A 121,896-nucleotide genomic window follows, 5' to 3' on the forward strand; every position below is an offset into this window, starting at 1 on the left:
TGCCATTCAAAAGTCTTGCCAACTCTCATTATTTTTTCCTTGACCCATGGAATTTCTAGGATTTTGTTTAACTTCCAAATATTTGGGGAATATCCAGACACCTTTAATTCCACTCTTTTAAATGTACTGAGATTTATGATCTAGCATATGATCCGTTTTGGTGAATGCCCCATGTGTGCATGAAAATAATGTACTGCTTGCAGTTGTGGGATTAGATGTCAATTAGGTCAAGTTGGTTGATAGTGTTGTCCAAGTTTTCCATATCCTTACTGATTTTCTAAGTATCTTGTGTTGAAATGTCCCACTATAATAATGGATTTGTCTACTTCTCTTTTCAGTTCTATTTTTGCCTTGTGTATTTTGAAGCTTTCTTAATATGTGCATATGCATTTAAGATAGTGTCTTAGTTGGCTCTGACCAATGTAACAGATACTATAGACTGGGGTGGCTTATGCAACAGAAATTTATTCTGGAGGTTGGAAAGTCTAGGATCAAGGTCCAACAGGGTTTGGTTTCTGGTGAAGTCTCTCTCCTTAAGTTGTTGATGGCTGCCTTCTTACTGTGTTCTCATATAGTCTTGCCTCTGTGCACATGAAGAGAGGGAGTGAGAGAGCTGTGGTGTCTCTCTCTTCTTATAAGGTCCTATTAGATTAGGGCCCCACCTTTATGGCCTCATTTAAACTAATTGCCTTTTTAAAAAAAGTTTATTTATTTATTTTGAGAGAGAGGAAGAGAGAGCACAAGCACACACCCGCACACAAGTTGGGGGCAGAGAGAGAGGGAGAGAGAGAATTCCAAGGACCTGAGCTGAAATCAAGGGTCAGACTCTTAACCGACTGAACCACTCAGGCATCCCAACACTTAATTGCCTTTTAAAGATCCTATGTCCAGAGGCGCCTGGGTGGCTCAGTTGGTTAAGCGTCAGACTTTGGCTCAGGTCACAATCTCATGGCTCATGATTTTAAGCCCCGCATCAGGCTTTCTGCTGTCAGCTCAGAGCCTGCTTTGGATCCTTTCTCTCCCTCTCTCTCTGTCCCTCCCCCACCATCACCCCCCCCCCCAAATAAATAAACATTCAAAAAAATAAATGCTTAAGAAAAGAAAGATCCTATGTCCAGATACAGCCACGCTGAGGGGCCTAGGAGTTCAACATCTGAATTTTGGGGAGATACTGTTGAGTGCTCCTGTGCTTGCTTTGGTAGCACATGTAACATGAAATAGTTCTCCTTACTTCTAGTAAGATTCCTCTATCTGAAGTCTACTTTAGCTGGTGTTAATGAATCAATTCATATTATGTATAATTAGTGTTTGCATGATACATATTTTCCCACCCTTTTACTGTTTATCTTTCTGGGGTTTATATTAAAAGTGCACCTTTGATAGATAACATATTATGTGGGTGTTTTTTAAAATTCAGTACAGTATTGTCTTTTAATTTAGTTCATTATTTTTTTAATGTTTATTTATTTTTGAGAGAGGAGAGAGAGAGAGACAGAGACAGACAGAGGCAAGCAGGGGAGGGGCAGAGAGAGAGGGAGACACAGAATCTGAAGTCTGATGCTTAACCAACTGAGCTCCCCAGGTGCCCTAGTTCATTAGCTTTGTTTTAAACTTTTTTTTTATATTTATTTATTTTTGAGAGACAGAGAGAGAGAGAGAGAGCATGAGCAGAGGATGGGCAAAGAAGGAGGGAGACACAGAATCTGAAGCAGGCTCCAGGCTCTGAGCTGTCAGCACAGAGCCAGATGCAGGCCTTGAACCCACGAACGGTGAGATCATGACCTGAGACAAAGTTGGATGCTCAACTGACTGGGCCACCCAGGTGCTCCCTTAGTTCATTAATTTTTAAAAATCATTGTATGGTTGGCTTAAAATTTGCCATCTTGCTATTTATCTTCTTTTTGTCCATTTGTTCATTTTTTTCTTTTCTTGTTTTTTTTTTGAATTCTGTATTTAAGAAAAAAATTTTTTAATTTTTGAAAAAGAGTGACAAAGCATGAGTGGGGAGGAGCAGAGAGAGAGGGAGACACAGAATTTGAAGCATGCGCCAGGCTCTGAGCTGTCAGCACAGAGCCTGATGTGGGTCTTGAACTCACAAACCTCGAGATCATGACCTGAGCCAAAGTGAGACGCTTAACTGACTGAACCACCCAGGCACCCCACTAATTCTACTTTTTTAAGTGAGAAGCATTCCATTGTACAGATGCTTACCCATTCATGTACTGAAAGACACTTGGTTGTTTCCAGTTTTTGGTAACTGTGAAAAAACCTGCTACAGACGTTTGTGTACAGGTATAAACATAAGTTTTTCTTTTCTGGAGAAAATACCTACAAGTGGGATTGCTGGATCATATGGTAAATGTAAAGATTAAATTTATATAAATATGCTAGACTGTTTTTCACAGTGGATGACCCATTTTACATTCCCACTAGTGTTCCTGTTGCTCTGCATCTTCACCAATACTTGGTATTGCCCAGTTTTTAAACTTGGACTGTTGGTGTCTTAATGTTGAGTTTTGAGGGTTCTTTATATATTCTGGATATATGTCAGATACGTCATTTACAATATCTTCTACCATTAGGTAGCTTGTCTTTTCACTCTCTGAATAATGCCTTTTAGTACTCCAGGGCATATCCTCTAAGACATCCAGTCTAGAAGAAACTGGGGCAACTCAAGACTTTCTGTACAGGCTGAGCCTGGAGGTGGCAATCTCTTGAAAATGGACCATGGGGAAATTGTCTTGAAGCTGACTGAGAATAATGAGACCTTATTTTTATTTAGGTTGTATATTCATCTAGGGTGACTCGGGGAAGTCATCTCAAGCCACTGTTTGGCTCAGCCACTGAGTAAGGTAAATGGAAAAAATGGCACACAAATTGGAGAACAACTTGTGAGCTTACAATTAAGTTCTAAATTGAATAGATTTAATGATTGAGATACCTGATGCAGAAAGGACTGAGGAGAGTTCAGAAAGGACAATTTTTAAGTGCCTTATATAGAGTAAAAGTTTTAAATTTTGGTGAACTCCAATTTCTAGATATTTTATGTGTTATGGTTTGGTGTCAAGTCTAAGAACTTTCTGCCAAAACAGGTCATGAAGATGTTCTACTACGTTTACACCTAAAAAGCTTATAACACTATTGTTTACATTTAGATTCATGATCAATGTTGGAATAAAAAAAAATTTTTAATGGGGTTCCTGAATGGCACAGTCAGTTTAACATCTGACTCTTGATTTTGGCCCATGTCATGATCCAAGGGTCATGGGATCAAGCTCCATGTCAGGCTTCACTCTCAGCATGGATCCTGCTTAAGATTCTCTCTCTTTCTCTCTCTCTCTGCCTCTGCCCATCTCCCCCACCTGTGCATGTTCTCTCTTTCTTTCCAAAATAAAAAATAAAATTCATAAAAAAATTATATTATGTAAGGGTTAGGTTCTGGTTTATTTTTGTGTATACAAATGTCCGATTGTTACATCACCATTTGTTGAAACAAATTTTTTTTTCCACTGCATTGCCTTGGCACACTTGTCAAAAAAATATTTGGAAGAAAATTTGATAAAATCACAAAAATGTGGAAACAAAACACTCCTAAATAACCAAACAGTCAAAAAAGAAATCACAAAGAATATCAGAAAATACATTGAGGTCAATCAAATTAAAGAAAATTATGCCCAAACTTATTGATGCAATGAAATCAGAGTTTAGAAGGAAATTTGTAGCTATAAATACCTACATTTAAGAAGAAAGATCTCAAGTTATAAAACCTGAACTTCCACCTTAAGAAAATAGGAAAAGTAGAGAAAACTAAACACAAATCAAGCAGAGGAAAGAAGTAATAAAGACTAGAGCTGAAATAAATGAAATAGAGAATAGAAAAACAATACAGAAAACCACAAGTTGATTCTTCGAACAAAATCAACACACTTTTAGATAAGCTGACCAAAAAAAAAAAAAAAAAAGAGGGTTCCAATGACTAAGTCAAAAATGAAAGGAGACTTTATTATCATATGGAAATAGAAAGGATTATAAGGAAATATTATGAACAATTGCAAGCCAACAAGTTAAATACTGTAGACTAAATAGAAAAGTTACTAGAAAGACACCAACTATTGAACCTGGTGCCATAAGAAAATAGGAAATCTGGGTAGACTTGCCCATAACATGTGGGGAGATTGAACTGGTAATCAAAAAAACCTCCCACAAAGAAAGGCCCAGGACCTGGTGGTTTCACTAGTGAACTCTACCAAACATTTAAAGAAAATTAATAGCAATCTTTTACAAAGTTGTCCAAGAAATAGAAGAGAAACACTTTACAACTCATTCTATGAGGCCAAGATTACTCTGTTTCCAAAATCAAAGATATCACAAGAAATATAGACCAGTATCCCTTATGAATATAGATCCAAAAATTCTTAACAAAATACTAATGAACCCAAAGTAGAAACATGTAAAAATATTTGTACCATGACAAAATTGGATTTATCCCAGGGATGCAAGGTTGGTCCAACATATAAAAAGCAACTAGTATATATAGATATATATCTATATATATATATACATATATATATAGATATATGTATATAGATATATGTATATATATAGATATATATCTATATATATATGTATATATATCTATATATATACATAGATATATAGATATATAGTGTACTATATTAATAGAATAAAAGACAAAACCCACATGATCTCAATAGTTACAGAAATAGCATTTGATGAAATCTAATACCTTTTCATGATTAAAAAAAACACACTCAACAAACTAGGAACATAAGGAAATTTCCTCCACTGATAAAGAACATCTATTAAAAACCCTCAGCTAACATCATACTTAATGATGAAAGACTGGATGCCTTCTTCCTAAGATGAGGAACAAAACAAGGCTGTAGACTCTGACCATTTGTTTTCAACATTATAATCTGGGTTCTAGCCAGGGAAAGTAAGCAGGAAAAAGAAAAAAAAGACATCCAGATTGAAAAGAAAAAGTAAAACTGTCTCTATTTGCACATGATCCTTTATATATAAAATCATGAGGAATCCACTAAAAAACTATTACAGCTAATAATGAGTTCAGCAAGTTTGTAAGATACAAGATCAATATACAAAATCAATTGCATTCCTGTACACTACACAAAAGAAAGTTAATAGAACAATTCAACTTATGAGTATATCAAAAATACTTAGGAATAAATTTAATGATAGAAGTGCAATATTTCTTCACTGAAAACTACAAAACACCATTGAAAGAAATTAAAGAAGACCCAAATAAGTGGAGAAATATCACATACTCATTGATTGGAAGACTTAACATTGTTAAGATGGCAATACTCTCCAGATTGATCTGCAGATTCATCACAATCATTATCAAAATCCCAGCTAGTTTTCTGCAAAAAATGATGAGCTGGTCCTAAAATTCACAGGGAAATATAAGAGACCCAAAATAGATAAAACAACCTTGATAAAGAAGAACAAAGTTGATGGAATTTCAGAGCTTATTATAAAGCTAGTAACCAACACTATACGGGCCTGGAATAGTGATGGTCACATAGATTAATTAAATGAACTGATAGTCCAGAAATAAGCCTATACATTAATGGGCAATTCATTTTCAACAAGGATTTCAAGACAACTTAGTGGGGAAATAATTTTTTCAGTAAATGTGCTGAGACAGCTGGATATTCACATGGATAAGAATGAATTTGTACCCCTATCTCATACCATTTACAAAAATTAACTAAAAATGTATCAAAGATCTAAACGTCAGAGCTAAAATTATCAAACTCTTGGAGGAAAACAAAGATGTAAATTTCTATCACCTTGGATTAGACAATGGTTTCTTAGATATGACAACACCTAAATCACTAGTGACAAAATAAAAACTAGATAAATTGGACTTTATCAAAATAAAAAAAAAAACTTTTGTATTTCATAGGACACTATCACAAAGTGAAAAGACAGCCTACAGAACTGGAAAAAAATTTGCGCATCATATATCTGATAAGTGTCAACTAGCCAGATTATGCATATCATATATTCTTACAGCCCAACAACAAAAAGCAACCCAATTAATTAGGGGCACATGGATGGCTCAGTCAGTTAAGTGTCTGACTCTTGATTTTGGCACAGGTCATGATCTCACGGTCATGAGACTGAGTCCTGCATTGGGCTCTGTGGAGCCTCCTTGGGATTCCCTCTCCCTCTCTCTTTGCCCCTTCTCTGCTTGTGCTTTCTCTCTCTCTCAAAATAAATAAACATTTAAAAAAAGACACCCAGTTAATTAAACTCTGGGCAAAGTATTTGAACAGACATTTTCCCAAATATGCCAATATATGAAGTATATGCAAATTATTAATAGAAATGAGAAAAAATACGCAACATCATTAGCCATCAGGGATATGTAAATCAAGACCACAGTGAGATGCCACTTCATACCCACTAGGGTGATTATAATCCCAAATATCCAGACAAATAAGAATAGTGGCAAAGATGTTGAGATATTAGAGCATTCATACACTGCTAATGAGTGGTATATGGTGTAGCTGTTTTAGAGAACTGTCTGGCAGTTTCTTAAACAGTTAAACATAGAGTTATCATATAATCCAGCAATTCCATTCATAAGTATAGTCCCAAGAAAAATGAAAACATATATCCACACAAAAACTTGTACACTAATGTTTTTGGCAGCATTATTCAAATAGCCAAAGTAGAAATAACCCAAATGTCCACCAGCTGATGAATGGATACACAAAATGTGGTATATCTACACAATGGATGAAGTATTGATATATGTGACAACATGGATGAATCTCAAAAAAAAGTTAGCTAAGTGAAAGAAACAAATTTCAAAAGAGTTTAATCTATGTATTATGTAGTATGTTTCCATTTATATGAAATGTCCAGAGTAGACATATCCATAGAGACAGAAATTTGTGGTTTCCAGGGACTGATGAACGAGGGAATGGGGAGTCACTGCTAATGTGTACAGGTTTTTTTTAGGGATGATGAAAATGTTCTGGAACAAAATATTGATGATTTTTTCACAACCTTTTTAATACACTAAAAACAAATGACACTTTAAAATGGAGGATTTTGGGGCGCCTGGGTGGCTCAGTTGATTGGGCGTCCAACTTCGGCTCAGGTCATGATCTCGCAGTCTGTGAGTTCGAGCCCCGCGTCGGGCTCTGTGCTGACAGCTTGGAGCTTGGAGCCTGGAGCCTGCTTCAGATCCTGTGTCTCCCTCACTCTCTGACCCTCCCCCGTTCATGCTCTGTCTCTCTCTGTCTCAATAAATAAATAAATAAATAAATAAATAAATAAATAAATGTTAAAAAATAAAACAAAAATAAAATGGAGGATTTTATGACATGTGAATTATATCTCAATTTTTAAAATTGAGAAATAATTTAGAAAATCAATTGGCCAAGTTTATGTAGGTTTATTTCTGGACTCCCCAACCTATTCTGTTGATCTATGTGCTTATCCTTTCACCAATAAAATACTATCTTGACTGCAATATCTATATAGTAAGTCTCAAAACTGAGTAGTGCACATCCCTGAACTTTATTCTTCTTTTAAAAAATTCTTTTGGGTATTCTAGTTTCTTTTCCTTTCTATATAAATTTTAGAATTAGCTTTTGTATATATGCAAAAATAAAGACTTGCTGGGATTTGGAATGGTATTGAATCTATAGCACAATTCCAGGAAAATTGACATATAAACTATATCATTGAGCTTTGCAATTCATGAGCATGGCATATCTTTATATATCTATATATAGATATGTTTTATTTCTTTCATTAATATTTTATATTTTTCAGCATATAGATATGAATATGTTTTGTTATATTTATAGTACATATTTCATTTATGAAGCTACAATCTATGTTTTTAAAAATTTTGGTTCATTGCTACTATATAAAAAAAATACAATTGATTTTTAAAAAAATTTTTTTAACGTTCTTTTATTTTTGAAACAGAGAGAGAGAGCATGAACAGAGGAGGGTCAGAGAAAGAGGGAGGCACAGAATCTGAAACAGGCTCCAGGCTCTGAGGTGTCAGCATAGAGCCCAACGCGGGGCTTGAACTCACAGACTGAGAGATCATGACCTGAGCCGAACTCGGACGCCCAACCGACTGAGCCACCCAGGCACCCCATACAATTGATTTTTACATGTTGGTCACTTATCCTGAAACCCTGAAAGCTAATTTATTAGTTCCAGGATCTCTTTTGCATATTCATTAGAATTTTGTCCAATGACAAACATGCTGCCTGTGGATAAGGACAGTTTTATGAGAAATAAAATCTGTATGCTTTTATTTCTTTTTCTTGCCTGATTGCACTGCCTACAATGTTGAATAGGAGTGGTAAAAGCAGATATCTTTGCCTTGTTCGTGATCTTAGGAGGATGCATTCAGTCTTTTATCATTAAATATGATGTTAGTTGTAGGTTTTTAATAAATGTCCTTTATAAAATTAAGGAAATTATCTTCTATTGCTAGTTTATGGAAAGTTTCTTTAAATCATAAATGGTTGTTAGAAATTTTATAACATTTCTGCATCAATTGATATGATCATATAATTTTTCTTCTTTAGTATGTTAGTATGGTAAGTTATATTGATTGATTTTCAGATATTGAACCAGATTTATACTCCTGGGATAAACCCTCTGAGGCCTGAGGTAATTTAAAAAATATACTTCTAGATTCTATTTGTCAATATTTTCTTGAGATTATTGGTAGTTTCCTTTTTCTGCACTATTGTTTGGTTTTAGTATCAAAGTAATATTAGCTTTATAAGTTGAGTTAAGAAGTTTTTCCTTCTATTATATTTTTCTTTTGGCAAGAGATTATATAACATTTGTTGTTATTTCTCCTGTAAATGTTTAGTAGAATTTACCAGTGAAATTCAAAATTTTATTTTAGATCTGAAAATTTCTTTTCCAAAAAAAAATTTTTTAATGCAAATTCAATTTCTTCAAATGACTTAGAACTATTCAGATTGTCTGTTTCTTCTTGGGTGGGTTTTGATAGTTTGTAGCTTTCAAAGAGTTGGTTCATTTCATCTAAATTATCAAATTTATGTGCATAGATCTGTTCATAGAATTCTCTTATCCTTTTAATGTCTGTGGAGAGTATAGTGTAGTGATATCCCCTCTTTAAATAATGATATAGGTTATTTGTACTCCCTCTCTCTCTCTCTTTCTCTGTGTGTGTGTGTGTGTGTGTGTGTGTGTGTGTGTGTGTTAGAGAGAAAGACAGAGATAGAGGGGGAGAGAGAGAGAGAGAGAGAGAGAGAGAGAGAGAGAGAGAGAGAGAGAGTTTGGCTAGAGGCTAATTAATTTTATTGACCTGTTTAAAGAATCATCTTTCTGTATTGATTTTCTCTATTATTTTTCTGTTTTCAGTTTCACTGATTTCCCTTTATTTCTTTCTTACTTTTCATATATTTTGTTCTGCTTTGTCACTTTATGAAGGTAGAAACTCAGATTTTTTTATGTGATTTTTTTGTCTTTTCTAATAAAAGCATAAGTGCTAAACGATTTCCTCTAGCCAGTGCTTTAGGTTTATCCTCCGAATTTGGAAATACTGTATTTTCAATTTCTTTTTTCCTGTTTTTAAGTAGGCTTCACACCCAGCATGGAGCCCCATGTGCAGTTTGAACTCATAACCCCAAGATCAAGACCTGAGCTGAGATCAAGTGTCAAACACCTAACCGACTGAGCCACCCAGGTGCCCCTCAGTTTCTTTAAAAAATATTTTTCTAATTTCCCTTGAGACATTTTTTGTCACATAGAGTATTTAGAAGTGTTAATTTTTAAGTGTTTGTTGATTTTCTAGTTACCTTTTTGTTGTTGATTTGCAGTTTAACTCTACTGTGGTCGAGACTATGCTTTGAATTATTTAAATTCTTTTAAATTTGTTAAGGTTGTTTTATGACACAAGACATGATCTATTTTGGTGAATGTTCCAAGTGCACTTAAAAAAAAACAATTTTTGCTCTGATATTGTTGGATGGAGTACTCTATAAATGTCATTTAGATCCTTTTGGTAAATAGTGGTGTTCAATTCTTTTAAATACTTACAGATTTTCTGTCCTACTTGTTTTATTAATTATTGAGAGAGGAGTGTTGAGGTCTCAAATTATAATTGTGTGTGTCCATTTTTTCTTTTAGTTTTATTATTTTTTGGTTCTTTATTCAAAGCTCTCTTGTTAGATGCATACATAGTTAAACCTAATATTTTCTTGGTGAAATGACCTTTTATCATTGCTATGAGGTCTACTTTTTCTGGTATTTATTTATCTGCTCCAATTGTATTATTAGTGTTTCCATGGTATATCACTTTGCATCCTTTTACTTTTATCTTATTATAGCATCATATTTAAAGAAGGTTTCTTATTGGCAGCATATAATTGGTTCTTGTGTTTTTTATTCCATTTTGATAATCTCTTTTAATTTGTGCATTTAGACCATTTACATTTAATGGAATATTTGATAAGCTTGTATTAAGGCCTACTAATTCATTATTTATTTTGTTTGTTCCCTTTGTTTTTCATTTTGGCGTTTCTCTTTTTCTTCTTTCATTTGGATTATTTGAATATGTTTTAGTATTTAATATTTCATTTTAATTTTTGAGTTTTTTACTCTACCTCTTTGAACTTTTTTTAAGTGGTTGCACTATATATTACAATACACATATTTAACTTTTCAAAATCTACATAGAATTAATATTTTATCACTTTGAGTGAAATTTTAAAGTCTTGCTATCATATAGTCTCTTTATCCTTCTCTCTTAATGCTGTAATTGTCATATGTATTACATCTGCATACATTACAAATCCCATCGACAGTGTTAGATTTTGTATGTTCAGTGGCCATGCATATTTTAAAGAATTTAAGGAAATCAAAATAGACTGTTATATTTACTCAGATATTTGTTGCTTCTGTGTTTTTCCTTATTTTCTGATCTTTCAAGTTTCCCCTAGCATCATTTTCCTCTCATCTAAAAAATTTCTTCAGATTTTTTTTCTTTTTTTTTTAGAGGTCTCCTGTTAATAAATTTTCTTAGTTTTCCTTTACCTTACAATGTTTTTACTTAACTTTCATTATTGAAGGATATTTTCACTGGATATGGAATCCTAGGTAAACAGTATTTTTTTTCTTTCTTTCGGTACTATAAAAATGTTGTACCACATCCTTCTATTCTCTATGGTTTCTATTGAGAAATCCACCGTCATTCAATTTCTTGTGCCCCTATTTAAGATGTCATTTTTCTCTGGATGTGTTAGAGATTTTTTCTTTGTCTATTTTTAGCACTTGGATTATGATGTTTTAGTCATGGATTTGTTTGAGTTCATCTGCTTGGAGTTCACTGAGATTCTTGAATCTGTATGTTTATATATCTTATACCAAATTTGGGGAATTTTCAGCCAGTATTTTTTCAAATATTATTTCAGTACCACTGTCTTTATCTTCTTCTGAAACTCTACTGATACAAGAGTTAGATCTTTTGGTATTATCCCACAGAATCCTGATGCTCTGTTTATTAATTTTTCCTGTTGTTCAGATTAGATTATTTCTACTGCTCTGTCTTTACGTTTACTGACTCCTTCCTCTGTTCTTCATTCTGATATTGAGCTCATTCACTGAATTTTTAATTTCACTTATTTCAGCTTTCAGTTCTAAAATTTTCACTTGGTTATTGTTTATATTTTCTATTTCTTTGCTGAAATTTCCTATCTTCCCTTTTATCTCAAGGGAATTTCTCCTTACTTACTGAAGCATGATTATAATAACTGCTTCAAGTCTTTGATAATTCCAACATCTTTGTCATTCAGGGTTGATGTGTTTTGGTTGTCTTTTTCATTGCAGGTTGAGATTTTTCTGGTTCTTCAATACAAAGTAGTCTGTGTTATGTCCCGGACATTTGAATATCATGTTATATGACTCTGTGTCTTGTTTAAATACTAAAGATAAGGTTGATATTTTTGTTTTAGCAGACCATTGACCTGGTTAGATTCAGGCTGCAAGTTCTGACCCACCTTCTGTTGATTGTGGTTCCAAAGCCAACTCAGTGTCCAAAGTTTGCAATGCTATTTGGATTTACTCTGCCTATATATCCTTCAGATCATCCGGTGTAGGATCTGGGTGGTGGTCTAGCTTTTAGCTCAGTTCTCAAAGCCTGTTTAGGGACAGATCCACGCATATGCAGCTCAGAGGTAAACCATGAATTCATACATAACTCTTTGGGATTGCTCTCTTGAGCTCCTTCTTCCTCATTCTCTACAGACCCCTAAGGCCTCCCTTGCTCATCTGGTGGCCAGAAAGCCAGGGTTTAGTTTCCCATTCTGTTGCACACTTCTGTGACTGCAACAGCACCCAAGACCGATCTATGGGAGGGCACAGAGAAAGAAGACACAGTAAGACTTTGTCCCGCACTCTTTGGCACCACAGCTCTCCTGGTCAGAGAGAAGGTTTCACCTCCATAAGAGCTTTAGGCAACCTCCCTACAGCCACTGTCATTGTTGTCACTACTGCCACCATTACTGCATGGAGCTGGGGAAAGAGAAAACAGAAAGATGACCAGGGTATTGTCCTCAGTCTCTGACAGCAGTCCCCTTTCCTGCTCTTTAGACTAGGAAGACAGGGTTTCTCTTGGAGCTGTTTTTGTCTCCACCCACTGTGCCTTTCCAAGTTTTGGGGTGCCTTTGAGTTGAGGCTGGGCAATAATGGAAGAAAAATAAATAGGCAGCCTACTACCAATTTGCTTGGCACCTCAAATTCTGGCTTCATTCTCCTGTCTGACTCCATTTACTTTTCAGAGTCCCCAGATAACTGTTCCATGCATTCTGTCCAGGAATCCTAATTTCATTCAGTGGAGAGACATGGTGAAATCTAAGTGTTCCATCTACCCCAGATCAGGAAACTCCACCCAGTGAATTTTTCATTTCAGAGATCATATTTTTTTTAGCTCTAGAGTTTCCATTTGCTTCTATATTTTTATGATTTCAGTGTCTCCTTTCATTATGTTTTCATTTTTCTTTAAGTTCTTGAATATGTTTATGAGCTTTTTAAAAATTACTGACTTCTAATTCTCTCATCTCTGTTATTTCTTGGTCTGTTACTATTAAATCATTTTTCTTTCGGTTATGGGTTATATTTCACCACCTTTTTGCATGACTAATAATTTTTATTTAATGCTGGACTTGAGATTATCATATTGTTGAATGTCCTGGATTTTGTTGTCTTGCTTTACGATGTGTTACATTTTGTTCTGACAAGCATTTAATTCCTTTGGGTCCCAACTTGAACCTTTCAAGGTTTGTTTTTAAACTTTGCTAAGCCTTTACCCAGGGTCTTTTCAGCTGTATTCTTGAGATGGGGCCTGTCTGGGGTTTCTATGGAATTAATTTGGTGGTCAGTGAGGACCCCCCACCCCCACCCTGGCTGGTCAGAACTGAAGCCCCTCCCAACCCCATGTGAGCTCTGGCAACTGCAATACCTACATGGTAACCTGAACTTGTTCTCTGCCCAGTCCCATCTCACCTTGTGCAGGTCATATTAGTGTTCATCCAAAGATTCAAAGGGACCTTATATACAGATTTCTGGACCCCTTTTCTGCCTGGATCTTTCCTATCAAGTTCTCTACCCCCACAACGTCTGGCTTCTTCAGCCTCCCCAAACCCCAATTTTGTCTCTTCAGCTTAATGAGACTGCTATTCTTTGCTAGGGTCCTCTCTCTGTCCTAGGGTCCAGTAAATGCCTGAAGGCAGGAAGCCAGGTAGATTACAGGGCTCTTGTCATTTGTTTAGCTTCTGCCGGATCACATTGCTACACTGCCTGTTGTCCAATATCTGCAGTCATTTCATGTTTTCCCCCTGGTTTTCAATGTGTTTACAGCAGGAAGACTCCTCAGCTGCCAGTTGCTCTATCATATCAGGAAGTGAAAGTCTGCTTATTTCCATTGGAATTATTGAATTATCTGACTGCTTTGACATCATGTAGACAAAGCTCTAGTCAGTTTTTTTCAAATGTTACCTGAGAAAGGAGACAGTCTCTGAAACTTGACTATAGTAATTTTTATGCAGTTGGATTGCATTTTAAGACAGATTTCTGGCCTATCCATGTGAAATGACTTCATGAATGAAGATCCAGTGAAGATTTTGATTAGCAGAAAGCTGCCATATCCTAAGAAACTGCTCTCTAATAGTATTTGCAAAGGAGATTAAAAACAAACTTGTATTTCTTATTATTATTATAAAAGTAATGCTCATCATTGAAAATTTAGAATATAATGGAAAGTAAAAAAAATCACTCATAATGCCTATCATTTAGCAACTGTCCTCATTCCTATTGTAGTAAATAAGCACATTCACTCTATTATCTATATATCCACACAAATAATTTTAAATTTTTTTTTTCAACGTTTTTTATTTATTTTTGGGACAGAGAGAGACACAGCATGAGCGGGGGAGGGGCAGAGAGAGAGGGAGACACAGAATCGGAAACAGGCTCCAGGCTCCGAGCCATCAGCCCAGAGCCTGACGCGGGGCTCGAACTCACGGACTCACGGACCGCAAGATCGTGACCTGGCTGAAGTCGGACGCTTAACCGACTGCGCCACCCAGGCGCCCCTCCACACAAATAATTTTATACGAAAACTGACTCCTAGGGGCACCTGGGTGTCTCAGTCGGTTAAATGTCTGACCTTGGCTCAGGTCATTACCTCACAGCTCATGAGTTCGAGCCCTGCGTCTGGCCCTGTGCTGACAGCTCAGAGCCTGGAGCCTGCTTCAGATTCTGTGTCTCCCTCTCTCTCTGCCCCTCCCCTGCTCTCACTCTGTCTCTCTCTCAAAAATAAATAAGCATTAAAAATTTTTAAAAAAGAGAGAGAGAATTGACTCCTAATGTAGGACTTGTGCAAACATTATTTTTGAGGTTCCCCAGTAGGATGGACTTGATGGAAGAATTTGGGAGAAGCTTGTCAACAGTGCAGATCTGCGAGCAAGCTGTCTGCTGCATTGATCTCAGCGGGCTGTCTCTGCATCTGGGTGGTGGCTGCATGTATGTAAAGAGAGGGGGATGGATTGACTGGGAAGTCACCGAGGATGGAGGTCGACAGGAATGGCTGGGGAGTGTCTGTTGTCTCCCCTGGGCATGTGGTGAGGCACAGAGAGAATCCATAATCATGTCAGCCCCATCCCCATCCCCTAGGAGGCAGGATGGCAGACAGGGACATTAGGGACCATCTGTCCCATTAGTCCACAGAATCCTCTGGATTCAGTCATTCATAATAAATTTATACTCCTTTCACTTTTAAAATAATAATGTGAAGCAAGCTAACATAAAAGACACAAATTCAAAGCAACTATATTGCTCAGATAATTTTTTAAAGGCACACGATAAAAGGACAGAATAGTTGTACTAAGAAACTTTAGACAAAGGCTAGTTGCTATGAATAGGTTTGATTATTTAAATTTGACTTTCGGGGTAGCCAGAGTAGAGGGAAAATAAAGTGTATTGCAAAGCTCTTGCTTTCTAACACAGTCCCATGACTCCTTATCAGAAGCCCTGGGGGGAGGATGTTTTTCTGAATTCAGATCATTTGAATTTTAGCCCATTAGTAATGTGTATATACTATACATTAAGTAATACTTTAACAAGATCCAGGGCTATAACCCATTACCAACCATATTCATTTTTTTTGTGATGAAATATATAGACACCCTAAGACTTTAATTATTCTTATATCTGACCTGGTCAGGTTTTGCCACCAGATCAGGTTGCCACTAACTTATGGAAAAAGTCTTGGTTTTCAGAAATATTTAGATTTCTGGAACTGTGCATAAGAGACTGCAGGCCTGTAATAGAAGCTGTTAATTAATCTCAAGAGAGGGAGAAATGTTTTCCTAGTTCAGAAATCTAATACCACATGGACCTTAAGGATATTACACAACAAAACAGGCAGGTTCACCCATGGAAGTTTTATAAGAAATACTTTGTTTTAACCAACTCTTTTGAACACTATTGGATGCATCTGGTTTGTAGCCAACAGGTGGGGGCAGGGGTAGGGGAGGGCAGGGCCTGGCACCTGGTAAGAGATGACCCCCACCCTTCAGAGACACATTGTAGGGTGCTGAGTATAACAGGGTGGGCTGACCCTGGGAGGGCCCAGGGAGATTTTTCAGGGGGCGGGAGGTGCACTTGGTTGAGTGGCAGAGACATAGGCTCAAGCAGGATGGAGCAGCCAGAGCAGACCAGCTCATGGCAGGAAGTGCAGGGAGAGGCAAGGACAGCAGCAAGTGCCATAAGCCAGGCATAGCCCTCCTTAAGGTGTGGCTTCACCCTCAGCTTGTAAGAGATGTAGATGGTAAAGTCCAGCAGACTGGGATAGACCATTTCTTTCCATGAGTCTATTTTATCTGAGAGAGAAAACCTTGCCCAGGGACTCCCAGCAGACTTTTGCTCACGTCTCATTGGGAGAATAAGTCACCAGCCCCTGGCAGGGGGATGCGGCTAGAATGGCTGGCTGTAACCCAGCAGGACTGATCCCTGAGTCTGTGGAGAGAGGAAGAGGACCTGAATCAAAATGGACTTCAAATAGCAGGGAAAGGGGGAATGTTGAGGGTTCAGTGACCCATTGTGCCCTCCAGGGATAGGGAGAAGGGAGTGGTGGGGACAAAGAGGGAAAGTCACTTGTCAAACCTGGTGAGGGTGGGGGTGGGGAGTGGAAGGGCACGGGGTGATGACCACCAAGAGAAGTTAATACGCCTTGAACAAGGAGAGTGCAGGGGTGGGAGCCAAGTCCCGAGGTTCCTCTTTGCTGGAGCTGTTCTGTCAGCATGCAGAGCCTCAGGTAAGGAGCAGAGCCTGACCTCTGTGTTAGCATAAGTGGAAGCCGTACCTCCAGCTCCGGCAGCAATGCCAATGGAGGAGACAGATCTGAGAGCTAGAAGGCCAAGGTGCCCTTCATGCCTGCAGGGCAGAGCATAAGGGATTCTACCTGCTCTACATCCTAATGTGGGAAAGTGATAGGTCAAGCCAGATACATTGCTGTTGACATCCTTTCTATCTGTTCGCCTTGATACACACACACACACATCTTCACAACCACAGGCCAGGCTCAAATGTAGCATCCTAGACTCCCTTGTAAGCCCAAGGAAGCAGCGCCGGCCCTGGCCCCACCTGTTTCCTTTGCTCCCACTCCCTGCCCAGCACATCCCTCCCTTCACTGGAAACCCTGGGCCCACAGGTGTGTGCACCTATGGAAAAGAGACCCTGGGGAAGCCCATGAAAGCCCAGAAGCAAGTGGGGGGATTTGGCAGGGAACTTCCAGGTTCCCGGTGCCTGCTATACGACCTAGAAGGGACACAGGCTCTGAGTGAGAATGTTCTCTGGGCCTACAGACCCCTGGCCTGTGGGGAGGGGCACAGCTGAAGGAAGGTTCTGGAACAGAGCTCCTCTTGTGGGCTCTGAGCGTGGCAGTGGCCTCCGTACAGTGTAGGACAAAGAGATGTAGGGAGGGGAAGGAGGACTCTAGAGAGTGATCTTGGGGTCTGGTCAGGGCCAGGAGGAGGATGGTAGCCCCTTCACCAAGATGGAACTTTTTAGGGAAACAGCTGTGGGTGCATGATTTCCATATTCTTTTGGGGTCTTCATATGTATTTTATTTATTTATTTTTTTAATGTTTATTTCGAGAAAGACAGAGTGAGCAGGGGAGAGGCAGACAGAGAGGGAGACACAGAATTCAAAGCATGCTCCAGAATTCGAAGCAGCTCAGAGCTTTCAGCACAGAGCCTGACGTGGGGCTTGAACTCACAAATGGTGACATCATGACCTGAGCTGAAGTCAGACGCTTAACCAACTGAGCCACCCAGGTGCCCCCCTATGTATTTTTTAAATAGTGTAGTATTCCATTTTGTAGAACACGGCTCGCTACACCCACCATATCCCCATTAGTCCAGAGTTTGGGAAGGAGAGGAACACAATGGTGGGCATACACACACTGGGTCCAGGGAAAAGCTTCTGCTTTCTTTGGGTATTTTTTGTTGTTTGGTTTTTAGTTTGTGAGAGTCTTGAACAGATTTGCGGGCTCAGAGAAGGAGTCCATGGACATAGGCAGAGCATTCTTGCTCTTTTATGTGTCAAAGCCACACTCCTGGGTGTCACCTCTGGGTGGCTGGAGTCCTGGGTTCAGGGGCTCCCTTTCCTCCCTGCAGCTGAGTATGGCCTAGGCTAGAGGCCCTGTGTCACAACCACCTCTGGACTGAAGGAAAGGGGAGTGTATGGGAGCCCCAGCTGGGGACAGGCCCTGAGCCTGGCTTTTGCCCCACTGTGCACTCTTGGCTAGGTGACCCCACAGCCCCTCTCTGTGCCTTAGGGCCAAGGCTCTGAGAACGCTGGACTCAGAGGCCCTCTCAGGGAGAAGGAGCCAGTGTCATAGACAGAAGGATGAGGCTGGGGTAAACTTAGGGCCTAGGTGCCCAGCAGACCCCAGAAGGAGCCCAGTTCATGCAGAGCACCCTGGACAAGAAGCCTTCTCTTGTTTTACAACTCTGTGTTTTCTCCTGTTTCCATGGTCCCCCAAACCCTGCCTGGCTAGGCTCCAGCTGGGGTCAGATGTGAGGATGCAGAGTCCTGATCAGAAGGAAGGCGATGGGGCACACCCGTCCGGCCCAACGCCCACCCTCTGCAGTCACGTGCTTGCCCGCCAGGCGAGGCCCACAAAGCAGCTTTGTGCGGCAGCTGGCTCGGAATATTCCCCGCGTGTATGGGGCAGCCCTGGCTGGCCGGCAGTGCCAGCCATGGAGGCCAGAGATGCCTGGGAGAGAGGATGCACCCTGCCCAGCCTCTCCAGGAAACAACTGGGCTGACACTTCTTTTTTTTTTTTAATTTTTTTTTAAATGTTTATTTATTTCTGAGACAGAGAGAGACAGAGCATGAGTGAGGGAGGGGCAGAGAGAGAGGGAGGGAGACACAGAATCAGAAGTAGGCTCCAGGCTCTGAGCTGTCAGCACAGAGCCCGATGCGGGGCTCGAACTCACAAACCATGAGATCACGACCTGAGCCAAAGTTGGATACTTAACCGACTGAGCCACCCAGGCTGGGCTGATGCTTCTGATGACACCTGGGACCCTGGGGGCTGTGTGTGGGAAAGAGGCAACAGGCAACAAGAGCCTGGCCATCAGTCCCCCAACCGGCCTCTAGGGCCACCTGGCATAACTAGGCCTCTCAGGGGGACCAACTCAGCCTGCCTCTGGGGCCCCCAACAGAGTCTCAGATAAAATGAGAAAACAAGGGCAGCTTGGTCAATTTTTATAAAGCTGAATGTATCTGGGTTTTGTTTTTATTTTGCTTGCTTGTTTGTTTGTTTACTTATTTATTTATTTTGAGAGAGACAGTGCGAGCAGGGGAGGGGCAGAGAGAGAGGGAGAATCTCAAGCAGGCTGTGCTGTCAGCGCAGAGCCTGATGCAGGGCTTGAACCCATGAACTGTGAGGTCATGACCTATGCCGAAATCAAGAGTCGGATGCTTAACAAACTGAGCCACCCAGGAGCCCCTGAATCTGGTTTTTTAATATTTTTTTTTCAGATGTGAAGTCATCCTTTTTGAATGAAACGATTATAATACAAAGAGGTTGTCTTGTGAAAACACCCTTAACTGACAAAATAAAATGTTGCCAAGCCTATTTTCATCCCCTTTCAAAAAAAGTTTTGTTTCACGAAGCCCCCAAATGCTGACATTACAGTGCTGGCTGAGGCTGGCTGGAGCCTTGTTAAAGAGCAGGTGGTGAGCAGTCAGGAGCCTGTGGGTGGCCCTTGGGTGCGGGATTCTCCAGAGTTTCCAGAAGCTGGCACTGGGGTAGGGAGTGGGTTCCTCCACCCAGGGCCTTGTCCCGTCTGGACCAGGTAGAGTATTGACTATTGGGGTTCCTCACTTATGACTGATTTGCCGAACGAGGTATAGATGAAGTGTGTGCCCAGTGAGGAGGGTGAATGTCCTGCCTCTTGCCTCCACCCTCATGTACAGCCTGCTCCCCTCCAGTCTGTGTGAGGCAGAGTGTGGGAGCCAGGCCAGAGTCGGGAGCCAGGATGTGCTTCAACCCAGAACAGGAAGACCCCTCCTCAGTTCTTACCTTGGAGGACGAGGTGGTGCTGGGGGACTCTTCATAGCTGCCTGAGTATGCTCTTCAAGTAGAGTATTGGGAGGAAGGGGAATGCTTCTCACCTGAGCAACCCAGCCTGCTCTGAGACAGGCAGAGTCCCCTCAGCCAGAAGGCCCGAACTGTCCCCTGCCTGGTGGGGGTGGCTGCTCTGTGTGGACAGGAGGGGACAGCCCATATGCCACAGCTGTCCAGCTGCAGAATTCTTCTAGGACCCTGCAGCCAGACACCCTGCAGTCACATGGGTACACAGGGACTTGAATGACCTCCAGACCCACCAGGAGATTCTGTCAGGCCCGAGGTTGGACCCCACCAGATTAGGCCGTTTGGAGGGAACGTCCAGAGAACGGGGTTCTCCCTAGAAAGGCCTAGCAGGAACATTGCTTTTCATTTACTGAAGTGTTTAAGAAACAAATGCAGGGGGGTGTCTGTTTTCGTTCTTCTTTTCGAATGATGTAGCAATATGTCAAATTTAAGAAAAACTATTCTCAGATAAGTTTGTTTCCTCTTTGAGTTGGATTTGCACTAAGCTTTTTAAAAAAAATGCTAAAAGGCCTTTTCAAATGCTAAAAGGGCTTGATTCTCCCAAGATTTTAACTCATTTCAGTTCTGCAGATAAACGGGTGAGAGTAGTTGCTGAGATGGACTTACCCAGAGCATCACAGAAAGGCCCCCAGCTCTGAGGGCCCCTGACCAGCCTCTCACCAGGCTCCATAGGAACACACAGTGGCTACCTCCTTAATCAGGGAAAGGTAGGTGAAGAACAGCTTCTAGGCTTGGAAATCATTCCCTCCGTCCCCACTGCCCAGTCTGGGTCTTTCTGTGTGCTTGATTGTGGGGAAGGAGGGACTGTGGGGCAGAGGCAGTGGGCAGGCCCTCCCCAGATGCTGTGAGCTCTGTGCTGGGACCGTTGGGCCCAGCTCGGTGCCCGAGAAATTCACAGCTTAGTGGGAAGCCTGGTGGGCAAATGAATGAAAACAGCCAAAATTACTGCAGAGGTTGCTGGGAAAGTCGGGGGGAGGGGCAGAGAGAGCACCCAGGAAAGAAAACAGATGTTCAGGGGGTGTTTCATCTATGCAGACCAGGGAACAGGGTGTGTGAGGGCTGGAAGAAATGGTTCATTGTGCAAAGTGCAATGTGCAGTCTTACTGGAGGGTCACTCCATGCTCCCCAGCTGAGCCCTGAGTCCACCTCACCAGGAATGAGCTTCTGCAGAGCAGGACTCCCTGACTCTTCCCCGGAAACGGGAAGTTAGGGTGCCAGGAGTGGCCACTCACATACCTGGAGGCCAAAGGAAGGGGTGTGGCCAACAGTTCAGAAGTGGCCAGAGGAGGCACAGGTCAACCTTGTTCATCTTTATCTGTGCAGTGGAGACCGCTAGGGGAGAAAAACAAAGCCATGCACAAAACGCTCAAGGTGCAGAGATTCCTAGGCTAGTAGAGTCACTAGATGTTCTCTGGGAGTGTGAGGCAGCCAGGCCACCTGCCAGGAGGGGGTGGGTAGGGGGGGCCATGGAAGGACAGGCTCTTGACCTGCCTCAGGGTGGCTGGGCCGTGTGCCTCCTCAGCCTCGTTTTGGGTTGGTGTTGCTGCTCGGTTCCTGGCCCAGAGGTGAGGTGCAATGTACTTGTTTGTGAGCCTTGTTGCTGTGGGGTCCCAGGGCTTTCTGTGTCAGACACTAGGGAGAGGCCTCTGGTACCTTACTCCCTCTACGACACCCACTGCCAAGGCAAAAAGCAGAAGGCCTGAGCGCCATTTGCCCTAGGACTAGGGGTGTGACAGAAGCTGAGGGTAGTGGGATGACACCAAAAAATGGAGGAAATTCTCTGAGACTAGCTGGACATGCTGAGCTCTAAGCATCTAGCTGAGCAGGGGGTCTGAGTCTCCCCTTGAATCTCAGACAAGGCCACTGAGGCCAAGAGAGGTGGCATGCTTATCCCTAAGCTTCAAAGTGACAGGGGGCATTTAGGATGAAAGAAAAGTAATCCCTCAACAGAATTAGACTCTAAAATAGAGTCTAAAAAAATAGAGTCTAATACCTGAATGACAGATGCTTAATGTCTTACAATATTTCTGTCATTAAGGCCAGGACAGATATTCTTGGTTTGTTCAAGACCATGGTGGATGTGTTTTGGAGCTGCTGTACAGCATAAAGAGCCCATATTCCAGGTGGCTGGGTGGCTCAGTCAGCTAAGCATCTGACTTCGGCTCAGGTCATGATCTCACAGTTCATGAGTTCAAGCCCCACATAGGGCTTTGAGCTGACAGTGCAAAGCCTGCTTGGGATTCTCTCTCTCTCCCTCTCTCTGCCCCTCCCCCACTTGTGCTCTCTCTCTCTCTCTCTCTCTCTCTCTCTCAAAATAAATAAACTTAAAAAGAAAGAGAGAGAGAGAGAGAGAGAGAGAGAGAGAGAGACCATACCCCAAACACAACTGTGGGCAGCACTGGCCCCCTAAGCTGAACCCACAGGAATCACTGTGCCGAGGGCTGGGTTATGCCAGTGTCCCAGAACCCTGCACCTTGCTCAGGCAGGCCCACCTGGCTAGAAGAGGGGCTTCAGAGAATAGGCAGGTGACCTCGGGCTCCTGCAGATCCTTGCCACTCAAAACTGTTCTGCCCAACCCTGAAATCCCTTGGCAGGAGACAAAACTATTCCCGCAGTGATTGGTGATTATGTGCTAGCACAGGTGTCTGTGAAAGACATGGAGATACCAATTCACACCATGGGGGTAGAGGATATCAGGCTTTTCCCCAAACCCATGTCCCCCAAACAACCAAGAGCTAATAAGATCCAAGAGAGGGCATCCTGCCAAGCCGCCATTTTACCTGGAATGTCACATGGGTTTTCTATGCTATTCATAATACTCCTGTGTTTAACTGTTTTTTATTTATTTAAACAAACTTATTAAATGTTTATTCAGTTTTTGAGAGAGAGAGAGAGAGAGAGAGCAAGCAGGGGAGGGGCAGAGAAAGAGGGAAACACAGAATCAGAAGCAGGCCCCAGGCTGTTAGCATGGAGCCCAACACGGGGCTCAAACCCACCAACAGTGAGATCATGACCTGAGCTGAAGTCAGATGCTTAACTGACTGAGCCACCCAGGTGCCCCTGTTTTAGTTATTTCTTAAAGGTTCTTTCAAAGTAGTCACTGTTGCATACTCAGTGTGGCTCACGGCCCCTGCCCTCCTGCTCCTAGTTTGACCACCTATGCCCAGCCCCTCCTAATTCCGGTCCCTGGCACTTGTGTGAGTGCAGCGAGGTGGAGAAGGTGGGGTTTGAAGGGAAGTGGGGACAAGTACAGAGGCCCTCACAGACCTGATGAGTAAGTTGTGAGGTTTGGTGATAGTGGTGGGGAAGGGGGCACAGGAAGGGAGACCACTGCCTGGAGCCAGCTGGCATGGAGGGAGGAAGGAAGTGCCCTCAGAAGCCCTTCCAGGCCCCTCCTCTCCATGCGGCCCCCACCATCCTTGCCTGCTCCTGCCTCCTGTATTGATTTACAGGCCAGTCTAAACAGGGAAAAAGGTGCCTTGTGCATCCTGGACAAGGGGCAGAGGAGGGGCTGCCTGCTGGGCCGAGGTTGCCACACGCAGAGGTCAGAGATCATCTGCTGCCCTTCCCAGCAGGGTCAGGTCTGAAGGTGCTGAGCATAGCCCACCCAGCACAGCTATTGATGTCCCTCAAGAGGTTGGCCTCATGCCATGGGGCAAGGCCAGTGGTCTGGGCGGTGCCTTCCTAAGGAGACAGGAGAAAGGGAATGACTTTGCAGTTTCAAAGTTGGAAGAGCTGGGGGCTGGAGGGGGGCAGGAGCAAGGGGCTTGGAAGGCAGGAGACCCACACCTGTGTTCCTGCAGAGGGCCCCCTGGGCAGCCTCCTGCCCAAAGGAAATGCAATCTGCCTTCTTCCCCTTCTATAGTCATTATTTATTTATCTGGAAGATACTCTGGTGGCAGAAATTCAGGGCTGCACACAGCCGACTCTAATGAGGGCAATAGGGAACAGAAAAGGGACAAAGCTGTCCCTCTGGGCCTCCGTGGGAGGCTAACAGGCTTTGAGTCAGTAGAGCCCTGTGCCTTGCTCTAAAGCATGTTCCACTCCCAGCCTTTTACTCAGCCTCTCCTCCCCGGCACAGAGGTGCACATGTGTCACAGGTCAGATCCTCATTTTACAGATGGGGAGACTGAGGCCCCGGGGAGTCACGCTGCCTGGCCACGGAACACACCTGGGGTTACCAAGGTATTGCCCTGAGGCAGCCCTGCAGGGGGCCTGTAGCTTTCTCTGGAGCGCTGGGGGCTGCCTGCCTCCTGAAAATTACAACTGCCGGTTGTTGCTATGGTGACCGGTTGTGTTATTCCATCACTGCTGGGCTGCGTGCACCACCTCGCTCCTAGACGGTCTGGTCCGTTTCTGCACAGTGAATGTCTGCCTCCAGGTGTGTGTAGAACAGCCACCAACCTGGCCCTGCACACCCCTCTTCCAGGCACACACACCCTCCTTCCCTGGGCCCAGCGCAGTCACATTCAGCCCCACTCCTTTCCTAAGGTGCTGGGCAGGGTGCTGGCTTACCCCACCCAGCTCCTGTGCAGTCCATTCCCCTGTGTCGGTACAAGAGAACACCCTCATTCTTGTTTCAGCTGGAGATTTCCAAGCCCAGAAGCTGCTCTTCACTTACATTTCCCTGATTAGGGAAGTAGGCCCCTGTAAGAGGCTGAGCATAGGGGGTGAGGGGGGGCCCTCAGAGCTGGGGGGAGCTTTCTGTGCTGTCCTGGGCAAGTCCCTCTCAGACAGACCATAATCCACTGAACCAACCCCCACAAATGGACACTTGGGCTGTTTCTAATCTCTGGCTGCTACACATCTTTGAAGAATAACCTTGAACATACGTCATTTTGCACATGTGAGAGTGTTTGCAGACTAAATTCCTAGAAGTAACATTATTGTGGAATGAGTGTATGTGTTTCTGAGCTTGGTAAATATTGCCAAATTGCTGTCCATCGTTGTTACCCATTGCATGCCTGTTATGTGCCCGGCAAAGACTCAACATTGTATCTGGATTAGCTCATCCATCTTTCCACAGCCCTGTGATAGAGGTCATTCCTCTCTTTGTTTTACAGATGAGGAAACTGAGGCTCAGAGAAATTTGGAAATTTGCCAAATCACTGTAGTGTGTGTCTTTTGGGCAGGCTCTGTGCAAGCTCTGTGTGCCAGTGAGCCCGCGGATGGGCCTTCCTCACACCTGCCAGTCTTCCCCTGGAGCCAGGTACCCCACCTTGGAGCCTGGGCGCATATAGTCCCTCTACCCTAGACACTGCCCCTAGCCTGGCCAGCTCAGCCTGAGCGACGCCTGATCAGAGGGGCCTCTCCCAGCTGCCTGGTCTCATTCTTCCCGGCTGGATGCACAATTTGAGGTAATGTCCTTCTGCCTTTGCTTCTTTTCTCTGGTCCTGTCACCTCCTGGCTGGACTGAGAGTCCCCAAGAGAGCCCCGTCCTGGCCCTGCGTGGTGCGGGGGGTGCTCACGAAGCCTGGCAGGGAGGACAGCAAGGAGGAGGAGGAGGGCAAGTTCTGGGACTAGGAACACACGGGTGGGGTGCTGGAGACCTACCTTCATCTGCATCACAAAACAGTTAGCTGTGCGGAGGGGAGAGATTGCTGGGAACCTCCTCCTTCATTTGCATAACAAAAGCAATTGCCCACAGCCTCCCTGCAGCCTCTCTAGTCTGCTTTGTTGAGAGCTCTGGGCTGCACTGGGCAAGCCTCAGGAATTGTTCCCCAGTACAGGTCGTTCCCTGGGCTCCACTGCCACCCTGGCTCACAAAAGCCGCATTGTGGGGCTAGCAGCAGCTGCCGGCATCTGTGCAGCCGCCCAGGGGCCTTGAGGCTCCTCAGTGCAAATGCTGCCCTTGCCACGGACCCGGCCACTGCTATGGTCAGACCAGAGGCCTGGGGCCTCTCGGAACACTGAGGAGGGAGAGACCTGATGAAATGAGGTCTCCAGGTCACCTGGTGACTAACGGTGACCCCAGACGTGAAGGAGGGAAGGTAACTGCCATGCCACGTGCACCTGCCACAGGGTGGGTGCCCTACCCACACTGAAATATTACATTGTTCAGCTCCACTCATACCAGGTGTTTTTTGCACTGTTCAGATGGGGAAGCTGACTCAGAGAGGTTCACTAGGCAGCCCAGCATCACACAGCTGAGCTGAGGTTCGAAGGACTCATCCCCTCAAGGTTTGTTCTTCTTGGCTATCCCAGAGGCTTCTCCCACCCCTCACTTTTTTCCTCTCCCCCCACCCCCCCCCCCCCGCTTTTTTTAAATTTGAGAGAGAGAGAGCGTGAGTGAGGAGAGGGGCAGAGGGAGAGACAGAATCTTAAGCAGGCTCCACACAGCACAGAGCCCGATGTGGGGCTCAATCCCCCAACCCTGGGATCGTTACCTGAGCTGAAATCAAGAGTCAGATGCTCAACTGACTGAGCCACCCAGGAGCCCCATTCCCTTTCCCTTTCTGAGCATCTCAACTTTCTTTCTCCCTCCTATGCCTCCTCTGTGTCCCTGCGTGGCATTCAGCTGTCTGGGCCAGCACACTGACTCTTGCCTGTGTCAGGAGCTCCTGCGGTACGTGACCATCTGCCCTTGCCAAGCTTGACAGGACCCCTGGCATCAGAGGCGTCACCTGCCTCCTAGAGCACTGTCTCCCAGCTGGGTGGAGCTTCCCCACCCCTGAGCACACCTTGCTGATCTTGGGTTGCCTCTACTATCACACCCGAATTCCCTTTTGTCCCCGAGAGACCTGCAAATTCCCGTAAACCCACCCAGGCTTGCACATACATCAGCCTCCCTGGATGCCTCTTCATGCTCTTGCCAAGCTTTGCTGCCTTCTCTCTGCACAGAGTCCTACATCCTAGCCATGAGTTCCTTCTGCATATTGGTACCCTGGGTACTTAGCCTAGAAGCCACACCTCAGTGCCTACAATCAGGCAACACTTGTGGACCTAAATTAACTTTATGACTGTATTCCACATGAGAACCCTGCAGCTTCTCTGGCTTTCAGGAGAGATGTTTAACTCTCTGTGTGTCTCCAGTTTAACCTGAAGGGGCCAGGGTTATGCTGGCCACAGATGCAAATGCACCCACACACCCACAGGGAGTGACTGGTGAGGCCTTGACAGGATATGAGCAGCATAGATCAACCACAGGGTAAACCTACAGGACAGTAAGAGCACATGAGGGGCCAGGCACCCCCCTAAAGTCCCAATGGGGTGGGCAGGGCAGTGCCTTAAACCAGGAAACAACTGTGTAGAAAGGGCTTCCCTCAAAGCCATGGTGGGCTTTAAGGTAATCCTGTGCAGGACCACTCATCTTAGGAGGAGAAGATAGAACTGTGCTGCACAGCTGGAGGAAGAAGGACCCGAGGATGTGCTCCCTTTAGATGCAGGGGATCCCCTGTCCCACCTGTGAGGAGGCTCTGTGTGGTTACAGCTGCCTCTAGCAAGCCCATGGAGAACTTACAAATTTCATGCCCTTGCTGCCCGCTGACAAAGAAGCCAGCAGCCATCATCAGGAAATCCCTGCGGTACCTGAGGCAGGCTGAAGGTAGGGAATTAGGAAGAGTGCATCCTCTACCCCACCCACCAGGAACATAAACACCCACTCATCAGAGCATGCTCTTTTGTTAGGTAGCCAGTCAAACCTTACAGGGCACTGCAAATTTGAATGAGTTCCCCCAGACTGTCCCAAGTTGACAAACACTCTGAGTCAGAAAGCAGGATCTGTAATGAGATGCCAGGAGTGACCAATGCTGGGCATCCTCAGGACCTGTCCAATGCCACCTCCCACCATAAGAACGGGGAAGTCAGAGACGTGCTTCCTCAGTCTCCCCTGTTGCTGACATGGCCACGTAAAGTGAAGAAGTCTTCTGGGAAAGTTGCGGCATAGAGCATATACAAGTCATGTGCTCCCAACACCCTCCCCACCGTCCCCCAGCTTCTAGCCCTAACTGCAGACTGGAGCTGTGGCTGATGTCTGTAGAACAGAACACAAGGAGTCTGGAGGGTCAGGGGGAAGGAGCTGGGTCCTTGTCAGTGCCCTTGAGCCCCTTCCCGCAGCCCTGGGAAGGCCTACTTCCTGACATCTTATTGCAGGAGACCTCCATTTGTTTAAGTGATCGTTGACTGGGTTCTGTTACTTGCAGCCCATCGCATTTCTAACTTATCAGCTGAGCTGGGAATCTGAACAGGGCTCTAACCTAGACCCTGGATGTGGCCTTAGTGTGGCCCACTATGCCTGTCAGAGCTCGTTCTCCCATTGCAATGGGATCATGATTCCAGCATCACAGGGTTTCTCTGTCAGCTCTGACTGCTGTAACAAAATACCACAGGCTAGGTGGCTCCAACAATAGACATTTATCTGTCACAGTTCTGGAGGCTGGAAGTTTGAGATCAAGGAGTTGACATCTGGTGAGAATTTTCTTCTTGGCTTATAGATGGCCACCTTCTTGCTGTGTCCTCACATGGTAGTGAGAGTCAAAAAGAACTCTCTCCAATGTCTTCCTCTTCTTTTAAGGACATTAATCCAATTGTAGTCCCTCCCCAGGACTTGTCCCCTACCCTCCTCCTCAAGTCTTCCCACCATAGGCCCCCAACCAAGGCCCTGAGGGCTCTGCTTACTGCCTCCTTGAAGAGAAGCCACACCTGGTTCCAGAAAACCCAATACAGCCTCCTTCAAGAAGGGAAGAGCTCCATTTCCTCTCATAAAAGCAGCCCAGAGGTAAGTAGCAGGGTGGGTATGGGTGTTCCTCAGCCCTTGTGGCAGCTTCTAAAGCTGCAGCAAGGCTCTGGGTCATGGGCAGTGGGTGCTGGGAGAACAGAAGGCAGCAAGGGTTCACCTCTCCCTGTATGAAGGCTGCTTGGATGTGGTATTTCTCTCCATGGGTCCCAAAGATCCCATTGGTCCAAATGTCATCATAAGGCATGCCTAGCTCCAGGGGAGGCTGGGAAAGCCAGAGATTTTAGGGTTTTTTCCCTCAGCATCAGAGGCTCTTGGGGGACAGATCTAGGGTGTAGTAAGGCTCTGAGTGGGGGTCACTTTCAACACATCCCTCTGGGAAGTGGCCTTGGATGCAATCTTAGGAGTGAATTCTTGAACCACAGAAATTCCTTCCCTGATGGGCCCAGCACCACATTGCTTGTGGCTCTGTAGAAGGTGAATATCTCACCTTGGCACTTGGGAAATTATAGCTTATCTTTAAAAAGAAAATATATATCTATATCTCTTTCTCAAAAAGAACTTTGGTTTCCTGAAAAGAAGGAAGGGGGATTGAGCCGTGGCATTTCAGGCCTCTCTGATGTCCTATGAACTGCAATAGAATCAGATACTTTCCAACTTTAGCAATGAAGGGCCTCAGGCACACTTTCTGTGGCAGGTTGCATTTCCTAAAGAATGCCACAATAATATCTCCTACCCCACATGCTCTTCTAGAACCCTCCTACTTCCCCATCAGGAAATGGAGTCCATGTCTCCTCCTCTTGAATCTGGGTTGGCCTTTGTGACTACCGCAACCCAGACTATGGTGGGAAGAGTTGCTGTGTGACGTCTGGATGCCTGGTCATAGAAATGCCATGACTTACACTTCCATCTTTGGGACACGTGCTCTTGGAAACCAGCCCACAACACTGTAAGGAAGCCCAAGCAGCCTATAGAGAGGCCTGCTTGCAGAGGAATCAAGGCCCCAATCCCACAGCCCAGGCTGAGCCCCTGGTGGACAACCAGGACTAACTTGCCAGCCATGTGAGTGAGCCATCTTGGAAGTGGGTTCTCCTTCTGCAGTTGAGGCGCCCCCCTGACCCTGCAAGGAGCAGCGATGAGCCAAGTCTTGCCCAAATTGCAGAAGTATGAACAAAGTGAACTACAATTGCTATTGTAGCCCCTACATTTTGGGTGTTTTTTATGGAGCGATAGCATCTTCTATTTCAAATGAGTTTCCACAAAGGGATAGTGTGGTAGAGACGTGCCTCTAGGACTCCTGACTATGGTTCTTGTGCTCCAGGATGGCTGAGCAGGAGATACATGTTCTGGCTGGCCAGAGTGGGAAGAACTGAAATACCACCAGGAAATGGGTTCTCAGAGATCAGAGGAGCTGTATGTGATGCAGGTGACCTGGTTTGTTAAATGACCTGGGGTTCCTGCCTGGACAGACCTAGACCTTTCACATGATGGCGGACTCAGAGCGCCCCTCATGTTGCCTCTCTCTCACCCACAATGGAGCACAGCCCTTCTCTGCTCATCCAAGCCCTCTGCTCTAGGCAGACATCAGCACAATGTTACCTATCCCCAGAGGCCACAGGAAACTGGATCAAGAGTGGGACCAATCCCCAAAGTTCCCCATCCTTAGGTAGCCTATGACTGAGTCTGACAGGAGAAGCAGTGTCCAAATGGATTGTTGTGATTATCTGGATCAATCAGTTCCTTCAGCAACTTAACTTACAGACAACCAGAAAACCAGCCCATTTGCAAAAGAACATCATGTAGGAAGAGGGCTCAGAAATACAATGATGAGTCCTATGCAAGCCAGGTTTGAAGAAAAAACAATGATAAATTTATCAGTTAGGATCTGTGTTCATCCGTTAGTAAACCTGGTATAAATATCGAGAACTGCTAGTTTCCCTCCCTATAAAAGAAGTTCAGTGTTAGACAATTCAAGTCAGTTATGGGAGGTTCCATGATGTCACTAAGGACTCAAGCACCATTCAGTTTTTTCTTTGATTTTTTGCATATGCCTTCCAGTCATATGCAGTTGCTGCATATTCACAAAATAGCTGCTGCAGCATTAGCCATCACATTTGCACCCCAAGCAGTCAACAAGAGGAAGAGGCATAGGGCAAATGCCAGCTGTTTCTTAAAGAGCTTTTGGCAAGCCTCACCCAACAACTTCTGCTTACATCTCACTAATCTCCATTTGCTTCAGGGGAGGCTTGGAAATGTAATCTTTTAGCCAGGTATCTTGCTGCTTAGCATAAAATTATAGGATGAGGGGATAATGGACACTGAATAATGGGTAGGTATGGTGCTTTTCAAATATGTCTCCAAATTTTTGGACATTTCTCCTTTCCGAAGGTACAGCTTAATCTCTACTCCCCTCCCCCTCTGAATCTGGGCCATACTTAGCAAGTCTCAGAAGAGCCAATGATTAGGATGTAGCAGAAGTGATACTATGTGACTTCTGAGGCTATGTCAGAAAAAGGATAGCTGTCACTTGGCTCTCTCTCTAAATCTCTTGCTCTAGGTCAGGGAGCAGGGAAGCCAGCTGCTATGTGGTAAGGACACTCCAGCAACTCCATGGAAAAGACCAAGTGGGAAGGAACGGAGGCTTCCCACTAACAACTGTTACCAACCTGCCAGCCATGTGAGCGAACCACCATGAAGCAGATTCTCAAGTCCCAATCAGGCCTTTGTATGACTGCAGTCCCAGCCAATGTCATGACTGCAATCTCATGAGAGAGACCCCAAACCAGAACTCCCCAGTTTAGCCATTCCCAAATCCACAGACACTGTGAGTCATAGTAAATGCCTAGTGTTCTTTTGAGCCACTAAGTTTGGGGATATCTTGTTATGCAGCAATAGCTGATCGACACAGTAAATAATTAGCAAGAGCTGTCAAAACGAGTAAATAGAGAAAACTGGTCTGTACATGGAAGAGATAGCAGAAAAGAGAAAAGAAAGTGTTCTTTTCCTGGAGAAAACAGCAATAATCAGCTTTTCAGTGTTTTTCAGATTAAATAATGTTACAATAAGGAAGCTGTGGAAATGTGGAATTTTGGAGAATGTGTCAGAGGGACAGGCCCAGGATGTCCATGGTCCCCAGTCCTTTTGAGGACAGGGCTGGGCTGCAAGGACCCCCAAATGTGTCATGTGCAGCATGGAGGTGAGCATCCAGAACAGCCTTCACCCATTGTGTCAGAGAAGGCTCTGAGAAGGCAGAGAGCTTGCGGCTTGGGGTCCCTGACAGCACCTACTGGGCTGCCATGAACACCAGGGAAGTCTCAGGTGAGTTCCCCAGTCAAACACAGAATGTCCCCTTGATTAGCTGACCCACAGAGACCAGTCCTCAGACCTAAGGCTCCCATCAATGGTCCCCCCAGGATTGAGAGAGATCATTCTTTGAGCACTAGGCCAGTCATCTCTTGGTTTAAAGAAACCATGTTTGTTCTCGTTTCCACTGTCGTGTGACAAACAACCCTCAACACAATGCCCTACAGCAAGAACCATTGCTTTTGTGGATTAAGAATTTTGACGGGTCCTGGAAGGGATGGTTTGCTTCTGCTTCACTGATGTTTGGGACCTCAGCTAGGAGGTCTGGAAGGCTTGGAGGACCTGAGGGTCTGCTGCCCAGATGCTTCTTCACTGACATGCCTGGAACTGTGGTGGGGATCACCCTCCAGGTCAGGGCAGTTGGATTTCTCATATGGAAGCTCAGAGCTCCAAGAGGGAGCATATGAAAGTTCCCCCCAAGAGAGCCAGGTGGAAGTTGGCTGCCTTTTACACATAGCTTCCCTTTCACTGTTCCCCATGCGTTAAAGCAGTCAAGAACTGCCTGGATCTAATGGGAGAAGTGTAAAAAACTTTGAGGCCATTAAAAAAAAAAACTGCAACAATACTGCAGCAATATTTAAAACTGTCTTGTGATATTGCAACAATTCTGCTTCCCCCTTTAGCTTGCCAGCATCCTGGAGGCTCAGGGCATCCCTGGTTCCTCCTGGCTAGCTCTGCAGGCCTCCCCGCAAAGGGCAGCGGCAGCTCCCGCACCATCTGGACCTCTGTGTCACCAGCACATGGTGGGGTTGCTGTGGGTGGAAGCATGTGTGCACCTCCTGAATGGGTCTGCAAAAAATGGGCTGCTCACCTGCCTCTCCCGCTCTTGGCCAGCCTGGGGGTCTGGACTGCAGAGTGAGAGTCAAGCTTTCTTAGTCCCAGAGTTACTGCTTCATAATGACACCTAGGTGGATAAAGGTCATCGGGGGCCGGGGGGGGGGGGGCTTTAAGGAGACAACAGAATGTGGCCGAAGAATTCCCCCATTCACTGGGCACCTGTTTTCCTAAGGCACCTGAGGCACTGGTCACAGAGGGCAGGTGGAGTGGAGCATTGTGCAGTAAGTGACCCCAGGGCTGGCTCAGGGCTGGGGCCTCCTTATCCACTTGGAGAGGAGCCCTCAGAAGGCCTCCCTCATGGTCACTTACCAGACCCAAGGCTGACCACAAAGAGGGTCCCTAGTCAGCAATTTCCAGAAACTCCTTCTGGACTTCCGGGAAATGATTTCTGGTCAGAGATGGCAGTCTCTTGGCTGCTCTCAAGTTACATGTAATGAGATTAAAACTAATTCAGTTTCAACTTCTCCTTTCCTTTTCCTTGGGAGTGGAAAACATTTTTTCCCCCTGGAATATCAATAGCTTTGGTTTTACAGACATCAGCTTTACCTGTGAAAGAAGTTTCATACCACATATCAGATTCGGAAGCTCCAGTTCAAAAAGGCTTGCATAGAAAGAACCAACTCATACTACATTTTGAAAATATTTTAAGTCAACTAGTTTAACTACAAAACCAGGTATAATCACTACTGACTCTCTTGATATACTATCCTACTTAGGAAACCCAAAGCCTAGAAACCAACTGAACATATGGCAGGTGTGGATGATGGACGGATGGATGTTCCCCACCCTCCCCACCCCCGCAAAGATGACAACAGACCCCGTGTGCCCATACTGTAGAGCTCCCCTGACTGTGAGTCATGTGGGCATGACCCAGCAGACTGTTTCCAGCCCTGCTTTCTGTGATTTTATGATGCCTAAGTAGTATCATCTGGGGCACTAGCATAAAAGAACACTGCTTCGTTTGTATACTATCTGCTATCCTCACCATCCTTCCCTTCTTCACTAAATCCTACATGCAAACAGCCAAGAATTAAAGACGGTCTTATCCTATATTGTCCATTGTAAATCCTCCCAATCCCATTAATGGAAATACTCATTAGACAGGATTTCCATCAGAGTCCAGAATGGACCAGCCTTGCTCTGATTTAATTGATTTGATAAATCCCCACATTAATTAGGCCAGGGGGTGGGGGCACCAATGTGAGGCGAAAGAAGTCCGGGCTGGGCTCTGCATCTTGCTGTGTGTGACCTGGGGGAAGTCTCTCAAGCTGACTAAGGCTCAGATTTCTAACCTGTGAAATAGGAAGGAATGGCACCCTCCTTGTAGCATTTTCATATGTGTCAATGGATCAGGGGAGCTCTGAAGTGTTCTCAAAGGTTGGGGCTTGGCAGGAATCTCAGAGTTAAGTCAAGAGAATGAAATGCAGCATTTGACCCTGAGCACCTACCCAGGGAGAGGATCACAAATTATGAACAGCAGACAACCAAGGGGTGAGACTGGGAAGGGGCACACAGAACAGGCAATTATCATGGCAACCAGAGAGCCTCCCCGATTATCAGGAAGGAAGGCGGGATCCCATGTCAGTTGCTGTGTTTAGGAGTGGGAGCCATCTGCTCCAGCAAGCCTGGAAGGGACCATCCATCATTTTAACATGCTTTCCTCCTACATTTGTTGCAGACACTGTAAATATCTCTTCGGTCTTTCGAGGGCTGGTCTCAGAAGCATTTCTGGTTTTAATCTTTCACCATGTAAGCGTGCACCAGATGTGAAGTCAGCTTTCATCATTTAGGACCTGATGAATTATTTTGTACTCCAGGACCACTGGGAGATGGCACATGAAAACGGTTTTCTACCCCACCCCCATGTCATACAACAGAGAATGGCTTGTTTTCCTTTTCATGCATCACGCCATCAGTGACTGTGATGAGAGTTTCAGTCAGAAGTTTCTGATCCACCCATCCAACTCTGAAATGGTCAGACTTGAGGACTGCAAAACCTCAGGGTCAAAGTCCTCCTTGGCGCAAGCAATTCTTTATGATAGCGTGATTAAGTCAGGAGACAGGGACAGGTGGGAGCCTACGAGTGGCCCCTGGGCTGGATGAAGAGAACATTGTTTGCCTTCTGTGAGTGGGGGGTGCCAAACATCAGGACATCATGAGATGGTCCTAGATAAACCCCAGCCACCCTCAGCCCAGCTCAAGGCCAGGGCCCTGAGTAGATGCAGGACTTAGAGGCTGTGGCTGCCCCAGGAAGAAGGAGTAGGAGGACGATGCCCAGACCGGGCACCCCACGGCCTGACTGCCACCAAGAAGCCAACCCTAGAGAATAACACAGTAGCACAATGCACAACCCTTGCTTTGCCTGGGACCAAGCCCCCTTCTTTGTACACCTTGTTTTCTTGTTTTTCTTCCATCCCTTGCTCTCACGTCCACTTTTATATTAGCTAGGATGAGCGAAGCTCCACTAACAGGTGGGCCCTGAATTGTTGTGGCTGAAATACAGTGGCCATCCAGGAGAGCACTTAAGGCCCGATTTCTGGGTCCCAGTCTCTTCTATTTGGGGGCTCCATCATCCCCAAGAGCTTTGTTGTCATAATCATCCAGTTGGCAGCAGGGGAAAGAGAACAGGCAGGACAGAAACCCACTCTCTTAAAAGTCCCAGTGCAGAAGCAACCCCACAGCCCTCCACTCACATTCCCAGACGGAGAACTCGGTTACCTGGCCGACTGCACAGTTGTGTGGGAAACGTGGTCAGTCACTGGTATAGAAATTGGGGATGGATCTTGTTGGTGTCTTAGTCTGTTTGATGTCTTGTGAGAACACACTTCCTGGTACACGGATAGGAACTTCACAAAGCACTGTGTCTTCACAACACAGAAGGGACAAAGGAGCTCTCTGGGGTCTCTTCTGTAAGGGTGCTGATCCCATTCACGGGGGCTCCACCTTCATGACCTAACCACCTCCCAAAGCTCCGCCTGCTAATACCTTCCTATGGGTGGGGATGGGGGGTAGATTTCAACATATGAATTTGGCAGGGTGGGACACAAGCATTCGGTCTGTAGCAGCTGGGTGCTGGTAGTCTCTGATAAATCTTTTAATTGTGATTATTCTTTACATCAAAGTTAAACATGAGGCTACCTTAAAGGTGCAGGGTTTGTTATGAAACACAGCAGTCTTTAACTTCCCTTCCTTCCTTTATTCCCCCTCCCCAGAGGCAATCCCTCTTTCCTCTCTTCCCTGATTATTTCTGTAACTCAGACAGGGTGTGTATGAGTTTTCTATGGTGTAACAAATTACCACAGGCTTAGCAGCTTTAAACATCCATGTATGATCTGGCAGTTCTGTAGGTCGGAAGTCCAGGGCTGGTGCAGCTGGGTTTTCTGCTCAGGTTCTCATGAGGCTAAAATCACAGTATCACCCAGGCCATATTCTCCTCTGGAGCCCAGGGCTCTCTTCCAAGCTCACATGATTGTGGTTGAAGTCTGTTCTTTATGGTCATAGGGCTGAGGTCCCCAGTTCCAGTTGGCTGTCATCTGGAGGCCACTCTCAGCCACCCAGGTTCCTTGCCACACAACCTTTCCTCCATCTTCAAAGCCAGCAACACAAAATATTCCCCACCTCAAATCCCTCTCATGCTTTCTATCTCTCTGACCTCCCATCTCTGACCCCTAGACCCAGATGAAAGGGGTCATGAGACTGGGTCAGGCCCACCAGATAACCTTCCCATCTTAAAGTCAGCTGATTTGGGTCACATCTGTAGAATGCCTTCACAGAAACACCTGCATCAGTGTTTGACTACATGGGAGGAGGTATGTGTAGACCAGGGGCTGGAATGTTGGGGCCATCTTGGAACTCTATCTACCACAGCATGATCACATTGCTACCTCTTGGGCTTTTAGTTTGGGTTGCTGTTGGTTATCTCCCCATATGTAGATGTGGACTTAGCTTCCTTTCATCTTGCCTCCTCTGCCCACATGTACTCCTCAAAAGGCCCCACTACAGTAATATAGAATAGTTCATTAGATCAATGCTCCATGTTTGTTACTCTTATTATGAAAATGCCCCCTGTAACTGAGCCAAGTGGTCAACTACAATGGACTTTCATTTTGTTTTCTTTGGAGCTCTGACTTGTCTTCTTTTCTGTTCATTTAATTTTCTATCTACTTACCATTAAGTCAATCCCAAACTCTTTGCCAGTTTTCTCAATAGCCTCAGAAGTCACATTTTGTAGAAGTCACAGGTTTTGTGGAAACTGTTAATGCTTCACTGAATAGCTCAGCTCCTTGCCTTCTGCGGACATGATGGGTCTGCACCTGGCTCCCTGTGGGTAGCACAGTCCATATGACTGTTATGAACAGAAGGGACTGTCAGTGTTCCAGAGAATGGCTGCCCCACTGATCTGGATGCTGGGTTGAGGGTGATCACCCACCAGAGTAGTTCCCCAGCCAACCTTTGATGTATTGAAAACTAACCTTTTGGTATTTCAAGTGATGGAACTTTTGGCATAATTTGTTACCATAGCATAACTTAGCTGCTCCTGACTGATAGAGAAGGTTAACCAAACATGGGGTGCTGCTGCAACAAAAAATAATATTTGTAGCATTGGCTTAAGGGTTGACCATCATGTATCCAATGGTAGAATATTTGTTAAATTGTCACCTGGGATAACTTGGAAGAACTAGTGAAAAGAGACAAGGGTGTCATTCTACCATCAAAGATCAAGAAGCTCAAAGAACCTGCAATTAAGTTGAGAGAGAAAAGCATGTATTAAAAACCACCATGAAAGCAGCTCTCAACAATGAAGCTAACTGGAATCAAATAGATTAGGTAAGAAGTTAACCACATTTAATTGAATCAGTTAGTGATATTTAAAATGAGAGAGAGGAAGACACAGAATCCAAAGCAGAATCCAGGCTCTGAGCTATCAGCACAGAGCCAGACACAGGGCTTGAACTCATGAACTGTGAAACCATGACATGAGCTAAAGTTGGATGCTTAACCAACTGAACCACCCAGGCACCTGTGAAGTTCAGCCTTTTGATGTGGGTCTCAATGCCTCAGCTGTGGAGCCCCAGCTGCCAGGCCATTCAGTGTACCTAAGTGTTGACTAGGGGTATCTAAATAGCAGAGGAAAGCTACCACAGGAGAATGTCCACAACAGTCATGAGACACACCACAGATAAGGAGGACACAACAGGGAGAAATAAAAATTAAAATATTCATACACATTAGTGAAACCATGGAGAAATAACATTTCCAGACCTATGACTTTGCAAGTTGATAATGTCCCTCTGTATCTTTAGTGTTCTCAAGTCTTAAGGCATTAAAAGACCTATAGGGGCACCTGGGTGGCTCAGTTGGTTAAGCATCCAACTTTAGCTCAGGTCATGATCTTGTGGTGCCTGAATTTGAGCCCTGTGTTGGGCTCTGTGCTGACAGCTCAGAGTCTGCTTTGGATTCTGTGTCTCCCTCCTCTGATCATGTTCTGTCTCTCTCTCAAAAATAAATAAACATTAAAAAAACCTTTAAATATGCATCTCATATGCTGTATAAATACACCATCTATAGTTACCTTTTTATTGCATTGCAGAATATTTCAAAATTCTTCCTTGGTTATAATATTTTTACCAAAGAGACATGTAGCCATCAACATTGAAACTTGAATTTCGTTGCGTTCTTATATGGATTAAAATGGTAAAAACTTAACTGTTTGCTCTAGAGCCTATGTATCTTAAGAAATCATATCTAAAATGCCTCTCACATCTGTTCTATTTTTAAATGACACACATAGACTATATTTCTTGTCTTCCCCATGTTTACATCAGTGTTCTGTTGAAAATATTCTGAAAATATAGTAATTTAAGAATAAAAAGAAGAGAAGCTAACTATATTTTTGAGAGAAACTAGTAGTGCCAAAGAAACCACGTACAAGGACTGATAGAGCTTGTGGCTGGAATTTATAATTACCCTTAATCTCCAACCTTCTACAGACGGAAGTGGGCTGGGAATTGCCCAGCCCCCAAGGAAGGTGTATTTCCAATGCCCGCCCCCCCCACCAGTGCAGAGGAGGAAGATGATAACGAAGAAAACCCCTAAGGGTGAAACAAGACTCCGAGGAATAGTGACTGGCCAGTCCCTCCCAGACAGCAGGATTGGGATAATTCCAGGAATATCCTCACTCCTGAGCAGGGGAAAATATCTGCCTAGCTGGATTTTAGAATTGCTAAGGACACCATCTACTGGGACTCCTCCACTCCTCTGCTTTATGAATCAGGGAGTTTGTTGTGTTATCCTGTCCATTTCTACCACTGTGTGTTGGGATTGTGTATTTGAGGAGCGTTGGGGTGGGTGTGGAGGGCACAGACAACTGGTCTTCAGATCATAGGTTTCTAGACTAAGAAGAGCCAGCCACATGAACCACACACATGAGGAAACCACTGAGCCTCTTATGGAACTGGACTATGTTCCAGGGAGACTGCAGAGTCTCCCTCACCTCGAAACCCTGTCATCTTTTGGTTTTGGATTTCCCTGTCCCTGGCCTCTAGATTCAAATTTAAAAGGCTCATGAAAGTGGGTCAGGCCCACTTGGGGTGGGAGAGAGTAGATTTTGTGTGTGGGAAAGAAGGCATGAGTGACACGTCTGGGTCAGGGTTCTCACCGTGGGTCTTGGTCTGCCATGATGACCAGCATGTTCTAGACGGACTGCTTCATCAACCTACCTGTCCCTGGGTGCTTCACTATAGACTCGAAGCATGGCCAGAAATAAACCTTGGAGATTTGGAGGTTGTTTGCACTGCAGCATGGCCCAGCCTCTCCTGACTGCTATAGGGATTCTATTTTACCTTGTGAAGAGGTGTCCCCAGAGCTTCTGACCTGCTCCAGCTTGGCCTAGTGGCCCCCTGTGCCTCTCCTTCCCTCCTGTGGGGATTGCCTGCTTCCTGGACTGCATTCCTCCCTCTTTATTGGCTGAAGTCTTCATTTTGGAAGAATCGTTATTGCTGGTAGCTTCCTACAATGACACAGGATGCATGGAAGGTAAATTTTGTGAGATATCATGCATCTCAAAACATCTGGTTTGTACTTTGTCTGCGTGAAGATAATTTTACTTTAGATTTCCCAAGGCTTTGCCCCTTGCCTTCTAACTTCTACTTGTTATGGAGAATCCCACAGCCATTCTGACTCCTGACAGTCTCTAAGTGACCTGCTTCTATTGTCAGGACACTTTCTGTCCCCATTATTCTGAACTTGAACAGAGATCTGCTTTGGGGTAGGGCTATTTTTTCCCAATGTGCTGGGCTCCCTGAGGGCTCTTTCAACACACATTCTTCAGTAGTGGAGACTTTTCTTGGATTAATTCCTTGATGACTCCGCCCACTCCCTGTATTTTTTCTCTGGTCATTCTTTCATGGTTCCTATGATTTGATCAATGGACTTTCTGTATGGTCTTCTTTTTTCTCTATTTCCAATTTTTGGGGTTCTTTTTTGTTCTACTTTTACAGGGATTTCCTCACCTGTGCCTTCCATTCCCTCTCTTGAGGGTTTTTTTTTTTCTTTTTCCTTTCTGATATCTTATTTTCAATTTCCAAGAACTGTTTTTGCTTGTTTGTTTTCTGAATGTTTCTTTATATGTGTCCTGCCTTCATGGGTTGCAATATCTTAATTTCTCTGATGACATTATTGGTACTTATGTTGACGTGTACGTCTCTGTTTCTTCCAAGTTGTTTAAAAAAAAATCCACTGGGGCTTTAGATTTTATGACACAAGGCTTTCCTGAGATGCCAGGTCAGCTTTGGCAGTCTGTAAAAGACTGATTAGAAACTCTGTACACATGTGTGGGGCTCATTAACAGTGGCCTTTCCTTTGGGCGATCTGGCTTGGCTGGACAACCACAGATGTCAGGAAGTTTAGGTGTTCCCCTTGGCCTGATCTGATGCCCCAGAAAAGACCCTTTGTCTCCTGGCTCCTGTAATCTGCAATCCCAAAGGGGGACAGAGGTTGGTCTCAGTATCCAGTATCTATGTGCTCATTTAATCTCCCTGTTCCTAAGCTGTCAGTTGTGCCTGGTGTCTCCCAACCAAGATGCTCCCTTTTACCTTCTTTAGATAATAATTTTCCAGGACGGCGTAGGCCGCACAGAATTAGGGAGGGGATCTGGGCAACTCAAGTCTTCTTAATAAGGCTTTCAGCCTTATTCTTATTTTAGCCCCTCATTCACACTCATGTCCAGAGGTGCCTACTGCCACCCATTCGTGAAACTTCTGGAGATTCCAGTTTGTTCTTGGCTTTCTTTCCTGGCTATCGTTTTGGGATTTCATGTACTCTGGTCTGCTAAGTATTTCAGCTTCAAAAATTGTGTCGTCGTTACATCCTCCCTTCCTCTCCCCGTCCTTGCCAATTTCTGTCTTACAACAAACAAACCTGCTGTTGTTTCAGGGGGCTCTAGAAGGTAAGAGTCAGTCCACCACCTTTACCAGAAACCCCAGCCACCTTTTCAGTCTTTAACCTCTTTACTCCCCAGATATGTCTCCATCTACTTGTTCTCATCTGATCTTCCCTACTCTGCTTTTGAATATTCTGTTACTTTCTTCTGACACTTGATCCCCACCCATCCTCGTCTATACATGAGCTATGTCTGACAAAATCCTATTTAGCAAGAGAAACATGGACTCCTAGCTCTGAGGAAAAGAAATGTATCTCTGGATACTGGAAGATATTTCTACACGGTAAAGGGCTGCAGGGCCTGAGGCTTTCAGTGAACAAGGATCAAATGCCTGAGAAGCCAGCCAAAGCCCTGAGTTTTGCATCCAGAATGCCACAGGGCACAAGGGGAAACCCTCAGGGAGGCTGCACTCAGCACTCCTGGAGAGCCCTAGGGACTGCTTTAGGCTGTGGATGGGGGTGGGCTGTGTGTCAGTGCAGAAGACCTCTGACCCAGGCTGGCTTCACCTCACCCAGGGCAGGTGTCTTGTCCATGGCTGTGGCCCAATGTCTAGAACAGTGCATACTTGTGGGAGGACCTCCAGAGTGTGTGCAGGCTGGGATGTATCAGCAGGGGTCATGGAGAAACCAGAGAGATGTGGTACCTCAAAAACTGGGCAGAATTCCCCTGGCTGAGAGGGGATGGGTACCGGCAAGTCGGTGTAGGGCCAGCTCCATCCTTAACGAAGTGACTGATTGTGACATGTGGTGGGATTAGAGGAACATTCTGAATCATTATTTGGTCAGAACACAAATCTCTTAAATGTCATCAACACAATCTGCCTGGCAAAATGATTACTTCCTGCCAAGAAGAGCCCCTCTTAGAGGGACTTGACCCGGATGCCTTTCCAGAGCCCATCCCAGCATACGCCTCCTTCCCCCCTCACCCCCCCTCTGTCCCATAGTCTTCCCAGGACGCACCAAATTATCAGTGAGAGGGAAGTGTAGGGTTTCAGTTACAGACACCCAGGGTGCTCAGTCGTCCAGGCCAGTTTACGGTTCACCATAACATGAAACAGAGAATGTCTGTTCTTTCTTCATTACCTGGAAAGAAGTTTTTTCTATCCAGGCCCCAAATTAATTTGGTGAGAAATGGCTGGTCTTAATTTGTGCGCAGGATGACCTTGCCGCACCCACCACTCTTCTCAAGTCCACAGGGTTTGAGTGCCTGGGCTGCCTTCATCCAGCAGGCTTCCCTCGCTGTCAGCTGACACGTGCGAACGTCCTTTAAGGCAAACCACCCAGGGACTGCAGTCCCAGGCCTCGGTGTTGTGGTTGGGGGGGGGGGGGTGTCTTGTGGTTCAGGGGCTGCCTGAAGGGTACGGAGCAGCGGTGGCTGCGCTCCATTCTGCGGCAGTAGGAAGTTATGTACTGACTTCTCCAGTGATGGCCTAGGCCTGTATAAGAACGGCGGGGCCGAGGGTTGGAGAGTGGGGGCGACTGTGAAAGTCAAGGGCAAGTTGGCAGGGCCAGGGCAAGGAGTGCGCGCGGACTGGGCGCAGTAGAGTATTTCCTTCGGGAGGCCCAGACAGTGGGTGGGTGGGGCGTGGTGGGCGGGGTCCTCGCAGCTGGTGGCGTTTGAAGCCTTCTCCACCGCGGTGGGAGAGGGGCAGCCTAGAGAAGTTGGCTGCAGGCCTGGGGCGGGGAGGAGGAAGGGGCCCCGCGTTCCCTGAACAGCGGCGCTGGCTGCACCAGCACGTAGTTCACTCCTGCAAGCACAGGACGCGGTGGGCACGTCACCCACGTTGCCAGCTTAACCACCAGCCTGGGGCCAGTTCGGCTCCGGCTGACCTAGGCTCACCGGCAGCGCGGTCCCCTCCGGGTCCCTAGCCGCCCGGGACCAGTTTGGGGAGCAGCCGATCCTTCCAGCGGTAGAGGCCCCGCCCCACCCGTGACCTCGCTCCCAGCCTGGCCGCACCATTGCCCGGAGCTCAGGAGAGAAAGAGCACGGAGGGGGCGAACGGCATGGGTCTCGAGACGCCGCCACCCAGGAACCCTCTTGCGGCGGGGTGCACGAAGAGTTTTTCCGCCCCCAGGCCAGGCCTGCTGCCTCGCGCCCAGCCTGAGCGGACACGCCTCCCCGCCGTGCAAACGTCGCTCTGGAAGAGAAGCGGAGGCGAGCCTCGCCGAGGCGCACCCATCCCTGGTGCCCCTCACAGGCAGGGATGGAGGGACAAAGGGACGCCCTGCCGAGGGCTCACTTTCAGGCTGGGGTTCCAGGCCGCCACGATACAGAAGCCCTGGCAGGAAAATGCCCCCGCGGGCTCCCGGCTGCTTGGGGGTGGGGGGTGGAGAGCTGCCCCCGCGCAGCCACGCCCCGGCCCGCCGCCCTCGGACGTCCTGCGTCAGCGTGCCCAGCTCCCGGCTCAAATTTCCGCTCCTCCTCCCGCCGGCCAAGAGGGCACGCCCATTGGCGAGGGCAGGCCCCGAGGCCGGGCCGGTCCTTCTTGCGGCCCGGATTGGTCCGGCCGCCTACCTACGAACCAACGGCGTCCGCCCCTGCCCTAGGCCACGCCCCCTCCCCAGGCGCGGGCGCGCGACCGCTCTATCCTTACGGTGCGCGCTCTGGGATCCCCGCCCCCTCCGCGCGCGCAGTTCCCCGCGGCCGCCGCCGCCTGTAACCTGCGCCGCCAGGATGTGGCTGGGGGCTGACGTCGGGTCCAGATGTGGCCCCGGCCCCGCCCACCCCCGGGGCCGGGCCGCCCACACCGAGCTGCGGCGCGCACGGCGGCTGTCCCGCCTGCCACAATGCGCGGCGAGGCTGCGGCCGCGACTTGGCGAGACAGTCACTAACGTCGCTGCTCGGCATCCTTAGGACAGGCCGCCTCTGACGCCGCGCGGGGACCCCACGGGCCCGCGCCCCCCATGCGCTCACTCTTTGGTGCCCGGCCGGGCGGGCGCCTCGCGGACGCGGAGCCGCGCGGGTGACGGCAGAGGCGGCTGCGCGCCTAGCCCAGCCCGCGGAGAGGGCGCGCCGCGCCCCCGCCCCCCGCCCGCTCTCCGGAGGCCGTGGGTGCGGATGCGCCGCTGACGACTCGCAGCGACCAGCAGTGCCGCCGGCCCGCCGGCCGGAGACCGCAGCATGGCAGCCGCCGCCTATGTGGACCACTTCGCCGCCGAGTGCCTCGTGTCCATGTCGAGCCGCGCGGTTGTGCACGGGCCGCGGGAAGGGCCGGAGCCCGGACCCGAAGGCGCGGCCGCCGCTGTCGCCGCCACGCTGCCCCGCGTCGAGGAGCGCCGCGACGGCAAAGACAGCGCCTCGCTCTTCGTGGTGGCGCGGATCCTGGCGGACCTCAACCAGCAAGCGCCGGCGCCCGCCCCGGCGGAGCGCAGAGAGGGCGCCGCGGCCCGGAAGGCGAGGACCCCCTGCCGCCTGCCGCCTGCGCCGCCACCCGCCCCCGAGCCCGCCTGCCCCGGCGGCGAAGGTGCGGCGGCCGCGCCCCTCAGCCCCGCGTGGAGCGAGCCCGAGGCCGAGCTCGAGGCGGGGCTGGAGCCCGAGCGGGAGCCAGGGCCCACGGGGAGCGGCGAACCCGGCCTCAGACAAAGGGGCCGGCGGGGCCGAAGTCGCGCCGACCACGAATCCCCGCAGAGAAAGCACAAGTGCCACTACGCGGGCTGCGAGAAAGTTTACGGGAAATCCTCGCACCTCAAGGCGCACCTGAGAACTCACACAGGTCAGTAGGGCCGCCCGGGCGCCCAGAGCGCGCGGACGGGGACAGCGCAAGCTACCGGGCCACGCCCCCGGAGCCGCCGGCCGGGCGCGAGGGGCAGTGGGGCCGGGAACGGTCGGGGCCTCGCCCCTTCCCCCCCGCCACACGGTCCCGCGGCCGGCCCCGCGCGCCGAGCGAGGCGGGTCCGGGAGCTGGGAGCCGGCGCCCGCCCGGCGACCGCGCCCCCGCCGGGCACGCCCCCTCCCCGGGCACTCTCGGGCGGGGCCGCGGGGGCGGATGTCGTCATCTAGGCTGCGGGCGTAGACCCCGCCGAGGCCGAGGGGCGGTGCGAGCAGGTGCGGGCGAGCTGGGTGGGGGCCGCGCGTGCTGCTCTGGGAGACAGGCGGTGGGGGCGCCCCGGGGCCTCGGGGGAGGCGGGGTGCCCTCGCCCGGCCCCTCCCCTACCGGCCCCTCCCTCGCCGGCCGGGCGCGCGCTCGGGATGGGAGGGACCCGCCCGGCCCGGCCCGGGCGAGCGGCGGGCGAAGTTCACGCGGGGACAGGGCTCCCTCCAGCCACTCGGCACATTCTTCACTCTCCTCTTCCTGTAATTTTTCCAGCGCTCTAAGGTTTAATTTGTCCAAACCAGAGCCAGCGGCGGCCGACGCGGGTGGCGGCCCCGGTTCCCCGCCGGAGGCTCTTTGTGGGAGCCCCGCCCATCCGGCCGGCGGGGGCGCGCCCGACCCGAGGGGGCTCTTCGGCCTGGGGGCGCTTTCTCCAGAAAGGAGAGCCCTGTTCACTGCCGGCCTTGTGCGCCTCCCTCTTCCCGGCCCTGCTCACCTGCCGGGTGCCGGATGCGTGCGGGCGGCACCAGCACCGGGACGGGCGGCCTCAGCGGACCAGGGACCTCGTAGTTGTTTTTCTTTTTTTAAACACAAAGGTGGGAACAATGTTTTAAGGGATGGTAACCTTTCTCTTTCAGTTTGGCTTAAAGAATTGTGTATTTCCTCTGGGCTCACGTTAAGTCTTCTGGTACACTTAATTCTTTCGCATTTGGAGCAGGTTAAAAAACCCGTATAAATATACTGTTACCTTGTTACCAAAGGTTTAGACTTCACATTTGTACAATAGTTCGGAAGCTAGCTAAAAACTGCAGTCCTGAAGACCCTGCAGCTGAAGGACCCCCGTCTCCTGGTAAATTTGGAACTGAGCTGTCTCCAGGTCTGCAGGTGTCAAGGCCAGCGGATCTCAGACAAACCTTTACCTCAGAAGCTGCCCCCGCGGTTTTGGTCCCTTGCTGTGGCCGCAAGGGATAGCTCGGCCGGTGGTGGGGTCGAGGGTGAAGGCGGGGCCATTCTACTCATTCTTAGTCGGAATTTAGGGTGTGTGGACCGAGATAGGGGGTGGGGTTAGTGTAGGGGTGTTGGTTCAGACTGGGAACCTTACTGCTAGGGTGGGTGTGGCCGTGGAGGAGGGGCCAAACTACGTTCGGATCCTGTAGCACCCAGATTACGGGGGCGGGGGCAGTGCATGGGGCGTGGCTCGAGGACCTCCTTGCGGGGGCGAGGCCAGTACTGGGCAGGTAATTTAAGGATAGGAGACTCTCTGCGTCCTGTTTCACGGTGGCTTTCCACTCGGCTGGTCGGGTTCGAGAATTGTGGAGGGGCTGGTTGAGGGCCGGGGCTCGCTGTCACGGACCGGGCAGGCTTGGATGGGGGCCTTAGCTGGAGGATAGCGTCTGGGTTTGCTTGCCCCCTGATCCAGGCTGTAGTGTTCCTGAGTGGGCCCCTTGGCTGATGATTGCTCCGAGGCAATGAGAACTCGGGTCTCCCTCAGTGGGGTGGAACCCAGCCTCTCTGGGGTGCTCTGAAACCCGAAGCAAGCAGAAGAGGATGGAACCAACACTCTGACTGTAGTGTGCTGTGTCTAAGAGCAGGGAACGGGGCTTGCCCTCCCTGTGTGCAGAAACATGAGGCCCTACCTCTGGAGGAGATGTAGATTTCCAGGTCCCAAATACTGACCTTCAGCCAAACACTACAGTTTAAGTGGTCCCCCAGGTGAATCTGATTATGAACCAAGAACTCACCTCTGGAGGGAGTCTGGTTCAGCTTCTGGTGGAGGGCATGACTAGGGAGCCCATTTCCAGCCTGCCCCCAAGTGTGCAGAACATAATTAACTGGTGTTCGTAGAGGAGACAAGGGTAGCCCACAGGCCACAGTGGGTGACCAAGGGGACAGGCTACCCTGGGAAGACCTGAGCAGCAGCCCCCGGTTCTGAGATAGCTGTGGTTTGGTTTGTGTGCTTCCAGCAGCTTTCTGGGGGGTCTCTGCCGACAATGGTTCAGGTCATGCCAGGCCCTCTACTCCACTAGGAGCAACCCCCCACCCCCCAACCAACCCACCTGCAGCAATTTCATGGCAGAGGGTGAATATCAAAATCATTTTAGCCAAGAAGGCAGTTCACAACTTGCTCTGTCTAGCTCTGTGACCAAGGACGGGTCCACAGACCTCCCTGCAGCTTGGTCATGTCTCGCCTGACCACTTGGAAGGTCTGTGGGAAATGAGGCTGTGTGTTTGAGAACCTTTGGGAAGTACAAGCCTCAGCCTTGACTCTGGGGAGACCTGGACTTCCCTGACTGCTTCGATCTCCCAGAGCTGCCTGGACTGCTTAGTTATGTGGCAGTGTCCTGAGGACTGATTACCCTGTCACATTTAGGTAATTGTTGATGTTAAGCAAACACGTGATCAAACAAAGACACTCACATTTTTGCAACCCAAGCTGCTTTTTTTTTTTTTTTTCCCTAAGGCACTTATTATTTAGCTAATCAGAATTTCCAGCCCAGATCTGGGAATTTGCTTAGTCTTGCCTTGGGGAGTAGCAAGACCAGGAACATGTTTTCTTGGAGGCTGAAGGGCTTTGATGTGAACATTCAAGAACTTTGAGAAGGAAAGGCCTCTGGCCTTCTGAGGGCAGATCTCCACCTGAGCCAGCCAGGAGATTCCTGCTTGTTGTCTGGAGTGGTGGGGCTTGGCGGGTCCCCAGCAGTAATGGCCACTCAGTCTTTCTTGGCAGAGATGCCTTGAATACATTCCTACCTATTTGTTCCTGCAAAGAATCGTTTTCAGAATGTCTCTGTGCCCTGTTTTCCCTGCAGCACTGGGAGCTAAAAATCCAATTGCATGCTGCATGAGCTGGGCCCATTTCAGCAGCTCTGGGGGCCTTGCTGGAAAGGGGGGCACTGTGTTGTGTACAGCCCCTCCCTCCTGCAGACATCCAGAGAGAGACATGCCTGGTCACCTGGCCCTCTTTTTGCGGGTGGAGGTAGAGTTAAGATTGCATTCTTAGCCATTTCCTGTAATAATTTGGGTGGGGTTAGTTTGAAGTTTAGCCACCGAACAAGGGATTTGATCATGAGTGAGATTATTGGGGCAGGGTATTCAGGGTATTTAGGTCCCCTCCCCCAACCCAAACTCTGGCTATAGAGCCTGGTTTCTAACCACATTCCTCCCATGTACCCCTCGAAGGTGCTTCCTGGTGCAGCTGCCTTGGACAGGCAGCCTGTCAGGGAGTGAGTGGCAGGGATCTCCTTCACCCAGGGCAAAGCCATGCTGGCAGATGGCCAGCACTTTGTTCGGGACACATCCACGCTGGTGGGTCCCGTCCCGTCTCCCTCACAGTCCCAGGCTGCCAGTGGGCCAGTTGTGAAACTTCAAACAATGCAGAAGTGTGTAGGCAGAATGTGCCAGCCTTCTCTTCCTCTGGCTAACCACTATCACCTCCTGTTGGTGTTTCCCTTTACAGACCCTTTTAGTGGATTTGCATGTATGCATGCGTGTGCATCCACACAGACATCTGAAAACTATACATGTAGGATCCTAGCAAATATATTCTACCACAGGCTTTTTTTTGGTGTGCTTATTTAACAAGGCACCTTTGTTCTTTATCTGGGCTGCGTGGTATTCCCAGGTGTGGCTGCGTGACTGTACCACAACTTGTTTAGCCTTTATCTTGAAAGGATAGTTATGTTGCCTTCTCATTTTTTATCGTTTCATGCCTGTGGCAGTAGAATCCAGTATGTGTGTTGGTGCAGAGGAGCTGGCATTTCTGTAGGATTGAGACCTGGCAGTGTTATTGATAGTAGTGTAGACAGCATTTACATGCATTGTGGAGTTACCATGTTAACTTAAAAGACATGTTATGTTTTTAAAGGAAATAGCACATTATGTTTTTAAAGGAAATAGATGGAGGTCTTGGTCTCCCCAGTACTGAAGTTCCTGCTGTGTTGCTGACTTTTTTTTTTTTTTTTTTTTTTTTTACTTCTTCCAGTTCTTCTTTTGCACATGTGAGATCATCATATTGAGAACATTTAAAACAACCCTAAAACCACCATTATTCTCTCATGGCTCATGACCAGCTCTCCTGCTGCCATCTTTTTTTTTTTTTTTTTAATTTTATTTACTTATTTTGAGAGAGAGAGAGAGAGAGAGAGAAAGAGAACGAGAACTGAGGGGGGGGGGGCAGAGAGAGAGAGAGGGAGACAGAGGATCCAAAACAGGCTCTGTGCTGACAGCAGAGACCCTGATGTGGGGTTCAAACTCACAAACTGCGAGATCATGACCTGAGCCAAAGTCGGACGCTTAACCTGCTGAGCCACCCAGGTGCCCCTCTCCTGCCATCTTTACTTGGCTTACCCTGCAGCCTAGCCTGGGTAAGGGCTCAACCCCTGCAGCAGTCAGCTGTGCCCTCGCACCCTGAAGTGCCTCCTGGCTTGTTGGCGCTGGGGGAGGGACTGATGTGATGCCTTTTGAAACTGTCCCTCTCCTGGCTAAAAGAGGGCTGGAGCCCTTCCTGTGTGAGCAATCTGACAGGACCACCCTTGACTTAACCAGAGGTACCATGTGCAAGGCTTCAAATCTGGAAGACAGCCCCGCCCCTTCAGAGTTGGCACTGTGAAGTCTGCTCACTGAAATGAGCTCATGACAGCCCCGACACTGTAAGGGCCTGTTTGCTTTGACCTTATTCTGAATTGAGTTGGTCGTTAGGTTCCTAGATGTAGCAAGTTAAAAGGGGAAAGGGGAGATAAGATAGCAGCTACAACCAAGGAAGGAAATAAGCCAACAAGTTATTAATATGTATATGTGTGTGTATGCACGTGTATCTAAATCTATAACTCAAGAAACCCAACCCAGCCACACTGTGCTGGAACGAATGTGGTGCTGTTTGTGGAGGGGCCTGTAGTCCTCCTCAGTAGTCCCCTAGGCCTGCATTCTATAATAACTGACATTTGTAACAGCGGTCTTGACATATCAGGGCACTATTAAAGTGTGTCTGGTTTATGCTTTAAGAAAGTAGTTAAACTCAGTTTTGAAATGAAAACTTCAGGGATGATACACTCAGCTCTCTGTTGTATCTAATAGCAGGCTGCTTGCTAGGGACAGGCATTGTTCTGTTTGCATTCATTCCTCATAAGCTTTTTAATCTTCACAGGACCCTATGAAATAGGTACTGTTGTTATTACTAGTTCTCAAATAATGATGCCAAGGCCCAGATGGATTAAGAAATATGCCCACAGTCACACAGCAAATGAAGGGGGAGCTGAGGTTTGTGCCTGGGCAGCCACACTTCTGAGTTTGGGTCTGCCCGCTGTGCCTGGCTGCTCTTCCTGCCTGGACCTGTGTTCCAGGGGAGGGCAGGTGCCTCCTGGTATTTAGAAGTCTTCCTGTCCCAAGCACACTGCTTCCTTCACAAATTCTTATTGTGAAATGTTAAGGGAGTAATACAGTGAACGCTCATACGTTCCTCTAGACTCCTCAGTTAAATATTTGTCACCCTTTTATTTTTATCCTTTTTTCCCCTTTCTCTACTGTATTTTCTCCCTTACCTATCTCTCCTCTCTCTTTAAATAGTACATATTATGTAACATACAGTCCATATTCACTTCTCCTAATGATCGCCAAGATGTCCCATGTAGGGTCTGGAATCCAGTTCATCACACATTGTGTATGGTTGGCCTGTCTTTTTAGTTTCCTTTAGTCTGGGACAGTCTTGGCCTTTTGTTGTATTGGCATTTTAGGGATCCAGATTAGTTGTCTTGTGGAACATCCCACAGTCTGGATTTGTCAGATTGCTTCCCCCTGATTAGATTTAGCATAAACAGTTTTTGGTTGGAAATATGACACAGGTCATATAATGTTGGGCACTTGCACGCACCACAGTGGAGGCTCGTGTGGTCAGGTTGTCTGATTGCTGGATCACATACATGGTTAAAGTGGCATCTGCCAGGTCTCTTCACTATAAAGGGACACTCTCCTCCTGATAATAAGTAACTGGTAGGTAGGGTGACACTCCAAGACTGGGTTTTTGGAGGGTTAGGGTGCTGCTGGTCCTGCATGTACAGCCAGGTGCTGTGTTGGTGCAGGTGCAGTGTCTGCCCATCTCTGTTCAGCCCCCTTCTGTCTGGTCCACCTGGTAGGTTTCTGTTTCATCTTCTGACTGGACAGTCCATTGACTGGACAAGTGCTGGCATTTCTGGGTCCTGCTGTTGGAAGTCCTTTTATAGTCAAAGGACAGCTCAGCCTAGTCTTAGGAGCTCCCTTCCCAAACAAACAACACGCCCTGATTTTATTTTGAATGAAAGTCTTTCCAGATGGTACTTACAGCCTTTTTTTTAGTTAGCTCACCCTGGCTCTGTGGCCACAGGTGACCCATCCCCCAGGCCTGGGGGGGGGGGGGGGGCGTCGGCCTGCAGCCAGTGATACCCTTAGGGTCTTGGTGGGTGTCTACATGCTTTCCAGAAGAAAATAAATATTGATCTAAGTTCACACACCCAAGCCTGTTTTACTTCCCTTTCATAGCGCCAAGTGGGGTCATTTTCTTGAGAAGTCAACTTCCCATCAAAATGGAAATAAACTTTGAAGTGTTGTCTCCAGCTTGGCAGTTGAGAAGTGACTGCTGTGATGGGACTAGGATGGGGGTGGTGGGGGTTTGGCTGCCATGGCCCCTGGGGGGGACCCTGAGCCTGGAAGGCCTTCCCCTGCTCTAGGTCAATATAATGGAGACTCAAATGCTAATTTTTTACTCTTTTGACAGTGACTTGACACTAGGCACTTGATGTAAGACAGAGAAATCTTCACCCAACCAAAAGCTCTGTCATTTGGCTACACTTACACACACGTAAATGTGCTGTCTGGTTTGATGTTGCATCCAAGCCCGGAACGTGTTTACATGGGACCTGTGATTCTGGTTCATTTACTCAGTTTGATCTCAATCCTGTCTTCCAACATCTGTGGATCAGCCCTGTGCCAGTCAGCCTTCTTGGAGGCATGGAGTCCCCTCAGCTGAAACTAGGCTGTGGTAAAGAGGTTGGTCATCTGCCCTGCCATCCCCCTTGCCCCTTTTATTGTGCCCTGGCACTGGTGTGCCTTCCATTCAGCTCCTGTTCCCCTTCTGCCCCAGGGCCTGGACATTATCCCGTTTGCTGTTGGACATCATGTGCATGGTCAGGGGAGCAGCCTTGACCAGTCCATAGTTTTAACTAACATCATCCTGGACAAACAGAACAGAGGGTACAGGTTTTTATTTTGGGGTGTGTGTGTTGGGGGTGGGGGCGTCTGTTTATTGTTCTTCTTTTTTGAAGTTCATCACACAAAAATACTTGCTAACCAGGAACTTGGCCACACTCCGTGGCGATTGGCCAGTCTGTCCCAAGGTGACCTGTTTGGAAAAGCACTGAGGATTGATGCCTCAGATTAAATGTCCCTGTGCTGCTGCCACAGGGGTGTGGCCTTCCTGCATGGGTGGGTGACCCATGGTCCCCTGAGCACAGGGTACAAGCTCATCTCCTTGGAGCTAGAGCCCAGGGAACATCATGGAAGAGCTTTGCAAGAAATAGGGGCCCAAATTAAAAATCACTCACCAGAGAGCACATGGTTCAGTGTCTTTATTGGGCTCCTGTCCCAGGAGCTTCTGAAGGTGGAGTTCTGGCATATGGCTGTCTCCTGCAAACATGGGGCCAGTTGGAAGGAAGCTTGGGAATGGGAGGAGGATGAAGTGGGCTTAGAGGAGCTCAGGGGGCTTCCTGCTCCCTACCCAGGACCACCACATCGACGTGGAGGGGTATCAGCAAGGCGATGGCTAGACAGCTTGGCTGGTGGTCAAGGGCCTAAATTGGGGCCTTCTGACACTCTTGTGTTAGTAGGACTGATGTCATTCTCCTTGAGTATGTGTAGGACCCTGTACACTTCCTCTCTGACTTTTTCACTTGTCTTTAACTCTCTTTTATGGTATAAATGCTTGCTCACACACACACACAAAGGATAAAGGGAATTTGGTTTGGGGCTAGAGGTAGAAGTTAGTTAATGGCAGATCAAGAATAGAGGTTTTTGCAAGGAAGTGTTGGGAAAGAGAGGAAACAGAAGAGGCATACTTGAGCCTTAGAGCTCAGCCCTTTAGGGGAGAGAAGTAGGGGCCTAGGCGCCCAGGTGTGTCCTTGGCACAGAGTGATGTTTGACCTGGGTCATTGGCTGGGCTAGTTGTTCAAGACCATGTCTGGGATTAAGGGAAGGGTCTGAGAACTGGGGGTTGGCACCATGGGTGCACCTCAGACATCTTACCGGTAACAAACTCAAATGTATTTTCATTGAAGGAGAAATAATAAATGTTAATTTATTTTTTTTAATTACATAGTTGCCCTTCTAACAAGTGATGGACAATCTGGCTACTTAGCAGTCTGTTGTCTTAGTTTACATTCTGCCGTCTGCTTCCCTGCCTTACTGCCTGTTGGCCTCATTCCCTCGACTGGCCACATCTGGTTTGTCCACTGTTCATTGTGGTCCCCATGTCTTTCCCCACACCTCTCCACGGTCCGGGAATACTGAATGGCGGGTGGCGGGGTAGGTGGGGACCTGGGCCCTGGAGACACCATGCAGTGGTCCTCTCCATCCCATCATGGAGATCTTGCCTGCTCCTTCCAGTGGCTTCACATTCTGGATTTCCTTGTGCTTATTCATCAGTTGCCATTTTTGTCTCTGAATGGTGTGGTGGAGGAGGCGGTCCCTCATAGCAGCCTGTGGGGACCCAGAAGGGACTCCTGCTTGCAGCCCTGTGTGTTAAGGGCAGTTTCCCAAGGTTTCCTAGTCTTTTCCGGAGTGCATCTTTTTGGCTGCTTGCATGGCATGTCCTGCTTTCTAAAATTACTTTGCTGATTGGCCATAGGCCTCTGGGGTGAAGGGGAAGGTCCAGGGGCTTTGCAGGTTGCTGTCTTTTATCCTGAGGAGATGTAGTATCAGAATTTTATGCCATGCCCTCTCTGTTGGGGTGGGGCTAGGGTCTGCCATCGGAGGCCTTATGCTGTCCTGGTGGTGAGCACAAAGGTCATTGTCTTGAGTTGCTGTTAGGTCTTTGGGTCTCAAAGGAAATCCAGCCTCGGCTTCTTCTAGGTTCTGATTTGAAGCTGTTCTTCCTTGATGGTTGGTGGGTGTTACATGTTAGCATTTTGCTTTGGATGGGTTGCCTCATTCTGAAGTGTACTAACTTTAGCCTTTGAAAAACTTCCACTTTCATTTCCCTTTCCCTGATCTCACTGGTCTCCTTGAATCTGAGCTGAGACTCCTTCCCACACTCAGGCCCTCCTGTCCCACATTCAGTACTGCACCGTGGCCTCAGAAGACAGATATTTATGTGTGTGCGTGTGTGTGTGTGTGTGTGTGTGTGTGTGCGCGCGTGTGTGCGCGCGCGTGCGCGCATGCACTGTTAGCTGCCCCCAAAGCTCAGGAGATTGTTCCTTTGGAAGTAAGCCAGTCACAAGGCATCTGGCCAGGTGGCACAGGCTGCAGCAGGGATGGTTTCTTCTTCATGACCCCCAGTGGGGCTGTATCACCTCAAAGCCAGGGCCTTGCAAGAGCAGAGAAGGAGGGAGTAGTATGTGCTGGATAGGGTGGGGACCCAGGAGCCAAGCTGGAGGGTGTGCAGTCCAGGTCCCTGGTGGAGTTCTCCTTCTCAGGCCATTCTGCCCTTGACCTTTTTCACTGGGGCAGACAGTCTGGTATGGGGGACTGGATGAGGCCAGGTGCATGGAAGCTCTTTGCCTACCCAGCCGAGTGTGCAACCTGGTGTGCCCTCACTTCTCATACTCCACCACCACCTCCTGCTCCTTGCTTCCCCTCCTCTCCTCCTTTCTCCCCTTTCCTACTGTTCCCCGCCCACCTCCCCCTTCTCTTGCTCCTTTCCTCCCTTCCCTTCCCCCCTCCTTCCACCCTCTTCTGCTTACCCCCTTCCCTCTCCTCTCCGTTTTCTCCCCCTCCTCCTTTCCCTTCCTCCTCTTTTTCCTCCCCCTCCCCTTCCCCCTCTCCTCTCCTCTCCCTCCTTGCACCCCAGGACTAAGCACATTTTTAACTTGCCGTCAGGGGTTTCCAGCCCACAGGACTAAGGCAGGAGGGTGTACTGGGGGAGTAGGGCCCCAGGAACTTGAGGAGAACCAGTGAAGATACCTCTCCTTTGTGCTGTAGCCCAGGCTCAGCCTGGGAGACCCTGTGGGGCGGCTGTGGCTTCCTCCTTGCACCCTCTGGGGATGCCCTGGCAGCTCTTCCCTGGGAGGTAGCCTGGTGGGCTGTCAGCCTCCTACACAATGAGAGGTAAACAGTGGGTCACCTTGGCAACTGGCGGAGCTGGGGCTCAAAGTGCTTGTGGCAAGAGAAGTTCTCATTGTCTCAAGTTTCTGGGATGGCGTTCTGTTTTGATTTTTTTCTTTAATTAGCTGGAGTGACTAAGATACCAAAATGACTGACCTGGTTCCTATAATTTCTTAATAAACATTTATATTCTCTTCATAGGAAGAACATTTCTTCCAGTGATTCATTGACTTTTTCTTTTAGACTATGGCAAGGCCCTGGCGAGGCAGGGTGGGGGTGGCACAAAGGGCCCCCACTGCCGACAGCCACGCCAGCTGGCGAGGGTCCAGGCCCTGGGCGCACTTATGTAAACACCACACCAAGATTGTACTGGTTTTGAGGTTGATTATGTTCCATGGAAAATTTGGGGGCGATGCCTCTCTTATCTTGGGGTGTTCAGATCCCCATAACTGGAGCTTCCAGAAGTCCTCTGAGAGACCTGTAAGTCTTTCTGAGCCTAAGCAGTGTTCTTTTCACCCGATGCCAGATTCTCCTGGGAGGCCAAGGTGTGAACTAGTTTTACATCTTGGTACAAGGTGACGCTTCAGCGCGTTTGCTGTTAAACAGTAACTGCCCATATGTGCGTAGCTTGGGCTGGATGTGCCAGATTGGGTGGCCTCCTGCCACCCTGCTGGCTGTCTGAGGGAGTGCCAGGCCACGCAGGGCCCTGGGAGGTGCTGGTGAAGCTCAGCCCCAGGTTCTTGTGTAGGCCTTGCCCTTTACCTGGGGCTTCCTTGGGCCTCTCTGCTCCATCCCCCTGTCTATTACCCAGTACAGTCACCTGCCCCATCGAGGAGGAGCCCAGTGAGTACATCGGAAGGCTGAAAGTTGACTTCCTTCGTTTTATCATTGGTAGAGGTGATCCAGGTGGCCCTGGCTGGTGGTGTGTCCTTCGAACTGCTCTGCAGTTAACACCTAGGCCTGCATCCAGAGTCCCTTCTTCATCCTGGGCACGCAGGGCCCCTGGGTCCCCTTCTCTCCACATAGGCTGAATTCTTGCTGGGTTGGGCCGGGCTGCCCTGTGGCCTCATGGCCAACACCCTGTGTGTACCTGTGTCGAAAGCATTTCCCTGCAGCGGGACTGTTGCCATCACTGGGGGTGGGGGGTGGGGGGTGGGGTTGAAGTCCACCAACCCCAAACTGAAGGAAATGTCTGTATTTGTTGCATTTATTTGTGGTGAGTCTCTGGTGTTACCTGTTCATGCACTGTGCCTTTCAGCTTTTCCAGATTTTTCTGTCAGTTGCTGGGCAGCCTCCCTACCTGGTCACTGAGAAGCCTTGTCATCCTTTCTCCCTTTGTACGAGACCTTTTTCAAGGATGTACCTAGAATTAGATTTTTTTTTTCTTGGTGAAGAATTTACATTTTTTATGACATTGAAGAAAAAACACAAAGGTGTTGAAATGGCATTGAAGAGTGTTGAAAGTTCAAAGCCCTAATCCATTTGGGAGTTTTGTCAGAAATCCGGTGCGTCTGTGTGCCCTTTGTCAGTCCTAACAATTTGGGCTTTGGACTTTGGGCCCCACCCCACTGCCCTCTCCTCCCAGCGGCGGGCAAGTTTGTGTGCCCGGTGTTACAGTCAGCTCCTGAGGGAGCCTCTCAGTGTTTTTATCAGAGAAAGTCCTTTTTGCCTGATTATGCTTTGTCATTTAAACAGAGGGACTAAATGGAATGTTGATGAGGACTCCAGGCTTTGGAGTGAGAACAGATTGAGCTGGCCAGGGTTCTTATCTGTAAAGCAGGTTGGGGCATGCTGACCTCAGAGGAGAGGAGGAGTGTGTGTGCGAGTAGACTGTGTGGCGTATGAATGTGTGGTGTATGCATCTGTGTTGAGTGGGGGTAGGGTTTGTATGTGTCTGTGTGGTGTGTGTCTGTGTGTTTAACCTGCAGGAGCAGAATTTCACCCACTACAGTGATGCTCTTGGGCACCCGAATGAACATTTTTGCTGCCTTCTCTTTTGAAAAAGGAAAAAAAAAAGAACAGAACAAACAACAACAGACAATTTAGAACTACTTTTTTGAAACAGGTGCCAGCTCACGTCCCCACCCTCTGGCACCGCATGTGGGGTGACCCTCACCGGCCTTGTGGCCCCAGCCACGCCCCAGTCCATAAAATGCCTATCTTGAGTTGTGGGAGGATGAAGCAGGAGCCTGCCACAGAAAGGCAGGTTCCTTGAGGATCTTGTTGCTATGGAGACCTGCTTCCTGGGGAGCTGTGCTCAGGCTAGGACGGCCCCCTCTCAGGTGAGCCTCATTTGTTACTGGGTAACCGTAATGGAGCCCTCCCAGGCCCCAGCCAGCTGTACCTGGCCTGACGCTTTTTAAAGAGCAGAAGCAGCTGAACGGGAACCTTGAGGTGGAAGACCCCGTCACTGGTCACCAGAGCAGTTCTGGGTGTGCCCAACAGCCTGAGGTGGACTCAGGCCTAGCAGCATCTCCCTGCCATGGCGTCAGACAGCCTCGTGGTGACAGACACTGTGCCAGCCCTGCCCAGTGACTCCACCTAAATGGAAGGACTTTCTGTGTCCAGGTGTGCTCTGCGGGAGACTTCCAGAAGCACGATGACTGAGTTCATACCCGCAGCCTAGCTCTTGAGTCCAAGGGCAGCAGAAATCCTGCTTGCTGTGAAACTTGCTTCACCCAACACTCCCAGTGGCTCCTTCAAGTGGAGAGCGCCTGGTTCTGCTGCTAGAGCCGCTTAGACGCGGACGCGCGCAGCCAGGGAATCCCACTCAGGACTCATATTTGCTATTTTTGTAACTTCCTGGGCTTCTCTGGTTTCAGCACTCATTCTGCTTCTTGTTTGCAGGAGTAATTGCTTTCATGAGCTTTGGGCCATCTGTGGATTTCTTTTCCCCTCTATTTTTTTTTTCTTTTTTGGGGCAGCAATTCTATGTTCACAGATATGAGAATTGTTTCCTAAAGGGAAGCATGAAAGCGTTCTTGAGGCTGGCTTTTCAGCTGTCGAACCACAGTTTCATACCCTTTTCCTGCTTGCTTTTCATCTTCGTGTGAATGTGTTTGGCATCAAGATGCTTCCTGTGTGGTCTGAGGTGACTATTTTGAATGAATGTAAGGGCTGAGGGCATCTAGTCTGAGATGACACCTGGGCACTAACGTGGCCTTCCTTGCTCTCTCCTGGCATCTCCTTGTTCCAGAGGATATTTGTGAACATTGGGTCGGGGGAGGGGTTCCCTTTCCTCCTGTGGACCCCACCCGGCCCCTCTGCTCAGACAGGAGAGGCCACCAGGGACCTGTGTTGTTTCTGTCTCCTGCTGGAGTGGCCAAGTGGGCCTCCTCCCTTTTTGGCTCTGAGTGAGTGGGCTGTTGTGAGACCCCTGAGCTGACCCTTCTGGTTCAGGTGCAGCTGCTGTAGCTGTCTGCTCAATGCCACCTGGGAGAAGCAGCGGCCGGGTCTGTGGTGGCCACGTTTGGATGCCCTTCAACATGTAGAGATAGGCATGTCCCCTGTCCTTCTCATAGGGGTGGGGGAGCAGAAGCCAGGGCTGTCTGTGCAGCAGCCTGGACAGGTGCAGTCTCCAGTAGAGGTGGCTGACCTGGCCTCTGCAACCTGTGCTTTCCCAGTCAGCACCCCGGGTGAGTGGGGAGATTGCCTGCAGGGTGCTCACCTGTGTGGAGAAGGCAAGGGGGCTGGAGGGGTGTCCAGCCTCCTGTGGGGCCCAGCGTGGGGAGGCATTTCATCCAGTAGCTGGCCTGGGTGCTCAAGAGCCCTCACAGGGCATGGGCCCACCTGTGCTAGCCGCATCCTGGGCTACAGTGGTGTAAACTGGATTTCATATGTTAGGGTACAGTTTTCAACAACGTGGAAGTGGCCTGGGAAATTTTCCTGCTTATACTGCCCGTTGTTGAGAGCTGGCCAGCCCTGGGTGCTCAGTGTGCTCTCTGGGTTTTGGAGGTTCTGACTCTGGACTGCCGTGACTCCATGGAAGATAGTCATGCAAAGGCCCAAGGCAGAAAACCCCAGGGCTTCTTGGGCTCTCAGGCACAGAACTGGTGTCACCTGTTTCTGAATCAGCTTGGGAAGGCCAGAGGTGTCTGCCATCTCAGTTTTTCTGGAGGGCAGAGTCGCCCCTCTGCGGCTCCTGCCCAGCCCCGGGGTACTCCACGTGGTCATCCTGCTTTAATGTATCTTTGTTGAGGGAGTATCTTGTCACTGCCCCCTCTGCACCTCCTTTTCCTGTGGCTGAGTTTTGCGTAACAGTCTCCTCCCAACGAGGCAGGTCACACGGATTCGAGTGAAAGGCCCACGCCTGCCCAGCAAATACTCGTGGCACAAATAACTGGCTCTCTGAGATAACGTTGACCTTGGGGGATGCTCCCTGCTTTTATTCAAATGTTTGTGTCCACCCCACCACCCACCCCAGATTCTTATGTTGAAATTCTAATGCCCAATGTGTTGATATTTGGAGGTGGGGCTTTTGGGAGGTGATTAGGTCATGAGCCCTCATGAACAGATTAGTGCCCTTATAAAAGAGGCTCCCCAGAGCTCCCTTGCCCTTTTTTCCTTTTGAGGACACAGTGGGAAGACACCAGCTATGAACCAGAAAGAGGGCCCCCATCAGAACTCGACCATGCTGGAGCCTTGATCTTGGACTTCCTGTTCTCCAGCATTGTGAGAAATATATTTCTGCTGTTTGTAAGCTACCCCGTTGGTGGTATTTTGTTCCAGGCTGAGCAAACGAAGATGCTCCCCAACTCCTTTGGGCAAATACTCAGCAACACTTCCCCAACTACCTCAGATTAGTGCCTTGTGCCTTCAAAGTCCAGAGCCTGTCACTCCAACTGCAGGGGCAGGACTTGTTCTCCCAGCCCTGCCCCTGAAGATGGGGGCACCCCAGGTCTATCCTGACAGCAGCCTGCACCTAGTCTCCCACCTGGCCTCCCTCCCTTGCAGCAGGGCTGATGTCAGCAGAGGAGTCTCCTGAGTATGTCTTCATCACTCCCTTCACCTGAGTTTTCAGGATGTTGACACTTGAAATGGGCTGTGGCTCAGAATTTTCCAAGCATCCAATTCACAGGGGTTCCAGGGAGGGGATTGGGGGTGTTGAGATCAAGGCCAGGAACCAGCAGCCCCATAGGCACTCACCAGACATGCTTCCTTAGTACCCTAGCTGGTGACCTTTGCCTTGTGGGGTGGCCTGTCATGGGCTGGACCCACAGTGCAATGAGGGGTCACCCCCTTCTCAGGAGCCTGGCCTGAAGGTACTGTTCCCACCAGTGAGAAGGGAGAGCTCCTGGAGGACTGGGCTGTCATTCCATGCCCTATCCCAGGGCCAAACATGGTGGTCAACAGGATTTGTCCCAAGAATGTGGGGAATGAGTTCTGGTCCTTGAGTTTACAGGTTTTTGTTTTTTTCTCCTAAAAGCAGTAGAATCTTTCTTTCGACCAAATCCCGTGGATTCCAGTGTAGGACCGAGTTGGGGAGGATTGCTGTCTGGCGCTGGAGGGATTTTTGGCTGTGGAGCCTTCTGTCACTGAGCAGTCCTGGGCACCCTGCACGTACCCTGAAGACAGTCCCAGTGGGGTTGGCTGTGTTGTCCCGAGGCTAGCATAGGGTCCTGCTTCTGTACCTAAGTGACTTGGCGGAAGGAAGCAAGATGAATGGAAGTCAGCCCCCAAGGCCACAGGTGCAGGCTAACCCTTGGGGCTGGGCCAGGGAGTTGGGCCCTTATGGTCTGGGCAGGTTCTTCTGGGGTCTGTGGTCAGTGTCCTGTTGCTTTTCAGAGGGTGTCACTCTGGCTGCCCAGGCTTTAATCAAGGGTGATTGGGTTGGGACTCTATGGGGTCCAGCAGGCAGAGGTAGTGATGAGACCCTGGTCAGAGCATGGGGCAGGGTGTGGCGGACAGAGGCACGTAAGGTCACAAGATGGTGGGCAGGGGAGTCTCAACCCACCCTGCAGCCTGGCTCAGAAGCACTGGGCTCTCAAGATGGGAGAGAGAAAGTGGCCAGGGGTCAAGGCAACGGTCTGGCAGGTGTGGGGGTGGGGTTGACCCCGCCATTGACACACACTGGACTGGTGTGTAAAGCTGCATTTGTGGGGTGTCAGCAGACAGTGTCAGGGTGGGGGACATAAGGCATGGGGTTTTGTCACTCATTCCCTGAATGCCACAAGGGTCCTGGCTCTGGCTGGTGCTTCTGCCCCTTGAAGACTTGGTGTCTGAGTCCAGCGCCGTGTGACCTCATCCCCACATGCTGCTGTGGGCAGGGGCACGGGGTGGGGTGGGGTGTGGGTGTCTGCATCCCTTGCTGTAGCCCTTCCTTCACCTTGGACACTCCCACCCATCCCACTCAGCCAGGCCTTTCCCTCCTTCAGATGCCTTTCAGAAAGCAGTGGGTTTGGGGGCAGATCCAGGCCCAAGTGACCATTGTGTGTCTAGCAGTGTGTGATGAGTGGACAAGCCAGAAGTGAAAGAAAGCACTTCAGTGAGTGTGAGGAGAGCCAGAGAGGTGAACTGCTCTTGTGGCTGCCTTTCTCTAGTGCTTGGAGCAGCACCCCGATGTCCCCGGATGGGTGTACTGTGCCCGGGGGCGTCATCGCGGTGATGCCATGCTAGGTCTCCCACAGCCCGAGGCTGCTGTGTCCAGCGGTGCCAGCGTGCTGTCTCCACAGCTGGGGGTAGGTGGTAACCTCTCTGTCACAGGATGGACCACAGCAGTGCTGAGCCAGTGCCCACTTCTGACCAGGGTGTCTGCTCAGCCAACCTGGTGGAAAGTCTTCAAATGTTTTTAACCACTGAAATCCTGTTCTCCCCACCCATTTATAATGGGCCGACCTCCTTGGCTCCTGTGGCCCCTCACCCCTGCACTCCTACCAGCTTATCACTTCTGCCGCCCCATGGATAAAGTTCTCAGCTACTGACAATAATGAAGTTCTGATAAACATGCTGTGATCCTGGTTCTAAAGGAAGAGTATCAGAGGGCAGACATTTCTCGTGACCTCCCCAGAGTTCAAATGGAGCTTGCGTGCAGAGGGGATATGACACCTGAGTACCCATGTGCACCCAGCATGAGCCCCAGTCCTGGCACATGCACCTACTGCCCAGTGCCCCTCATGAATCTCCAGCCTGTCCCCGTGGGAATCCAAGCCTGTTCTGCACAGGACACCAGGTTGATGATCTCGACTCTGTTGTTTCTGGGAAGATCATCCAGGATCACCCATCTGTGGTTCCAGAAAACTCCCTCTTCGTTTCTCTGAAACTTGGAGATTTCTCTCCCCCACCGCTCGCCGACTCAGGAGCAGAGCTGTGGGCCCCTCACTGTGCCGGCTTGGGCCATCCCTCATGGCAGAGGGAAGGTTGCACACCTGGCCCTGTTCTGGCCATCCCCCAGTCACAGTGTGGCCCTATCTCGTCTCCCACGGGCCCTGTGCTTGGTACCCCTGCACCCCTGTCCTGCTGGTGACCCACTGCCACCTTTCCTTTCTCTTCCTTCTCCGCCTACCCTACCTGGTCCCCTGGCCTCTCAGGGTCCCCGGGGGCTCCCATGCCAGGGACTCAAAGACTCCTGCTGCCTCCCCCCACAACCACAGCCTCTGCTCTGGGGCAGGCCTCCCATGACGCAATGACCTGCTTTGTCACAGTGGTTCACTTCTGTACCTTTTTTTCTCTTGCAAAGGCATCATCTTCAACTGGAAGAAGAAATGAAAACACCACCTGTGCCTCAAAACCATTCAGTTTCTAGACAGGGAAATGCCAGGCAGTTAGGCCTGGCCCACCCTTGTCCTCCACTCCTCACCACCCTCCTGAATTCAGTTAAAGTTGGGGATCAGCAGCCAGGCCGCTGAAGTCAGGGAGGTCAAACTGGAATGGTGATTTGGGTGGACAGTAGGGGAAAGGGGGTGTCAAGCACAGGAGGGGCTCTGGGTAGGAATCTCAGGTCACCTGGCCACTGGTCTTCAGCTGGGTCTGTGGTGGGGTCAGGTCTGGGTCGGGGCGCCAAGCTCAGTAGGTAGGAGGATTTGCAGGCTTGAGAAACTAGATTGGTTAGGCGAGGAGTTGGGGTTTGGACCCCCTCACCCCCACCCCAGAGCTGTGCCGGCAGCACCAAGTCTGAGGAGAAGGCTTCTGTAGCAGGGTCTTGGAATTGCCTGGGAGTCCAGGGCCACCAGGTGACTAGTTTCTCTGAGACCAAGCTGGACTGACTGGGAGTGTCCCTCATGCTTGCGGGGGGGGGGGGGGGGGGGGGGGGGGGCTGGTCTTTTCCAAGCTCTGAGTGAGGCTTGTGTAGTTGAGGGGGTGGCGTGGAGGTAGACCATGGGGAGCATGACAGAGGCTGGATAGCAAAGGGCAAGTCTGTGGGAGGTCTGGGGACCCGTCCGCAGGGAGAGGCATTGCTTGGCAATGAGAGACCAGCCCCGAGGCATGGAGATAGAGAGGATTGTGCTGCTCCTGAGAGATGGTAGGGAGAGACTTCCTGGGGCGGCCCTTTACCCCTGGGGTCTGGGTTGGGTGGGGGAAGCACCAGAAGAGGGGAGATGAGATAGGAAGGCCACATGATTGGGAAACCAAGGGGAGAAGAAGGAAGTGGGTGTCACGGTGTCTGGCCTGTCCTGCCCTTTCATGTCCCCTGGCTTCTGTGCTCTGTGGCTGCGTGCATGTCCCCTCTGTGGGCGGTTTTGGTGGAACATTCAGGAATTTTGTTGGCTTCTCCCAGACTGAACATTCCTCAGGCCAACATCTGCCCCGCCTTCCCTGAGGATGGCCCGCACGTGAGGAAGAAAGGTGGGTTTCCAAACGTCATGTCTGGTGTCTCCTGTGTGATTATTTCCCACCTTGCCTTCTTGACCAGCCCTGGAGGATCTGCCTCAACTTTGGCAGCTTCTTCCTGCTCATTCTGGGCACCTGTCATCTATCTCCGAAGGCAGGACTGACCCCAGGCTTTCCTATTGGTGGAGGAAAGTGGAAAACACACAGGACTGGCATGTGGGACACGCTGCTTAGCTCTTGTCAGGATGCCCACAGGAGCAGTCAAGTGTAGAAAAGGAAGAGCATGCAGCAGAAGCAGGCCAGGGTGGTGGGAGGCTCCTGCTACTCTCTTGAATTTGACTTTGTGCAGAAGTGACAGTGGAACCCAAGGGTTGGGGTGTGTCAGCCCAGCCTGAGTGCTTTCTGGGAAGAAAAATATCATGCATGGCACACACATGCACATACATCTTTATTGAAAGCGATACATGAACTGCAACAATTCAGAAAATATAGAAGAGCTCAAAGAAAAGATTAAGCAGCACACACGGGTTTACCTACCTGAGACCACCATTGCTCGGCCCTGTTCTGACCTCCAGTGAACCTGTAGTTCACAGACACTCAGCCCCAGGAAGCCCCTCCTGGCACCCACAACATGGCTGACCGTGAGGGCGGTGCACAGCCTGCCTGCACCAGACGTGGCCAGCTTCGTTTCTGGGAGCCCGGGGCTTAGACTGCATGCCAGGCCCCTGTGCCTTGGGCTCTGGTGTACAGCCTCAGCCACTGATATTGGTTCTGGCATCATCCAGGGCCATTTGTGGAGGCCCGATATTGACTCGGGAACCAAGGAGTGCAGATGTGTGTGGGGCAGGATGCTGTATTCCCTGTGGGCTCATTGCCCTCACTTGAAGGGGCTTTTTGATGCTTGAGTTTGGAGAGTTATGGTCTGTGACTGTAATTCCATTTGGGGGAATCCTAGGGTCCATGGAAATGCTGCCCATTGCTTTCCTTACTTGGGCAGGTCCTGGCTTTGGCATTGTTTTCCCAGAGCTGGGAATGGTCCGACTGGGGATAGGCCAACAGCAGGTGGGCCACCCACTGGCCTGGCCCATTTGGAAAGCATGTGTCCTGCTGGGCTGCAGTGGGGGGTAGTGGCTGTTGTGTGGGCTGAATGGTGAACAGTCAGGGGGACCAGAGATTGAAAGTGCACTTGCCCCTTGCTGTGCCTGATTCTGGACCTGAGTCTCCAGGCCCTGACCAGGCATCAGTGGTGTCCAGCCTCTGCTCACCTGCCTCACCTCTGATACTTCCACAGGCCTCTCGCTATGTGAACATGCTGGTGGTGAGGAGGAAATGGGTGGCTGCCAGGCCCCTGGGGGCTGAGTGTGGGCCAGAAAGATGGGTGTCAGGAGTCAGGAGCAGGGATCCTTGGGTGTTTGAAGTGCCTTCAGGCCTCTTTCTCCAGGGGCTGGAGGGCTCCCCAGGGCGTGGGGGGAGGGGGGGTCACAACTTCCAGTACCCTCCTGCCAGTGCAAAGTTGGGCACGAATTAACAAAAAACAGATGAGTTCGGTTGTCCCTGGAATTCCACAGGAAGCTAGATGGTAGAACAAGTGATCAGCCATGTGTCCTTGGCTGAACCAGGAGTACTCCGAGAGTTGCTGAAATTCCCAAGTCCTTCAAGAAGCTCTTACAGAATATGTGAACATTTCTGTGGGTGATGTGGCTCTTCTCCACCAAGTGAAGCCCTACAGAGAATTCCCCTGACCTCCCAGAACATGGAGGGTGGTGTGGCTTGTGGTCTCTGTTTTCAAGCCAGTATGCAAATTGGAAGCTTGGAAGGGGAAGAGTCTGCCCAAGTCACAGTGGGGAAGTGGGCTTCCTGGGCCCAGGGATCCTGGCTTGGGGAGGGGAGAAGAGGTGGTGGAGCCAGGCCAGAACCTGCCCTGGGCTCCTCTGCCAGGGCCACAGGGGGATGGCTGGGAACTTCATCTCATTACAGATCTCAGGGTGAAGTGTATGAGGTTCCAGGCAGGGATGCTCCCCTTAGGTTCTGTTTTCATCAGATGCTTAAACTTGAGGTGTAGGGAACTGTGTCCCCCAGGATGTGGGGTAAAAGAAATGAGGCCCAGTGCTTGGTGCTCTGCACCTGTTTCACCCACACAGTGTTTAGAAAGTGCGGTTTGGCGTGTAAGGCAGCCTCTGGTCTGACATGAAAGGATCCACAGGGTAACCTTGGTCTAGGTACAGCCCTCTAGGCGGGCTTCAGAGGAGGCCTCATGGCCAGGCCGACACCCAGGGCCCAGGGTGCTTTGGGGGCTATAGCTACCTTGTCATGGTCTTTCTGTGAGAACATGGGGGTAAGGGTGAGAGTTAGGACACTGGATGGGAGGATATTGGTGGACATCCAAGTGGAGAATCCCACAGCATCTCCAGGAATGACTTGCCTTTCCAGATGACCCAAATCCACCATCCCTGAACCCGTGGCAGCTTCTGAGTTGGGTCTAGTCAACAGTCAGAAAATGCATGCTCCACCCATAGCATGCACTGGGTTTTGGTGCTCTGGGAGGGGGTCAGATGTGTGTTCCTGTTTCTCATAAGAAGTTGGCTTGCTGAGGGACTGATTTCAGTGCAGTGTGTTCATTTTCATTTCCGATTATAAAAATTGAGCGTGTTCGTGAAAAAGGATTTTGGAAACAGAAAAGTATTAAGACAAAGATTAACAAAAAGGAGTATCGATAACTTTAATCACACCCGCCCATGAGTCACCACAGTCAACATTTTTGCCTCTGTATGTTTTTAGTATAAGAATCAGGATTGGGGCTCCTGAGTCTTTAGTATAAGACTCTGGATTGGGTGGCTCAGTTGTTAAGCATCTGACTTTGACTCAGGTCATGATCTCACAGTTGGTGAGTTCGAGTCCCACACAGGGTGAGCTCTGAGTCCCGCTTCTGGTGAGCACGAGCCCCACTTCAGGCAAAAACATGAGCCCCTGGTGAGCACTGCTTCTCTCTCTCTCTCTCTGTCTCTCTCTGCCCCTCGCTCACTTGTGCCTTCTCTCTCTTAAAAAAAAAAAGACTCGGGATTGTCTGATGGAAGTCCTCTTATGATCCGTACTTTTCCCATGGTAACATTTCATTGCGATCACATCCCTGAGTTGATGACTGGCTCTTCTACCTGCGCTTGCCACATGAACCCTCATTGGTCATCTCCAGTGTCCTAAACAGGCCCTAAGGTTGGGTGGCTGTGACATGTCCAGTGACTTGCTCGTCTGGAATATTTCATGACTGACAGCCATCCACAGTGGGCTCAGGTTCATTATTTTCACAGCATGGACTCCTAGGAGCAAGTAACGGAATGTGCAGTCAGGGGCAAATTGCCTTCTAGAAAGGGAGAACGAGCCCCTCCCCCACAGCCGCACAGGCGAGCACCCAGTCTGGCACCGCAGCAGGGAGGGCATTATGAGATATCCAAATGGGTTTTGCGGTGAACCAAGGTCTGTGTTGTGTAGAGTTCACAAAACAAAAGCCCCAGACCCACTCTTTGCCCTTAAACTGTCCTGTTGTGTACCCCACCTCCAGACCCTCACGGCTGTAGGGTATGTGGTATAGGTAGCCTTAGACACCAGGGGCCTTGAGATCTAACCAGGGAAGGGTGAGTTTTTCCTACAGCATCATCCAACCTGGGAAGGTGGCTGTTGGGAGCTTTTCTCATCTTTAGGGCTCCAGCCACGCCCAGGGGTTTCCATCACTCCTCTTAGCTCTGGGGTCCACCTGGGGCCCTCCATGTGCCCTGAGGGACAAGGACAGGAAAAGGCAGCCTTGGACTTCGAGATGCTGCCTCCCAAGCTCCCCTGGTTCCCAGCGTCAGCCCTGCTCAGTGCATAGACCTGGTGGCCAGGATGGTGGCCAGCTGGGCTCTGGTCAGAGCTTGCTGGAGATATAAATGCAGCTCAGGGCAGTCCCCACGGTAGAATGTTATTCTGAGCCCACCAGTGAGGAAGGCCTGGTCAGACCCAAGCCATGTGAGTCCTGCCTGGCCTAGGTGTGGCTGGGGAACAGGTCTGTTGGCAGCTTTGGTGACTGTTGAGATTAGCACACGTGTACAGTGGTGCCACTTGGTGTGGCTCCAGCCCCTGGTCCTGGGCCAGCCCCGTGGAAGAGCCTCTGGGCACCTGCTCTGTCCTGCAGACAGGAGCCCCATCCTCAGGGCCAGGGCTCTGTGTCTCCAGGCTCCTGTGTGCTTTAGTCAAAGGCTGTATTAAGTCCTGTGCATCACATGGCCAAGCTGAGTATCCTAGGAGTTAAGGGAGGACATTGTTTCCAGGTCCCAAGCTGCGAGCATCAAGATAGAATCCCAAGACCACTGGGCAGTGGCACCTCCAGTCTGGCTACTTGGGAGTTCTGGGGGAAGGTGGCCCCTGACCATGGAGTGGTGTTGAGGCTGGGCCGTCCTCCCCTTGTCTGTCTGTGGTCATCGTGCAGCTGGCTTACCTTGGGACAGCCAGGAGTCAAAACTGCTGCATCCCTTGGACTTGGGGCCCAGGGCCCTGGCCTCACAGCCATGCCTTGCTGTGGTCAGGGGCTCTGTTGGGCTATGTTGTGTCAGGGTTAGGGGCCCCTAAGTGTGTAGGTGGGCCTTCCAGAGGAGGAAGGGTTGCAGAAAGTGGGGCAGGGGCACTGGGCAAGGAACTGGGCTCAGGGTGGCTCCACTGTTTGGTGGCGGTGTGACCTGGCATGTCACAGACCCTCCTTGGGCTTGATTGCCTGCACCGTGATTTAGGCAGTTTACTGGGTTGTGTTAAAAGGCAAGTGCCCATAGGACCAGAGCAGGGGCTGGTGGCCTTGGTTACACGGCACAGTTGCTGGGGGTTTTACAACTGCTCATGCTGGCCCTCCCAGGAGTGGAATTCAGAACCAGACTAGTGCCTGGGAACCCTTCCGAACCTTCTGTAACTCACAGCCGTAGGTGTTCTGGCTGTAGACCAGCTCACAGGGAAATAGCAGGAAGTCCTGTGGGAGGAGGGGAGCCCTGGAAGGGTCCTGGGCTGAGCAAAGTCCCTGCCATCTGGCCTGGTCTACCCGCAGCTGACCCGGTGTCTGCCTTGGTCCCGGCAGGGGTTGGGCTGCTTCCAGATTTGTTTTCATTTTCAATTCCCTTTATTGCTCAAACCACCTCAGGGCCGCAAAAAACAAACCGTTATCCTCAGCTGACCTCAGATTCCTGGCCTCAATTGTTTGCCGTTTGCTAATTTTAGCTTCTGATCATTTCCACCCTTATCCTCCCCCCACCAAAGGGAGACACAAACCAAGAATAGCTGCTGGGAAGGGGGGCTGTGGTGTTTGTGGCCAGAGTTCCCACAGTGATCTGGCAGGGCGCATGGGGCAGTTCCATGCAGCCGGCCTTCCCCTGGTGGGTGGGTCTGGGGGGAGCCCTCGATGGCAGGACTCCCCTTCCCCCGGCCCCTTTCTCACCAAGAACCCAGCACCCACAGGCATTGACATGCAGAAAAGAAGAAGGACTCTTATCTGAATGTTTCTCCTTTTAAACAGAAACCAGGCTGCTTCTTGGAAAAAAACATCCCTGTAGCCATGCGTAGCATACAGACCGCTAAGAGTCAGGCACTCCCCAGAGCTCCCAGACTCCAGGAACAAGTGGACATGCACAGTCTCGGGTCAGATGTGGAGCTTGGCCACAGTGGGGCCCAGGAGACAGCATCAGCCTGGAGGGCCCTGGCCAGGCCCAGTCCCCGCCCCAGTGCACTATGCTCTCCCAGCCGTGGGAGCGAACACAGGGCCTGTGTGGACCAATTACAGTGGTGAGTCCAGGGCACTGGCCAGGCCTGCAGGGCGTCAACCTGCCCACGGGAGGGCGGGCAGAGAGCAGCCTAGGGAGAGCCAGAGCCAGGATGAAATCCAGGGAGCAGAGTGGCCTCTTGGCGAGGCCTAAGGCAAGTGGTTGCACCCCACATCTGTACAGTAGGGAGAGTGTCAGGCGGACACCCCGATTGAAAGGAGCATGTAACAAATGCCCACAGCCCTAGTAGCCCCTCCATCCTTTTCTTTCCACTGTTTTCAAGGAAATCCCAGACACCATACCATTTTATCCATTAATATTTCAGTTGCACATTTTAAAATCAAGTCCAATGTGTCTAATGCTAGAATAACACTAATTAAACATGAAATAAAGAAAGCCACAGCCTGAAGTCACCCCAGACCACTGGTTAGTCTCGGGAAGTGGTGTGGGCCACACCCCTCATGTGGGTGCTTCATTGCAGGCAGAAGGTACCCAGTGCCGAACCGTTTTGGACACAGGTTTTTATCAAAATCGAAAGCAACAGCAACAAAGAAGAACAAAAGTGCTACTAGGGTAACACAGGTACAGAAGGAGGAGGCCCAGCTACCTAGGAAGGGCTTTCCTCTGGTGCGAGGGGATAGGGAGGAGCAAAGCAGGTGTTAGACCCATGCCCCTTGGGTGCCGGCAGGGCCCACACCATCCCACAGCTTCTGAAGGGGTGACAGGGATAGCCTAGTGGTTCTCCACGGAAATGCTTGGCTGCCACAAACGTTAGATCTGTCCCATTTTGTAAATCATTTAAAAAAAATATTTGGGTAGCTCAGTCGGTTAGGTGTCCCAACTTCGGCTCAGGTTATGATCTCGCAGTTCATGAGTTTGAGTCCCATGTCAGGCTCTGTGCTGACAGCTCGGACGGAGCCTGGAGCCTGCTTTGGATTCTGTGTCTCCCTCTCTCTCTGCCCCTCCCCTGCTCATTCTCTCTCTCTCTCTCTCTCTCAGTCTCTCTCTCAAAATAAATAAAAACATTAAAAATTTTAAAAAATATTAGAGTAATGCACCAAGTAACACATGTAGCCTAAGGACCAAATCACCCAGCTCATTTTATTGTGATGCACAGGGAGGGACCTGGCTGTGCCCTGTTCTCCTGTTCCCTCTCCCAGCAGAGTTCCCTGTTGGCTTCTTCAGTTGCCTCTTGCGGTGTTTACTGCCCTAACTCTCCCCTGCATGTCCATGGGGGCTCTGCTCTGTGCTTCAGCTTTGAACATCATGTGTTGACTTCCCATGGTGGCAGATGAGAAGTGAGGTCCCTGTCACCCTGCCCGCCCCCAGAAGAGTGGGGTATTTTGCATTAGGTCAGCATTCAGTGTTTACAGATGACCCGGACTAACTGAATGCTAGTTGACAGTGACCCTAGTGTCATATGTTTCTTTTCCATAGAATTAATAGTTGCTCCTTTTGCTTGGTTTTCTGAGTGCTGTCATCCTTGGCTTGTCCCCATGCCCTGTGGCCATGTGGCTCTCGCTGATGTGGAGGTCTCCTCTCCAGACCTTTAACAGCTTCCCAGACTGTCCATTGCTGTTTGAGGCCCTGTTTCCTTGAACCCATGCCTGTGCCTTCTGGTGAAGGGAGAGGAGGCCATGTTGTGGAGACTTCCATGTCTGGAAGTGTTTTGCTCCTAGACTAATAAGTTGCGGCAGAAGTGCTGGGTCCAAGGCTCTGTCCCCCAGCGGGCCCTGGGACTCATTCTTGCTCGTACTCCAGATGACAGCCTACCTTCTGTGCTCTCTGGGCTCTCTGGCCTCCTTTTATCTGGAGCTGGAACGGTTGGCTGATCCTTCCCTTATCTTACCTTTTCCTCCTATCATCCATTTTACTTGTCTTTCGCTCTGTGTTCTGTGAAACTCTCTGTTCTTTTCCAACCGTGACCTCTGCCATATTCCCCTGTTGTGTCTTTACTTTCAGACTCAGGTTTTTGGATCTCCTTTTATAAGGAGGATCCTATCCTGTCCTTGCTTCCTGGATGCTTCTTACCTCTGAGGATGACTGACAGCTCTGGAGTTGGCTTCTGCATCCTCTGTGTTGCCTTTTTCTGCTTGCTGATTTGGATCTCTCACCCAGCTGTCCGGGTCAGAGGCTCTTCTCTGTCTGATGATCCTTGGTGTCTGGAGACACTGCCCAGAGGCTGGGCCTGGTGCACAGATGGGCTTGGTGACTTTCCGTCCCTGCCTGGGGATGTCGTCCTGGTTGCAGGGCTCAGAGGGCTGGGTGGGGAGAGGTCTGGGAGTGGCAGCATGGAGTAGGTGAGCTGTTCCTCAGGCCCCCATTCAGGAGGCTGCCCTGCCCTGAGCCATCTCTGTGGTCTCCAGTCCAGATCCCCCACCTCTCCTGACCCACTGAGACAGTAAATTGTTCTTCGACAGGTACAGGTAAGGCAGGCAGCTGTGTATGAAGTAGACAAAAGGCTGTGATGTGTCTATTGCTTCTTTAACATTCAGGTGCCTCCTTTTTCAGCCCCAGTGTCCCCCCACTGCTGGGGACTCCTGAGCCTGTGGGAGGTCACATTGTACAGGGTCACATGCTTCTTTGCTTTCTCTGCCATCTCTCGGATTTCCAGCCTCCAAATTACTATTGTTTTCTCCTTTTCCTTTCACTTAGTCCTTTAAAATGCCTTTCCTTTCATTTTAGAGGGATCTGGGGATGGGAAGGTAGTGATCTGCTATCTTTATCCAGAGCTCCTGTTTGGCATGTGGGCCAGTGCAGGGAGGTCCAGGGAGAGACGAGAGGGAAAGATGAGGACCTCCCTCATCAGCAGGAGAATCCCTTCCCACCTCCTACCTCTGCATGGGCCAAATTGTCCAGTCCCTCCAGTTGCCAGTGTCCCCCTTTGGTTATTATCCAACAGTGTTATCCTGGAATTACAGCCAGAGCTACAATGAGCAATAATCTTGAAGCAACTGAAAGCAGCTCACAGGAAGACAGTTGCCCAGGGAAAGAAGAAGGTCTAAACCTAAGGTTGGTAGCTTTAGGTTTCTTTTTCTCTGGTTACAGATCCCAAAGTAGATATCCAGGGCCAGTGTGGGAGCTCCAGGATGCCATCAGAGACCGAGGCTCATCACCTCTTTCTCTTCAGTCATTGTTGATGTGTGAATTAGGCTGTGCTTTCTACCCGTGTTATCATGACAGCTTCTGCCTCTACAACCTTGGAACATTCTCCAGGCAGGAAGAATGGTGGCAGGCACATGGTCCTCTTTATCAGGACGAGGCTTATCCAGTGGCTTATCCAGAGCTCATTTGGCTACAGTCAGTTTACAAAGCCAATCCTAACTGCAAGGGAGTCGGAAAGGAACCATTTTTACCTGGTGCATTGTTGCTACAAACTGAAGTCATGTTCTCTGGGGAAAGAAGACACAGAGAACGGGTGCTGGACCAGCTGGCACTTTGCTGTCACTGTTGCAGTTGCTGGGCGACTCCTGTGCATTTGTCCTCAAGGTGGGCAAGCATTGGTCAGAGAAGTGTCCAGCTGGCAAAGGTGACCACTGCATGAGCCAGTGCTCCCAAAGCATTTGAAGAACCTCAGAAATCATGTACTTTCTTCAGCATTTACTTTGTTCCCCAACAAGTGAGGCCGTATCAGCCATTTGTACTGGCTAAGAAGTATTGACTTATTACTTAGAAATGAGCTACATGGTCACTGCTATAGTGATCACGACAATTGAGTGAAATGGGTTTTCTCTGATTTATTACCTGAACTATAGTTGTCATGCCTTCTCAGGTTCCTCATGGTGTTTCATAGACTTTCATTGTTTTCCATGACCTTCATAGTTTTGAGGGGTTGTGGCCAGATATTCTGTAGGTTGTACCTTGGTTTGCATTTGTCTGATGTTTTTCTCATGATTACACTGGGTTTGTGGCTTTTGGGGAAAAATACTAGAGGTGAAGTGCCCTTCTCATCACGTCGTATCAGTGGGAGAATGATATCCACTGATACTTATTTTGTTGCTCAATTGGTCCAGCGTTGGCCAGGAACTCTATCAGGTTGGCTCCTGTGTCCCTTCAACACATCCCCATCATTTTTGTTTTTTGTTCACTTCCTTACTTTCTGGCGTTAATAAGATAAGTCAGGTTCATCTTGTATTTTTCTGGCTCTAGTCCTAGAATCAGCCATTTCTCTAAGGAGCCTTGACTTCTGTTATTGGAAATGGTATTTAGAAACCAAGACCTGGGTGTGCTTTCTGCTCTTGGGGTGTTACTGCTTCTAGCCTCTCCCAGTGGATGGAGCCAGAAAACATGTCTGTGTCCCAGCCCATTTATACACACATACCTTTAATAATTTCTCTATCTGGCCCTCTTTGTGCACGTGAGCTAAGCACACATCACACTGATGTCTCAGTCTCTGGGCCAGTCCCTCAGGAAGGACTCATTCCCACCTCCCCCTACTGATCTGTAACCTTTGTCTCCAACAGTGAGACACTGGCTCCCACCATTCACCGTGTGGTCACCTGTTTGTAAGTGCCAGCATTCGAGTGAAGCAGTTTCATAATTGTTTCTGTCGTGAGAAGTTAGAGCAGCGCTAGGTACAGTTGCTTTTGTCTGTGAATCTTTCGGTTTCCAGTCAAAACACTGTTTTCCTAAGTGACTTAGGTCAGCTGCTTTTCCCCACCCCCCTCTGAGAGGCCATGTCATACATTTGTAATGTGGTTGGAATCTGTTGTCACAGTGTGTATTCTGTCCTGGGATCCCCCAACCTCCTTTATATGCTCAAAGTTTGCATACGTTAAAATGTAAACTGCGATATGCAGTACTCTGGGTTTTAACAAATGCAGTCTTGTATCCACCACTCCAGGACCAGGCAGGACAGTTCCATCACCCTAAAAATTCTCCTTTGAGGTCAGCCATTTCCTGATTCCCCAACTCTGACAACCCCTGTTGTGTTTTTTGTCCATACAGTTTTGCCTTTGGCAGAATGTCATATGAATGGAGTCATACAAAGTATATAGACTTTTGGGTCTAGCTTCTTTGACTTCGCAAAATGCATTTAATTTTGCATAAATTCAACCATTTTTGTGTTTGTGAATCAATAGCTACTTCCTTGTCATCATTGAATAGTATTCCATTGTATGGATATACCACAATTTGTTTATCCATTTACCTGTAGAAAGTGCTTATTTGTAGTTTTCACTGACTATGAATAAATCTACTATAAACATTTGTGGATGGCTTTTCAACTCACTTGCTAGATGCCTAGGGTTGGGGTTGCTGGGTTGTAGAGTGAGTCTCTATTTAACTTTATAGGAAACTGTCAACTATCTTATAAAATGATGGCACCATATTCTTGCCAGCAATGAATGAGAGTTCCAGTTTGCTCCACCAGCTGTTAGTGTTGTTGGTTTTGGGGAATTTAGCCATTCTCATAAATGTATGGTGCTGCCTCATTGTTTTACTTTGCATTCCTTAATGATGATATTGAGCACCTTTTCACATAGTTGTTTGCCATCTGTGTATCTTGTTTGGTTGAGTTCAGATCTTTTGTTCATTTTTAAAATCAGATGTTTGCTTATTGTTGAGATTTAAGAGTTCTTTATATATTCTGAATATGAGCTTCCTTTACTTTTGGTCAGCCTCAAAGGAACATTTTTATCAAGTAAATAAACCTGAATCTTTAATTGTGGATTCCAGATTCATGTCCTTGTAGTTTGAGAAAAATCTCTGAAAAGACCAACTGAAATGTCATTCCTGGGCTGTCAGCAGCTGTAAGGGCTTGGTGTGCAGTAGTAGATCACATACTCCCAGAACAGGGCTGGTGACAGCACTCTGGCCTCCGAAGCAGGAGAATGCTCCCTTTGAGAGCATGCTCAAATGCTCCCTGTTCAGCTCAGGGAAGGTGCTCCTGGGTTCCCTTGGAGACAGTTAGTGATGTGGCCATCAGAATAGAGGGGAAAGAAATGGACATGTCTGTTCTTTGGGGTCATGTCACATGAGTCCACGCATCACGTTTGATCATCTGGCAGACTATTGCAGTCCAGGATCTGGAAGTGTTTGGCGGTGGGAGCTGATCTCTCTCTGTATGTCTCTTCAGGAGAATGTGTGTGTGTGTGTGTGTGTGTGTGTGTGTGTGTGTGTGAAGGTGGTGGGGGACCTCTAGAGCCCTTGTCTGGGGTGGCTTCTGCCTGCCTGCTGGCAGAAATCATTAGTATTTTATTATTGCTGTTCTACATGAGACCTTGGGAACGGAAATTTTCAAATGTGTTTTGTAACCCTTAGCAAAAGGGGGGAAAACACCTTTATGAAATTTCTGGCATGTGGTCTTTTGACCTTTCCGGGCATGTGCACCTGTGCGTGTAAATTAGTGCTACTCCCTCACCAGAGGCCAGAGGTGCTGGGTTCTATGGTAGCAGGCCCAGTTAGCGAGCTGGGCTTTGGGTGAGCTATTATTATTTCACAATAGAAGTCTGTAGTCTATATCCATAAATACACATGTATTATGATGTGTTTATGTCCGACTTTGTGAGATAACATACTGCACTCTTTCTGACAGCAAACAGCAGCTCAGTTGAAAAGTGTAGGAATGCAGAACGAACAGTCACGCATGAATCCTGTCTTCCCAAGATAACGGCTGTGTTTCCTTCCTGCAGCTCTGGCTCTGAGGCATGTTCATTTCCTACAGGCATTGGGACAGAGGGTCTGTTTTCTTGGTTGGAATGAGACTACATATAAGTGGGTCCCTGTCTGTGGCTTATGAGACTCTAGAGAGGGACAGGAAGGTGGCCTCCGTGCCAACCCTTCCTTTGTCTGCCTACCTAACCTTGACACATGAGGGGTAACACCACAGAGCACCCAGTCCCCCACACCCTACCTCAGGGGTGGGCAGCTTGCCCCAGCTTTCACTGGCCCTCCCTTGGCCTCAGGCTGACTCGGGTAGCCTTTGGATCATAGTGTCCCCATGCAGAGCTGTTGAAGAAGGGTCACTCTGGGGGACTGTGGGGGCTGGGAAGCAGAGTGGTGTCAGCTTTTCTCCCTGGCTGGTGTCCTCAGGGTCAGCTCCCTTAGTGACCTGTTCCACGCTAGGCTGGGGAAGGACATAGGATCAGGGTTGAGCACTAGGCAGGATGTGAGGAGGAAGAGACAGGCTTAGAGAAGCGGTGGGCAGGCCCTGTGACAGGGAAGCGGCTGGCCTTAGTGCCCTGAGCCTCAAAAGGCCCTGGAAATGCTCTTCTTTCTACACCACAGCATGGGTTTTTCCAGGTAGGGAGAGGGCCGGGTGGTGAGGGCAGTGGGTGACCATCTCCTCTCTGGCAGTGGAACTCAGATTTACTGAGGAGCAAGGCCTCTGGCTTACTGTTCCAGTATCCTGTTCTCTGCAAGTGGTTCTTTTGAACAAAAGAGTGTTCTTAAAACACACTGGGTATAAATTGTCCAAGTGGCTGAGGCTCTGCTGGGTCCGGTGACCTGGGCTACTGAAGGAGAGGCTCCTCCCAGAGTGTCTAGAGCTGTTCCTCAGGACTTCAGCTGTTCTAGAAAAGGTAGGTCAGTGACTGGATGTTTTTTTTTTCCCCGCTGCATCAGCTCCCTCAAAAACCAAAAGCATTTTAGAACTATAGAAAAATGACTTACTTGTTTTTATTTCGATTTATTTGCTTTATGAAACCAACTCTGACAAATACATTGTTTTGCTATGTTCTGTTTGAAACTTGTGACTTTTTTTTTTTTTTTTCGTGAAGGAAATGGCCCTCTGCTCTGAGTACCTGGAGCAGGCCAGTGTAGGTGCTGGGTCTGGAGGAAGAGCACGTGCTCCCCAGGGGCCACGTGCTGCCTCAGGGTGCTCAGACCTTCTCAGACAGGCAGGCAGGCAAGCAGGGCCTCTTGAAAAGGAACTGCCCAGCTCGTCCACATGTTAGGTGTGGCTACGTGCTGCAGAGGGACTGGTGACTGCCTGCCAAGGTCCCCTGCAGGCAGAGTGGCCCAGTGCAGCTCAACTGGGCTGGGGGTGCCACTGGGAAGCTTCTCCCCAGGGTGACGAGGGTGGTACCTTACATTGTGTGTGCTGCGCCACAGTGCCTTCATCTGTGAGATGGGCCCTTGGCCTTGATGGTCCCTTTTGGGCTCTCAACCCCCAGGATGCTAATGGCCGAGGTCAGCTTGTCAGAACATTTCCTATTCCATGGTGGGGAGAGGCTGTAAGAATGTCCTCCTTCTGAGTGAAATCTGGATTGGGAGTGCCAGGCTTTCTGGGTGTGTGGCCTTGGTGAGGTCGTTTTGACTGTCCACTTTTAGTCTTCATATCTAAGATCTTGACACAACTCCTGTCCCTCAGGGTAGAGTCAATGAGCTTGTGCATGCTGGAAGTAAAGGCTGCCTCCCTGTGAAGCTCCATGTTTGCAGGTGTGTGTGCTGTGCGTTGTACCCACCATTGGGGCAGCTGTGGCCAGGCTGGGGCCCTGCTGTCAAGACCCACCTGAGGGGGCAAAAAGGAGAGGACCAGAGTGAGGAAATGAAGGCTGGGGGAGGGGAGAGATACAGGAAGAGGAAGTGGACAGAATGGTTGCCAAAGGCTCTACAGAGAAGGGCCCCTCCCTTGGTTGCCTAGAGAGCCCTGGGTGTGGGCATGGGGCCCTGGGGTACAGAGCAGGCAGCTGGTTGTGCATGTTGGCAGATGGCAGCAGGAAGGGGGTCGTTTGCTCTGCTCCATGCCCTCTCCCAGGGGCCCTGGCTGACCTTGAAGACTTTTGTTTCTTTGGGGAGGGGGTAGTGCGGGCAGGCAGCCTCAAGTTGGCTGAAGGCTTGTCTGTGTCTAGGAGCAGTTTGGCTTCTCTCTGAGTCTCTGCGGACTTCCCCATGTGGCTGTCAATGACTGGTGCCACCCCAGACGTCACAGCCCAGCACAGCCTGCCAGAGGCTTTTCTGTACTGTGCCCGTTTCCCCCACCCCATCCGTGCCCGGCCCTCTGTCTTTCTTCCCTCCCTTCCTTCCTTCCTTTTCCTTTCTTTTGGTCCAAGAGAAAACCCCTTCCCAGAAGCCTGCACCCGTTCCCTAGTTCCCACCTCCTTACCAGTCCCTGGCAGAAGGGACCGAGTCTCCTGCCTTGAACTTGTGGTCTGTGTCCTGACAGCTGGACGAACTCACCTGGCAGCACCTCTCCAGCAGCCAGAGCCTGGCTTAGCCACCGAGGCTGGTTCTCGCCAGTCCTGTGAGGGCGGACCCAGTGATAATTATGACAGGAACATGGTATATAGGAGGCTGAAGGGACCTTTAACACATGCAAGTTAACAGCTCTGGGTCTGCTGCTGTCAGATTCTTCTCCCTTGCCTTTTAAGTCACACTGGGTCTGTCAAACCACTGATCAGGGAGCACCCTCCAACAAAACAATTTGCAGAGTGACCCAGGGGCTTGAATCCTGGAGGTCCGTCCCCAGGAGCACCTTCCAGAAAGGTAGATTGGACTTCACTGCTATTTTTGAATTTCTCATATTCCAAGGAGCTCCCCTGCCCCCTCCCCCATTCTAAGGGGAATCTATTTTAAGGGGAATTCTGGGGATTGTATTCAGAATGTGCTGAGGAGAGTATGCACGGCCACATGTGGTGTGAATGGGTCTGGCCAGGAACTCACAGGGTTGTTCTGTCAGCTCCTGTTTTAAAATTTGCATTATTGAGGCACCTGGGTGGCTTAGTCCGTTGAGCGTCTAACTTCAGCTCAGGTCACGATCTCTCAGTTTGGGTGTTTGAGCCCCATGTCGGGCTCTACACTGGTTGACCGTGTGGAGTCTGCTTGGGATTCTCTCTCTCCTTCTCTCTCTACCCTTTCCTTGCTCATGCTCTCTCTTAACAATAAATAAAACATTTAAAAAAATAAAATAAAATTTGCGTTATTTGTGGCTAGCATTTCCTAGTTTGCTGTGGATTCTTGTTTTTAACTTTGTGAATAGGTAAATACATTTGCGTGTTTTGAAATCCAGGAGATTTACGCAGTTTTCAAGGCACCCTCTCCTCACCCCTCTGTCCCCAGGTAGTCTGTATCCTCCCAGAGGACCTTTCTACAAGCAAAAGCACATGTCTACACACACTGTTCCTTCTGCTCAGAACCTTGCTTTCCTTCCTCAACAGTACCACTTTAGAGATCTCTCCCCATCAGTTCAGAAAGAGTCCATTCCATTTCTTTTTCATAGTATTCCGTCACATGGGGTTTCCATAACGTATTTCACAGGCCCCAGCTGGAGGACAGGAGTTGTTTTGAGGCTTTTTCTGCATTGAATGACCAGGCCCATATCCCATTTTGTAGGTGTGCAGGTGTATCTGTAGAATAGTTTCCCAAAAGTTGTTTTGTGGGGTCGAAGGTTGCACACATTTGTAATTGGGATCAGCATCACCACGTTGCCCTCCAGAGGGGTTGGGGCACTTTGTATTTCCACTGGCGAAATGTGAGAGTGCGTATTCCTGTGGCTTTGCTACCTGACAGATAAAAAGTAGGATTTCAGTGCGGTTTTGTTGGCATTTGCTCTCTGACAGGTGAAGTTGAGCATCTTTTCAGATATTTGAGAGTCATTTGTGTTTTCTTTTTATCAACTGTCTTATGGGCTTTGCCCATATTTCTATTGAGTGTTGGTTTGTCTTTTAATTTCTGTGTTCTCATTCTGTATTGGAGGTTAGGCCTTTGTGATATGAGCTGCAAATATTTTTTTTTTTCTCAGATTGTCATTTATCTTTTGCCTTTGCTTATGGTGACTTTGTCCATAGTCTGGCTTTTATAGTCAGATTTATCAATCTTTTCATTTATAGTTACTGGGCTTTGATTCTAAGAAAGAACTTCTATCCTAGCATGGTCCTTACTTTCTTTCCAGAAAGTACTTAGTTGTCCTTACACGTTTTTTGGACCCTCTCTCCTCTACCCATCTGAGATGATAATTTGTGCTAAGTGTGTTTCCCACTGTTTTGGTGTTTTGGGGTCTAGTTCTGGCATTTCCTCTCCTCCCCACCAGTCAGTTATCAGCTTCTGTGGCAGTATGTTTGAATATCTGGCAGTCTGGTACCCTCACAGTATTCTTTTTTTCAAAGTTTTCCTAGCTGCTTCTATTTGTTTTTCTGTATGAATTTTAGGATCTAGTTCTCCTATTCCAAAATAAAACAAAGCAACACCCAAAATGCCTACTTCAAAAATACACTTACATCTTTTGTAGGAAGGCAGATTTTGTCTGAACTGTGCCCCAAAGGTAGTGTGTTGCTGCACACAGCCAGGTGCCACCTCCCCCTCTCATCCTGCCAGCTCTGCTTGTGCAGGAGTGTAAGGCAGCATGTGATCAGCAACACCTGTGCGCCGGTAATGGCAGCATGAGACCAGAGTGCCCTGGGGCAGGGCCAGGGCCAGGGCTGCGGCTGTTCCAGCAAAGATGAACACAAAGTGGTATGGGGCTCGAACGTGCAACCAGGTGGTTCCCACCACGGTCACTTGCCACTGACTTGCTCATGAGAGCTCCCTGTCCAAGGGGCTCAGTAGCCCAGGAGCACCCCGCCCCCCCACAACCGGTGATAGTGGTGTATCTCCTATGAGCATGTATGTGCTCCCACTTAACCCTCACAGTAACTGTGAGAAGAAAACAGGCAAGATGGCAACCCCTGAAGCCATCGACAAATGAGTAGGGGTGCAGGGGTGGGGTGGGTGCAGGGCTACTTCCATGCAGAAAGCACCTCTCTGGCTACAGGCAGAGTCCTAGGACAAGAGGGGTCCCCACTGAGTGGGGCCTCACCTCCTCCACTTGTACCATGGGGGTAAGCGCTTCTAGCTGGAGCTTCCCAAGAGAGGGCATCTGCATGTCAGCTCCACGTGGGTCTATAAACCATGGGCGTTTCAGTGATCAATGAAATAGCCAGTGGCCTTCTCAAGAAAGGAAAGTCTGCTTTCCATAATGGGGACAGGCCTTTCTGCTGACCCCAAGGCTGCCCGTTGGCCTGGGTTTCCTTGCAGGCTGACAGCTGATTGGCCCCAATGGTTGGCTCTCTCCCAACCTGCCCCAGCATGGGAGGGTGAGCAGGAGGGACTCGCTGGTATGAAAAACATGTCAGTCTTGATGTGGGGAGCTGGAGGTGGCCCCATACCAGGGGCCACTGAACAGAGCTATGTGTTGATGAGTGACAGCCCATTCTTTTCAGGACCTGGGGTGCTGCGGCCTGGGAGCCTGGGAAAAGGTGTATCTCTGTGGAAGCCTCTCTCTGACCAGCCCCACCCCTCACCACGCTCCCAGACACACATCCGTGGGGATTCCTTGTGCTCACTGAGGTCTCTTCATGTGATCTTAGGTACCCCTGTTAAGTCAATGGATCCATCTGCCCTTTTCCCCGGGGGCCCCCTATTCAGAGATGCATCCCCTCCCTTCTTTCTTCCACAGAGGGGAGCTCAGCGAGGCCTCCCAGAGCCTTGGTTGGCACAGCCAGCCTGAGCTGAGAAGAGCCAGCGGGAGGCCGAGGGGCCAACTGGGGAGATCACTTACTGCCACCGGCAGAAGAGGCACTAGTTTACAGACATTGTTCTGGCTCCGGGTCTTTTTTTTTTTTGCAACGCAAAAGGACCCCCAGGACTGCCCACAAGGGGCTCACAGACCAAAAACTGCCATGTGCAGGTGCTGTTGGAGCCAGGAGGGACCCAATCATCTGTGGGAGCTGGCAGTCTGGCCCAAACTGGTTGGCGCAATTGAGAAAATTGGTAGCATGCCCTTTGGACAGGGGTCAGAGCAGGAGGGAGTCGCTCAGTGGCTCAGGGCGTGAGCTGAAACATGCACACTTCCCAAGCTGCACGTGCAGGTGCAGCTGCCAGGAAGGGGGCAGGGGGCAGGGCCCTGGGCTGGGCGCTCAGTTGGGGGCTTGGGCAGGAGGAAAGCCCCTGTCCTCTTAGCCTGGCTTCTTGCAGCTTCTGGGAGGAACACACTGTCCCAGCCCAGGCCTGTGGCTTGGGCAAGAGGAGCATGTGGGACACAGTGTTCCCTGATAAGATGAGGCAATCGCTCTCACAGCCTCATCGCAGCGCCAAGGAACATTTATGTAACCCCCGCCCTGCGCCCTGTGAGCCCTTGGCCCAGGCGCCCCTGCTGCCCAGCTGCCCTGCTCACGGTGCACCAACAGTACCCCGCCCTGTACCGACCAGTTATCCCGTCTCGAAGTCCTGCCACTTGCATCCTGGCCCCTCCCAAGCCCCCTCCCACAGTGACCCAGCCTTTCCCCACCCAGCTTCCTTCACTCCCTCCCTGTGCACCCTGTACCCCACAAGACCTGACCTCTACCCCCTTGCTCTCACTCTGCCTCCCCCTCCCAAGTCCCTCTCACCATTCTGTCCCACATCCCCAACCCTGGCCTCCTGCAGCCCTGCCTTTGGAAAGTGAGGGCAGGGGGACTGGAGTGGGCCCATCCCAGTCTTAGGCATCAGGCAGGATGCTGCAGAAGGGCTGATCTCCCTTCAGGGTTCTGGAATCTCTGATCAGGTTTCCTATCCTGAGAGGGCCCAGTGTCACTTCTGAGCTAGACTGAGCATTCTCCTTGTGGTGGCCCTGTGGTACTATTGTGTCCTCCTATCACATGCCCAAGAGGAGGCAGATTCAGAATTGAGCCCAGCAGGAGGGAAGCTAGGGTTCATTTAGTCTGGGTGGCCAGCTCCCTGCTGGGCCCCACTCCACTCTGTGTACGATCCCTATATACTCACTCCACCTAGCCACACCACCTTGGAGTCAGTCCTTAGAAGAGCAGTTTTCAAAGTGAGGCCCAGGGACACCTGTAGGTACCTGAGATACTTCCAGGAGACCATGAGTTCAAAACTATTTTCAAAATAATAATAATATTTGTCCCTTATTCTCTCAAAAGAATACAATGAAATATTCCAGAAGGTACATGATGTGTGATGACATCCCCCTGACAGCTACAGGAATGCACATGTGCTTGAGTTTAAATCTTTTTTCAGTTTTAATTTCTAATATGATAAATATCAATGGATATAACCCACATGAACAAATACTCTTTCGGTCCCTCACTACAAGTATGAGCGCTACTGTGGGTGACTCTGTCCCCCTGTCCAGGCTGCCTTTCCCCCAGCTGTTCTCGATTCTTCTGGCTGCTCCTCATTAGCCTCCTGGGTGCTGCTTGAATGTCACCATGTAGAGGCGGGCCCACCCAGACCCTGTTGCTGATCCTTGCCAGCATGAATCATAACTTCTGAGTGTTTTATTCATCTGTTTATTGCTGTCTACCCTCCTGGAATGGGCTGACAGAGGTATAAAGGATGGAATCGGGGGGACTCTGCATAATGACCCTGTCCCCAGGGCCAGACAGAGAGTCTGTGTTCAATAAAAGTGCTGAGCTGCTGTTACCCAGATGGACCAAGAGCTGTGTGCTGGCCTAGGGGTGATGCTGGACTTTCCTTGCCTTCTGCCACTCCAGGCTACCTGGTACCAACATCCCATCCTATTGGATGCTACAGTTCTGTGTGGCCCACACATCATTGTAGCCCAACTATAATTATACCCCTCAGATGCTTCCCAGAGCTGCAAACATAAGGACCTTGAAAAGGACAAGCTCCCAATGAGGGCCCAGGGTTTATTAGAAAGCAAGGGTGAGTCTGAATTTGGGTTGGTCTTCCCCTACTGCCACCATGGGCCTAAATTTGAAAAGACACAGGTGTAAAAAATAGTGGATGAGAGCAATAATAATAGCTAACATTTCATAGGTAGCATTTGGCATGTGTCAGGCACAGTGCCAAGGTCTGGTCGTGTGTGTGAGCCCATGGGATCACCATGTGTACCCCACTATAAGGATGTGGTAGTATATTCATTTCCTGTGGCTACCATAACAAATTACCATAAATTGGGTGGCTTAAAATAACAGAAATGCACTCTCTCACTGTTTTGGAGGGCAGAAGTCTAAGATCAAGGTGTTTGCAGCTCACTACCTTGCCCACCTCTTTTCCTTCTGAAGGCTCTGGGGGTGGGGTGGGGGAATGGAATCCATTTCATGCTTCTCTCCTAAATTCTGGGGGCTGCCCTACAGTCTTTGGAGTTTCTTGGCTTATAGATACATCACTCCAGTCTCTTCCTCTGTCATCGTTTGGCCCTCTCTTCTCTTCTTTTCTAAAGGACACTTGTGATCTCATTTCAAGACCCTTACCTTAATTGTATCTACAAAGACGCTTTTTCCAAATAAGATCACAAGTTCAAGGGATTAGGACTGGGACATCTTTTTCGGGGAGCACTCTTTACCCCACCATAGGCAATGAGGTACTTATCTGAGGCCACACACATCAGTATACTGTGAGAACAGATCTAAGCCTCATCTGTCAGACGTGGCACACCAAGCTCTTGAACTCAGCACCTAGTCACAGGAAAATGAAACTGTTGTGTTTAATGCTGGACCTTTCCAAACATCTAATGACCAATGTGCATTGTGAAGTTCCTAGACTGGACTTAGCATGTAGCATTTCTCAAACTTTTTTTGTTGACGAGATTTTTTTTCCTCCAGAACCAATTAACAATGTATTCAATTCTAAAAAGACACATAACACAGAAGAGCTTACAACAACAAAAAATCCTGTTCCCAGTGAGGCATCACTTTCTAGAGACCAACACTGCTCTGATTTTAGTTGTCTTGGTAGTTACCGCCATAAATGAATTATATGATATATACATACATACATACATATATATATATATATTTTTTACTGTTCTTTGATGTATCAGATTTATATATGATGCGTTATCTCCCTGCCATGAAATTGAAGGATTTACCTCATTTCTACCCCTCCCCTCACCTCCTCCTGAATTGATGAATATATTATATATTTTTTTGTTGTTGATTATCCTTATAACTTTAACCTCATTTAGGCATTTCCTTTGTGCATGTGTGTGTTCCTACCTTTCTCTTAAATCCACATTCTCTACTGGGGGCCATGAGTCAGTTGTATGGGCTTTGTCTATAACATTGATTCTAAATACTGACAACTAGTTCTAGGGTTCACATGACCATAACTGTGTAAAGATTGCTTCCATATGCCAGGGCCTGTGGTGGGATTTCATTCCCTCCTGCTGCCTCATGGGGTTGTTGTGAAAGATAAATATAACATACAAAAAGCCCGTAGAACAGTGTTTGGCTTATATCTTGTAGCACTTTAGATTGCTTCAAATTTAGATCCCAGTTTTCTTGCATGTCTTCTATTCTTCCTGGAGTTTGTAATTGCCTCTCTTTTTTCTTTTAACCAAAGAATAGTATGTGCCTTCACTGTGTCCTGAAGTTTATTCAGCCTCTTGATCATACTCTGATGCATGGAATTCACCTTCTTCTTGGAACTATCCCCCTGTGAATCCTGCCTCTGTGGCCACCAGGTCTCTGCCTCACTCTTATCTTGAGATGCCCCTTCATTTTTCACTAATTTCTCTGGCTTCTCATTTTTTCTTTTCCCATTTTTGCTGGAGTTTGAGAGGTAAACTTGGAAGACCCTGTTTCTTTTTCATCGAGCATCCAGTGTGATTTACAAGAAGTTTGGTATTCCCTCATGGTTGACTTGGTGTTTGTTCTCACCTCTTTCTAATAAGTTTTGTGATCTCTTCATTTTACCCAGTGTTCTGACTTTGCAGAAATTCTCAGCATTGCAGAAATTCTTGCAGCAGGAGCCTTTACTTACTACCCTGCCCACCTCTCTGCCAGCCCTTTCCATGTTACTCTCCTGTCTTGTTTGATTCTGACAGATACTGTTTTCTTGTTTCTTTGGTAATTTACTCTCCTCCATTTTTTCTTTTCTTTTTTCTAACGAACAGAAATTATTTAAATATATTGCACCCCCAGGATTGATTCCCTGTAACTCTGAACTATCATTTGTAACTATCAGATAGTTTTGGGATATGATGGTTTGCTCTCTTGATTTTGAATTCTCCTCCCACACACCCCCTTTCCTGCTCCCCCCCAAAGCCCCTGTAAAATCACATGTGCAACATGTACATGTAACATGTAACAACATATACAGCCACACAGAGCTCTTAGTTTCAGCATTACTAGGAGGCAGAGAACACTGCAACATTCACATATTTTCAGAGCTTTTTTGATGTTGTTCCATTTTTTATGGGTTATTTCCTTCAGTATATTTCCATCTGTTCTATGAAATTTTTGTTTGGGCAATAATACTCTCAATTTCTAAACACTATTTTTTGTCCTCTGAACTTCCTTTTGATGGTATCATGTTCACTTTATGCATGAAATTTTGTCTGAAAATTTTCTCAGAATACTAATTCAAAGTTTTAGGTTGACATTCTCTTCTGTCCCTTGGCTTCACTCTTTTTCCTCTGGAGTCAGCTTTGTTTTGTTGCTCTTGGACTTTTCCCTTTCATCTTGCTGGTTTTCCTTGGCCATCTGGCCATCCTTGAGTGTTTATATTTAAGGTTGATGGGCTCATTTAGGGTGGGTGGCATGGATTTCCTCTGCTGGGCACAGGTGCACCAGCTTCAAGGACTGGCTGAAGGCTTTAGGGCCTGGGGGTGGGGGGCGGAGAATGGAAAGGGTGGCGGTGTGGCCACCCCCAGTGCCATAAGGGCTGCATTCTGGGGTGCCAGGAGCCCCTGCTGATTCTCCCTGAGCAGTTGATACCATTTTTTTGTGGTTCAGAGTTTGCCTGGGTAAATGATGGCCTGTTCCTTCCTCTGAGGGATGGGAGGGGTGAGGTCCTCATTGAAGTCTACCTTTGTTACCTCCCTCTCAGGGAGTGTTCTGAGTAGCCACCCTTGTCTGTCACTGTGTTTGGGTCTGCAAGAGCCTGTTGCAGCCTCTTGTTCTGCTGGCTGTTACCTATTGGCCACACTGGAGGTTGAAAGAGCAACATGAGAAGCAAATTACCTCGTCTGGGCTCCTTATGTTATTGATGAGGAAACTGAGGATCAGAATAGTAGTAGAGCACTCAGGTTGGGAATTGTCTCTTGGCCCTGCAGGGGTGTGGGGCTCTGGAGTGTGGCTCCCTTCAGGCCAGTGTGAGGCAGCTGGACCCTCCCTGGTAGGCCTGCAAGTCCTCCCTGGGCCCTAGACCCTTTACTCCGGATTCCCAATCTCAGATCCTGAAGATGGGCCTGATCTGCCCTTGGGCCAGGGCCAGGGGTGCCTGCACAGGTTGTTGGGGGTCATGCTCTGCCGTGTGCTTGGGACTGCCACCGCCAGGGGCCTTGGGCCCTGCTATCACAGTTACTGAGAAGCTGCCATTTCATCCTGGGAGATGCCTGCTGCCTTCCTTGGGTACTGGCTGGAGGGCACAGGCATGGCACATGTTTGCCCTGATGGGTTGGTTACAGGCCGGTGGAGAGGGAGGGGACGCGGCTAGGGATGGGGAAGAGCAGGCTGCGTGGAGGGCAGGGCCAGGACCGGTGACTGATGCGCTGCCCTGTCGCCCCGCAGGTGAAAGACCCTTCGCCTGCAGCTGGCAGGACTGCAACAAGAAGTTCGCGCGCTCCGACGAGCTGGCCCGGCACTACCGCACGCACACAGGCGAGAAGAAGTTCAGCTGTCCCATCTGCGAGAAGCGCTTCATGCGCAGCGACCACCTGACGAAGCACGCACGCCGCCATGCCAACTTCCACCCGGGCATGCTGCAGCGGCGCAGCGGGGGCTCACGGACCGGCTCCCTCAGCGACTACAGCCGCTCCGATGCCAGCAGCCCCACCATCAGCCCGGCCAGCTCGCCCTGAGCGCGGCCGCAGCCCGACGCAGCACAGCCCCGCCCACCCCTCCGCGGGCCCCGCCCACCCCTGGCCGGCGAGGACCCTCCGCCCCAACTACAGCCATGAGCAGATATGCTCGCCCTTCCTTTTGTGATGCCGTGTCTTTTCCTTTTGTAATGAGAAAGAAAGAACTTTCTGGAGTCAAAACAACAACACAACAGACAATTTTCTTCACCTCAGGTGTCAAAGTGAATTTGTAAAAAAACAAAACAAAAAATTTTCAAAAAACACCATCCACAAATTGCACAATAAACATACCCACAAAGGTGAGATTCAGTGGTGTTGAACCCCTCCCCCCCTTTCTCAGGGATGGACATGTTCCACGAGGTCAGTGAGGACACCCCCTTCCTGCCGCCTTATTCTGTACATAGATTTGCACTCTGGAGTTTTCTGTTAGGTTCGGGAACACACTGGGGACAAAGACTGAGCAATGCAGGTGGAGCTCAGTGTCTGGCCCTTGGGTTAGTCCGTCAGTCATTTCTGAGCGGATGTGGTCACTGACATTTGCTTCCAGGCCAGATTCCTCAGCAGGGGGCCCCAAGTCTCCACGCAGCCGCCAGCCTCTGCCCCAGAAGCCCGGCCGGGCTCAGGACATAAATGATTCAGAGGGATGCCTTAAGCTGTGCTGGGTGAAAGAAGCACTCCATCTGGGGAGACCACAGAGGCGCCTCCCCTCTGCGGGGCCCTGCCAGTCTCCCTGTCCCTGCCTCCAGGAGCCTCTCTTTGGGCCTCTCAGCACTGGGAGCAGAGGTGCAAGCCCCAGCCAGTCAGACCACTGCACCATCCGAAGTCCAATGCGACAGGGCCCGGACCACACCTGCCCCACCCTTGGCCTGCCTGAGGCGCATGCCCTGCACAGGGACACCGGCTAGTTTGTGTCCTGCAGAAGGTACATGGGGACCTCTCACTTTTATCATGTTCTCTGACTGGAAAATAGAGGCTAGGAATCCTGGTGTTTTCAAAGATGTCTGAAAGTGTCTCTGGTGCCTCCAGTTCCTGTGTTCTCCTGGACCCGTCCTGCTATCAAGACACCTTTGTTGGAAACAATGGGGAAGGTTGTTGGGCCACCTTGCCAGAGGCCCCGTGTGTGTGGTCGTGCATGCAGCATCACTCAGTGCTTCACAGAGACAGTTCTGTAGCAAGAGACCGGAACATTGTGACTTGGAACTTTACGGGAGTGGTGAAGCAGATGTTATGGGAAATGCTGTCAGAGAACGTGCATTCTGTTTGCTCCCCAGGGAACACCAGACAGAAACTTGTGGGAAATACTTTGCTCTGACCCACCGTGTTCCCAGCTCAGAATTAGCAAACCTCCAGCTTCTCCATGAGCTTTGCACCCCCTGGACTTCTCCCTTTCCCTCCCGTTTCTCCCCTTCTGCCTGGGAGGCCTCAGCCCACACCCTGCCTGTGGCACATTAGGGCTGTGGGGGCTCCATCGCCAGCGTTCTCCTGCCAGGGGAGGAGGAGCAGAGAGCTGAGCAGTTCTCGTGGAGCCCCAACCTTGAGCCCTGGTGAGGCAGTCAGGCTGGGCTCCAGCGTGCTGCTCCTCTGCAGACATTTGGAGGTTCCACCTGAGTGCTGCCCAGGCACCACCCTTTCCTTCCTCCTGAGATTTGGGGCCTGTAAATACAAGCCCCCAGGACAGTGCGTGTGTGTGTATGTGTGTGTGTGTATGTGTGTGTTGGGGTGGGGGGTGGGTTTGGGGTGGACTTGGGGTATCTTGCAGAGACCTCTGCTCATTTTGGTGAGGAGGAATGACCCTTGGGACCTCAGAGGGCTGTAGATGGGCTTCCTGGGCCCAGAGTGCCTTGGTTGTGGCCACCCTGCTTCCACCCTCACCCTGTCACGGCATGGGGTGCAGCACAGAGAAGCCGTAGACACCCAGGCCTGGCTGGTGCTCACAGCCTGTGGCCGTTGCTTTGGGCCAGCACCTTCTGTCCATAGTGACCACAAGGGTGGCAGTCTGCTGTTGACAGCACTTGGGTGCCCCTTTCTAACTCCACTGTGTGTCATCTGGGATTGACGGGTGGCATGGTGGTGGCTTCCAAGTAGCATGTTAGGTACCAGGTTGGGCAGTAGTGTTGTTCTTGCTGTGGGTGGAAGCCAGGCAGGGCCAGGGGATCGGGTGCAGAGCTCACTGCCCTGGCTGCCGGGCCCTACTCGGGCTGCCTGCTTGCATTTGGTCTGGGAGAGAGGGTGGAATATCCTGTAGAGACCTGGACAGAAGAGCGCCCTGAGTGCTCAGTGTGAAAAATCCTCCTGCCCAGTTCCAAAGTGAGGCCCGGAAGGCCCTCAGGGGCCCCTCCCAAAGTTGTTTCCGTGTGAGGCAGAGAAAGCCACACTCTGAATACATTTCATGTCTCAGGAACTCACATTCCAGGTTCAGGAATTTTATTCCAAAGTCCTTTGGTGTGCTCACCGTCCACGGGTCCCCGAAGGCAGAGAGAGGAGGCTGTGGGTCTCTGGGAGGCCAAAATGCTGTCCTCTGGAGGAGCCGGGAGTCTCCTTGTGATCTGCCTACTGGCATCTCAGAAGGAGGGTTTCTAACCCCACTTCTGTCTGCACATAAGAAGGGGAGTAAGGACTCTAAACCCAGTCATCTTGGAATAAAAGAAGAGCTGGTTTGTTTTAGAGGTGGGGTGGGGGGTGGGGGAGGGAAAGTGGGTGTTTGCTGTTTCCAAAGAGAGCACTTAATTTAATTTTTCCTCTAAATGACCCAGGGCTGTTCCGTCGGATAGATGGAAGGGTAACATTGCCTTAAAACAGAAATATGCAGGCATTGGCTATTTTTGGCAAATGAGTGTGTCTTCGTTCCCAAAGCAGTGCTGGTCTAATGGCAGGGTGCGGTCCTTCCTCTAGGGGCCTGGCCTGGGAGATGGGGCACTGCTCTGCTGACTTAGGGCACCTGGAGAGAATTCCCGCCTGGCACCCCTGGGCACTAGGCCTGGGGCTCCAGTCGGACCATGCCAACTCATCTGGGGCTAAAATTCATCTCACTTGAAGGGTGGGAAAAATCCATGAACCTTGGTGAGGTTTAAATGGGCTCTCACTGGCATCTCATCATGAAATGAGTGCTTGTGGAAGGGGGCGGTGGACCTTGGAAAGCTGGCCCCCCTGGGCCTCTGCTGAAAGGTGTGGACCCTCTTGAAACAACCTGCATTTTCTTCTGAAATGTAGAATGTCTTCCCAGCCTGGGTCTGTTTCAGGGTCTTTCATTTTTCTGGTTTATGGCCATGCTTGCCCAGCTTCAGTGTGATTGAGGAACCCATAGGACTCCTAGAAATAATAGTGAAAACTCAGACCTTTATTTTGTAGCAGACTTGTTCTCAAAGGCCAAGGGGGCAGAGGTCTCAAGATGAAGGATGCCTGAACAAAGGAAGAGTTCCCCTCCAAAAAGTCCTAAAAGGGACCCTGGACCCAACCATCAGCAGGCTGGTGTTTAGCTCACATCCCAAATAAGAAAGCCCCTCTTTGCATCAGCCATGTTAGGGGACCAGTTGTTGGCTCCCCATATGCCCACTGAATCCTACAGCCATCCAGAAAGAAACATGAACACAGCAGTTTCCACAAAGGGCCCTGGGTCCTCTTCTGTAGGGTGCTATGTAGGAACAGGCAGTGATGCCCTTGATGGGAATATAGTCCTGGAGGTGCCCTACCTGCATCCCACTACACCCCCACTTATGGCACTTTGAGGTGCAGGACACCCCCCCACCACCCTTTATTCTGAGGCCATGCAACCGGGCAGGTGCAGGATTCGCCACGGTGCAGCCTCCAGGTGCAAACATCAGTGGCAGTGGGGTCCCCAGATCTCACCATGCCCTGGCTCTCCGCTCAGACCAGTGGAAGGTGATTCAGAGATAGGGACAGACAGGCCACAGGTGGCCCCCAGCCCACTTTTTGGGGCATGAAGAGAGGGCTGGTGGCTTTCTAGGGTCCCAAGAGGAGTGTGGCAGAACTGGGGTCTCCATTTGAGCCTTCTGCTGCCCAGCCCAGTCTTCAGAAGACCCAACCTCCTTTCTTGCCAGAAGCAGGTGCTAAGGTGGACTGCACAGGATCCTAGCACAGGATCCTAGCACTCCTTGGGGACTTCATCCTCAGCAAGCTGGAGTGCCACCTAACAAGAAAGTGTGATCTGAGCAATAGCATCCCCTTGTTTTCTGACTCCTGATTTGGGCTTGTTTACCAGGCTACCTGATGATTTTGACTTCTGGCAGGTAACATGGATTTTTTTTTTAAACCCATTTTTACAAAGTCATTCAGTCAAAAACACAGTGCTGGAAGGTTTAAAGTGTCTGATGTATTGGTCACATTGAGACCAGTAAGAAATGCTTTGTAGGTCACCCACATCTTTTTTGCTATCCAAAGATTGCATATGCGATTCTGGTGGCCATATTTTCCAAAGCTAAAATGGAGGGTGTGGGCTAACACTTTCTGAATGCAGGGTTGCCCTGGGAAAAGCCTGCTTCTGTGACTGATATTCCTCATTCTAAGGTTAGGTTTCGAAGGTTTGTCCAAGACACATTCCAGAGAATTTTGTACCAGAATTTGGATGTACAATCCAGCTTACTACTGATAAATGCCTGAATGTCATTTAGGGAGAGGCCCTTCCCCCACCCACTGTCCTGTCCCTCACTGGTTAGAAGATTGGATTCGGTGGTGGGAGCTGTGAGCCCCGGATCCATGAGGGTAGAGGGGCCATACCTGGTTTCTTGGTTTCTACTGACCCCCTGTAGCAATGTTGGACTTGGCAGTGCGTCCAGCTGGCCCTGCCCAGCCTCTCCCTTCTTATGCAGCTTTAAAACCTTACTACTTTTATTTAAAGATGAACAGGATGGGAGGGGAGTGGACCACAGGAGCAGCTTTCTCCTAGGGCTCAAGGGAAGCTTCCCAGTGACACATTGACAGGATGCTGTACACGCTCACTTAGAAACCCAAGTATGTGTGAGCTGAATGCCTGCAAGACAGCCACAGGTCTGGTCAAAGATTTTCCTTCCCACTCAGAGCACAAGGGCTGGGTGTACCGGCCGGATCCCTCCCCAGCCTGCCCTCTGTGTGGGGTGAGAGGGTCATTTCCCAGGGCGGCTCAGACACCACTTGGGGAGCAGTGTGGTGGCCATTCCTGGTCAGGGTGCCCATGGGTGGGTGGGTGGCTTCGCTCTTTAGTCTCAGCCCGGAGAGTCCATGTGCCTAGTGCCGGGGATCCCAAGGGCTCAACGGTGTCAGCACGAGCTATGCATTGTGGGGCCTGGGGCTTGCTGTGGTTCCCACAGAACCAGGAATAACTTGTGTGGATATGTTGGGTGCATGAGTCAGCCACCCCAGACCCACACAAATGACCCCTTCCCCATCCAAAGCCATTGATGGAGTTTCTCTGGAATCGTTTGCCAAAATCCCAAGGCAGAATCCAAGGGTCCAAGACCATTTCCATGGAGCACACATTTTCCTTTTCTGTAGGAACATTTTTTTTTTTTTTTCTTTTTAACCAGCACCACACCATGCTTCCGAAGGCCACGTTTCATCTTTCCTGGATCACTACAGTGAAGTATTACAGTTGTACAGTTCCCAATCTGGCCTTGGCTTGCTCGGATAAAACTTTGTATGTATTTTGTATGGCATAGATTCTATATTGTAATGATGTCCTATGCAAAAAGAAAAAAAAATTAACTAAATTGTAAATTTTATTGTTTTAACGTGTATGCATGTTTAGTGACGTTTACATTTTGAAATAAAATTTATGATTCATTATTTTATTTGCCAGAGCTGGTTCCTTGGAGAGGCCCGGGGTGGGGGAGGGGAGGGACCAAAATGGACCAACTCCAGCAGCTATATGTAATTGCCTGAGGGGCAGTAACCGACCCTGAGCTTTGTAGGCCTTTTATAGAATAGAAGGCTTTGCAGAAAGTGGGTGCCCCTCTGGCTATCCCCTGCCTATTTCAGCTTATCACATTCCCACCCCTCAACTCTTCTCCCTCCCCCACAAAAAGCTCAGCCTGACAATTCCATCCTTCAGAGCATCAAGGAGAAAGGTAGACCCCAGGGAGGCACTGATGACAGGACCCTGAGCAGGGCATAGTGCTGGTCCCTAGAACCCCCCCCCCCCCATAAACACCTGCTCCCCAGGGCAGCAGCCCCATTTCTCAACTCCAGTTGCCCTCCGAGGGTCTGAAAGTCTGTCAGACTACACTGTCACTCAGCCAGATGGCTGCCTGCTCCCCTTGCCCCTGCCCAGGGTCCAAAGAGTGACCTGTTTGCAGCCACAGAAGACCCTGAGGTTGGCTGTGGGAACGGACCCCAAAGCACACTGCCACAAGTGCCAGGTCTGGGGCGCTGGGGACTGGCATGGTATGTGTTGATACCAGAGCTCATTCAAGTCTTCTGTGATAATTAAGCACCCCTGGCTGCTCCCTTACCACCCAAATCAGGGCATTTCCATAGCAGGCAGTATAAAGCCTGTAGCTGGCAGGAAGAGATGGGCCCCAGACCTGTGCCCGAAGAGCATGGAGGGAAGGTGCAGGTGCAGCCCTGCCGTCGCAGCCCCCAGCCAGGTTCTCATCCAGGACTGAATCCGGGTCTGTGCCTGATTCTTACGTGATCGCCTACTGTTGAGAGAACACATGAAAACACGAAATGGAAAATAGTAATAACGAAAAGCACTGCAGTCAATCAAAGGTGATTTTTCCTAAACCTGGAAAACATCTACACTGGCAGGTGTTTCCTGATAAAATCTTTTCTGCAGCATAGATTAGGAGGAGGAGCTGTGAAGTCCCTGTTAGGGGACTGACACCTGTTAGGAAAACAGGGCTTGTTTTCAGACAAAAAACTTTTAATATGGAGACAGAGCCCAGTCTTGGTCGGAGGATTTTCCCAGGAAGGTGATCGTTCTTCCTTCTCAGAGACTGTTCCTTTTTGCTCAGGAACTCCCTGATTGCGGCAAGCTGAATAGATTCACTTCCATAAATAGGTGTGTGTTGAGAGGAGCCCAAATGCTTTATAAATATTAACGGGGTGGGGGCAAATGCAGCCATCAGTTGTGACATCGCTGCTGAGGTTTGCAAGAAGTTTTGGGTTCCTTCTGGTGTTCCTTTCCAGAAGATGGGGGCCTGGCATTCAGGAAGCCTCCATCTCAAGCCCTAGGGGTGTCCTGAGACCTTGAGAGGCACCCAGTAGCATAGAAGGAAGAAAATGTTCAAGCGATAGATTTTCCTGGTGTTTAAAAAACCAATGCAATGAGGGGCACCTGGGTGCCTCAGTAGGTTGAGTGACTGACCCTTGAATTCGACTCAGATCATGATCTCATGGTTCCTGAGATTGAGCCCCACGTCAGGCTCTGTTCTGACAGCACAGAGCCTGCTTGGGACTCTCTCTCTCTGTCTTTCTCTCTCTGTCTCTCTCTGTCTCTCTCCCTCTCTGCCTGCCCCTCCCCCCTCTTAAAATAAATAAACTTAAAAAAAAAACCAATGCAGTATTGCGTGTGGCATAAACAGCACATAAGCAGTGTGGGGGGAGGGTCTGTGATAATAGGATATCAGAACTGAGCAGGTACTGGGTGTTACAGAGTGGTCAGCCCCCAGACACTCCTTGCCCAACACCCTCTGCTTTTTTATCAGGACCTTGAATTACAAAGTCAAACTTGGGGCAGTTAGGTGAAGTATGCAGTGTCAGGGAGGGTTTGCACCTGGATGGGAATGTAGTAGTAAAGTTCTTGGATAACAGAGTGAGGATTCAAAATGACATTGGCAGCCAGTAGAAGGACAGCAAGTCCCTGATCATAGCCAGCAAGACGAAGTGTGCCTATACCAGATAAGATAGACCCATCTTACCACATCAAATCTGGAGGCGATCCAGCCTATGGCTGGTTGGTGCTGACCTGCAGCAGGTCTCTGGGGGACACAGGGCCTGGGAGTAACCAGACAGTGCTGTCTTTGAGAAGGTGGAGGCTGGCATCTGGTTGAGACATTGTCAGAGGGCAGAGGCTGGCCATGGCTCACAAACTACAGGAACTTACCATCATTTGGCGCTGGCTTGCAAACAGTGACCACCCCACTGCTGGAGGTATTCAAGCAGAGGCTGAAATGCTACTGGCCACAAATGCCATAAAAGAATTCTGGATGGGAGCCTGTTTAGTAGGCAAAACTAAGGCTGCAGTATTTTTCAGGAGGACCCACTGGGGCATGATCCTCTTAAACTATCTCTTTGTGGCCTTGTCAGTCATGTTGGGGGTGCAGGCTGGTGTTTGGTGGGTTGGGCTTGACTGCAGAGGGCTTCAAATAACACGTTAGACTGTGTAACTGATTCCAAGGACCTGGGTGGCTCAGTACATTCTAATCAAACCTCACATATCCCACGATAAAATTCCCGCCATTAGCACCACTTCTAAGGTCTGATGAGAGGAAAATGGTTTAGCCCAGTGATGGCACCTGGCTACTCCTGGCAAGGTGGCCACCTCCACACTAACTTTGCCACCGTCACGGATCAGAGACTCCACAGCAGTGGTGCACAGGACAGGCAGGTTTTGATGGAGATGGTGTTGGAAGCATACAGCCTGTGTTAGTTTCCTATTACTGCTGTAATAAATCACTACAAACGTAGTTGCTTAAGGCAAAACATTTCTATTCTCTGCTCTGCTCATCATAGCTCTGGATGTCAGAAATCTGAAATGAATCTGATAAGACTAAACTCAAGGTGTCATCAAGACTGGTTCCCTCTGGAACATCTTTTCTTGATTGAAGAAATGATGCCTTGACTCCTGGCCCCTGCATCCATCTTCCAAGCCAAAAGTACAGCAACTTCTCTCTTCTTTGACCTCCAACTTCCCTCTTATAAGGGCCTTTGTGACTACATCAGGCCCATCTAGCAAGTCTGGGATAATCTCCCCACCTGCCCGGGTCCTCACAGCCTTGCTGCACCCGCCCTGAGCCAAGGGAGAGCACAGTGCCACTCAGGCTACAGCCGAGAAACGCTGGGCCTGATCAACTCCCGCGTGGCAGGAGAACCCTGTGGTCACACAGTAGATTAAATTGGACTGGGCTTCTGCCACTTGCATTTTGTAGCCCTTCACAGTATTTTCCTTCAGTTGTCAGCTCTGAAAAGTGGAAATAACAACAATGAAAATATTAGTCACTGTACTTGAGTTCTTTTTTTAAAAGCGGGGTGTCTGGGTGGCTCAGTTGGTTAAGCGTCCGACTTCGGCTCAGGCCATGATCTCACGGTTCGTGAGTTTGAGCCCTTCGTTGGGCTCTGTGCTCTTAGAGCCTGGATCCTGCTTCAGATTCTCTGTCTCCCTCTCTCTCTCTGCCCCTACTTGCTCATGCTTTCCCTCTCAAAAATATAATAAACATTTAAAAGTAAATAAATAAAAATAAAAAAGTGATTGTCCCTCTCGCAGCCATCTCACTCAGAGCGAGGCTGAGTCTCTGCACCAGACACAGCTGGACCCAGCTTTCAGTTCTGAATGTGCCACCTGAACAGCCCTAGAGAGGTCCTTCTCTAAGCCTTGCCTTCCTCAGCAGGGAAGCAGCCATGGCCGGGGGCCACACAGGTTTGTTGTGAAGTTTGCATGGAGGCCCCAGATGTCAGGCGCCAAGTCAGCTGGAATTGCGCCTGTGCCCAGGCTCCCTCCGGCCTGGCCTCCACTCCCACTTGCAACCTCCAAGTCACCAGCAGTTATGAGGCTCAGGCCTCTTGTTAGGGCCCCCGCAGCCAAGCAGATCCCTTTTCCCACGAAGGCTCCTATGCAGCCATGACTACCTGCTCCCCACACCGGAGACAGATGGCCCTGCAGTCATTACCCTCAGTGACAAACGGGTTCCATGACAGCGTGAGGCCTGGGGAAGCCGCACTCAGGGATTTAGTCTGCTTCTCTGCCCCCGTCCCTGTCACTCTGTCATAGTGTTTTCTATTCCCATTCTCACAGCAGGGCAGTGAGTTATTTATTAATTCCCCAGGAGCACTGGGTGAGTATCAACAATAAATATCAATATGATTTGCATAATCAATAGGCTTCCTCCTCAGAGGAGTCCTCAGCATGCAGAGCACCCCATGAGGTCTGCTTATTGATTTATTATTGCTTTTGGAAAATGGTTACTGAATGCTGGCTCTGATGAACGTAAACTATGCCCTGTCTTTTGCCTGTCTCCTGCCCTTTCTAACTATAAGCCCATTCTGGAAGGTTAGCTGAGACTGATCGCAGGCCTGCAAGGGCAGGACACCCAGAGCAGGGAGGGTGGCTCCATCCAGGGTTCTGCAGCTCTCTCCCAACCATGGTCCAGGGAATCGCTTATGTGAATCTTTCACCTTGGGGAGAGCAGCTGTGGCTAGTGCTTGAGCTTTTTGCATAATGGAAGCACAAAGCCCACATCGAGGAGAGTGGGTACCTCTACCGTGGGGAGCACAGGACCCTGTGAGATGCCCAGGGTCAATGTCAGTGGTGACCGGCTTGTGCCTGGGTGGGTGCCGGGTGGGGGGGGTGTCAAAACTCACACTTCCATTACACTTCCATTCACACTTGTGAATGCAGCAAATATTAAATAATAAAACACTTAAAAGAAAACTATCTGTTAAAAATACCAAAATGTTTAAAATAGCATAAATATGAATAGGGGATTGACTTAACTATGTGACATCTACTATCTCCAGTATCCAATATATTAAGTAAAAAAAAGGCAGGTTATAAAACAGTTTGTGGGGCGCCTGGGTGGCTCAGTCAGTTAAGCGGCCGACTTCAGCTCAGGTCACCATCTCGCGGTCTGCGAGTTCGAGCCCCGCGTCGGGCTCTGGGCTGATGGCTCAGAGCCTGGAGCCTGCTTCCGATTCTGTGTTTCCCTCTCTCTCTGCCCCTCCCCCGTTCATGCTGTGTCTCTCTCTGTCTCAAAAATAAACGTTAAAAAAAATTAAAAAAAAACAGTTTGTAAACTATAATCACCTGTTATTTAAACATTTTTCTCATCTGTTATTTAAAAATATAATAATATATATATGTATATATATATAGTGTGTGTATATATATATATGCATAGAAAGATTACTGGTAAGAGACAAAGCTCAAGCAGTTTTATATTTAGTAGAAATTACAAATTATTTTTCTTTACTTATTTTTATTTCTTTTTTAAGTTTTCACACCCACTCAGGTATAACTTTTGTAATTAAAAACTACCAGAGCACTTTTATGAAGCTAAGAGCTTGTCAAAGGTAAGCTGGGAAGCTCACCTCCCACCCCTCAGGAGATGTCCACTGGCGTCCATGACTGTGACCTTATGGAGAGCAAAACACACCCCAAGGGCTCCTAAACACGCATACATGCAAGGAGGAACGTGCCCAGTGGCTGTCTGCACAACTGTGCAAAGGCACAATGCAGAAGCAAGTGCATCAAACTTATCCAAAAGCAGTGCTGCATAAAGAAAGCAAACTGCAAAAATGAAGCACTGTCATAGAGTGACATGCTTGTGAGTGCTGGAAACACAGGGCAATGACATGCGTTCTTCGTGCATCCATACCCATAAGCCAAGTGTGCAGAACATGTTGGGGAAGTCAGGGCAGATGGCTCAGAAGGCTTCACCTGTACCTGCTAGGTGGTGGGAGTTAAGGGTTTTTTTTTTCTTTCTCCATATTTGCTCTAGATGTAAAATGTTTGACGATTTTATATATGGTCCAAGGATTTGGTTCCCGCATCTGAGCTTGTCCAGGCAGGCTTGAGGGCCATCCCTGCAATGTGCAGCCTGAAGTGTGCTGAGATGGCTTTGGGCTACCCCCCAAGCTGGGCAAAGCCTGGCACCAGGAGCATGGCTGCTGGCTGGGACAGAAGCTGTACAACACAAGAAATAAAAATAGAACTGCTCCAGTCAGAGGGAAGCGGCAGGGCGGGGGCTGGGGGGTGGGGAGGAGGTGAGCTCCTGGATGGGAAGTTTCTGCAAGGAGAGAAGTGTTCATTGATCTGAGACTAGGGAAGGATGCAGGCCCTGAGTGCAGGGTAGGGTCCTGGTTACCTGCTGTGGTACCTGGAGGCGCCATCTGGGGGTGGAGGTTGGGGCTCATTATTCCTCATCCCAGCTGGCACTGTACCCTTAGTAAATGTTTGGAACTGCTTTTTTTTTTTTTCATGTATACAGTAGAGTAAGGAAGGCATGCTTTGTATACATTTGGTGATGGTTGCAAAACTGATTGAGAAAGTTCCAGTAAAACAGCAAAATATGTTTACTTTGCTTTATGGGGTGTTGAGTCATGGTGTTCAAGGACTTTGGAAGTAATTCAGTCATTGGTTTCACTTTTAACATTTACGAATTTTAATCAAAGCAATACAAGGTTAAAAAAACAAATACCAGTAAACCTAGTGATAAAATAATCTCTCTCCTCCTGCTCCCCACCCACCCCCGGCCCCCAGTCACTGAACATTCCACCACCCCAGGGCTAACCCTTTTTTTTTTTTTTTTAATCATTTCTCTTTTTAAATATCTTGTTAGTTATTCCCTATGCCTCAATGAAATGCTTGTCTGTCCTCCTGCTTTGTGATTTATGAGCATTTGACGAAATAGACTGGCTTCCTGATATGAAAGAAGATTGATTAATTCCATCTATCCACCCTGTGCTTACATGACAAGGAATGTTTGAACTCTGTAGGTTCCCTTTGAAGCGTTACAAAATGCTGTTTCTCTCTCATAGATGTGACCCTACCTTTGGCCCATGTCTCTACTTCCCTTTCTGGAAGGTGAGGGTCCCAGGGCCCTTACCATCCACCCTTCTTGCCCCTCTCTGCCCCCCCGTCATGTACTCCTGCAAACTGTACAATAAAGGTGGATTCAGGTGGCACAGCAGTGGGAGCCTCTACCTGCCAGGGCTGAGAGCATTTACGTGTTACATGTCCCTCACTGCACAGCCAGTCCCTGGACTAGGGGACATTTCCTTCTCTGTGAGCCTACAGAAGGATATTCTTAGCATCCAGGGCAAGTTGGGTGAACACATTTCATTCCTTCATTCCATCAATAGCTTAAAATCATATCTTCTTTTACTTTGCTTTATATTTGAGACTTAATTTCATTATATACATTTTTCCCTCTGTAGCTTTTTAAAAAATGCTTATTTATTTTCGAGAGAGAGAGAGAGAGTGCCAAGTGGGTTAGGGGCAGAGAGAGAAGGGAACAGAGGATCCTAAGCAGGCTCTGTACTGACAGCAGAGAGCCCAATATGGGGCTCGAACTGCAAAACTGTGAGATCATGACCTGAGCTGTAGTCAGACACTTAACTGACTGAGCTACCCAAGTGCCCCTCTTCTGTAGTTTTTAATTACCTTTCTTCCTTCTTATTAACAAACTATAAGGTGCCTCTGCCATAGCGTCAATTTTACCACTGTTTTGTTCCCAAGGCCTCCTCCCTAGCATGGCCCCTGCTCCTGCCCCAATCTGGCTGCTTGCTCCCTGACTCTGCACAGCTGTTACCTGGGACTCCCTCTACTGCCCCAGAGAGGGTCACTCTATACTCTATACTCCAGATGCCGTGTCTTTTTTTTTGGTTTTCTTTCTCACTTTGCTGCAGCATGTCCTCAAGTAACTGTCCAAGGAAGGATATTTGTGAGGTGTATATGTATTTTTGAATCCTTGGAGGTGTGAAGATATATTTATTCTGTCTCATACTCTGAGTGGTAATTTGGTCAAGTATAGAAAACTAGGTTCAAAATTACTTCCCGAGTGTCTTCTTACATCCATTGCTACTGATGGGAAGTCTGAACCACTGTGATTCTCCTTTGCAGCAAACCGTTTACTTTTACCCTTTTTGCAACCTTTCAACCTTTTCTTCCTCCCTGTTGTTTTGTGCTTTCATGCAGATATTTCTAAGGGCAGGTCATTTTTCCTTCATTCTTTGTCCCATGTGTCTCTTTAGACCTGGAAATGTTTTCTTCTGATATTTTGTTGCAAATTTTCCTCACTTCATGTTCTCTCCTTTTTTGTTTCATAGTAGTTGAAGGTAGATTTACAGAGTCAGCCTTCTGTATCTCTTGTCTCTGCTTTCACTTTTTCTGTCCTGGATTATCCTCTCATTTATCTTCCCTCTTACCTCCTGGTCTGCTCGCTGAGTTGGAATGGGCTTCTTTACTCAAATCTCACATATCCTCTAAGACCCAGACCACACTCCTGTTCTTTTCCAGCCCTCCCTGGCATCCCTGTCCCCAGCCAGTGCCCAGGCCGCCTCGGCTGGAAGCACCTTGTCCTGACTCTTAACTAGGCTACCAAAGCGGGAAAGGATGCGGGATTCTCACCGCCTGAGCCTCCTCTACCAGGTGGAGGGCTGTGGGAGACTGTGGGGTGGGTCTGTAGGGGGTACTGTGGGGGAGTTTGGGAGACTGTAGGGTGGAGTTATAGGCGGGGAGGTGGGGGACTGTGGGCGGAGTTGTGGGCGAGTCTGTGGGCAGGGCTGCGGGGATTGTGGGCCGGGCTGTGGGCAGGACTGTGGAGGCTGTGAGGGCTTTGGGGACTGTGGGCGGAGCTCCTAGTGCTGTTGGCGGGGCTATGTGTGAAGCTTTGGGCGGGGCTTTCGGGACGGTGGGCGGTGATTTCGGGGCTGTGGGCGGGGCCGTGGGTGGGGCTGTGGGTTGAGGCTATGGGACACTGCACCGTCCAGGCCTTCAGGGGCTCCTCGAAACTTTCAGGGAGAGGGGATAAGAGGTGTGGGAAGGAGGAAGGCGAGAGGGGCCAGGCAAGCCAGCCTTGCTTCCCAAGGCTCCAGTAAATTCCTGAAATTCATCAACTGCTCCCAGCGAGAGGGTTTTCTGTAGAAACCAGGAAGGGTCAGGATTCCTGTGTGGGCTGACAGGTAGTTGTCAAAGAGTCAGCTCATGTAACAACAGGGCTAGAGGCAGGGGGCTTCTTCACCGAGGCTGGGTGCTCACATCCAGCCTCTCCCTCTAAACCAGACCCCGCTCGTCACGGTTCACCCCTCCCAAAGCTCTGCTTTCCTTCACAGCTCCACTTAGTTCCATGTGAGATGACATTCCGTGTTGTCTCAGGCTCCCGCCACACCCGTGGGCCCTCCCACACCAGACATTCATGCAGGCACCCACAGCGTCTCCACCTACATCTGAATCCTCCCGTTGCATCCCGTGTCCCCAGGAGTGCCCCAGTCCACCCTCGCACTATCTACCCACTTCCATACCAGAGCGGGGTGGATTTCTGGCTTTGCCCTTTGCCCTCCAGGAAGCGCCCTTCGGCTTCCGCGTTCAGCTTCCGCCCAAGGTCGGGCCCAAGGACTCCTAGATGCTGCCCTTGCTGCTGCAGTTTGTATTTCTAACCCCCAAATGTCTTTCAACCCTCTGGTTCTGAGAATATAATCCACTCTGGGACACACACACACTACTTATGTGATAGAAAGAGGATGCCATAGTTTCAGGGAACAGTGACGATAATCGTAACTTGCATACTTCTATGCACTTTGCAATTTTAAGGTGCTTTTACTCACATGAGTTCATTTAATGCTGATGATGATCCTCCCGGAGACAGGGAGTGGAGACTCCATCCTCATTTACAGAAGGCACACTGAGGCTCCGCAGGCCACATACCTGGCTGTGGCCACAGCGAGGGGCTGAGCCTGGAGCCCTCTCAAGGTCTTGCCATGCTCCATCTGTGAGGACAGTGGCCCCAGGGTCCTCCCCTACCAGACCAGAATCCCCAGGTTTCTCTGGTCCACGATTACATGTCCTTTGTCCTCCACCTACTAGAGAGGTCTGCAGGCGCATCCCAGTGACTCTTCTGCTCCCTCATGCCTATCCTTTGGGGCCACTGCTGCTCTGCTTCATCCCATGGGGCTCCTTCCTCCATGTTCTGGAGCCCTTGGGGCCATAATGTCCAGAGGACCCCCAAGGATATCTTGGGGAGGACCAGAGTAGCTTGGACAGGTGTCATTTTGGAAATTCAGTAGAGTCTGTTCATGTTATTTTAACAATGTGGGCTCTGGATGGACCTCAGACATGGGTCACATGGGGGAACTGGGCCTAGAGCCCCATCTGGGGATCCACACGCATTTCCTCTATTGACACTCTTACCCTCTTATCTCTGGAAGCTTCCGGGAGGTCTCTGCAGCAGACATAGGCTTGTGCTAACAACTCTGGATACATGCCCAGGGCTCAGCTAGGCCCTGCTGCATATGGAGATGGACAGATGCAAATTCTGTTGGCCCTATCATCAAAGTAGATCCTTCTCTGAAGGCTTTACCACACCTCCCCAGAGGCCACTCTGGCTCCAGACCCTGTCTTCTCCTCCCTGGATTAAGAGAGCAGCCACCACTGACAAGCTACATGCAACTTATGTCCAACCCAGACCCCCCCCCAGGAGCCTTACAACTCTAGAGGCAGATGGGTGGATCCTTTTCTGATGAGAACCTGAAGGTGGCTTCCCTTCCCACTCACACAGAGCCAGACCCTACTTGACTTGGCATGTGCCTCTCCCAGAGCTTTGCCTCACCTCTACCTTCTTGCCAGCCCCTACCCTGCTGGAACCACACGGGCTTCCCTGCAGAGTCTGGCATACAGCAAGTAAACCCTGCCTGGGGCCTCTGAAATTTCTGACCCAGATAGCAAGGTTTGCTCCTCACTCTGTGCAGGCCTCTGCACAAATGCTCCTCATGAGGGGAGCACACCTGCCCCATCACTCTCGGCCCCTCCCAGAATCACTCTGACCGAAGTAGGATGCACTTAGGCTGTCCCACCCTTTGTTCTTCCATTTGAAGGCCCCTGCTCATGCCCTTACTTGTCTCCCCCTTTTACTGTACTCAGCCCCACTGTACTCTGCGGTGAGGCGTCGGCTGCCTCTGCCCTCAAAGCACAAAGAGGAGGCACTGGGCCAGGTGGCAGGCGGATCTTCCCAGCCAGACATTGGCTTGCTTGGCCTTGAAGGTGAGGGTAATGATAATAGGAGTTCCCACTTAAATCATGGTCATTATGTCCCAGACACTGTTCTACGTCTTCGACCAGTATCAACTTGCTTGACTCCCACAACAGCCGGTTTGCAGGTGAGAAGTTTGAGGTGGCAGGGACCAGCTACGGAGCTGGAGGGTACGGCAGTGTGCAATAGCCACCAAAGAGCGCTCAAGTGTGCCTGGATTCAGGAGCCTCCCCCAGTGAACCACCAGGACAGAGATGAAGCGACAGGTAGGCATGGGTGTTCCTAGTGGTGCATGACACCCCCCACCAGGAGGTCCTGGGTACCCATCGAAAAGACGGAGAGACATGGAAACAGCTGGCGTTAGGATACACTGTTAAGTTAAAAAAAAAAAAAAAATTAAAAAAAAAAGTAAGGTGCCAAATTGTTCACATAAGACACCACTACTTTTATAAGAAAGTAGGGGACATTAAAAAAATATGTATATATATATACACTTCACCTATTTTGCAAAAAGAAGTCCTGTGGATACAGGCAGAGGGAGTAGGAGTGGAAACAAGATTTCTCTGGGCACACATTTTTTGATACAACAGTTTCATTGAGGTATAATTCATATATCATACAATTCACCCACTTCATGGATACAATTCAATGGATTTTGGTATATTTGGAGATAAGTGCAACCATCCCCACAGACAATTTTAGAACATTTTCATCACCTTAAAACATACCCTTTATCTCTCACCCCCACTATTCCCCTTCCCCCCCCCCCCCCACAGTCATTTATTATTCTGACTATTTCATGTGAATTGGAACCATTTAATATATGGCATTTTTGTCTGGCTTCTTTTCACTTATCATAATATTTTCAAGGTTCATCCATATTATAGGGCATATCAGTACTTCATTCCTTTTTTTTTAATTAAAAAAAATTTTAATGTTTATTTGTTTTTGAGAGAGAGAGAGAGAGAGACATAGCATGAGTGGGTGAGGGGCAGAGAGAGAGGGAGACAGAAAATGAAGCAGGCTCCAGGCTTGAGCTGTCAGCAGAGAACCCAACACGGGGCTTGAATTCATGAACAATGAGATCATGACCTGAACGAATTCAGGCACTTAACCAACTGAGCCACCTAGGCGCCCCAATTAAAAAATAAATAAATAAATAACGTTTATTCATTTTTGAGAGACAGAGAGAGACAGACTGCAAGTAGGAGAGGGGCAGAGAGAGAGGGAGACACAGAATCTGAAGAAGGCTCCAGACTCTGAGCTGTCAGCACAGAGCCCAACACGGGGCTCGAACCCAGGAACTGCAAGATCATGACATGAGCTGAAGTTGGACGCTTACCTGACTGAGCCACCCAGGTGCCCCTGTACTTCATTCCTTTTTATGGCTGAATAACTATCCATTGAATGGATATACCACTTTTTTTTAATCCATTCATCAGTTGATGGACATTTGGGTTGTTTGTACTTTATGACGCTCATGAATGATGCTTCTTTGAGCATTCATGCACAAGTTTTTATGTGGGCATATGCCCATTTCTTTCGGGTCTATACCTAGGAGTGGAATTGCTGGGTCATGTGGTGACCCTATGTTTAACCATTTGAGGAATTGCCAGTCTGTGTTCCATCTTGTACCATTTCACATTTCAACCAGCAGTGTATGAATGAGATTTCCAATTCCTCCATGTTCTCACACTTGTTATTGTCCATCTCTGAATATACCAGGCTGGGTGAGTGGGTGAGTGGGGTTGTTGCTAGGAGGCTGGTTCTAGGGGATGCCCATGGCTGGGGCTTTCTCCTCACACAGACTGGTACTCCAGATCCATGGAGGGGTTTGGGACACCCCTGTCATCCTGTCTGTGCTACTGGACATCTGTCTAGGGTGGGCTGGGGCCACCAAACAGCACAGTCTACTTGACTGGTTAGGGAAAGACGGCCAGAACACAGAGGACAACATTATCGAGCAGCAGCAGTCAGGTGTCACCAGGCTGGGGGACAGTCAGCCAGATGCCATTTAAATGCCTCCTAACAGATAGGAAGACCTGGAAAAGAATCCAGAACTGAATGAAGCAGTACATAGGCCAGTTGGAGAAAAGTGTAAAGTCAGGAGTGTGGGGACTGCAAACATCTATGAATAGAGACAGGAATTAGATGACAGGTGACTCGTGTCTAGAGACTTGACTGGGAAGACTGGCTCTCTGTTAAATTGAGAAGGGTTTGGAAGAGCAATTGTAGGTCAGGCCCAGCCTGCCGGGCAGACAGGCACGAGGCAGGACCTCTCCCAACAGTAAATGTTCTGCCAGCCAAGAACACAGCCCGACATTTCTTAGAAAGGTAACTCTGATATTATTTTGGATGACAAAACTGTAGAATTGTCAATCCAAATGTCTAAGAGAAGGAAACCCACAATTTTAACATTGTTTAAACAGATGCTTTTGGTCTTTCCAGCATTCGTCATGTTTAAGATAATCTGGGCGATTAGACTCATAGACCAACTTTCTAATTAGAATTTAAAGCCATAATTGAGTAATTAATTTAGACTTGAGATTTTTAACTAGAAATCTAAGTTCTTATACAGTATTGGAATACTCAGAGAATGTGAGTCTCTATAGTTTAATGTATTAGATTTATAAAACAGTACTGAAGTACTTGGGAAGGTTTTTTTTTTTTTTTTCATTGATACAATTGAAGTAGTTAAAATCAAATTAAAATTAAATGCACAAATGTAGTTTAAAACATTTAAAGGAGTATAATTAACAAAATATGTGGATGGGCCAAAACATAAATCAAAGCCCTTCCTGAACAAAGTGATGACTAAAACTTGCTAGGTTTATGTATAAAATAAGCCATTTAGTAAGAGAATTTAAAAGCTGAAGGAAGAACTAGTCCCTTTATATCTGGGACTTTGTTGAATTGAGTATTAATTTTTTAATTTTTAAATAAAGTAAGCTCTGAATTTTATTGACAAAATGTACCCTTTGAAGATATAAAACAAATCTCCCGTTGCACTGGAGTGAGGTAGAGGGCTCTGGGAGAATTCCTTTCACTGCTTTGGCCCACGGGGGCCCAGGAGTGTTCCCAGGGTGAGCGGGACTGCCCTGCCACAGGCACTGGCCCAGAGTGGTCTTGTCTACTGTGGTCAGTCCTAAATCTATCTCCACCGCAACCAGAGGGACCATTTAAAAGTGTGACCCCTGCTTAATCTCATGATGTGTTCCTGTCACCCTCGGAATAAAACCCTAGCTCTGTACACTGGTCCTGCCACCCTCTCTGGCCATCTGTCCCCTGCTTCCCCTCCCCCACCACCCACCCTCTCTGGCCTCCCATCTGTCCTTGGAATCACTGAGAGGCTGCCGTCTAGAGACTGTACTAGCTGCTGTGTGCTGCTGGATGCTTCCTCTTCCTGCACCCACCAGCTCCTTCTTACCTTTCCTCTCCTTGGCAGATGCCCCTGACCACCCAGTCTGAGGGAGCCCTCTGTCCTGGTAGTCACTGTATCTTCTTTCCCTTTTCCTCCTGTCTAACATTTTTTGTCTCTTTTCTCTGATGTTCGTGTGTCCTCAATCAGAATGTCGAGTGTATATAGATGCCTCCTAGGTGCCCGAGGCAGTGTCTGATACACTACCAGGTGGGGCTGAGACAGGGACATACAGAGCTCTAGCCCTGAGATTTGGGGAGTGGGGTGAAGCAGCTCCTGGGGGCTCCTGCACCTTATGTAACTCAGCTCATATTTGCATGGAGAACTGACAGGAGGCAGGGTGAGCACACCTCCCTCCGTGGCGCAAGGGTCAGGGCTGGACCATGAAAAATCATCCCATCAGCCCCGACTCTGTTATCTGGGACAGTGGAGGGACAGTTGGGGTGCCATGGCAGGCTATGGTGGCCTCTTGGGGTACAGGTCCAGGCGACTTACTGTGAAAGCCACCGCCACCTCCGCACTTCCTTTCTGTTCTTTATCTCTCAGGCAGGCTGGGCTTGCAGAATGTTCTATTCTTTCCTCACTTAGATGCTTAGCACTGCCTTTGAAAAGGAGATCAGACACTGAGACAGATCTGGAAGCCCCTGGCCTTGTTGGAAGGGGCTTCCAGTTTGTGAGCTAAGGAGGGGATCTGACCTTCAAGTCCCCCACCTGCCCCAGTCCCACCATTGGTGAGAGGGACATTCAGACAGATTAGAATTTCAGCCATCAGCCAGGGTGTGGTTTTTAGACAAAAAAACAAAACAAAACAAAACAAAAACTAGGAGGATCCCTTAGGAGGTATTTCTTTAAAGAAGCCTTTTGGGGTTCTGGGCTCTCTGCCAGGAAGAACCAATTGAGGCAATCAATGGGGGCGGTCTGAGGGGGGGGGGGTGTGTCTGAGGGTGGAAGAGGGAAGCTGTTAGCCAGGAGCTCTCACACTGTACCTGCCCCAGACCCCCTTGGAGGGCTTGTTAAAAACCTAGTGCTGGCCCCACTCCCAGAGTTTCTGACCCAGGAAGTCTGGGGAGAGCCTAGTTATTTCCCAAGCCTGCTGTGGCTGTGGGTCCTGAATATACTCTGAGGATGGTCACTAAAACAAGGCTGTGCCCCTTTGTTCTTTTCACTGAATGAAAAGAAGAGTGAAAAGAGATGGGTAAAGCCAGGTAAGCCCCTTAGGTCCAATTTAGAACTTGATGTGCTCCCTTCTTTTCTTTCTTTCTTTCTTTCTTTCTTTCTTTCTTTCTTTCTTTCTTTCTTTTCTTCCTTCCTTCCTTCCTTCCTTCTTTCTTTTCTTTTAATGTTTATTTATTTTTGAGACAGCAAGAGCACATGAGTGGGGGAGGGGCAGAGAGAGAGGGAGACACAGTCTGAAGCAGGCTCCAGGGTCACAGCTATCAGCACAGAGCCCAATGTGAGGCTCAAACTCATGAAGCTCAAGATCATGACCTGAGCCGAAGTCCACGCTTAACCAACTGAGCCACCCAGACACCCGCCCTCCTTTTCTTAAAAGACCCCAGGCCCTGTGGATGAAGGGACCTTGGGGAAGGACTTGGGGTTTCTGAGTGACTTCTGATAGCCCCCAAGGGAGGGGCCCTTGGCCTTTTGTGTTTGGTCCTGTCTCACCCTGACTGGGTCCTACCGTGGGTGTGGATGAGACCTGGTCATCTCTGTCCTCAAAGCTTTGAAGCCCATGGGGAGTGCATAGGCATCAAGGGACAGGCTGGGCTCTGGAGGTACTGATCCAGCCAGGCCTGTGAGTGTGACATTGTATGTTGGGAAGGGAAAGGGACCAGGTGACTGGATGTAGAATCTTGGTGGGTCATGGAAGCCTTAGGGGAGAGGGTGGGGCAGTGTCCCTTCCTGGGCCCCATGGTCCCAGTGGATACCTTCCTTCTTTATGTCCTTACTTTTCTTTTGACAGGAGACAGCCTCAGGGCTCATTTCCCAAGCAGCTTGAATTTGCCAAATTCAAGAGAGGGTGTTGAGGGAGGTGGGGGCTGGTGCGATCACGTGGGGTAGGGGTGTGCAGGGTGCCCAGTGTGATTACCTGACTTGGAGCCACTGGCCACCGCCCTGCCTGCCAGCCTCCGCCGCAGCCCAGCATTCACATGCTGGGGCCTGGGCCTGGCGTCCTCCCTCCCAGTGACTCCCTGTGCTGGCTGTCAGTTGACAGGCCTAGGGGCTGCCTATGAACCTGCGGGGACTGGCCCTCAGGGAGGGGCGCTGGTCTCCCCAGCATGTCACATCCCACAGGCTTATCTGTTCTGGGAAGTTCCTGGGCCTGGTTGTCCTTTAGGGCTGGGCTGCTTCTTGGTTCCAGGCTCTGACAGTTGTCAGCAAGCTCTTTAACATCTCTGGGCCTCAGTTTTCCCATCTGTGAAAAGAGAATGGGTTTACCTCAAGGATTAAATGAGCTAATCGGTGTAGAGTGCAGAGCCAGTTGTATTAGTAACATTATCATATCAACCAAACCCAGGGGCCAGGAATTCCTGGCACATCATACGTGTGAAGGGATGAACTTTACAGATAAGGAAGTGGGGGAGGGGTTCGTGCAGTTTGTAGGTTGGTTTTGGGTCTGCAGATCTCTCTGCTTTTTTTGGGGTTCTCCACCCTGACACTTCTTCCACATTTTCCCCCCCGGGGGCCTCAGCCAGAGGACCTTTGGCAAGCACTCCTCCCAAGGAAAACACCACCTTGGAGTGGCTTTCTAGGCCAACCCTGAGTTTATTTTACATTTTACACAGTATCGGTGGGCCAAGGAGACAGCTCATAATTAGCCTAATAAGGTGCCTGCTGCACGCACGTCTGTGCTCTGGCTCCATTCTGATGGCTACCCAGTAATTTGCCAGATCTCTAGGATAAGGCCTTTGCCTGGACAGGTTCCCATCACAAAGCGCACCGTGCTCGGGGTGGGGCCTAATTGTGGTGTTTTCCAGGCTTCCTCCCTCCCCCTATAACCTGTGGGAGCCCAGCCCTCCCAAGCAAGAGCATCTCCCCAGTGAGCAAGCATCAGGGGACAGAGCTGCAAGGGGACAGAAGAGACCAAACCTGAGCTTTACTGACAAATGTTACAAGAGGAGGGGAGAAACCTCCAAGTCAGTTCTTGGCATCTGTGTGTAGTGGCTGGTGGGAGTCATGACAGCTCTGTTGTGGGGCCAACCCCACTGTACACTCCCAGGCTCAAGTTCAGTGTCTGTTCCAGGGATGTGTTCAATGTTGTTGTCCCCCTCCCCATGCAGGTGCCTGCCTGCCTGCCTGCCAGCCAGGAATGCCCTGGAGCAAGTTCTGACTGACCTCTGGGCCCCTTCCAGAAGGGAGGTGCCCCCTGTCCCCAGGGCTCAGCAACAAGTCTCTCTGAGCCATCTTTGGGCTGCAGTGCTACATCAGGACTGACTTTGGAGCAGGACCCCAGGCCCTGGAGAGACCAGGCAGGAGGCCAAGGCCCTGGAGCTGTGTAGCTACGAAGCAGGAAGGCGGGCCTCACCACAGTACCCCTCTCCCCTCCTGGCCAGGGCAGCCACAGGCGCCCAGTGGGCAGACAACTGGGCAGCCAGGCCTGGAAGTGTGGGGCCAGCCCCACTGAACTCGCCCACGAGACTCTCTTTGATCTGCCCGCTGGGTGGGGCTGCATCCTCAGTGAGGTTTTCCCTGGAGACTGTGACTGGGGAGGACCAGCCTCCTCCTGGCCCCAGGGCCCTGTGTGTCCCTGGCAGAGTCCAAGGTCCCTCTCACTGCCTTTCTGGAGAGCATGATGCAGGCTGTCCTGGAGGAGGACAGTGCTGGTCAGAGGTAGAGCTAAGACCCCCTCAGCCATGCTTATCTAATACCCCTCTGAGGGGAATTGAGATCCCTTGGAAATAGAAGGGGCCTCAGCCTGGCAGGTCCTCAAGAGCCAAGGATTGATGGGGGGAACAAGGGTGAAAACTCACCTGGCAGGGTATCTGCATCCTTGCATTTTCTGGGGTCAACTGTGCCAAACCACCAGATAATCCTTTTGGTTTCCTGGAGCCATCAGGCCCATGCAGGTGCTAGGCTAGCCTCTGGGGATTCCTTGACACCCACTGCTCTTGGTCCAGGCCTGGGCCTGCCCCCTCTATTCCAAGATGGGTCCAAGAGTGCCGAAAACCACCCAACCACCATCCATGGGCTGGGTGCAGGACAGTCTGAGTCAGAGCTAGCTCACCATGGGTGGGTGTGCTAGGGTGGGGTTGCTGCAGGGCACAGGGGCACCAACCACTGCCAGGCAGGGTCCTGTGGCCCAGGAGCTCTTTGTGCTCACATGGGCCTCAGGCTTGTTCTGTCTCACATGTTTCGTCCGGGTCTGCCAGGGAGGAAGTGAGAGCTTGGCTCTGAGTTCCAGGCTTTCTTCCACACTGGGTCCCCCACGTCAGTGCCTTGAGGGTTCCAGGGCCCTTTTGCTGGATGACCGACCCCTCGCATCTTTAGCGATCCCCTTTGAACTCTGTTTCTGACCCTCACCCAGGGGCTTTCCACTGCACTTGCTGTGGGAAGGGTAACTCAGACCTCCAGGCTTCTCTCAGTGCCACTTGGATCCACAGAAGCTGTAGCAAGTGGTTCTCATCTGCCTGCCAGGTGCTGGGTCCTGCTCATCCTGCCATCCTCACCCTCCTGTCCCCCTGCTTGGCATTTGTCAGTGGGAAAATGGCATTCCCACATGAATTTACTCCCAGGAATCGCCAGAGTGAGGGCAGTGGAATGGATGAAGATGAAGCCCTGCCTTCACTTCAATGCTTGGATTTTATTTCATTTTATTTTTTTAAAGTTTATTTTATTGATTTATTTTGAGAGACACAGAGAAAGAGAGAGAGAGAGAAAGAGTGAGAGAGCGCAGGGGAGGAGCAGAGAGAAAGAGGGAGAAAGAGAATCTCAAGCAGGCTTTGCACTGTCAGCACAGAGCCTGATGTGGGGCTCAGACTCAGAAACTGTGACACCATGACCAGAGCCAAAGTCAGGAGTCAGACAACCAACTGAGCCACCCAGCTGCCCTTCTCATGCTTGGATTTTAATTGGGCAAGGGGCAATAAACACCTGTGTGTCAGGTGGTGATAGTGATAAACAGATAACAATAATGAAGGGAAGGGGACCCCAAGTGGAAGGGGTGGTCTACAGGTTTAAATGGGTTGACCAGGAAGCCCTCCTGGAACAGGGACATTTAAATAAACATCTGAGAAAGCTGAGTTAATGGGGCTTACCGATATCCAGGTGAAGAGTTTCCAGGCAGACAGAAGGGCAAATTCAAGGTCTTGAGATGAAGGTGTGGGCAGGACAGCTCCTAGGCCCAGGGCTGGAGGAGAGCAGAGGGGTGACTGGCCCTGTGGTATAAGAAGAAACGTATTTGGTCTTGTCCCTGGCTCCTAGCACAAAACTCCTAAAACCCTTGGAATTTCTTGAGTGATAGGAGTGTCTTTTGTTATTCAAACACATCTGAGTTTATGCTAATGAGGTGACTTAGGGTGGGACACCTGCTTGATTGCAGGATAGGCTGGTCACTAGAAAGACTGAAGAATTAGAAGGTTAGAATTTTCAGTCCCTCCCACTGACCTCTGGGAAGGAGAAGGATGGGGGGCTGCAGATTAAGCTCCATAAAACCTCTTGAACAACAAGATTTGATGAGCTTCCAGGTCAGTGAATACCTCCACAAGAGGGGAGGGTGGCATACCCCAGCTCCTCAGAGACAGAAGCCCCTGCATCTAAGACCCTTCCAGATCTTGCCCTGTATACCTCTTTATCTGGTTTTCCATCTGTATCCTCTATAATAAACTGGGACTTGTAAGTAAGTGCTCTCAAAGTTCTCTGAGCTGCTCTAGCAAATTAATTGAACCCAAGAAGGAGGTCATGGGAACTCTGATTTACAGCCAGGTGGTCAGAAGCACAGGTGACAACCTGGACTTGTAACTGGTGTCTGAAGTAGGGGCCTCTCTCATGGGCCTGAACCCCTAAGCTGTGGGATTTGATGCCGTATCCAGGTAGGTCATATCTGAATTGAGTTAAATTTGTGGGGCATCCATCCAGTTGATGTTTGCTGAGAATTGGAGAGTTGCTTGATGGCTTTGGGAAATATGCTAGAGTCCCTGGCTTGGGTTTTAAATGGCTCACTGTGCTGTGTGGAGAAAGGAGGGGTGGGGAAGGGGGAAGCCGGAGACCAGGCAGGAGGCAGTTGTTGGGGAGATGTCCTGAGACAGTGTGCATAGTGGTGGTGGTTTTGTGTGTGTGTGTGTGTGTGTGTGTGTGTGTGTGTGTGTGTGATAGTTGATGGATGTTGACCACACTGCGAAGGGACCAATGACTGGATTTGGTGGATATGACACATGCAAAAAAGAAGGAGGATGAAGTGGCTCCAAGATTATGGCCTGAGCACTGAGCAGCATACAGTTGCCATTACCTTACTGACACCTCCATGCAACCTTTTGAGGGAGGTGCAGTAATCAGTCAAAAGCCCAACCTTGGAAGAAGAAGAGACATTATCTTTTATCCTGCAAAGTTATGATTTTTTCACTAAGTCTGCCAGTCATTCCAGATAGAGTTATTTGAATGTGTTGCCCACCTGCACAGGGAGGTCCCTTGGGGACAAGGAGTTGAACCATCCAAGCTTGCCTGAGTGAGACAAGGCATGGGTCTGGGGAGGTGAAGGAGGTAATTAATGGGCTGTCTGCTTGGAGCATGTGGCTGGGGACTGCACCTTTCCTTCTGGATGTGATGGTGTGTGCTGTGTGTAAAAGCACACGTTCAGGAACAATGGCTGCCACTGAATGGTGCCACCTGTGCTGTTGACCTGGGTAGGGCCCTTCACATGGGAATTTGATCCTCTAAATAATAGCCCTGTGAGGGAAGACATTATGCTATGGTCTGAGTGTTTGTGTCCTCCCTAAATTCATATGTCAAAATCCTAACCCCCAATATGATGGCATTAGGAGGTAGGGCCTCTGGGAGGTGATTAGGTCACGACGGTGGAACCCTCGTGAGTGGGACTAGTGCCCCTGTAAAGAAGACCCCAGAGAGCTGCCACACCCTTTCCACCATGTGAGGACGCAGCGAGAAGACACTTATCTATGAACCAGGAAGAGAACTCTTATTAGACACTTAATCTTCTAGTGTCTTCATCTTGGGCTTCTGGTATCCAGAACAGTAAGAAATAAACACAAAAGGTGCCTGACTTACAATGGTTTGTTTTAATGATTTTTTGACTTTACAATGGTGCAAAAGCAACATCTATTTGGTAGAAACCATGCTTTGAATTTTGGATTTTGATCTTTTCCTGCGCTAGTGATCTGCAGTATGCTGCTCTCCTGTGATGCGGGGTGGTGGCGGGTGCCACAGCTCCCAGTCAGCCATGCGATCATGAGGGTAAACAACCCACACACCCACAGCCGGTCAGTTCTTCACCTTCAGTACAGTAATCAGCAAATTATATGAGGTAGTCAATGCTTTATTATAAATAGGCTTTGTGTAAGATTATTTTGCCCAACTGTAGGGTCATGGAAGTGTTCTGAGCAAGTTTAAGGTATGCTAGGCTAGTTATCATGTTTAGTACATTAGGTGTATTAAATGCATTTTTGACTTAAGATATTTCTTTTAATGTTCATTTTTGAGAGAGAGAGAGAGAGAAAGACAGAGAATCCCAAGCAGGCTCTGTACTATCAGCACAGAGGCTAATGTGGGGCTTGAACTCACAAACCACGATATCATGACCTGAGCCGAAGTCAGACGCTCAACCAACTGAGCCACCCAGGTGCTCCTTGGTGCAAGGTATTTTCAACTTATGATGGGTTTACTGGGATTTAATCTCATCCTAAGTGGGGGAAAATCTGTATTGTTGTTTAGAAGTCACCAGTCTATGGTATCCTATTACAGCAGCCCGAACAGACCAAGACACTGATGTTATGCCATTTTACAAATGAGGGAACTGAGGCTCATAAGCAGAGGACTTACCCAAGGCAGTGCAAGGACCTAAACCTAGCTCTCTAGCTCCTAGGTCCCTATCCTTCTTCTGGCTGCATGGCCAACTGTCTGCTCCTCTGAACCCAGATGGCCCTCATATTTGAGGCCGCTGTCTCCAGGGGCTGGACCAGAACTTGGATGTGCCCAGCTTGTCCTGGGTCTGGTCAACAGCATGTTCTTCTGGCACTGAAGAGCTTCTGGAAAAGTATAAAAGGGTAAGCCCTGCATTGAGAGAATCTTCCCTAAGTTTGATGGGAAAGCCATGAGACAGGACAAGTAGGGGACCAGGACACCAGAGTCTATAGTGTTCAGTCCATAAGCAATGGTCTCCCCTGAGCCAGGCAACTGCATCTTGAACAGTGTGTGTATCAGTCAGGACACAATATGACGTGGTGACAAACAACCCCCAAATCTCAGTGGTTGGAAACAAAACTCTTGTGTTTTCCTCCTACTGTATGTCCAATGTGACCCACAGAGACAACATCTCCATGTCTTCCAGAAGAACAGGCAAAGAATGGAGCCAAGCAATGAAACACTGTCATACATCATTTCCACTCAAATTGCATTGCCCACAGCAAGTCACAGGGCCACATGTGATTTCAAGGGGGCAGGAAGTGTGATGTTTCTGTAAGAGAAAAGATGCAGTTACTGTTGCTGATAATGAGTTACCACAAACATAGCAGCTTACATCATTTTATTATGTTTCTGAGCATCAGAATTTGGGAAAGACAACATCAAGGAAAGCTAGAATCTGTTCACAGCATCTGGGACCTCACTGGGAGGACTCCAAGCCTGAGGGGATCCCTGGACTTGGGCTGCTCACCTGAAGAGTTGCCTCCTCACATGCTGGCTTGGACTGCTTTGAGAAACTTCCATGTGGCTTCTGTGCAGGTTTGGCCTCTCTACAGCATGGTAGTTGCATTTCAAAGCAAAGAGTCCAGGGGCACCTGGATGGTTCAGTTGGTTAAGCCTCCGATTTCGGCTCAGGTCATGATCTCATGGTTTGTGAGTTTGAGCCCTGCATCGGGCTCTGTGCTGACAGCTCAGAGATTGCAGCCTGCTTTGGATTCTATGTCTCCTTCTCTCTCTGTCCCTCCCCCACTCATGCTGTCTCTCTCTCTCTCAAAAAATAAACATTAAATTTTTTTTTTTCAAAGTGGAGAGTCCCAAGAGGGCCAGGCAGAAATTGTCTCGTCATTTGTAACTTGGCCTCAGAAGTCAAATAGCATCACTTACCCCAAAGTGGCACCATCCCTGGATTTGGGAGAAGGGGAAATAGCCCCTCCCTCTCTGCAGGAGGATGGTCAGAGCTGGCTGTACAAAGATCAAAGGTTCAGTTGGTTAGAGATCCCGTTTGTTGCTAACTTTGGAAAATGCAATTCACCCCCAAGGAGAGGTGAAAGACAGGTGAGCAGTGGTCTCTCCAGTGGTGGGGAATACACAGTATGTCCAGTCATAGCCTCTGACCTCTCAGCACAGGCAGTTTCCTTGAGGACTATTATGCTTGAAGCTAACAGGCAGGACAGAGCAAGATGGCCAGGCTGTGAGCCGGGGTGCAAGTTTTTTTCCTGGCTCTCTTGCTCCCCAGACTCTCGACCCCCAGGGCCAGTACTCAGCCTCTCTGTGGGAGGGGCCCTGGTGCCCAAAGATGTGCCTCTGTCATCCTCTGACAGGAGGAAGTTTAAGTAAGGACAGGAGATTGGTTGGGACCCCTCCCACAGAAGCATGACTTAGAGGGGGATGGAGGGGGGCAACCAGTGCCTTGGGACACTTCATTAGCCATGGAGATGAGGCAGGCTCAGTTCCCCCAGGCAGCCCCAGATGACAAAGGCCCCAGAAAGGCGGTGTAGTCAAAGGATGAGTGAAGACTTAATGTAGAAGAGGGGACTGAGCCTGAATGTTCCCATCTGGAGCAGGACCCAGTAAACACCTTTCGCAGGCACCAGATCCAGGGCTGTCACATTTCCCCTAACTGCCAGAGTGGATAAGAAGCTGTTTTCTTGGCAGTAGCAGCCACAGGAAGCCCAAGGTGGAGCTTGGGAAGGCAGGCTCAGTGTCCTCTGCACGCTCATTACCAAATACTTATTTCTTCAGCTAGTTAGTCTGGAATTCTTTCTATTGGGGCGGGCCCTCCCCTGGGATGTGTAGACTGTTCTGGCTCAGCCAGCAGCAGTAAATGGGGACTTATTCAAACAAGAGATGCAAAAATGTGGAAAAAATACTTTGGAAAATGTTTGCATTGGAGGGACCGGCAAGGGCACTTGTGAATTGTTTTCTTCTTTCGAAGCCGCCCTTACCATAACTTGTTCCAGCAGAACTGATGCGCAGGGCGCAGGTCCCTTGGGACGCAGCAGGAAAAGCGGAGGAGAGGAAGGGCGGGCTACACAAAGGCCTTGGGAAACAAGTTGTTTATCGACTTTCGCTCCACAGCTCTGTTGCTAGTTCAAACCACCCTTGACCCCTGAACGTTCAAGGACAGCTACGTCCCTGATTCTTTTAACGTCTTTGCAACTCTGAACCAATGAGGGGCAAGACTTTCATTCTGGTCTGGGTAGTTCTGGGTGGTGTATTTAAAATCAGGGACCACAATGAAGCTGGGTGTCTGGCAAATAATTAATGGAACATTAACTCTGGCCCCAGAATTCTTAACTCCAGAAAAAATATTGTACCAGTCTTCAAGGCCCAGGAAATGGGGGTCTTAGTGTGTTCCATCTGCTATAACAAATTAGCACAGGCTGGGTGCTTATGAACAACACAAACTTATTTCTCATACTTCTGGAAACTGGAAGTGTGAGATCAGGAAGTCAGCCTGTTTGGGTGAAGGTCCTCTTTTGAGCTGCAGAGTTCTTACTGGTAGCCTCACGGGGCAGAAGGGAGAAGCTTGAGAGCTCGGTGGGGCTCTTGTATAAGAGCATGAATCCCAGGGGCGCCTGGCTCACTTGGTTAAGCGTCTGACTCTTGGTTTTGGCTCATGTCATGATCTCATGGTTTCGTGAGTTTGAGGTCCTTGTCAGGCTCTACACTGGCAATGCAGAGCCTGCTTAGGATTCTCTCTCCCTCTCTATCTGCCCCTCCCCCACTCACACTGTCTCTGTCTCTCAAAAATAAATAAATAAACTAAAAAAAAATTTTAAACAGCACGAATCCCATTCATGAGGGCTCCTCCCTCATGACCTAATCTCCTTCCAAAGGCCTCACCCTCTAACACCATCCTGTTGGGTGTATGGATTCCAACATGTGGGTTCTGGGGTGATGGCGGCACAAACATTCAGGCCAGAACAAAGGGAGTGAGGAATGAGTAGACCATTCTGAGCCATGGACAGTCAGCCTGCTTTCCTCCCAAGTACCTATGATGTGCAGGCCTGTGGAGATAGTAAAGTCATGGAGATAGTAAAGTGCCCCTGGCTGGCCCCACCATATTATGCTCTTTCCTTAATAATGAAACCCTCAGGGTCAAGCTTGGCACACAGCTATCTGGACCAGATCTGGCCAGTGGCGTGTGAATGGCAGCATCATGAGTGATTTCCGTTCCAGGAAATAGCATTAAAAGGAGTGGATTAGCCCTTCTTCCTTCTTTCTTCTGCTGGCTGGAATGTGGACACGATGACTGGAGCTGGAGCTGTCCCCTTGGACCATGTGATGATCTAGGAGTGGAGGCTGCACACAGCAAAGCATGGGAGGCTGCACACAGCAAAGCATTCTCGACACGCAGAAGCCTCCCTAGCAGGCCTTCCTACCTCCTGCACTGAGTACACCACTGTCTTTTTAAAGTCACTACTGGTTTTCACCCACAGCCAAAGATAGTCCTCTCCCATACACCACTTTCAGAGCGTTTAGAATCAATTATGTTTCTCATGTCAAAGGTTAGCCAGTCCTTCTAAGAATCTCATGAGACTAGAATACTGTAGCTAAGCTAAGGCAGTTCAGTGGTGGGATGGCCCTCGTCTTGTCAAGGAAGAGGCGTCCTGCACAGAGACATGTTACCACTAGTACGGTGACAGCTACCTGTATCTTGTATAGACCTATCGGAGAGCTTAGGTGTCCAGAGGGCAGAATGAATTCCTTCCCTTCTCCAAAACTTCTGGAAATGGCAACATCACATAATCCCAGCAGACTTGTGAAGAGGATGAGGGCATGGATGAGTATCAGGGAACTCGTGACTTTCATAGATTTCTAGAACAAAAAAATCAGGCATGATCATATTGATTAAAAACCCATGGCTGAGGAGACTGCAGCCCACTATGTATGCAAGAGGCAGCCTGGGTAGAGGTATCAGCCTCCCTGAGCACCTGGAAAAGCTGTGAGTTCAGAGTCTGAAGCTGGAGAACAGGAGTTGGCCAGGGGCTTCAGTGGTGGGGAGAGAAGAGTTGGTTCAAGGACCATCCATGGAACAGTGAGGAGAGCACTCTGCTCTCCTGTAACCCAGGCTCCACCAAGAAGCCAGCAGTGCTGTGTTTGCACTTGGAAATGACCTTGGAAGGAGGCTTAGTACCCACCTGAGTAAAGCCC

General features: G+C 49.2%; 1 protein-coding gene and 1 long non-coding RNA gene across 2 annotated transcripts; one reads left to right on the forward strand and one right to left on the reverse strand.

Moving 5' to 3' along the window:
- Nucleotides 1-44,150: 44,150 nt before the first annotated feature.
- Nucleotides 44,151-94,851, forward strand: KLF13 (KLF transcription factor 13). The gene is made up of 2 exons (XM_019460022.2): nucleotides 44,151-45,252; nucleotides 88,784-94,851. The coding sequence occupies exons 1-2, from the start codon at nucleotides 44,661-44,663 to the stop codon at nucleotides 89,071-89,073; spliced, it is 882 nt and encodes a 293-aa protein (XP_019315567.1). The 5' UTR covers nucleotides 44,151-44,660; the 3' UTR covers nucleotides 89,074-94,851.
- A 15,825-nt stretch (nucleotides 94,852-110,676) lies between these two features.
- On the reverse strand, nucleotides 110,677-120,760 carry LOC109273603 (uncharacterized). Its single transcript, XR_002083153.2, has 3 exons — nucleotides 117,840-120,760; nucleotides 114,642-114,761; nucleotides 110,677-111,802 (listed from the first exon to the last, which is right to left on the reverse strand). It is a non-coding gene; the product is annotated as an uncharacterized LOC109273603 (long non-coding RNA).
- Between the last annotated feature and the right edge of the window lie 1,136 nt (nucleotides 120,761-121,896).

The sequence above is a fragment of the Panthera pardus genome, unplaced genomic scaffold, assembly GCF_024362965.1.
Source record: "Panthera pardus isolate Hobbes unplaced genomic scaffold, ASM2436296v1 HiC_scaffold_24, whole genome shotgun sequence".
NCBI lineage: Eukaryota > Metazoa > Chordata > Mammalia > Carnivora > Felidae > Panthera > Panthera pardus.

Bases quoted from the DNA above. Each gene is read 5' to 3' on its own strand.
- KLF13 (XM_019460022.2), top strand. From the start codon at position 44,661: ATGGCAGCCGCCGCCTATGTGGACCACTTCGCCGCCGAGTGCCTCGTG. The intron at 45,253-88,783 runs GTCAGTAGGGCC...GTCGCCCCGCAG, and splicing joins GCACCTGAGAACTCACACAG to GTGAAAGACCCTTCGCCTGC.